This window comes from Pleuronectes platessa, chromosome 19 (genome assembly GCF_947347685.1).
Source record: "Pleuronectes platessa chromosome 19, fPlePla1.1, whole genome shotgun sequence".
Lineage (NCBI taxonomy): Eukaryota > Metazoa > Chordata > Actinopteri > Pleuronectiformes > Pleuronectidae > Pleuronectes > Pleuronectes platessa.
In genome coordinates, this window is record NC_070644.1 from 6,793,393 (window position 1) to 6,937,571 (window position 144,179).

Genomic DNA, 144,179 nt, shown 5'->3' on the forward strand with positions numbered 1-144,179 from the left:
CCCCCTCACCGGAGCAGCCATATGACACATTATAAAAGATAGCTGCCATTTTTGTCTCTTCTTGAGATGACGGCAGCAAAGGCTAGGGTCTGAAGCTCACTGTGGATTCAACGAAGTTTCTTTTTGTTAATGTATGTAATAAAATAAAGACGACAATTATAGATTTTTTAACTCCAGCAAACCCTAACCCTAAGATGAGTATATGTATGTGTCATTGATCAGTTGGTCGATGTAACAAACACCTGATTGCTTAAAAAAGACTGTTCTTATATTCATATTTCCTTTTCTTAAAAAACTCAAGGTGCACATACTAGTTTGTGGAGACTGAATTAGTCCATGGAATCTGAGCAAAACATCTCAAGCTAATAACTTTAGAATTACATTTCATGCTCAGCTTGTAACATTTTGCCCAGGGACACAGAAACCACTCTCTGCTGGAATCACAATATTTTTTTCTGATCATAGGTTAATATTTGTCAGCTCATTTGCATGGTATCTATAATTATTTTTGGAATATTGACCACAGCCTGAGACTAAGGACGATATATATTAAAGTGACACAGATCTCCTTTTTAAGCATCTCTATGGCCAAAGGTATGGTAACATTACATGATTACATGACTATATATCATTTTGAATTTTTCTGTTTTCTACTTTTCCATGTAGAATTAAATTATGATGAGATGGCAAAACTAAAAACAAATGCTGTTGGTGACTCTAGTCAATTTTATCAATGCAGCACAGGATCACCAGGCGTTTTAATCACTATGGCATTAACCCCATCTATATTTGATAGATTAATTAAAAATAGTGAATGTATGTCGACCCTGTGAGTTGTCCAAGGTGTCCTCTCGCCCATTGTCAACTGGGGTTGGCTCTGGGGTCCCACGTCACCCACAAAGGATAAGTGTTAGGGATAATGGATGGGTGGAGCAAATTCTCAGAGCAACTTGTAAATTAATCAAGCACTAAAAACTAAAAATGAAGAGAATGTATAGAGCTTTTGAAGGCCTTTGCGGGTCCGGGGGCTCATCGACAGTTACCAGCACTTAAGATAAGATAAAATTATCCTTTAGAAGTCCCACAAATTAGACATTTGCTTATGACTAAATAAAAGAGAAGGTAATTATTAAAATCAGTTCATGAAAAAACAAGTAGCTATTCCACATTTTAAATAAATAAGTTTTAAGTACAGGCCTATAGATATGTTAAACAGTGTTTAACAGGATGCTGGTTCACATATATTATAGCCTATCATATTATATTTTTATATAATTGTGGGCAGGCCCCTCCAGCTTTGAGAAGCAGAGTTATCTCTGTTATCACCCCACTACACTTACTTAAGGACTTTCCCGCTCTGATCCTCCTCTGGTGAAACAGACTCCATGTAAAACCATCGAGAAGTATTGAAGCTGGAGGCGTGAAACTTTCCCTCAACTTCTCCTCCCTCCCCCGGCCAATAACAGGGCTGCCTCGTGTGCAGGGCCTCCTCTGATTTGTCCAGGCCTCCTGTCCGCGGTGTGACTGACATCCCAGGGAGGGGGGGGGGGTACTTTTTTTGGGGGGGTGTGTGTGTGTTGCCCCGTTAGATTTGAAGCGCGGGGGGGGGGGGGGGTCTATGTGACGACTGAGGGAGGGGGCAGCACTTGTGATCGCAGGGAGCAGCGGTGCAGGACAGTCGAGAGGAGCAGAGAGGAGAGGAGCAGTGCGGGAGAAGACGGTGTCAACCATCCGTCAGCCAGCTGGAGGAACTCCACACTCACAAACCCCTTATGGCTGCTTGAGAAATAACGATACACCCCCCCTCCCCCTTTCTCTCTCTTTCTCTGGGACTTTTTCGGACTTTTTTTCTTTTTAGAAGTTGTCCAAGAAGTTGTTGCGCGTCAAAGTAGTTGAAAGTTGAGGAAAACAGTGAATCCACTTGCCGTGGACGTCTCTGGCGGTCATGGATACCCATATAAGATGGAAAGTTAAACGGAGGTTAAGGGACGTCCTGATCACTTTAGCGGTTGTTCTGCTTTTTGTCACATCGCAAGCAAGTTCAGGTAAGACGCAGCTGGGGCGGGTTTGTGGATACAGATTGTTCTGGAGACGCGCTGCGCTGCGCGTAAAAGTTTGTCTTTTGGGTCACAGTGGACCCCCCCCCCCCCCCCCCCCCCTCTCCTCCTAAATCATCTGTGTGCCTTTTTTAATGTATTCAACGTGGTCTTCACCAAACCAGGGGGCTGTAGTGTTGGTGTGAAAAGACTGCAAGTTACTGGGAGAACGCTCTTTCTTTTAGGATTGAATTGGCTTCTTCTGTCTGTGATCATACGGAGCATCTCTGCAGGGGAGTGTGCATTTGCAAAAGGATCCAAAAAAGAAAAGATCTTCAACTGAATAGCAAAAAAATCAACTTGCTGTGGCAAGGTTTACAAGCATCAGAAAAGTTAAGTTAAAAACGTCATGCTCCAGCCAGACAAATACAATGTATCTTCCAGATGTCACTTTAAGATGAAACCCATTTTCTTTTGCACTCTTACAGACTTGTCACTGTGCTGTAATTGTAATTTGGCCCTGGTGTAGGTAAAGCAGGTTTTTTTCAATCTTTTTATTTTTCAGTTTTTTTTTTTTCTTCTTTTAACTGATGAGAGGGATGAGCACAAGAGGGAGGGGCTGGAGCTTGTCTGAAGTGGCAGGGTGGAGCTGCCTTTAAGGACTCCGACACCAGGATCAGGACACAAAGCCTCTAGAGCAGTGGGCCCCTTATGCTAAGCCTTTAACAACCGCATATATCACAAATGTATTCTATAGAAACTCCACATGCTTCTCGGTGACACATTTGTATCAGAATATGAACTTAAAAGTTTGGAATTTGTAACTGAGTTCAAACCCAGTCCGAAGATAGGATTGATGGAAGAAGGGATTCTTAAAAAACATTACGTACTCGTGTGGGACTGTTGTGTCCCATACGTGCTCAGGGGCCAAGCCGTGCTGTGACAGTGGGGCTGGGGTCTGGCCTGCATGTATTATTAGCACCTTAAGACCGCCTGGCATGGTTGGTGGTCCGCTGTGAGTCTCTGACACAGGACTTTGAGGTGAACAGGTGGCTTCTTCTGTTTCTGCAGGACAGTTTGAAAGTGTCTGTGCTGAGCGTGTAATGCTGCTGCCTGAAGCCGGAGAATTTGAAATAATTATTATGAAAAACCGATGGAGCTCAAATGGTTTTACTGGCTCATATTGTTGGTGCTGTCAAATGTATATGTGGGGATTTGTGTAGCTTGTTCCCACGTTGCCTGTAAACACTGGTTGCAAGCTGAGCAGAAACTTGGTGAGCATAAAAGGTTAACGGTTGGTTCCATTTTTGATGACAGGGGGGAGTTGGAGAGGAATTTAGTTGGGACATTACAGAGCATGGAAATGATTGTGATGCTCCAGGCTAGAGTTAATCAGCTCTTAAAACTGACACAGAGCAGTCAGGGTCTTGTAAGTGATTTTCAAGGGGGCTGGTACACTTCCTGAAACTTGACACGTACTGAATGAGAAACACTTGATGACTGAGCGTGAGCAACGTGCCAACGACATGACAAGGTCTATGCAAACTAATTAGATTGAATGTAAATGAGCAAAGCTTTAAATATCATGGTGATGGCTTGAATTAGAAATTGTATGCAAGATTTGCACGTGTCTTCCCCATCATTGTGGAAAACAGTAATTGCTTATTATTAGCCAGTTTGCCAGCAGTAAAGATTCATCCAGACCCAAACCAGATGACCTCTCAGCCTCAGGGGGACCTGGATATACTGTACAGGCATCTGTACATTCAGCCAGCCCATTTGTAAATTATTGTTTGTATGGATTTGTCAACCATACAGTATATACGATTTAAAAGTATTGAGCAGAGTATTATGATTGAAGTAAATATTTTGCGCATTACAAAATGAGAGATTTGGCAACTCAAATAACGTTCTTCATTTACTATATACTTTGTGTATTGGGTCCAATTATTAGTTCCATTATGGATACAATCCAAAATGGTCAAAATAACCAGTTTTGCTAGCTCCAAGTGTAACGAATGCCTCAATCAAAATTAGTAAGTTTAGTTTGTTTTAGCCAATACAATTGTTTTAGTTGATATATTTTTTACCACCCAGGGCAGTAAAAGGAACGGAAAACCCAACACATAACTCACCACACCAAGCTTGTATTTACAGTAGAAATGGAGAAACCTTATTGGTCATTTGATTCATGCTTCCTTCAACCTATCGAATGTATAAATATTCACTCTCCTTTTAGCTCTGCTTTGGCCTCCACCAACTCTTTAGGCAATATCTCAAGGTCTGTAGTTTGCTAAATGTTTCACCATGCTAACACGCTAGTTGCTAACTTTGCCTGTACACCGTTTGGTGTTGGGCGGTTTGGGCACAGTTGGTTTATATCTGTGGTGAACATCTGCTGTGGCCCCGTCACTATGTCTCACTCATTTAACATCAAGCAGCCATTTGTTAATATAAAGCATAGATAAGTGCAGTTTTAAGGTTGTACCGACCCTCAGAATGACTGACGGGTCTGCAGGGAAATTAAGCCAGGCCTGCTCGCCCGCAAAGTTCTAATGGAGAAGAATGTAATACTCTAAGATAGTATTTCTGCCACGATAAGATAAATATTAAAATGTGCCTCTAACACTAAAGCATATTCTCAAAGTGTATTTTTTGCACACTACCTGGTAGTTTAGAGTTCACAGCAACCTGAGGTCAGAGAGGATCCAGACAGTCTAGCTTTGTTAGAGAGAGTGAGGGAAGTCAGAGTCCATAGTCTTTTTAGGGAGGTCATCTGACTCTGGCATGAATGAGGAAATCTCATTTTAAACATGTGTGAAAACTTTGCAGGTATGGCAAAAATACCAGAAGGCTCATAAGACATGGAGGTTAGGAATGAAATGAGGGGTCGGAGTTCACAGGTGAAGGTCAGGACGTTGGTATTGCCACTGCTGTCAGGTTTACAGTTTCAGGGCCTGAAGATACAAATTCTTGCTGTAGCCCCTTGTGTCAGCAAATCCTCCTTTGACTGAGGTCAAAGAGAAAGATAATGGGTTGATTGGTTTTCTGTCAATGTTTTATTGTGCTTTGTATAAAACCTCTTCCTTTGTCATGAACAGTCCCATTGAAATCGAGAGTTTTTAACTATATACCAAGTTTCAGATTTAGCTTGATTTCGTTAATAAAGGGGTTCTTGCCACCAAACATCCAGATAGTAGACACTTTCCTCCATTTAAGTGTAATATAATGCCCTGGCCTCCCAGTGTGGCACCTCAGTAGTTGAGTAAATTCACGATCAGCATTTCTTCTCTGGACCAAATCTGGCTTCCTTTTCCAAAAGGTTTCCTTCATCTTTCTACTGAGTTGATTTTTCTCTCAACTTCCTTCAGATCAATGGACTCTTTTCACGAGTCTCGGAACGTCTGTTTTCATTCTTTTTTTTGCGGTGGTTTGTTATCATTAATTAACCAAAACTTTTTTGGATGGTCTTCGTCCATTACAAACATTCACACAGGGCCAGAACCTACTTGTATAGAGTACTTTAGTCATCAAAAATACTGAGAAAACATTCTTTGAATGCCATGTGCAAATGAAAACAAGGATGGATTTTGGCCAAAGTCACTGATGGTAACGGAAGACGGCGTTAAAAAGGTACGCAAAAGAAATAAAAAAAAGGATTCCAAACTTTAGGAGCTCATATATGTTTTATCCTAATGTACGTTTTAATGGGATAAACAGAAGAAAGCCTCGCTGTTCCACCGATCGCCTTCACATCTGGATTCGATGAGTTCCATTGTGCTGTCTGCTAAGCCCTCTAAAAAGCCAGAGAAATGTCTTCCAGATGTTTTCTTCCCATTCTTGGTGAAACAGGGGACCATGAAAGAAAAAAAACCCTGTTGCATTTCTCTAAAGAAAATACACCGTTCTGGGCTGGTTTTAGTGAAAAATTCCTAATCAAATAACATCTGCAGCCTTATAGCTGAGTTAGTACCTTTGCGATTCAGCCAGGTTTGCACATACACACACACACACTTACACACTTTCAGGGTCATTAAAAGGTTCTTTCTGTTGAAGTGGGTTGACTTTATGACAAGGTTAAAGGTCGGATACACCTGGTCCACAGCTGTTTCTTTATTTACAGTCTCTTTATATCTGGACAACACTCTTTCTTAAGGAATTTATAGGGCTCAGCCAAGTCAGCCTTTTTGCCACCATGTGTTAAGTTCTTCATGTGGCTAATTTAAAAAGCTTAAAGATGTGATGCATTCTTACAGAGCTCACAGAACTTTCCATGTGCTAACATTTACTCTTCTTTTTTAACACAATGCTAACAGCCAGTTAGCCCCAAATGATTTAGCAGAGCTCCTATAGTGAGAGGCAGACAGGGTCGTACCTTTGCGTTACCATTGCTTTCAGAGCCAATACTACCGTTGTTCATTTATATCGGCAATCATCTTTCAGTCAGACATGTAAGTCAGTTGGTATTTCTGTGGGTGGTTTCTTAATCACCTTTATGTGGCGATCCCGAGGTCAGGTCCAGCTCAGTCAGATAAGTGGCGTCGAGAAAAGAAAGTGGCGTCTTGTGTGTGCCTATATCGCCGTGGCTCTGCGGAAGGAATCTGAGCTCGCTGGACTGTGGAGAGAAGCAGTGACCCTGCAATCGCATGTGCCACTTCACCCTGCAAATGCAGACTTTGTGGAAAGGACTCTGTAAATAAGCCTCTAATGCCTGATAACAGCATTGGAGATTGAACAAAATATGCAGGACAAGGTTATGACCCCGTGTTGGAGTTGAGGAGATTCTTTGTTCGCCACGAATAGTGCATTATTTGCCATATCCTGGACAGGATATCATCTATCCCTTTCCAGTTTCATTAAGGGTGAAATAATTGTTTTGCACTGCTCAATGGTCCTCTGTGCTCAATACACAGTGGATTTGAAGCCAGGTGCAGATGGTTTTATCTAAAATGTGTTTCTTGCACAAATCTTTTATCTGCTGGAGACACTCAGACAGAGATGACTCATTTCAGCTTTAGACAGAAAGGGCTGATTTGCTCTTTACCCTTACAAAAAGGAACAAAATGGAGGCAGACCCGTTTGAAATGTCAACACGGACACTTCAGTGATGTAAAAAGTTGAAAGTGTTACCTCATGATGCAACTTCCATCCCTGCAGTAGATTTTTTAACAGTATGCTTTGTATAAAGTGCATGGCTTGAGTTAAACGTCAAGTCTGGTCCTGGCTCACAAGCCGACTATTCACTTGAGCTGGGAAACAGTGCTTTTCTCTGTAATGGGGTATTATAATCATTGAGCATGGAAAGCAATGTATGACTCATCCTTTCCAACCCCATTCCCCCTTCCTCAGCCCGAGCTTAGCCACAGCCTGGGCCGCAGAAATCCTGAGTGTAAGCACTTTTTTCTTCCAAAGGGAAATACAATGGTTTCTGGTCAAAACTTTATTGAAGTAATGAGTTCTATTTTTAATTGTGACTTTTGCAATTTAGCAATTAAATAATAATGAAACTTTGTAATGGTTATGTTTGCAGACAGTACTTAGTCAAGTTTTGGAAAGACTGCAGTCTTGGAAGTTATTAGGATTTCTCCTGTAACATAATTTGCAAAGTTAATCGTTTTTTTCCCCCCATTTAACCTGGGACGTGGAGTCAGTGGCGCATTTCGATTTTGTCACAGGTAAAGTAGACTACCGTCAGTCAAAATCATTTCTGTTCACCCACAGGGTTGATGTTGCTCAAGTTCGACACTAGTTAAAGTGTCAGCAGGAGATGAATTGATGGTTGACTAGGCTGTCACTGCAGCTCAGGCAGATTATTTGGCACTACAGGAGATGGTAAGCTTTTCCTACCCCCAGGCTACATTTACAGTGTCTGTTATCACAAGAACATTACCCTCCTTATGGTTCCATTTCAGGGTTTCATCAATCTCTCCCATGGTTTGGGTTAGGGTTGGTTTCAACCCTCAGGTGTGCCCACTGAGCTCATCAACATCTTTTATTGATGTCAGCAAGTTTTTCTGAAAGTTGCAGTTGCAAGAAGGTATTTTTGCTGGCTGAAATTAATTTCCATATAGCATAGGCCTGAATTCCAGTATTACCATGTATTTTATGGACACTGTTGGAATAATATTTCACGCAGGTAGAATTAGCTCGTTTCATCCTCGCTTGATAACATGCATACCTTTTGCCACTCTGTGTTCAGTCTGTTTAAAACTTGTGTTGGCCTGCTTTTTTCCATATGAGAAATTTGTCAGGAATAAATAAGTGTAAGCAGTCATTTTAAAGCTTATAAATTCCCCTTGCTACCTTACTGGTTGGTTTATCTTCCCTTTAGACTTTATTAGCATAACTATCTATATGCATCTTGAAATGATGTTGCTTTTGATGTTTGACTTGCATCGTCCATCTTTGAGTCTACGATGTCAGTATTCCATTCACACAAATCTAAAAGCATAACTTCCGTGAATCCGCACATGTTGACAAGTCACTAATGATGATGAAGCTTTCTTTGTCAGAAAACAACATGCAGTATTTGGATCTATTGCCATCATTAGCTAAGAGGCACAACACCTCAGTGAAGAGTTGGAAAATGGAATATGTAGGTTTGATAGGCCTGGGTGTGTCAGTGCTGGAAAGCCTTAAACAAGGGGAAAGATTCACTGCTGTGCAGGATTTTATATTCATAAGATTCAGTTTAATGATATTTTTTTTTTGTCAGTGTGTTGGTGCTGGAATAATGGTTATCTGGGAGGGTGGTTGAGAGGAAATGGTTTTGTAATTTCAGTGCAGCAGGGCCATCTTTTATCATAAATTTCTCAGCAGGCAGCCATCAAAACTATATCTGCTGTGGGAGAGACAGAATGAGGGAGAGGCAGGAAAAGATAAAAGAGGCAGAGGGGTATAAAGCAAAAGGAGGTTTTTAAATGAAGCTGCTGCAAAAAAAAGACAAAGCCACAGAGGGTGGAAGGCGAGATAAAAGACAGAGATAATGATGATAGCACGTTCCTAAAAAAGGGAGCATTTGGTGTAAAATATGCGTTCAGAGGTGCACCGTGGAATCTTGACTCGGTTTTTCCATCGTTGTCTGGTGGACGGCAGACTGCGATTTATCTTCAGCACTGTGAGCTGCAGCGTGGAGACAGTGAAGTAAACCATCTGGTATTCCCTCTGTTAAAGCAATAAGACCTCGGCTGGAGCTCACAGAAGAGTAGCTGTGGTCAGAATAACTCTCTGTTCTCTGGATCATCTTTCACATCTGAGTGCCTGTCTTCTTGTGTCTGTGTGTGAGAGACGGAGACAGTACATCTGTGTGAATATGCGAGACTGTATCTGCAGATCATGCTGGGTACATTTTGTCTGCATGAGTCTCCGTCTGACTGACTGCCATTTCTCGGCGTTTCCTGTCATTTTGTGATTGGACGTTAAGGCTAATCTATCTCATCATCATGAGCTGGTCTTCAACGGGGAAATGAAGCCATTAAGTGCATAAACAAAAACATGTCCCTGTTTGCATTTCTTCCTGTGCTGCCTCTTCCTCCCCACTGCGGAGTTCACGTGCCGCTCTCAGTGGAGGTCACTGGGTCAGTGTCATGTAAAGTCGAGATGGAAGTCAGCCGATTAAATTAAACTTAATTGATAGTGGCACGTGAGGTCATTCACAGACTTTGTTTGGCTCATGCTGCTCAAAGTCGTGACCTAAAACTCGTTATTTAATCAGAGATACCTGCAGGCATTCATAGTTATAATAATAATCTTTATTCAAATCAAAGCTGCTGACAATGTGATTACTGATAATGATAATAGTTAAGCATGTTTTGAGATGTGCCCTTTGTTAAGCTGCACCCACTATGGCAATAAGTAGTATTGAACCGACTCATCAATGTCAGTTACATGGTAATATCTAAGTTTTTAAGTTGATGTCATTGCTGCTAAGAAAGAGTGAGTGGGTTTTAATTGTACAATTTCTATTAACTTTTTTTAAGGAGTGAGTATGCTTAAATTCCTTTTAATCTCACTTCACACCATCTCCACTCATTAAACCATATTCTCAGGCAGATCTGAATTAATTTACTCTACTCAAGATTGATTTCCGGTCAAATTACCCAACCTTGGTAGGGTTGTACAGATGTTTACTAAAGTATAACTCACTTACAGCCACTCAAGCCACAACTTTTTGCCGGGCTCATGTCCTCAGACTTGTGCGTATGTGTGAGCACAGCACGTCGTCCGTGCTGGTGCAGTGTTATTGCAGAGCGTGCGGAGGATGTGGAGATTGCCAGGAAATCTCCCTGGCAGTTGTTAGGCAGTCAGTAGATTTAATTAGGCTGCGGTGCTCAGGTGTGTGTGATTGCTTGCCATCTTGCCAACAAACGTCTCAGTGGCGCTTGCATTAGGTCACTCATGTGTGACGTGTCCAGTGGTACCACAGGGTCTCCATGCAGTGTATATAATGTGTTAAATCTAGCAAGCTTAATACCTGCGGTATGAATCCCAGGTCTGGTCACATGAAACCCAGACGCAACAACTCAAGGTCAGTTTTGATGAGTGTGTTTGGAGAGGTTTTCTGCAGTAATAATCCTGGACTGTAAACCTTGACGCTTTTGTATTTTTGCCAGAATTCCATTGTAACTCCACCACACCTGAAACAAAGACCCTTTCCACAGATTTGATAGAAGCTGAAGCACTTTTATGAGAGGAAACATTTACCCTTAAGGGAGAACACTATTCACACTATTTCAGATTATAAATGTCATGTAATTACAAAGTGGTCATCACCTCAGCTAAACAATCCTCCCTCCTGATGGTTTACAAACTTTTGTAACTTTTGCTAAACTGTGGCTATGGATGATTGGCTCATATCCTGTAAGAGTAAATGCTTTAGATTAAGTGTAACAGTAGTGCATAGAGATTGATCAGTTACACTGTGATATCAATATAACAGAGTGCTTCAGTTCCTTATGAATTCAACTTTTAATTGGAAGAAGAAGATGAAGAATGTTGAACTCATTCATTCCTCAGAAACTTACATAGTCTCGCTTTAAGTAATTAAAGTCGGGGCTTTAATGATAACCCGCTGTATTCACAGTGAGACCCCAGCCTCACAACAGTTGCCTTCAGTTAACTTTTTATAACAGCATCAGGTGGAAAGAAAAAACTCTTACACCCTCGCTGTCGGTGATGCGCTCTAGGAGGGGGAAGTCTTTCATTGGACATTCTTGTTTTTCAGCTGTGCGTGGTTTCCAAGAGAGGCAGGGTCCTCCTTATGGCTGCTAATTACTCCTTGTCCTCAGCACCAGGTCAAGCATGTGCCTGGAGAGTCAGGCCTCACCTCTGGAAGGGCCAGAGGAGGAGGATAGGGGGCAGTGGAAGAGGGAAGAATGTTAATCCCCGCCCCCCCATGTAAAAGTCCTAATTCACTGGTCCTACACCCCTCCTCCTGTCAAATGAAATGGTGCCGTTTGGAGTCAGTAAGCGTTGTTACAGACAGAGTGTGTGTGTGTGTGTGTGTGTGTGTGTGTGTGTGTGTGTGTGTGTGTGTGTGTGTGTGTGTGTGTGTGTGTGTGTGTGTGTGTGTGTGTGTGTGTGTGTGTGTGTATGTGCATTTGTGGAAATCAAGGGTAGATGGATGAGTTAGGGGAATGGGATCCACCACAGTCTTGGCACTGAGCTGAAAGCAGGATTATGAATCTGGCACTTGAGCTACTGTTCAGAGAAAGGGTGCAAAAAGGTAGAAAGAAAATGAAGTGAGGTAGGGAGGGGAAGATACTTGTAAAATCACATCATGCCCACTTTTCTCTGTAACTGCAGTAATATAGTATGTTTCATCACGCTTTAAAAAAAAGTAATTCACATTTTTACTGCATGTTTTATGAATTCATTAGCCTTTACGGTGCTGTAACCTCATCCAGACCCATGTCTGACAAACAAACCCATAAAAGGCTTTAATCAAAGTTAAGTGCTTCTCTTTTAGCACATCACTTCAAAGATACAGCACTAATTTAAAAATTACACTTACATTTTCCACTGCATACATGACTTTAATAAAACCCTAACAAGGGGAGTAGAAGTAGATACGTTAAATATCCAAGAGTTTTGGTATTAAAAAGAGTTTGGAAACGTATCAGATAACCAAACAAAAAATGATTAAAACCAAACCTACAGGAAAAATTAGCACTTGGAAATTTTTCAAGTCATATATGTTAAGAGATATCTACTATGACCAACAATCGTTGGTGTGTATTTTGACATTTTAGTTTGATGCATATCCCATCCATTAACACAGGGGAGGCAGGGTTTATGACCTGTAGCGCAGCCAGCCACCAGGTGGTGATCAAGACATTTTGGCTTCACTTTTGGCGGGTTGTCATGTCATCCATCTTTAACTAGAGTCAAGGGTTTGAACAGTTTTAGGAAGACAAGTGTACTTCAACTAGGACAGGATGAGTGAATTTTTTCAGCCAGACCCGATCCCCCATTTTCAAATTTCCATTCACGAATTTTGATTCTTGCATATGCAAAATGGTGTTGTAAATGAATTTATGTGGACAGTAGACGGTTTGTGCATGACGGAAGCATTGGTGAAATATAGAATAGAGCCCTTGTCTGTTGTGCTGTTAATATATGGATTAAATGAGATTAAATGACGGAAGGGGTTTTATTTATACATAAATGTATTTTGAAGGGATCTAGAGGTCAAAGGATGCTCTGTAATTACAGTATAACTTTTTTGTATCATGTTCCATTGCATGAGAGCAGTTAACGCAGCAGAGGAGGGGGGGGGCTGACCAGCGGTGTGCATATGTACACAAGGCCGTGTCATGTAAACAGCTTCTATGTACGTGTGGAGGACCTGCCATCGAGGATGTGAAGGGCTGTGGTCGCTTGGGAAAGTATTTTTAGCATCATGTGCCAGAGGTGTTGGCCCTCTCGAGGGAACTGCCGTGTTAAGTGGGTAAACATCTCAGCTTAACAAGGTGGGACATAGACCCGCACCTGTGGCTTAGGATGTGGTCAGGAGGGCTTCCGCTGGAAGGTCGATTGCCGGTGACAGAGGTCCATGAATGAAGGTGTGTGGGAAATATCAGAGAGGGAGAGAAATAACGTAGATGCTTTTGTTTGTTACTTTTTAAAGTGTCCGATTTCCTTTAATAAAGGAGAAAATGGTTGAGTTTCTAAATCACGTTTGTGTGGAAGAACATTTGGCTTGTGCGATAAAAGAAACTAGTCGGACTGTAAATTGTGTATGCTGAACGGAAGACAGAGTCCTGGCCTGAATATTAGCTGTCTACACTAAAAGCCAAAATATATGGTCAGTTGCCCACAGAGGCTATAATTCGGATTCAGACGATAGCCAATGGGCTCCGAGATTGATTGTTTTGTAGTTGGTGTCTGGATACTGTATCATGCTATCTCTTCACCTTCCCCCTGCTAGCTGGCCCTCTCCACCCAGCTCATCTCTCGCTAAAGAAGACGCCCTGTAGTTGCTTATAGGGCCTTGAACTCAACAGATTACACATGAGGAAAAAAGGAAATGAGAGAAGAGAACCGTTTGATAATAGAACTGACTGACCGACGGAGGGGAAGAGTGGTTAACAGGTGTGGAATGAGGGGGCATCCTCATGTCAATTGCTTCCTTCCTCAAAAAGCTGCTGATCTTCATGGGATTAGCTGGTGTCAGTGTGGATTAGCAAAAGCAACTCTCCTCAGCAGGGGTCGTGAGAGACTTCCCCCTCTTTCTTCCCTCCTTGTGTTGCTGTTATGATGATGTTGTTATTGTAATCGTGACATCCGCATTGTTATGATGAACTGCCAGAGTGTCGGCGGCTGTAGCCCAGAGGAAGAGCTTTGAATCATTAATCACTGTTTGTGTGTTGTTGTCATCTATAAACTAATAAAATGGCTGCAGCTTGTTGGAACCAACTGATAATTGTTTACCAGTAGTCCCTGTTTGTTTGTGTGTGTTTAGACATTCTGGTGTGAAGACAATGAAGTGATTGCTACGGCTAATGCGTTGCCATGTTGATGAATGATTGCGAAGTTGTCTAACATAGAGGGATATAATTGTTGGTGTTATTACAAGAAGTAAGATTTGAGGCGAGTATTTGTTCGTGTCATCACCAGGGCAAATGTAAATGTGCGGTTGTGCGTCCTTATAAGGTCCTGGACTGAGTGTGTGTGTGTGTGTGTGTGTGTGTGTGTGTGTGTGTGTGCGTGTGTGTTGTGATGAATTAAGAGGCGGTGGAAAAGGGATGCAATGGCTCGATGGTTTGTAACACAGACTCACTCGTCATAAAAGCGAGCGTCAATTTGGCAGCTTGGTTCTAATCCGACCATTTCAAGCTCCGTCATTTAGACAGTTAAACAGTTCGTGGCATTAACCAGTCCAGTCCTTGTATGGATCTCTGCGTAAATGTCAGTGACTCAATTGATCGGTCCCACAAGGGATGATGTGCAGCTGGATGCTGGCAGGTTAGAGGGAATCACTGCAGCAACAGAGGTTGACTATGGTTGTCTGAGAAAAGGGCAACGATTAATACTTGCCTTGATTACTTGTTAAAAACAGTATTAAATTAATGCTCTCTCTCTCTCTCTCTCTGAATGTCACTTATTGCTGCAAGGCACTAGCAAGGTGTAGTCAGCAACAGTGCAGTGTATAGAGAGATTTTACTTACTTAAAATCGAAGTTTTCATAGCCTGTTATGTAAAAGTAGGTGCAGACGAATTCTATCACATCTGAGCCTCATCCTACTAGAACAAATTATAAACAGCTTGTAGAAACAACCGAGGCGTTGAGGCGCCTAACTGCCTACAATAAACTCCCAAAATGTTAATTGTAGGCTGTTAAAACGGTCTCTACAAGCAGTTTAGTTTTTGCTGCCGGTTTGATGAATAAATATAACATTTTCAGCGCAAAAATGTTAGACGCTGTAATTAAACAGCCATAGCTTCATCTCGCTTCCCTGGGTGCTTGTCATGTCTTTTATCCTGAATCTTTCAAACCCTTCATTTCAGAATCATTACAACACAATCTCGTCTTTCCCCTGAAACAGGACTCCCTCTGCTTCAATTACTGTATCTCCATGCTCTGAGCTGCTGAGTGTGAATAAAACACACTTTATTCAACTTTTCAGATGTTGATTGTAGGCATTGAGGCCTCAGTTGCTAAGAGACCGACTCTGCAAATTAAGAGATTTTCATGAACATCCATATACATTTTTTTTTAAATTAGCTCTTAGTATCTCCCATTCATAAACTATAAAAGTGCAGAACACAGACTTTTATTCATGGCAAAACTACATTTCCTAACTTCTCTAAGTGTGAGTTTTTTTTCATTTTTATGGTATTTAACTGACCTTTAACAAACAGCACCTTTCTTGCTTTGGCCTCTGTGGCCGTTTATTAACAAAGTTTTCCACAGACAACTGGCAAAACCACATTAGTCTGAATCCCTTATGTTGCTGCCATCACCATGGTTACACAGAGCTCCTTACTGGAGTGAGTGACAGTGCAAAACATCCCATAACCTCACAATATGCTGAGCCCATGCCCAACAAGCTTCGGTGAATCATGTTAATGCATCCCATTTCCTGTGGTGCCTGGCGTGCTGCGGAGTTTTGGAACCCGGAGACTTGAGTTTGAAATGATGATGCTGTCACTCACTTCCTAATTGGCTCTCATCAGTCAAGCCTCGACTACCAGCTGTTAATGCAAAGCGTTTCTCACATTTAGTTATAGTTCCACCTCGTTGTTGGTCCAAGCAAAGAAAATTCCGGTCTTAGTTTTAGTCATTTCTCTTTCTTGTTTGTTGCCAATGGGACAGTAGAAAAACTGCTTCCCGTTTATATCGGGATGCAGATGACTTGTGCCAGAGCACTGGCTTTTCTCCAACTGCAGCTACACCCCCTGATCAGTATAGGGGGACCATACTTAAAGAGATTACTTCTCCTGGCTCCAATAACACAATATTGTCAAGATCAGGTGCAAAATCAAACAAAATCGTTACACCTAATTATACTTCCTGGACTCTCTACGTCCAGAAAGAACTGCCTCCATTCTACCTAATTCAGGAGCTCATTAAGTGGACCTCTGTGATCATGGTGAATGATAGACATTTTCTGGCCCGTGGTTGAGTTTCGGCCTGTCTCTTTATTATGACATGATGACAGACAGAGCTTTCTATGTTTATACCCTTGACTTGCTTTAAAGGCTCTGTCAGCCCTTGGTATGCACATCCAGGAATATTAATGCAGTTATCTGTTTGACATGCCTAAAGGATGGACTAGATGGCTTTTTTTAAACAGCTGGGTGTGGTGCTTGGATTGGTGTACTCTGATTAATACGTCCCCTGAAGCCATGTTATATTCTGCGGAGTGCCACGTTTGTGTAGACCTCCTGCATGAAGGAGGAAAAAGGCAGAAAGATTGAGATGAGATAGGAAAGCACCACTCAGCACATTTATATGAATAAATAAACTCTGTTCCGCTGAAAGAAATGTCTTCACACTCTTGCTCCAGACTGCGATGGTAATATTTATGCAAAGACAGGTATAAACTGTTTGACCTTTGTGCACATTCACTGTGGAAAATGCAGAGGACACGCTCACACACAACAGAGTGAAACACAGGAGAACTTTGAATGCCACAAATGGAGCTAAAGCTTTGAAGTCTGACTGTCTGCCTGGATGGTAAAAACGTTATGGACCATACCCCTATCCATTGTTTTTGTTGGTTGGTTTGTTTATAGCCAAGATTGAACAACAGAAGAGATCTACACGAAACATGGGCGAAGAATGTGATATGTGTCAAGGATGAACCCATTAAGGTTTGGCGCAGATCCGGATCAATTTCAATCAAGTTTTTCAATAAAAGATCTCTTTTGGATTTCAATGCTCTCAGTAAGCTTTCTTTAGTTTAAGCTTAGCTTACCCTTTTGATAAGATAATCAATGCAAAATGGAGGAAGCTTTGTTTCCACAATCGCTGCACAGCTGTAGAGGAACATTTGCAGCCAAAGTGTTCTTAAACTGAGACCTCTGTCTAAGAATGTGGATTTTTTTTTTAATTGACCTGATCTGCATGTGAGTCATGAGTAATGACATCCAGCTGGAGGTGGCTGCAGGGCAGCGCACAATGTACAAACTCTTTTTTTTGAGCAGCCCACTCACCTTTCCGCTTTTCCCAGCAACCCTTTCACTGCCCGATGGATGGAGCAATTGAAAGTTTTTTTCTGAACTTGTTGTGTGGTCTTTGTAGCCTGACACTAGCACTGCTGTACCTGAGTGTGTGTGTGTGTGCAAGCTTTTATACTTGGCTGATAGGATGCCTTTGTTGCTCCACAGAATTGCACAAAAAAGCACCCTAAACTCCTGTGCCATAAAATCTCTTTATTGTCTTCTGTTTAGTTCTCCTGGACTTTAGTATTTGCCCTCCTCAAAAGCATCCTGACGGCCCCTCCTTTTCCTTATACGACTTGGCCCCTCCTTATCCTTATGAGACTTGTCCCTAAAGATGTGACCCGTTGTCCTTTTCTGGATGCTAATGTGTGTCATTGTGCAGCTTGTCATGTGTGGTTTTGGCGTGCGATTGTGCGGTCCAAGGTCAAACCCTGTGTCACATTGTTCTGAACCAGTGTAGTCCTGTGGTGGCCTGGTGACAGCCGGGACGACAGGCCTGAAAGTGTGTTAATTGCACGGTTGTGGCCAAACGGAGGCAGCCGTAGAGTCAGCGTAGCAGAGGAATGGAGGGAAGGATGGGTTTTACTGCAGCTGCAACCCATGATCATGGTGATCTATAAACGGGCCCTACTCTGTTTAGTGTCTAAATGGATAACAAAGAAGAAAATCCTCTGTTAACCAAAATAGCTAAGTCTAGTGCTTCTGAGTCAGCAAAAGACAGACAAAGGCAAACAGTGTTCATAATGAAGGCTTATCCAATATGCATTTGGTCAAAATGTGGGTATTTTGTGCTTTAATGATCTTAACCTTTACTTTTCTTTGTGTCTCTTTTTTTTTATTCCTGTAGCGGAACCAGCAGACCTCTTGAAGATTTTAGATTTTCACAGTTCACCCGAGGGTGTCACAAGAACAACGGGTTTCTGCTCACATAGGAGGTCAACACAAGGACCCGATGTGGCTTACAGAGTATCCAAAGATGCCCAGCTCAGCGCCCCAACCAAACAGCTGTATCCAGGTGAGCACGTGACACGGCACACATACCACGGCCTCTTTTTCGTCTCTCTTTTTAATAACATCAAAGGATCCTCAAAGCCATTTTAATCCATAATTCTTCTAGTTCACCTAGTCTGTTCGAACCCCACCCGAACCCCCAGCTGGACGATTTATTGACTCCTACAAGTTGATTATTTACTGTTTGTCAACTATATCTTTAGTTTATGGGATTTTTGGCAGGGGATACTACCCCTGCAATTGTTTCACCTCCCTGTTTATTCCCCACAAAAACATATACAGAATGTCCAAATCTTTTAGCCCTGTAAAGAAGTCAGAGATGAGCAGCACATCTGGAAAATTTGTCAGTCCTTAGTATCACACAATAAATTGTCAAAACAATAAAGATAATGCATGCGGACTCCTCTCACAGCAAAAAATTCCAGCTCTGTAATATTTGATTCTGGAGGAGGAGCCAGACAGTGGAAAAAGCAGTGAAAATAGGGGTGGTAGAGGGGAGGGGAAGTCTGGGGTTCCACTTTCACCCTTGTTCTATTGTGCTGACGTGGCTTCAGGCTGCTGCTCCGTTCTTTCCTCTGTCTCATCCCTCTGCTTGCCTTTCTCCCTCCTTCACGTTATTTTCCCTCAAGCGCAGTAATTTTCCCCTCTGTCATTGCTTCTAGACGGCTGCCGCTGCCTCACGGTGTACTTTTCTCCCTCTCTGTATCTCATCTAAACAGTCTGGTGAGACATGATGAGCTCCTTTCTCGGTACACTTTTTTTTCCTTGCTCCAGTACAGAAACTCAAAACCATATTTCTGTGACAACCAATTTCTAGAATATAGATAGATTGGTTTCTCCGCAGCTTAAATATACTAAAAAGTCAAAGAAAAAAGGAAAACACCCATGTGGTCCAGAGGGAGAAATGATAACCCTTCCTGTGAGCTAAGCTTCCGCAAAGCTTAGATTGGATGACGGCCCCGTTCGTGGCTCTCTCAGACGTTGCACTGGCCTTAGTGGACCTTTCATCCATATCATAGCTCTTTTTTGGGGCTTAAAGCTGAGCCACAGGGCTGCTGCGGCCTGCGTGCCCTATCATGCTCTCCAATCAAACAAATACTGCTCCACTTTGAAGCTCTATGTCAGCGGAGCCCTCAGTTTAGATACACGTTCTATAATTACGCACATGCTACTCCAGATCATCCAAAATAACAGTCTGCATAAAACAAACCAACTTTGGAGGAGTTCATAACAGGCACCACATACTCTTTTGGTGCAAACAGAATAAGTTGCTGCCTGGAGCTACAAGGCCTTAAAAGCCAGTGTAAGTGTCTGTGATGTGGCTCCCTCCCTCACCTCAACATTAAGAAAATGCAAAGCTAATATATTCCAGAAGGCAGCGAAACAGCGTGTGAGATCATTTTATCCGTCTCTTTTTTCCCCCCCTTAAATTAAGTTTGCTACTGAATTTTGACTTTGGCCCAAAGCCTGGGAGGTACAGTTCTCTCTCAATTATCAACCCAGCACCCTGTCTCCTGAGGGGAAACGTATATTATATGAGAAAAACAAAGGCTTGTAAACTGATTCTGTTATGGCTAACGTCAGTAATGCAAACAAATATAAACCTGCAGTAGCACCGAATGAGAACACACTGGCCCATGACCCCGTAACCACAGACAGTCTGTGATGATGTGTTGGAAAATGAGCGAGTACAGACATGCAATCATTAGGCAAACATGTGGAAGGGATGATTCATGTGAAACTACAGAGGCACTGAGAACAGAGGAGGCCTTTCTTACATTTATAATGTCATTGAGAACTGAAGAAACAGGGAAACAGAGACATAAGCAGGCTTTCATTTTTATACCACACACTTCCCATGGCTTAATAGTCTATCCTCGTCTCTTAATACAGATAAGTCAACAAGAAATGACATGTAAGTGCACATATACTGTATAGAAATACAAATTGCCACAATTTGTACGGGGGTCTCTGCATTACCTTAAAAAGTATCAAATTTATTAATCTTTTAATCTAAAAAGTGTTATAAACGCTAAAATATTATGTGCTAGGTCTTAAATACATTTAGGTAGGTCTGTAAAAGGAACCAAAGTCTATTGATACCTATTGTCTCTGTGTGTAGTTATTCTCCACTAAGCCACCTCCCTTTATCTTTATCTTATTATAGGAAGATATTAGTAATTCCGGGACTCAGATTCCTTCATATAAGTCAAACTTGACTTATACTTGTACCACTTGTACTTGTGGTACATTTCATTTGTTATGCTCCGAAAAAAGCTCTTAAAACAAATTGAACTTGTTGAGAAACCCTGCTGTAGCTCAGACAATGTGAAGTTCAGAAGAGATTTCCTCCCCCGCTGTCTGTGGTGACGACAGCCTGCATCAGCCCAAACAGCAAGGAAAGATTGATGCAGCGTCCTCTCCCTGATTGAGGTTATGGCTGTCACTTGGCATGTGTACTTGTAATCAGGGCCGCTGTGGCTCGATGGCACTGGCCATGTGATTAGGGGCTTCTGCTTGCAGCATGCGGTGAAATTCAAACGGCCAAGCCGAGCTCAAGAGCTGTAGAAGCAATCTGGACATGGCTCACAAATGACGCAGTCCGTTAACTTATCAAACCTTGGGTAATAATATTGATGTTATTTATTATGAGAGGAAATATTTCCATGCCACATGAACAGTGGGTCCTGAAATCGTCATTCGAGAGACTGTGGATGCAGAATATGCATCATGATATGACAGTAGTATGGAAACATGATTGTTCTGATATCCAATAACCAGTCATTAGGTAATTATAATGGTTATTTTAGCTGATTGAAATAATTATGGGAATAGATAATAATAAGAGTAGTTTATCTTCATGTCTCTATACAGTAAATACAAGCAGCTCTATCCACTGATCTGCATGTATACAGATTAAAGCCGCGTTTAGTGAAATCATTATAATAACACATAACTAATAACATGTAACTCTCTCGCTTTTCAGAACTAATCCTATCAAATCCTATATTTTTGTCTCGTATCTTATCTTATGTCTTCGGGCCTTTAATTTAAATCTGTCCTGAGTCCTATTACGCTCACCTACATGCAATACACCATCCATCTTCCTCTCTGTCCATTGTCCAGGTTTGTCAACGTTTTTGCACGCCAACAGTCAGGTACACATCTCTGCTGCAACGCGCAATCCCACTGGAATGTTGCTTGTCTTAAACATAAGGGGGGATTTGGACATGGCGATGACTGAATGACCAATTACTATAGGACACAAGACTTTCTACCTCATTTACCTGCACGCACACAGAGAGAGAGAAGATTCTGCCCTTCGCTCCCCCCCCCTGACTGCCTGTGTGTTCTCAGCCATATGTTTGGTTGATGTAAAAGAGTAAATGAGGTGTAAATGTCAAATACCAGCGGTGAGAAAATTGAGAGGGGGAGGCAGGGCAGTCTCTAGATCTCCTTTAACTTCTATATCTTAAAAAGTCAAATGTCTCATGATCACTTCTGATTGTTTTACCTCAGATTTTTACAAGAGAAAATATAAACTGTATATCATACTAGATCAATCTTTTATGGAGATACAAAGCCTTTTTAGTTTAGGGTATTTATACTGAGGGAAAATGATGGCTGTTGCCTCATTTGAGACGTTTGGACTTGTTTTGGAGAGTCTGACTTCCCAGACCTTTTTAGTCTGATGCCAGTATATAAACGACCAGCCTCTCCATTCCCACATACACACAACCCAAATGAGGAATGAGTTATCTCTCATCTGGTGGCCTAAGTAGCAGTGTGAGAGACACATTCCAGAGAAACCCGAGCTTTTCTGAATGACCCCCTCCTCCCCATCCCCAACCCTCCACTCTGTTACAGGCTCCAGAGGAGAGAGTGAGGAGGAAGGTTTTTCAAATTTTAATTCAGGGTCTTCTCAGTCCTCGATGGCACAGGGGATAAACGGTGCATAAGCATGAATCCACATATGAGACACCTTGCGTTGTAAATGCTGCTACAAAATTGAGAGACAGTTTGATTTTGAATGTAAAACCACTACTTCAAATTTGGAAAAAGCTATTCTATTTTAGTAAAAATAAAAAAGTAAAATTAAAATAAATTAAGTTCAATAATAATATATATATATAGTGAGTACTTTCTCATTGCTTTGCTCTCCCACTTTCTCCCTCTGTGCCGTGGAGTCCCTTTTGCCCCTCAGCTGACCCTTGACCTCCACACAAACAGCCCGTCCTGAGCCAGCGCTGAGTCAATGCCTCTGCGACAGAATGGGACTCATGTGCAACCCGATGTAGAAACAAACGCTCACTCGAGGTTTCTCATCTGATTCTCCCCACCTTTCTCTTTTTGCATCAGACAGTAACACGTTTCATACTCTGCCTATTCAAACTCCTCCATGTTTCTGAAGGCTTTTCTCTTCTCCCCCTTTCACTGTCCCGCTGTCGAAGCATCTGTCAATTAGAGACAATGTTTTTCATATGATGCCAAGCTAAATTCCTGAGGGAGCACGCCGCCAAGGCATGTGCTCTCCGCATGATGTGATTCGGTGCCTGGCAATAATGAAGGGATGATGGAAAAGGCAGGAAGATAGGACAGGAAGAAAAAACAGACGGCTTGATGCTGACCCAGTGAAAGACAGCGAGAAGAGAAGAGAATAAGTAAACGGATAATAGTGGCAAAATATTTTTCTTTTTCTTTCCCCCTTTTTTCCTTTTCCACTATCTCTTCCCAACCTCAGCTTTCCAAACCGCATTCCCTCTGAGTCGTCCTCTACATTTTCGGATTGGCCACCTAGTCGCTCCGATTTCGCATTTTCCACCCCTACAGCAGAGTAAAAAGGGGGTTTAATGGCTGCGCGAGGTGCTACAAAACCACTGCAACCACAAACCCTGCCTCTCTTTTCCGGTCGTCTGGAAATCTCCTCCGTTCACTCTGAACAGCAAGGAGCTGCTGCTGGAGTCCCAGTCATTTCATTTGCTTATGTTAAAGATAATCCAGATAGCCGCCTTCTCGCAACAAAAGTGGTTTTGATACAGTCAAGATCGCCTCTTCCTAAAAGATTAGAGAGCAGCATTTGCCTCAAGTGAAGTCTGACCTGGTGGCAAAGTCCCATACTCTTTCTGGGGTCCTGAATGCCCCAGCAACAGAGTCTGTCTGGCAGATGTTCCAAACACTTCAGCAAAATGGAGGAAGTAGTTGAGGCTCCACCAAGCAAATGGAGGAAAATCATGTCTTTTTCATGTCTGTTCCTGTACCCTTTCATGTGTTTAAATACCAAATTATGAGTTTAATTCTTTCTCCTGTAATAAAAGTTTAAATCATATTTCCTTTTTTCCTCTGCTGGAGCGTTTCAGTGTCTGTTAGATCGATCAGCTGAGGGGAGGGGTTTGAAGGATACTTCGACAAAGTCTCTCTGGATCACATGCTTTTGTCATTATGCTTCTCATCCTGCACTGTGCTGGAATTGCTCCCACTTTGCATTTCTGCTTCAAACTTTTGTTTTTTTTCCTCTCTCTTCGGCCTTCATCCATTTCAGATTAATCCTCTCCTGTTACGGCCTATATGCACTTAACAAATAGTTTCCTTTCGGAGCTCAAAGGCATCACAGTTTTCCAATCTCAATTATCTTTGTTTATTTAGCAGCTCTTTCGATTTCGAGGTAACAATAATAACTTTTATAGTTGCTCTTGATGCTGAAGAGCGCACTCCGTCTGCTTAAAAAATTACACGATTACAACATTTCGACCAAATAGTCTGGGCCTAGAAGTATTTGATTCCTTTTATGATGATGAACAACTACTACTATGTCTCTAAAACATCTGTCTCTCTGTCCAACCCGACATCCGTCCTGCCAGGTGATGTGTTCCCAGAGGACTTTTCCATCTTGGCCACGGTGAAGCCCAGGAAGGGCAGCCAGTCCTTCCTGTTGTCTGTGTACAACGAGCAGGGCATCCAGCAGCTTGGACTGGAAGTGGGACGATCCCCTGTGTTCCTGTACGAGGACCACACGGGCAAACCCAGCCCCGAGGACTACCCCCTCTTCAGAGGAGTCAATCTAGCTGATGGAAAGTAGGTTCACCAGTCACTGAACGCGCATGAAGGCGTGTCAGCCTGTTTTTTTCCTTTTGCATCTTCCCCCTGTAATCAGAGTCCAGGTGGATGTGTCGGGCTTTAATTAATGAACTGATATGTTGTGTCTCTCGATAGTTTAGTGTGTTTGCACTAAACCCTATAATCCATCACCTGAAGCAGCTGTACCTGTTGCAATTTATATTTATGCAACATGAAACCTCTATTAGATATTACACATGATGTAGATTGCAGTATCCTCAAATGTGTATCTAGTGCAGAACCCATTCATGTCCACAAAAAGAGTTCTAAGATCCTTTTCCCCCACACAACAAAATGGGATATATTTAGATTTGATGCCAGATACAAAAGGGGCCTTCAGCCTGTTGGCGGTGTGTATCAGGACAGCAAGTAACCCAGTAAGCGTGTGAACTAACTCCTCCTCCCTTTCTAGGTGGCATCGACTGGCCATCAGTGTGCACAAGCAGACCATCACCCTCATTCTGGACTGTAAAAAGAAGACCACCCAGAAGCTGCTCCGTAGCCCCAACCCCATAATCGATACCAAAGGAATTATAGTGTTTGGAACCAGAATACTTGATGAAGAAGTCTTCGAGGTAGGCATTGTGCTGTTTATCTACATGTTGGTAATGATATGGTGCATTTAATCACCAGGCCATTAAAGGTGGAACGCATAATTCAATGTCGTAAATACAAGTTGCGGCCTCAATTTCCCCATTCACACAGCTCCACACATCAGAAAAGGGCCACGTCAAGGTTTTTGTTCTTCACTCAACCCAGAGTAGATATTAAAGTACATCCGATTGTTTGGCTGGTGCCAAAAGTGGGATGAGTGAACAGATTTATGATTTCATGACTGATGCATTTTTGTATTTCTCATCACATACTATCTAAATCTAAAACAAGTCAACAGTCTCTCTCGGACCAACTTGACTTTGATTTAAAGTCTGAAATAAAGTAAAATAAAAGTAAATGTGATTCTTCTTTAAAGAACAGTACACACACATGGCTGTGGTGCAAAAGAAGGACGTCACCAATCCCCGTTCTGTGTGTCATGGAGGACAGAATACGGATTATGGTGGTGCCCACATCCTCCATAGAAGTGTGGATTAAGCTTTTGGAGCCCCCAACATCTAATTCTACCCCTCGTACACACCCACACAAGATTGCAAATCAAATTTTATTTGAAGTGCCAGATATTCCACACTTTCCACAAAATAATGTAATGTCCTGCAATTCTATTCTCTTCCCATCTGTGCTGCATTTGCAGTTCAACTTTGCAGCTGTTGTTACTGTTTGAAGAGTTTTGCCTTATTGTGGCTACTAAGCAGCTAAAAAATATTTCTCCAACTGTTATATTTCATTTATTGTTTGTCTAAATCTTCTAAATGGGCAACATTTGTATTTACAGAGCTTTTAAGGAAGTGATGACAGGTTTTGATTGTTCGACTGAGGGGGTTTCCTCTTCCTTTCTCCACTTTTTATGTGTATAAAGGCTTTGTGGCAGGAGATGAGAGATTAATCATAATCTGACCAGACAGTACAGGAAGCCTTAACCTGATCTGCATCATAATATAAAAATACAGTTTGCTTTTACCTAGTGTGAAGAATCAGTTTGTTTGGATACTGCCTATAACAAGCTTTTGTGTCTATATTTGTTGCTCTTTAACATCACGCACACATGCACACACGTTCAAAAATGCACAGAGAGGCACAAGGCACAAGGAATAGTGTCGTCTTTGTCCCGTCAGAGTTCTGCTTGTTTAAAGGGGGATTAGTCTGTGAGGCTGAGGCCCTCAATAATAATTAGTAACAGAGGCTGACTGATGTGACTGATGCTGAGCCAGCTGACCTCTGACCTCACTGCTGCTCAACGAGAACAGACAAAAAGAAAGAAACATGACATCATCCGCTGTACAATCCCTAAAGTCGCTCTGCCAAGCTATAGGGGGACATGGATACATGATAGTAGACTAAGACTAAAACTTTCCCTCATTCATAACCATTAATGACAGACTAAATCCGGATTTCTACATTGAAAAAAATGACATATCTCAGTATGTACGATACTTTGTGTGCATACATTTTTCCCAAGTGTGAGATGTGGTTCTGGAGTGAAAAAAAAGAGGGGAATTTTTTAGGGTTATACAGATTATGTTAACATTTTTTGTGAAAATGTTGCATTTAACCATTTGATAACTTCTCGTTTCCAAACAGTTTTTCTTCGTAGCTACTATTCCGTATCATATATGGACTTTGCTCCCTAGTGTTTAACACACAGAAATGCATTGCGAGACTGGAAGGCTTATTTTGTAGCTTTTAGATTGCTGGTTTAAGCAAATTTATGTTGATAATATTATCAATATATCTTTTGATACATACAAATACATGAATGTGTATGAATCTCCCATATCTATGTAACTTTCACATTTATTTATCTTGTAGAAAAATAACATTATTGAAATTCACAATTTGTAAAACTGATTGATCCTTTTTAATTATACAATTACACAGTTTAGCTGTCAGTTAGCTTTATGCTAATTTTGTGTTGCTAAGTGCACATGGTTTGTCAAAAATCCAACGCGAAAAAAAGATCCCAGACTGAAAAAGACCAGATGGGAGGAGCTTTAAAACACATAAGATCACAGAGGTTGCAATAGGAATGCATACGAATGACTTGCATATGGACACAGAGCGATGTTGAAAAAGGAGGCGTTAGGCATAAATCCTATTGTTTTTGATGCCTGTGCTATAGCTATTATTTAATCTACATCTATGGAGGCGTCTGATTTTATCCAGCACAGCTCTACTTTTTCTCTAATTTGATTGTTGCCCAGAGAAAACTGATCTCAAGGTTAAGGCGACACAGGAACACTTTAAAATCATACCGAGTATGTAACAGTCCAATGGTTACTGTGGGAACCATATTTTGTGAGAGATGTTTAAAGCCCTCCTGCTGAGCGTCTGCCAGTTGGGAGACAGGACAGGCTCCAGTGCGTGCACAAAATGGAAAATATGCCACATAGTTTCCAAATTATGCTCAGCCTGCACTCTTCTCACTCTCTCCTCCCCTCACTCCCTTCTCCCCTCTGTAGTTTAGTCGGATCCCATGTTGACTTTTGCCAGAGTCAGTTACCACCAGGAGGTGCTGAGCATGAAAACACACACACATGCACACACACACTAAAGAAAACACGTTTGATTTCACCAGCAGGCCGATTAGTTCAGTTGACTTGAGAGCCTGCAGTTTCCACTCAGTCTCGGAATGCAAAAGAGGAAATAATAAGAAGAGAAAAAAAAAGAATTACTTTGGAATTATCTATTTGAGAGAGTTGTTCGTGATGGCGCTTATATAATATCTCAAAACTTCTCATAGAGAGAAGAGGATTTTCTGTAAAGAGGACATACCATTAATAATCAAAGGCAGAGATAAAATGATATGACTTTACATCCAAGAATTGGAGTAAATGTAAAGTTCCGTCTGTTTGTGCATCTCTTTACTCGCCCGGGTCTTTTCTTTCCATACCGCAGTCAGGAGAGACATATACTTACTGTATGCTGAGGGTGGTTTGTGGTTTGGTTCCTGACATGGTTTTTGTGGTCGCAGAGAGAGCATCTGCCCTCTAACTACCATAATGTTATTTTTTTTTCTTAGCGGTTTGCAAAAGAGTAGTGTGGCTCGTGCCAGTGAAGATCATAAACGTAATCAGAGCAGTTATTATGGGAGAAGACGGGTATTTTAACTGGTAAACACTGCTTATATGTTGCAATGAGATCCCAATTACTCCATTATCATGTCTAATGCCCCTAAAATCTATCCAAATCAGTCCTCAGACTTTAAAGCAGTGCTGCTACACTTAATGGATGTGTAGAGCTTGTGGGTATATTTTTGTGATGTTCAGAAAGTTGGTGCCTCTTTGACATTGTCCATCTGCAGAACTCCCCCCCCCCCCCCCCCGATTTGTCTGTTTTCCTGGAGAATGTGCCAAGAAAAACTCACAGAGAATTTAATGCCCATCCCTCATTGAAACAAATGGCTGCAGTGGGTCTGAGGGAACACAAAAAGGGAGGGACGAAACACTTGGCCTCACTCAGGTAATCTGGGAGGTGGACCTCCTTAAATGAACCTGAGCAGCCGAAGGGGAGCCATGCGAACACAGCATTGTCTGGATCTCGAAAGTCATCCCGATTTGATATGTGTGATTGTATAGCAAAGTTTGTGTTACAAAAAACACATACATTTTCTATATTAGAGAGCTGGAGGATCAGAAAAAGGTCTCGGTGTTGAGAAAACAAGAGGTTGTGGTTGTGTAGCTAAAACCTTTGGGCCACACTCTGGAAATTGTGAGGAGATATTTTCCCACTGATGTCAGACTTGGAACAGCACACATGCCACGTGACATCATCCAGAAGTTTCCTTGGTAGCCGATAGGCCTGATAGGCCGTCCCGGGCCTGAAGCAACACGGGGGATGAGGTTGTCCGTGTGTCAGGGTGAGTGGGTGAGGATATAAAATAGTAGGAGGAGGATTGAGGTTAGATGTAGAGAAATAAGAGGATTAGAGATGGAATGAGTGGGGGAGTAAAGGCATTGGGATTCGAGTAAGAGTTGGGACTGAGGCATTTAATGGGGCAGGGATGATGTGGGGCTCCCTTGCTGCATCCAAAGCCAGGAAAAAGTAGTAAAATCCGGCAACACGTGAGCTTGGTACTTGTTAAGAGCTGTGATGTTGGGATTTCATGATGAGTTTAACACATCCTGTTTTCTTCTCGTCTTTCCTGCCTCCCATTATTTCAATTTAACACGTTTCAGTCATCTAAGGTAAAGACATATTTACCTCAGTAGTTATTCCTGATTTAGGACTTGACAGTTGTCGAGGGGGATCAACTGCAGAGAAACCCGACACCACCTCGTTCCATTTGGACAGAAGATTTTTCAAACTCAGGAGCTAATTTAAGCTCATTTTGGCTGAAGTCTCTGAGGTAGAGGTAGAAACAGTTTGGCTAAAGTTGACTGGACCTCTGTTTTATTGTTATTAGATACATTCAGTAACTTAAGTTCAGTTCAACTTTTTTCAAGAGTACCTGACTTTTCACCCGTCTGTTTGTTGGCAAGATTTCAGAAGAACAGCTCAACGGATTTTCACGAAACTTGGTGGAAGGATGTGTTATGGCAGAGCAAGAATACATAACGTTTTGGTGTGGAGGGGGAGGGGGAAGGATCCAGGGTGTTATTATAACATGCTTTCCCAGGGAATAATTTATCAGGTATATATAGGGAACTGTTTTGCCTTGGCGGAGCACCACTGAGTGCAATAGTTTCCCTGCAGTGTTTGTATGATTTTCAGTCAGACTTGATTTTTCACAAGGGTAAAATCCGGTCATGGGGGAAGTGATGCATCTGACATTAATTTAAGAGGAATTTAAACCCCATATGCGGACTACAATGTGTCCCATCTGGGATATATACTGTGATCCAAATGTTTCTCGGCGCATACCTTTTTAAAGAAATGTCCGTTATTGATAGTGGGTTATTACAGATCCAAGTGGATTACCTATGAGGATTTGGCCATAATACATTTATTGTATTATCTTGTCGAAGGCAAACGTCATGCTTCACTGTCAAAGCACACTATACATTTTAAGCAATGAAACAGACTCCAGTAGCCTCAGGGATGATGGAGTTTCCACCATGGATAATTAAGATAACTTCCCTAATTCATGTCAGATGTTTGTCTTTCGCCACCTTTATTCCCTCCGTTCCTCCTTTACCGCGTCAGCAACCCCTGAAAGTGTACCCTCAGCACTTCCGCGAACGGCCAAGCCAAACACTCATGAGACCACGTCTGCTAGGTGAGGTGAGCCGCTCCAATTTCCACCAACCCGAGGAGGACGGGAAATGGGAATATGGCCGCCCGTGGCCTTTGGAGGCTTGGGATAAAAATCTTACACAGATGGGAGCGCGATGGGGGGAGGGCAGGGGGAGAGGAGACCTAGACCGGGGTCCAAACACAGGGATAGCATCAAAGAGGTGAGGGGATGGTTAAGGTGCTGTGTAGTGGATAAGTGGGGTGGCAGACGGGCCTGTTGCTCTTGGCAGCTGCTCTGAACGTTGGGGTTGCACAAGAGTCTAGAGGGGAAAGTGCATGTGGGTGAAAATGTACTTGATGTCTGGTGAAGGCAATTATACATTTGTTGGAAGTGCACTTCACTTGTTCGCATGTGTGTGTTGCTTGTTTGTACTCAAACTACTATGTCTACGATCTATTTTAGGGATGTCGTTTTGTGTGTGTTGGTGCTGATTTATGGCCCCTGTGCAGTGGGCTGACCACAGCACTGTGTGTTTCTGTGGTCAGGCTGGAGAGCGCCCAGGCACTGGGACTGCGAGTGTTCCCGGTGTGGGCTGGCAGTGGGACCGAGACCTGGCCCAGAACTCATGGGTGTACTAAGTATTTCTTCTTAAAAAAAACAGCCAGATCTTGGACCTCCCAGAGTCTTATCCTGCCCTGTGGGACCCTCCTGTACCCAGTATCCCTCTGCTGACACCTGGTGAAATGATGACAAACTTGAGACTTGAATTTTCCTTCTTTAAGCCGCCGTCTTTTTTTATTGTTTGAGGTGCAGAAGGTAAACAGAACCTGTGTGAGCTGTCTCTGGTTTGTTTCATCTTATGCTGCTCCGAGCCAGGAAAGTGCAACTTTGACATCACCTCCAGAGCTTAGTGTAATAAAAAGGCCTTTGTTTGTCTCCTTTTACTTCATACTTGAAATATGTGCGTGTATGAAAAGAGAGAGGAAGACAAAGATGATTAGTGTGTATGTGCATGTGTGCGCGTTTGGTTCATTTAGTTTCAGCAACATTCAAGGCTGATCATGTTGTGATGATCTTTGAAAATGCATCAACATTAGTTGCTCATGCATCATATCTTTTAATTCACAAGAGGGAATGATGAACTCAGTCCACTCTTTGTGATTGTGGGTCAGGTTCAGATTGAGACAGATGTTTGTCTCTGTGCTCACTGGAGCACTCTCCTGCCACCATTTGGACACAACCAGAACATCCAGCAGGGAATGGGGGGAAGAAACAGGGCGAGTTTCTGTGTAATATTGAAACAATAGATTGTTATTGATCAGAATCCAGTTGTTCTGCTTCGGTAATCTTGTTAAAAGTTGCAACCTTGCAATCTTATATCGTGTCTTTCACATGAAAGTGATGTCGAGTGAAGTCTTCCATCGCTCGCAGCCACAGGCAAATGGCCTTTCAGCCGGAGTGCGACATGAGGAGAGCACTGGCCAGGAGCTGAATCGTATTTCAGCAGCGTCCAGGGAGATGTTGACAGCCGCAGCCCTGTTATTGTCTGAAAATTCCGCCTTAGGCACCACTCTGATGTGCCACATGTCACTGTCCCATGACATGTGGCACAAAGAGGAGAGCTGGTCTTTTATGGCTCCCCTCTTGGGTTTGGATGTGATTCTATAATTCCAGGGTTTTGTCTTTTCTTTGCGTCTGCTGTGATTGGTTCTGGTTTTGCTTATGCCTGTGTAAGGTGCTCTATGTTAAGTCTAGTGTTTTTTTTAGCATAAGTGTTGTGATCCCCCTTAGCACATGCTGAATCCTTGACTCTGCATTTGCAGTGTGGTTTCCTAATATCAAAATTTAGCAAGGTGTTTAGCACCGTGTTGACCATTGACTGCCAGAAGACTAAATACTTAATAACAAATTAATACATTTCCATTAGTATGCAGTGGGGTACCGTATAAGAATATCTGTAAAGCAGCAGCTTATTTAACATTTTGGCACCACGGTCCGTCTAGCACCGTGCGGTGAAAGGAGCAGCTCTGGCTCGAAGGGAGGAAATCAGAAGCGGCTTCAGCGGTTGTCGGGTGGCTCAAGACTTCGACAATAGTTTCACTGTGAAGGTGTAGCAGCTTTCATGGGAACAAATGCACTGTAGCCTGTGCCTTTTGTATCATATGTGTGAAGATGATGGATAGAAATCAGGGAAAACTGATTGATTATGATGTGCAACTTTTGCATCCTTGCATACACTGCATGCTTCGGAGCTACTTCAGAATTAGTCTTCATCATTAGTGAGTCCTCCTCAAACACTAACTGTGGTGTTGTCATGTGTTTGCTTATATAAGTTCAAACTGTTGCGTTCCATCTACAGACAGACGTTTGTGGAATTAGTAGGTAAATAATATTTTTAATTATCTGCGGAAACCTTTGGGTGTACCATTGATTTAACTAGTTACTGTGAGGACCACACCGCCTGTGAAAAGACAATACATTTCAACAAGAGAGAGCCTGTGTGTGGAGGTTGAAAGCATTAACAATAAACTCGAAGGGAAGCTCTAATGAAGAGTCACTAATAAATGACATTAAGGGAGATTAAGGAGCCCATGTTCTTGGAGATTAACCCACGCTAATTGAAAAACTGTGGATATCTCTGAGACGGCTGCATCGATTTTGACCGATTAAATCCAAGTGCAATCTTGTTTTGTATCCGTGTGAAGTTGGTTTTGTGCAGTGTTCAGTTCTTTTTCTAGTCAAGAACTTTTAACAGAGCAAAACACCTCAGTACATTCTCTATCCAGCATTTTCTCATCCCTTTTCCCCCTTCTCATATACCTTCAGCCTAAGCCATCAGCCTTCCCAGTGTCAATATGACCCATATAACGCAACACTTTTTTCTTTTTCGGGCATCCGCATGCCTCGCTCCTTCTCTTGTCACACATCATTAGGCAAGTTCTTCCACACTGCTCCCAGTGTTGCTGGGATGTTCTCATTAATTCTTAGGTGTATGATTAATTATCTCATCTTGGTGAAATTAGGATCAAACTGCTTGTGGTCAGGATCCACGCTGACATTCCCCCGGCCGCTGTGGGAGATGAAGAAAAGAAAAGAAAAAAAGAGAGCATCGGGGAAAAATAAAGGCAGAAGAATGGCATGTGAATAGGGAAACAGTCACAGACGGCAGGGCTGTTTTGTTGTACACGGGGCCTACTCCTAATTCAATGTGACCTCATTTCAAACAGTGCACTCCCATCGTCCCCTTTCTGTGCAGCTGTGACACACGGACTCGCCAGCATGAGGAGGACAGACTGTTGAAAATGATACCAAGTCTCTAGCCTCCTCACACAATGTGATTTTTGGACAAATGGCTGAAAGGTAGCCATTTGAATGTTTCCTGGGAGCTCAGCAGTTCTTAGCTGGGGGAGTTGGGTAATGGCCACTCCAGCCCTTCGGTCTCGGAGGAAGTAGTGGGATTTGTTTTCTTGCATTCACCGTAAAACCCCACTGATAACATAAGCCAAGGACGGAGCAGGAAACATCGTCTTGTGAAGTGTTTTGCAAGGTTTTTTTCTCCCTTTTTCTTAAGGATGCCAGACACAATGTTTTGTGTGTTACCTTCTAGCGAAGCGCCGGGATTGGTTGTTCATTTGTGAACTGTCACTGGTTCGACCACAAATGCAATCAATTTCTGTGTGTCAAAAAATACGAGAGCCATCTGTGGAGAATTGCAGCTGGGAAGACATGTTGAGCGATTTCAGACTTTTGGCAACAGCACATAATAAAAAACACTGCGAGCTCTGCAACGGGCTGTTCCAAGAGTTAAGCCGCTTCATGATTCCCCCCCCCCCCCCCCCACACCCCTGAACGTATATTCATTTCAGCTGAGTCGACCCTGTGATGGATTGATGTGGAGCAACATCACTGCATTTTGGAAGTGTGATCAGAACATGTTTGGAAAGATACATTACAGCTTTTTGGTGCCATGAGCTGACTGTTCAGAAAACATGTGGCAAACACACACACCCAGCTCCCCATGTTGCCCGGGGATCCTTCGGAGCCCTTTTCTCTTTTTCTCAGTTGTTCTTTTTCTGTCGACCTCCTCTTTTCCGTCTCTTTCTTTAAACCTCTCACCTCTGCTACTGTTCTTCCTCCCCCCTGCACCTCCACTCAGTACACACACACACACACGTTTAAGTAAAATGTCTCGGGTCAGATATCTGTTTCTGCAGGTCTGCTCATGTTCTCCTTGTCACTTGAGCTAAGTTTATCCATTCATCTCACACAATCAGCTCGAGGGTGGAAACACTCATGTCCCGTTCAGATCTCAGGCTGGGCTTATGCGTTTTGTTTAAACTCATTCATCTTGTTGAAGATCTACTCGGAGTGTGTGTGTGTTTTATTGTTTGAGTAAGCTACATGAAGTCAGTTGTTCCATGTTCTGCTTGTCTCACTCCTGGACCTCGGACAAAGTTCTTCATCATGCAGTCACCCTGAGATTCCCCCTGCCTCGACCTAGTTTCAGGCCTGTTCTGGATGCAATAATGCTGCAGGCAGATGTTCTCCCTCCTCTTTTTTTCCTTTCTTTCCTATCACCCCCCTCATCCACTGGTGACCGATTGTGAGACCGCCATGTCTCTCACTAATGACTGTTTGCTTGTTTATTTACATGCATGACTTGTAACTGCGCCCGGCAAGTCTCTTGACTTCCTGTTCTGTTGTGATTTCCAGGGAGACATCCAGCAGCTGATGATTGTAGCAGACCATCGTGCTGCCTATGACTACTGTGAGCACTACAGCCCTGACTGCGAAGTGCCAATGCCCGATCAGCCTCAGGCCCAGGACCCCAACACAGATGAATATGTGAGTAAAATTTCTCATCTTTAGTTTAACTTCTTTAAGCTCAAAACTTACAGTTCAGCTTTGTAAACACAAAACAGGCCATATAGATCAACAGTGTGGTTCCAGAAATAAAAACTCCATATTTTCAGAATTGAGATTTTTATTATCAACCATAATGTTTTGACCATCCAAGGTAGATTTAGCACAAGCTATGAGATTGTGAAACAAAGTTATGTTCTCCTGTAGAAGCCACAAGTCATGAAGTGCATGAATACCGACAGTCGCGAAAGATTGGCTACAATCGAATTGTTCTGTCACTACACAAGGTTACTACACTATATTAAACTCTATATGCAAACAACACTCTATAAATAACAATGTTCAATTATAGGAAGTGTGTTAGAAGTCGTTGGAAAGGTTATATCCAACGGCTTATGGGATGCGTAGTTCCTTCACTGTACATAGACTTGTACCTCTGATGTCAAGCTTAATCTGAACCCTAACAGAAAATGTTTAATTGTCACACTCAATTCATACTAGAGCAGTTATAAAAGTGAGCGTTCACTGTTACACTCTATTACTAGATGTAGTTTTGGTGAATATTTGCATGTAGCAAAATACAGTACACTGTAAAGTCAAGATAAAGAGACACATGAGCACTCATGACTGACCCTGCTCAAGGAAGTTCATTTCCCTTAATCTATAATTGTCTCTAAGGCTCAGATCTTTGCCAGAGGAAAGAACTGAGTGGAAGAATGGTGCTCCCAGGCTTTGCATTCACTTAATAATGTTCAGGAATGATGACAGTGCCTGCCGAAGCCTGCACCGCGCCGTTTTCCACATTAAATACCAGCACACTGTGCGCATGCTAATTAAAGGCGTGTCAGAGAAGTGTTACAAGATGGACAGGAAGCTCTTCCTCTTCTCGTCTTTACTCTTGTTCCGGGGCCTGTCAATATGCCTGCAAGCTACACAAAAACTTCACCTGGTTTGTCCTTCTTTTCTAAAGATGGGTGACATATTCGTTTAGAAAAAAAAATGCAGTGGAAAAGTAATTTGTCATTCAGTCGTAACATGTTGCAACAGGGAGATAGAGCAGGAGGTTTCAGCATGTGTAAGGCATTCCTGTGTGCTACTGATCGATGGCCTGCCTGGTGCACATGCATCAGCCAGCCGGCAGCAGCAGAGCAGTGGATCATATTTAAGAAGTCATGTTTTTAATAATTGATACTGATTCTTTCTCCCTCAGTCTCTTTGTCTCAACCCCACTGTAATATTTTTCTCCTTTAGAACACAGAGGACAGCTACTATTATGAATACCCTTACTATGAGGACGTGGATGGCAAGCCTTATGAATCAACCGGCGATACAGAGACCACAAAAGAAGTCAAGGTAGTCTCCTGATGCATGTTTTGACCCAGATGGATATTTCTATTTAAAATGCACCAAAAGTAGCTGACAAGAATATCATCTATGGTCCACAGGTGACAGGATCAGATGGAGACACAGTGGTGACCACAGTGGAGGAGGCTCTGAGCGGCACTGGTGGTGGCATCGACCGCAAAGTCCTGACTGCCATCTCCACGAGCTCATCCACTGGCTCATCCGCTGGCTCGTCCGCTGGCTCGTCCGCTGGCTCATCCGCAGGCTCATCAGCAGGCTCATCCGCCGGCTCGTCTGCCGGCTCGTCCAGCAGCTCATCGTCCAGCTCGTCCGGCACTGCTGCCGGGGGAGGGGACGCCTACGGAGAGGAGACCAACTACGACGGCTATGATAACTACGGGACCTACTACGACGAGGCCACGGCGGCACCGGACGATGACAAGGCCCGACGCGTTACCGTCACCAGCATCGGCACCGGGGGTGAGCTGGATCTGGGCGCAGGCGGAAAGATCGACTTGGGCACAGGGGGCGACATCGAAAGGAGCGTGATCAGCATGGGAACTGCAGGCGCTACGACCGTCATCGCCAATGAGACAGTAGTAAGTTGACTTTAATGACACTAGGTTAAAAGATGTATTTATGTTTGTTCAAACATAAAGAGTTACTTTATTTTAGCATGTATGCAAGGTCTACCTGCACATATGTTAATGTTTGAGATATTTAAGTGGAGCCCTTCATTATGGCAGAATGTATTTGAAAATCTCACTGTAAAAGGAATAAATGCTTGCATATAATTTCCTTTAAGTCAAACCAAATATTAATCTGCAACCATTTTTGAATTGTTTGTGTTGTGTATGCTTTCATCCACTTATATTATCCTCTTCATTTTTATACTGTAATATTTTGCTTCTAAAATATATCTATTTTTATAGGTCGAAACCTCCTACGATAACTATGGCGATGGATATGAATATAATGTGGACGATTACACCACTGGTGGAGGTGGCAGCAGCCGTACAGGGATCCTCGATGGTGGCGACGGAGGCACCAGCAGCAGCAGCAGCACTGTAAATATCGGTGGTGGAGGAGGCGGAAGCAGCAGCACAGTCCTCGTCAGTGGTGGCGGTGGCGGCGGCGGCGGCGGCGGCGGGGGCAGCAGCAGCTCCACCACCAACATTGGAGGTGGCTCTGCTGGAGGAAGCTCGGTCTCTGTGGGAGGATCTTCTGCTGCTGGAGGCGGATCAGCCAGCGCGGGCACTGGAGCTGGGGGGTCCATCGCCACCGGGAAAGTTCTTGGCGTGGAGGGTGACGGAGACTACACCGACCAAGATGAGTTCAAGGAGGAGCACATCAGCGACTATGATTTAGACAACTATGACACCGATGCCTATGGCGACCTGGATTACGAGAAAGGGCGCAAGCTGCCTGCTGAGACCGATGAGTATTACGGAGAGGTGAACATTTCATGGGATGACAAGATCTTGAAGATGAGGAAGATTGCATGATGATGGTGACGAAGAGGAGGGGCGCTGATCATGTGTGTGTCTGTGTGTTTGGTGTGCAGGTTGATGGAGCTCGTGGCGAGAAGGGACAGAAGGGAGAGCCTGCTATTATTGAGCCTGTGAGTAGATCGCTGTTTGAACAGCAGATGTAGGCTGCATATGGGCGTATGTTTACATCTCCAAATACATATGTGTGATCCCCATCTAAACACAAGCCACCCCTCACTTCTGAATCCCGAGGCCCAAAACACTCACACAAGAACTTTCCCATAGTGTCCATGGGTAAGGACTGGTCATCGGGACACCAGCATAAACATCTCAAGAATGGCCATGCAAGGATTGTCAATAATCTCTAAACACAGAGTGGGTAGTGTGTAAACAGGAGAAGTCCAAGCAGAACAAAAGCTTTTTCCCCATCCTCTTAGCCTTTGTCTAAATACAAACAGGTGGGAAACATCCAACCCTCATTCTCACATACAGGTGACATTGTGAACATGAGGACTCTTTTGTGTGTTGCCAAACGTGCATCAGGCGCAGGAGGAATTTACATTTACATGCACAGCTACAGTATATACAGAGCTACAGCTGTTTCACTTCAAACAACTGTCACCGAGCTCCACTGAGTATACAAGCCTCAGTGAGTAAGTGTCTTTGTGTTTATACGTGAGAGCAGGACAGACGGCCATATCCTCGATGACCGTTTGCTTATGCGTGTGAGTGTGTTTGAGGACTCCAACAACTTTGAGTTCAAATCACCACCCAGTCTCTCGTCTCTCGTCTCTTTTTCTTCCTCCCTCGAGGTTGAGCCCATTTTCCCAGCACAGACTGCAGGCGAAATAGAGGCATAACCCAGGGAGTGCCAAAAAGATCAGATGGGGTAGGTTTTATGATGAAATCGCTCAAGGATGCAGTAGAGCTTGGGGGTTGACTGAAAAAAAAGGAAGAAACAAACTGAGATCACATAATTGACATGAGTTTGGATAATGTGTGGGTTTCTGTCCTCCATAACAAAGCAGGAAGCCAAATGTTACCACAAGCACAAACAAACAAAGCAATATCTCTGCAGCCGCAGAGCTGCGACAATGTGCCTGAAAGTCCACACCGAGCTGAGATGGCCTGCTGCGTTTCACTGCAGGGACCGTGCATATGGTAGAGGAACACTACAGTGAATGTATTTCACATAACAGGCACATGCATACACAAATTACTTACAGTATTAAACAAGAATTCCTACCTCTCCCAAGGCCCAACAGTCCCCTTATGAATCACATTTAAATTCACTTCATTTGGATCGGCTAGATTTATGAATTATTCTGATAGTCCAAATCCTGCACCAAATTGCACACATTCATGTCAGTCCCCTAAACTTATTTCTTAAAATCAAGATCAATGAAATTCTCTATTAGAAATAAATGAAAGGATTTGGAGTAGAGAAAGCCCCCGATCTTGAATTGTTAAAATAAGTGAAAGAAACTAAATTAAATCCTGGTTCCAACTGCTGATCTGAATCTGCACCCACATTGTGTGGGTTTTACCCTGACCCATATCACATCCAATCAGTAGTTTAATGCTTAATCCGAAGTGACAAACAAACACAGATGGAAACATCCCCTGTTTGGCGAGGTAACAAACTGTGCTTCACTTAGTTCGTCCAGGTAGGCGAGTTCCTGAGACCGTCTTCGTCGCGGCATCTCTGCAGTCACTCTCCTGTTCTCCGTGGATTAATTGAGAGCGTGAAACTGAAATGACAGGCAGGAATGTCTATTAAGTCTGCAAAGACACAGAGGTAGAAAGTTGCCAGGCAGCTGTGTTGGAACACGTATTCATGGTCATTTAACGGCTTTAACCGAAGCTATGTGTTAATGGACAAGGGCAATGTTGAGGACATGAGAAAGTTTCAGGGAATTTTATGGTTTCTGATGTTTTTTTTTCTGTTTCAGGGAATGTTGGTGGAGGGTCCGCCTGGGCCTGAAGGGCCAACAGTAAGTCAATCTGTCACAAATTATGTCACCCTCAGCCTCTCCCTCTCCATTTCCTCTGTTTGATCATATCCTTCTTTTTCCCCTCTGTGCCTTTCAATCACTGGCATTTTCTTTGTGATCTGTGTCCATAAAATAAAAGCTGATAACAATTTACATCCGCTATTGTTTTAGACAGTTTACACATTTGAATTTGCAATTTCAAAGTTAAAGCCTTCCTCTGAAAGGAGTTCTGGCTGCCGGATTTCTCATGCAAAGGGAGTGGCCAAAGCATTTTCCCCTGAAGAGATATGGACTTTCCGCAGATGTTGGAGGAACTTAATTATTTATCTAGGAAGATTTTATTTTTTCCCAGACACAGTTGCTCTTGACACCCTGCAGATGGAGTCCCACAGAGGCGAGCCACACAGGCATCGAGTTGTAAACAAATAAAAAAAGAGCGCCTCACAAAAGGATTTACAACTCGACAGGCTGCCCCACATTGCCTCATGCATTCCTTTCCCCCATGTGTGACCACTTTGCAAGATAAAGTCGAGACATTTTAGCGGAGCGAATATGACTGTTCACTTATGTATGTATGGGAGTCAAATGAGATCTTTTGCTTGGAAATAGGGCCTGCCAGGACCCCCGGGTTCCTCTGGCTCACCAGGCAGTGCTGGAGATGTTGGAGAGAGGGTGAGTTTGAACTGTAATGTCTCACAGATTTGCAGAGTTATTAAAATACAGAATTCTTTGTCATTTCTTTCTCTCCATCATCTGTGTGTGTGCTTGTGTTTGTTATTTCCCGTCCTAGGGTCCTCCGGGTCGTTCCGGTCTCCCTGGTGCTGATGGTCTACCAGGACCCCCTGGCACTGTCTTGATGCTGCCTGTAAGTAAATTACAGTTGTTAAAAGTTGGTTTAAATTAGCAAAATAGGATTCCCACTCTATTATTACCCTCAAAAAGCTGAAACATTTTTCATAGTGGTTTCATATCCTTGTTTGGCTGGGTTCAAAGCCTTGTATGATGCATGCTTCTCTGTTTTATCAATAACTCTTGACTGTGGTATACACAGTCTCCTGGAATGAAGTGAGGCTTCCTTTGAAATCATTATTGATGGATGTTCATGGCTGTGAAAATATTGTGTAATGTAAATATGTGCTTTAGCGGCCCCTTGTGGCGTGTTTAATAATTTACCTATAGTGTGTTCTGACTGCATCTATGCAAATCTACATATTACAGGACTGTCTGGTATCCACATTCCTCAGCCAAAATTTAAGCTATCAGGTGGCTTCAGGAAGTTGTCGAGCTTTAGACAGGAAGCAAAGCAGCGCAGTCCACCGCAGCACTTACACAGACGTCCTAACTACTTCCTATGCCGTCTGCCTTCTTGCTCTTTCCTTTCTTGGAAGACCTGACACCGTCGCTGTTGGACCTGATTAGTTGTGCAGATGTGAAGCTGGAGTTTCAGGGCTGCACGGAGCTGTCTGGCCCGAGCCATGTGGCGGGCTCTGTCTGGATAGGAACTCCAGTTGTTCTGGTGCGTCCACTGGCAGGGAGTCACGACTTGAAACCCGATTCCTTGAGGTCCAGGCCTAATGAGAAACATGCATTGTTGTTTCACCAAAGAAATTGTGTATCATGGAATTGACACACCAGGATTTATTGGCAAATCTTACCATTGCGTTTTTCCACTGCAGCGATTTATACAGCAGCGATGCATCCTCTGTGCTATGTGGAAAAAACATAATGTAATTCCCACTAGAGTATTTTTTTTCTCGTTCTCTGCTTTTTCCAGTTAACAACTTGCTGTGGAAGAACATTCTGTTCAAAGTTTGAAGTTGCAGAGGAACATTTTGAATGAAATGACGTAAAGAATGAGCGAGACAGAAACAATCATATAGAGAAACAGATTTAGGAATAACAACAAGAACTAGTCAAATACTGTAGATTTGATCTGAAAGCAAATAGCCAACACCTACATTTACGAAAAAATCTCTATCGGAGAAGTAGCTGTGGGATTTAGGATGAAAAGTTTGTGCTCTGGATGAGATTGCTTCGATGGGACTCAGCCCTTATGTTCTGAATCAACAGTCGTGAATTTGATTCTTGGTAACAATGCTTCACTGATTGTGAAATTCACAGTATTCCTCTGGCGTGCTGCTGTACATCTGTAAACCAACTAGCAGTCAGCCTCCCGAGGACTGAGCCCTGTAACTCAAACTCAGACGCCTGGTCTCTGAACATTTTCAAACCACCCAGCACTGGATATTCTCCTGTGGTGCAGTGCCTGCTCATGACCACCAGATGCCAGTAGAATGTGAAGTTCATGGGTGCAGAGGCGGCCTTTGATGCTGCTGCTCTGGGATCTGGAGGCCGATGCTCAGTTCAACATCTGTTGCATAGTTTGAGATGGGAATTACTGACAATATGGTTGGAAATAGATGACAAATATTCAAAGTTCAATATTTAATTTGCTGCAGGAATTGCCAGTATTTTAGTAACTCCAAATGTTGCACTGGTTTTTATTTTTGTGTCTGATGTGCTTGCACGATTCTCACTGCAATGAAGTCTTGACAAGCTTTGATTCCCTCCACAGTTCAGATTCAGCTCTGGAGGTGACTCCGGACAGAAGGGACCTGCTGTATCAGCACAGGAATCCCAGATGCAAGCGATCATGCAGCAGGCCAGGGTAACAGCTCACACATAAACACATCCTCACACAGCAGCACTCAATATTATTCACTATTCTCCAAATTTGATTATCTTGTTAAAATACTTGTCTTATTTTTCCTTATTGTTTGGATGATCTTTGCTGCAGAATGTGCTGATAAATATAATTTCAAAAAATATATTTATCATTCATTTTTTTGCATCATTTGAAACTCTTTTTATAGAACTTTTCAATCATTTGATGAAATGTAAGGACACAAATACACGTACAGCACACACAATTGGATAAATACATGATCTATTCAATTATAAACCTGCTAAGAACAGCTTTTATCATCTTATGCATGTTCCTGACTTTGTTTTTAATCCTGTTCACCTTTTCCCTCCTGTCATCAGTTGGCGATGCGCGGCCCTACAGGTCCAATGGGTCTGACTGGCAGAAGCGGCCTTCTGGTATGTATTTCAAATCCTGCCACCACAACAACAGACTCAAAATCAATAGAAATTCCTTTGTCAAAGATTTAATCAGCACCTGTTATAGTCCGCAGCACAGACAAATGAATTGGCCATGTGGAGTTTGAGGCCAAGCTGCAAACCTATATCATGAATCTTTTTCCTCTCAGGGTCCACCAGGTGTATCAGGACTGAAGGGAGAGTCTGGAGAGGCAGGACTCCAGGTACAAGATACTGACATTATTATGTTTTTAAGTCTATTTCTTCAGAAACTGAAATATCCAAAGCTAAACAACCCCCTTTTGAAACCAATGAATATAATGTTGAACTATCATAGTAAAATAACAACTATTTAAAGTGGAGCAACTTTTTTTCAATATGGTTTTTAGAGATATTAAATGCATAAAAATGAAGAAATGCTTCTGTTTGTTTCTAACAGGGACCTCGTGGGCCAACGGGATCCCTTGGACCCAATGGAAAGCCTGGCAGAAGGGTAAGGGTCGTCAGCAGCATAGAATGTAATGCATACTACCTGACACTCTATTTTGGAGTGCTTTAAAAGTCAGGTGTATTCTAGCGATTACAGTGTATTCCTTAATACGAATAGGCCACATATGGTGAAACTTTTGTTTTGCATTTTTTGATAGGGTCGCTCTGGAGCCGATGGTGCCAGAGGCATGCCTGGACAGCCTGGAACCAAGGTAGGGTCCATCATAATCACTCCCTTAACACTTTTGACGCCTGGACAGGAAGTTCTAACACCGTTTTTTTCCTGCTCTTCAGGGAGACAGAGGGTTCGATGGTCTGGCTGGTCTTCCTGGTGAAAAAGGACACAGAGTAAGCAGGTTTTGGGTTTTTTATATCAATGTGATGGAAAGTGTGTGGGTTTGATGTGACACTGTTAAATGTGAATGTTTGTCTGTTCTATAGGGTGAATCTGGCCCGTCCGGACCTCCTGGAGCTCATGGCGAGGATGGAGAGAGGGTAACAGAGAAAAAACACACATATGTTTTTGATTTATTTCCATTGCTGATAGAACTAACGATCTAAAGGCGTGTAACTGCTTGTGTCTGATGGACATCATCCACTAACTGTTTGAGTTGAACTTCTCTATCAGACCAAGTGCTTCTTTTTTGTCAATTCTAAATATCAATTCCTCCAGCTCATCTCCCCTTCTCCCTCAATACCCTCCTTGATATATTTTTTTTATCTCTGCACACCTTTATCTGTGTCTAATCTCCTTCTCCGCCCTCATTACCAAGATCAGCTGATGCAACCTGATCCCCTCTTCCCCTGCTTTTTCTTTGTGCCTTCTCATTATCTCTCTCGCTCGCTGCAACACACACACACGTACACACACATCCTCACTTTCTCCTCCATTATTCTTCACTGTCTGTTCCACATTCTGACCCGCTCTCTCTCCCTCTTTCCCAGGGAGATGATGGAGAGATCGGACCCAGGGGACTTCCTGGTGAACCAGTGAGTGATCACATGTATTACCGTTCAGCCTCATACTGAGGGGATTGTGCGATAGAGCCGCGGATGTTGGCATGTTGGGGAACGATCATGGTCTGGTGCGAACATCTATCATTCGCAGACTGCAGACGGCGTTCATATTCACCAAGAATACATTTTTTTGCAGTATATTGCTTAGAGGTACATGCTGATCAGGTTTCAGCCGTGCAAAAGAATCATCGGAGGTGGTGAAATGCATGCAGCCCACATCAGGCTTGTTATAATAGGTTCCCACTCTCTCAGGCAGGCTTTTCCCAACGGAGCGGCGGAAAAGACAGGGAAGGAGAAACCATCAGATAGCCTTTTAAAGCCCCCTGTTATAAGGGATTTTGTCCACCAGGGTGTGCTACATTGGTTTGAATTTACTCTTGCCAGGACTATACTTATTGTTAGGTAACTGTAGCTGCGAGCCAAAGCCCAGAAATTCAAAGCATTGTTTGATAGGCCTAGCTGTGGGGAATGCATGTGTAATAGAGAGGAAAAAAGAAAGGGGCTTCAAGCTTTCCCCACAAAAAATATAAATTACTCTGCAGAATATCCTCAAGGACATTTGGGAAGTCACGTAGCTTCCTGGAGTAAAATTTTTAAACTTGATTTAGCCGAACATGTTCAATAATTCATCAGTTCTTTCACAGGTGTGATATCATTCTCATTGTCATTTCCTTTTCTTTCCTAGGGGCCCCGTGGTTTGCTCGGACCAAAGGGACCTCAGGGAACTTCCGGACCCCCTGTGAGTCCCCGTCTCCTCCTCTCACCTTTTCATTCCCACCGCCTGCTACCACAGATTTACTGTTTCAGAGGGCGGAATCTATATTTTATGATCTCATAGGCAGTGGGAGCAAAAGACACAGCGAACAGCACCCACAGGAAGATACAAAACTCCATATGTAGCAGACAGTGTAGACAAAAAGAAGCATAAGTTATTTAGTTTAACCTCGCTTCAGACGAATGTCCAAAACAATTGTTTTTATTGTTTCAACAGATTTAATTTAACATGGACAGTGTGCATCAATTCAGCGACTCTTGTCTAATTTGCCATTGCAGGATATAGAGACCTCACATTGGTACAGTATGTTTGATATGCATCTGCTGAATTTTCTGTTCATCTCATCTGCTGCAGGGTGTCACTGGAATGGATGGTCACTCTGGACCCAAAGGAAACATTGTAAGTAAAGCTGGAATTGATAAAGTTGTCAATTGAAGAGTTATTCTCCACTTGGTGTTTCTGAGCTGTAAACTAAACGATATGACTCTTGTAACTGTTGTAATATCACATTATTAACTAATACATAAAATAAATCTACGTTAATTGGTTGAACTTGGCTCATAACGCCACCTAGTGGTTCATATCCATATCGTCTTGGCCAATTTGTAAGTGCAGTCATCTGTACTTTCAATTGTATAAATATATATTTGACAAAGTCATCTCACTCCCAGCACTGCTTTCTCATGGCATTTGTGGATTTCCAGGCAGACACTTAATCCTAAACTTAAGAAAGAAGTTACACTTTAATTATACAGTAGACCATTCATTTTCAAAATAAAACCCCACAAAAAACTACCCACACAGCCATCACAGAATCCCCAAAATACATCTCTTTTAAACATTTGTTTATTTCACCCTCAAATCTACAAAACTGCCTTATGTGTCCTCTCTAAACAACACACACACACACACACACACACACACAGTATTACAATCAGAGGATACTTAACGGTTAATGAAGAACAGAGCTGCTGTATTTAGATCCATTTAAGCAGTCCACCACTGCCAGTTGGATTTTTCCAGGTCAATTTCTGGTAGCGTCTGGCCGTAATGAGAAAATACCTGGCTGGAGCAGCTTGTCTGTTGTCTGGAACAGCGTAATTGAAAGCCAGTTTTCTAACAGGGTAGGTGTTTGTGGTTCAGCAGTTTCTTTCATTAGGGAAGGTGTGAGATTGTGTACTAGGCGTTAGTGTGTATTCATCTTCTGCTACGAGTCCGAGCAAGCTATTGTGTTACTTGCTCAAAAGTTGTGGCCTATTTAGGAACAGGAGTATAATAATCCAGTGATGCGTAGTTGGACAGCTTTTATTTATATCTCTTCAGAACAACACCTAACTTTACATCGACCATTTGAGGCCACAGATAACCCTCTTACCTTTTTTGCACATGTAAATTGTAGACTGTGCAGTAATCAATCTTTGTATTTATAATGAGATTTCTAAAAATTAGCCTCATGTCTTTTTCAGGGACCTCAAGGAGAGCCAGGACCTCCTGGACAGCAAGGCAACCCAGGTACCCAGGTCAGTGATAAACGGTCTGTCTGACATTCCATTTATTCGACTCATCCATCAAATGCAAAGTCCTGAGCCTTTTGTGTCCTCTCTACAGGGACTTGCAGGCCCCCAGGGAGCCATCGGGACCCCAGGAGATAAGGTAAGATATGACATGATTATTGACTGTAACTAATGTGAAATATGTAGTTCCTGCAAATCCACAGAGACAAAAAAACTGATTGATTAATAAAATGTGAAAATAGGGATCCCAAAGCTATTAAATGGCAAGAGCAACTCATTCATCTGCATGCATTAAAAGCTCTCGTCTTATGCAGTTGAATATCAATTTGCTTACCTGCTTGTGTCGCGCCTAATCACAGCATACATTTTCTCAAGGCAATTTAGAGAGTGAGATTGAAACCTCACAAGATCAGAGAGAGGAAATCAGCAGTTCCCAAAAGAGAAAATTCCCTTAGATTCCAAATGCTTGTCACATTATTATACAAACACATCCCATTCCCCAACACAGAGCGAAGTATTGTAGACTGTACAGAAGTTATAATCCCGATCAATTTTAATCCATTTTCTGCTAAAGTACATTCGCCAGCGGGTATTCAGTTTATTATTGAACAGCTGGAATCTGAGAATGAATAATGCAGTCGTTGTTTCTCCTGGCTGTAGATGAAATATGAGAAATGTGTGGTATTTGATGTAATATAATAGAGTGAGGGAAAGAGTGATTTGAAAACACTGGTACAAATTAGGAATCTGTTGCCCAGGTGCCATAAAAACACAGACAATACATCAATACACCTTTAATACAAATGTAGAAGCACTGCTGAATGATGCAAGTCTACATAGTCATGTTTTACTGAAACCGTGCAAGTTATACAAAGAAATAGAAAAAAATTACAAAAGAATGTGCAACCTGTAGCCATATTGATAGATGTTTCTATTCATCATGCTTGTTAATATCAATCAATCACAAATAAATCTATCTTTTTTTACCCACATACCCATGTGACCCGTTCGCTTTAAGCAATAGCAAAACTTGTTGCTGTCGGCCTCAGTTACACATTTATGTTAATTACCACGTCGGAAACATTAGCCATCTAAATATTGAATGTTAGCTCCAAGCAACATTGTGTGCTGCCCATTTTTATGACCCTTCATATCCTTGTCTCGTCTTACTTTGTGATGTCTTATTTGCAACCCAACAACCTAACAACTTGTCGTCTTCTGTCCAGGGTCCTACTGGAAAGCCAGGCTTGCCAGGAATGCCAGGAGCTGATGGTCCACCGGTGAGTTTATACAACACAGCTCCAAAAGAAATGTATACAAGTGGAGCAGCTGCTCTTTTTCTCCCTCTCTGACTTTTAAATATCAATTAAGAATCGGCATAACTCTGGTCAGACAACATTTCTGAAGCGCTACATTAAATTGTAATGTTTGAAAACCGCTGAAGATGCTCAGAGAGATGTTTATTAGACTGAACCGTATGTATGATACAACAGATGTGTAACAGTGGAGCAACCCGCCCACACAGACACACACATGCAAACACGCTCCTTCCCATCTCTGCACAGGAGAAAGACACGTGCAGTAATGGCAGCTGTGTCTCGGAGGGCACAAGGTGGCACCTAAAGAGACAGGAGATTAGAGAGGCTGTGAAATATAAATAACTGTACTGGAAGAAAAAAAAAACACAGGGAGATGGTTTGAAAATGGGGGATTTAGTAAACGACAGGAAAGCGATAGAGAAGATACACCCTCAATCGACTGCAATGTTCCGTCTCTCACTCTCAATGCTCTCTCCCTGCTCCTCATCCCTGTCCTCTCTCGTGTCTCTTTCCTCTTCTTCCCTCTCTCACACATCACTTAAAACCCATCAGAGGATTTGCACAGCTCCTTTGTCTCATGAGAGTGAAATCAATTTTCCTTCCAACAGTGCGTATATTAGATGTGTGTGTCTTGTCCCAAATCTCAGAACAGCAGTCTTGGCTTTTAGAGTCCAGTAATAGCCACTGGCACCTCAACAACACTGTGCATTAAAGGATGAAAATCTGAAATGAGATTGAACTATAAAAGGTTCCGCCTCCAATTTTGCAGTTTGATATGTCCTCCAGTAGTTTAACAACCTAATCCTCGGGTTATAGTGGGTGTTGTAGTATTTATGGTGGTAATTATCCTGAAATGAGATGCAATAATATTTCTTTTAATAATTCATAGGGTCACCCTGGAAAGGAGGGGCCTAATGGAGACAAAGGACACATGGTAACGTCAATGTCTTACTTTTGGATTTGCATTGTCTGAATTCACACAATTTGCATTTAGTACTGTAACACTCGCATTGTGGGTGTACTTGTGTGACGTTTTTGTGTGTGTTACAAGCTCTCACCAAATATCTTTCACCCCAGGGCCCTGCAGGACCTCAAGGACCCATTGGTTATCCTGGGCCCCGAGGCGTGAAGGTGAGTTCATCATCTAGTAAGAAATTCACATGTAATATTTCCCTCTCCTTGTGCTTTTGCAATTACCAACTGTTAGAGGCTAATTGTTTACCACTTTCATTGAAGGTCCTCTGAATTATTATTCCAAGGTTTGTCCAACAGACCGTGATTTTGTGAAAAGTTGTGTGACAAGTTAAAAGCCACAGTTTCCAGCTATATAACACTCCCTTCAAAGAGGAGCTGTATTAATTGTTAAATAGCCTCTTTCTTTCTTAAAAAGACATAAGAAGTATCTCAGTGATGCAAAGATTAAGACAGGAGCATCAACTTCTCAGATCTTACATCACTTAGCGTCCATTAGACACAGACTGATAAGACCTCAAGTCAAACTGCCCTTCTATTTTTTGGGGTTTCGATAGAAACTGATGAAACCATGACAAAATAAATCCCATCAAATACAGTAATTCCTTGTAGAAGGGTGTGACTGATCCGATCATTAAAAGCTTCCACATAAAGAGGGGATCCCACAAGTGGCTTGATTTGCAACTGAAGCTGTTTTCAGACATGAATTCTCAGAAGGAGGGGTAGGGGGTTGGGGGCAGTGACAGTTTGTTGCATCAGACCTTTCCTGATTTTATTTTGAAAAACAAACAAACTGTATCCATCGCACTGGCGGTGAGTATCTTCATGTCACAGTTGCACTTAGTACGTTGCAATGCACCCCCCCCCCCCACACACACACACACACTCAGTCTCTTGTGCACTGTACTGTCCTGTAACGCCTGTCTGGTCTTGCATCACAGGGAGCCGATGGTGTACGCGGCCTTAAAGGACACAAGGGTGAAAAGGTAAGAGTGCTCCGCCTGTTGACTTACTGTGAAAAGACAGGTCTTGTGATACATAAAACTATTTGTCTGAATTCTAAATAACATCAAGGTGGTGGTGATGGTGATGATGATGATGATGAGAGTGGTGGTAGTTTTTCATACCAACGATAATGTCAATGAAATCCTGTAAAACGCATCCGAGTTTCGCCGGCACACAGCAGGAAAAAAAGCAATCAAGAGTTTCTATGGCAACAGGGGATCTTTCCAAGACTCCATATATATGTGTGTGTGTGTGTGTGTGTGTGTCTGTCTGTCTGCGCATGAAAACAAATCACAAATTGATGATCAAATTATTTCTTCGTTACATCCTCATCTCTCTTTACTTCTTTGCTAGGGAGAAGATGGCTTCCCGGGCTTCAAGGGAGATATGGGTCTCAAGGGTGACAGGGTAAGTCGTCTTTGTTCATGTGTCAATCACTTCTGTCAGAAGCATCATCAAATATATCAAGCTAATTAGATAACTCTACCCTCTGCTTTGTGATTAGTTTTTGGGACTAGATAACCTATATGTTAGCCCCCTATGGGGTCATGCCTCTTTACCCGCAATGGAATAGTGGGTAATAAGTAAACACAAGTTGTTCCCAATGGCCTCTTTTATTGTGTGCCTTTGCAATGGTGTTTACGCAAGCAGTTCTCAACTCTTTTCTATTCCCCCCGTGCCATTTCCCAGTCCGTCCGAAATAAACAGCAACTTCAAGCACAAGTTTGACAGGTTCACCCATCAACCAGCTCCCTTCTGTAAACTGCATTAGAGGTTTACGCTGTCAAGTCGTAGCACCTTTTTACCACAGTGAGAAAAATAACTTGCACCCGGCCCATACTTCAGACATCAAACACCCAATCCCTGACCAGGCTGTCTATAGAGGAAGGAGAAATCAATGCCATTTAAACCCCTTCAAGCCTAAAAGAGGGACACAGGGCTCCAGCCTGTTTTCCTCTGGCGATGCAGCAGATCCAGATGAAAGCAAAGATTTGAGGAGGCCCTCTGTTCTGGAGGAGACGCACATGGACTAGAATCTCAATGACTACGTTTTCAGCGTGCCTATGGAAAGTGTGTGTGTGTGCATGCAAGTGCTCAATTTAAAGTGTTGTCTTTGATGAGCTTGCCGGTGCGAGTCAAGCACAGTTTGCTTGATGCCATTTCATGTCCGCAGTGCACTTGAGTGTGGGTGTTTGGCGCGAGCACTCGGGTGCATGTGTAGCTGTGCGCCAGCCCTTTAACTAGATACCTTTCATACACCACTAGGACTCCGCTGCAGAGACTGGTTGTCAGTGTGAGTTTGTACTCTATCATTTAGCGTGTGTCCTGCTCAAAGGGGAGCACACTGACAGAGAGCAGCCATAATAGGATTGCTAACTGCTTTGAGGGGCAGGCAGCGGGGGAAAATAGCCCGACTTGGCTCCATAAGCAACATCATACTCAACCGTTTTAAAAGGGCGTGACCTGAATTACCCAGAGAGGACAGACCTGCTCACTAATCAAGAAAATCCTGTTACCCAACTCCCCATGTGACCCAAGTGGATATGAATAAGATTGTGTGGTTGTAAAGGAATGATTTAATACAAAGTGAATTATATCCTGTCACATGAGGAAAGGACTATAGCCCCATATATCAACCTGATATAAACGTAGCAGTTCCATGCTGCAGAAAAAAGCTGTCATATTATCCACCTTCATTGTATACAAATTTAAATTCCACTTGGCTTAAAGGACAATGACAAAATGTCCGCCAAGCTATTCAATTACAAATATGTGTTCAGACCTAAAGATAACAGTGCATAATAGATGTGTTTAAGAACAAGGCATGTGATATTTGTGGCTTGTGCTCGTCGTGTTGTCCAGGGAGAGCTCGGACCAGCAGGATCCAGAGGTGAAGATGGTCCAGAGGGGCCGAAGGGTCGCTCAGGTCTCCCAGGAGATGCTGGTCCTCTTGGAACTACTGGAGAGAAGGCAAGTTCCTGTAAATATACAGACATGATATCCCACGAGTACTCTGACTAAATTCTACTCAGGCTGATAAAATAGAATAAAATCCCGGGTAGTTATTTTGTATCATCAGGCTTGTTTGATCGAGGATGATGGCTCAGCGGGGCTTAACAAGGAATATTGTTTTACCGATCAGTCTGGCAATTGATTTTTCTCTGCTGCTGTGCTGAAACCAACTGGGAGCGGAAAATGGATTCAGTTCTCATTATTGTCTATTGTTAAATCGAAAACCGTTTTTTGGGTATAGCAATGAAAAACATTTATTCAGCTAGACAACACTCCCTCGTTTTCCAGCCTCTTTTGCACATTATAAGTAGTTTTTACTACTGGAATAAAACCAATATTCTAATTGTTTACATGCTCAGGAGGAGCAACATTATATGAAACTTCTGATTATTTGATTCTTTCTTTCATTACCAATACCCTGTAGAAATAACAGATTTCATATACAATGCCACACTATTAGTAAGTGTTTCATATTTTTTATGTAATCAACAAAAGCATCATATCGTATTGAGTTACATAACACAGACTCCATGGATCTGGAATGAACTTTTTGGTGTTAAAGCTAATCTGGATTTGTGTAACTCACTAGAGTTGTTCAGTTTGAAAGAATTTGGTTTAGGAGATTAAGTTGTTGACTTGTATTATGGGAACGGTAGGATCCAGCTCCTTTGGAGTTGGACCCTCACCATGGGTGTCAATTTTGACCATTGAGTTGTATGATTTTTTTTAAATTTTCCTATCCTTCTGGAAGTGCTGCTGTCAGCAGCCGGTGTTGCCTTTCGATGAAATCTAATAACACATTTGTCATTTACAGGGTAAACTTGGAGTTCCTGGGTTACCAGGATATCCAGGAAGACAAGGACCAAAGGTAGGATGTTGCTAAATGATACTATCAATATGATATGAAACAATTCTTCATTAAAAGGTCTGAAAATGACTCAGGTTATATAGTTTGACATGTCTATTCAAATTATCCAACTATTATCCAAACTCAGAATAATCCCCAATTTTATTCAAGATATCAGGACGTTTAAATTTAGTCATTTTTTGATTGTGTCATGTGTGCGATAACTTCCCCTGCAAACGTCCCATTACGAAGGAGAAACTCACTGTTAGCCAGTAAGACAGCAATTTTCCTTCCACTCTTTATATTGGCCATTCAGAATGGATTGCAAATTTGTGTCGAAGTTTGCTTGTGGGTTCTGTTGCTGAACCTCTCCTGGTAAAGTGCAAACGCACAGGAGGAAACTCAACTCGAGGAGACTGTGGTGAAACCAAATACTCCCAAGAACCTGCTTCATGAGATAAAACTAGGACTTTTAAAAAATAGTTTTGATTGAGACCCCCTTTGTGGCGAAATTATATATAAGGAACATAATTTACTCGAATTCCAACTACACACACACATATTTCTGTGTGCATTTCAAACAAACTGAAAAATACACACTGTAAATGTGCCTGTGAATTCTGCTTTTCCTGAATTTCTGAGGGTTTTTGAGGCTGAGCCGTCGTCTGACTGCTGGACAGGCTTGAAGCTCCCTGATCAAAGAGCCGGGGATTTTTAAAATGCCTTTTGGTGTCAGCACTCAGCTCCTGATACAACAAGAATAAAAACGTCGCTTTATTCAGAGAGCAGGCAGTCCCCCTGTTGCATTTAATAAGCGGGGGATGTGTCAGTGGATAAACAAGGGATATAATATTTACTGTTTGTCTCTCAGATGATTAATCGCTGTCTTTCTCGCACACAGGGATCTCAGGGTTTCCAAGGCTTCCCTGGCGCCAATGGAGAGAAAGGAACTCGGGTATGTCAGATAGACTTCTTATTATTCCTCTCATTCCTACAAGGGCTGGATCAATACAGGTGCAGCGGTGGAGACAATCTCCTGTCCCAGCTCCAGATTTGTCAACCTAGAGGAAGTCGCATAGGATCTAAAATAAAGATTTTTTTCTTTTTTAAACCAAGAGCTGAAAGACGATTGCATTCCTTCTTCATTACCACTTACACAACTCATTTCATACCACCAAAAGCATTGTTTATCACTTTGAGGTAGCCGAGCAATGTTTCATTTTTGTTGTTTAAGGGATGGTCCATTAGCTCGGTGGCAAGAGTAATGGATTGTCACCAGGGATGCAGCAGGGCACGCAAAGCTTTTAATCTTCACAAAAACATTTGTGAGGTTTATGAAACCAAGCTGCCAGACAGAAAGAAAGGAAACGGCGCTATTAAAATAAGTTTCACAGCACTTGTTTGAAACTTTAAAAACCGCACAAAGGGTCTAATAGTTTCTCTCATTAAAGTTGTATGCAGCCACTGTGATTGCAAGGTATCTGTAGAGCTATTACATTGTGCATTAATGTTTATCAAACTGTCCTAGTAATGGATGTAATATAAGTGATGATAAATACTGATCATATTGCAACAGCTAATGTCGGAGGTTGCCGTTAAAATCTGCTTGTAAATCTTACTGTGTGTTGGCAATAGAGTTGCTCCTGTAGAGGATTCCACCTCTTCGTGATTCCACTGCTTTGATCGCTCGTGTGTGTTCATTGTGTCCACAGGGAACAGCAGGGAAGGCTGGCCCACGCGGACAGAGAGGACCAACGGTTAGTCTTACTCAGCAGACTCGTGCCTGTATACAGATGGCAAGGCTTGGCAACTGAGTCAAAGTGGAGGTTCAACCGGGGGGATGCTGAAGCTCAACAATGACTTGGAACATGGACACTAATATGCTGATATTTACCTGATTAAGACAATAGTGTTTTTCTGATAATCTTAATATTTTCATACTCTGAATAAAGAATAATTCACTTAAAATATGTGGAATATTCTGACCTTAGTCGCATTATGGTAAATGGTCTGTATTTATATTTTCCAGTCTGATTAACCACTAAAAGCACTTTAAAGAACAAGTCACACAGCACATTTTCCATCACACCATTCATTCACTGTCGGCACACTTTGGAATGTAGGTGCTATGCGGATCGAACCACTGACCTTTTGGTTAGTGGATGACACGCTCTACCTCCTGAGCCAAATCTTCCCACAATTATGTAGACATGTAGACGTCTATGTTGTATTGGAGTTTTGTATGTACAGGAGTTACCAGCTGCTTGAATTCAGGCATATAAGGAGAATAATTAGAAACTCATGTAAACCTCATAATTAATATATTATCTTATTCAGAATAAGGTTGATTTTCAGAATATTGCTGTCCATGTTATCAGAGTCATTTTCAGATCACAAATAAAATACAAAAGGACCTTTTCTAGGATTTTAATTGTGTTGCATTTTTTTAATCAAGGGTCCTCGAGGAGAGAGAGGCCCAAGAGGACCAACAGGAAAAGCTGGACCAAAGGTGCGTCAAATATTTCAGATGCTCGTTAATACACTCAACCATTAGTCCATAAATGCACCAGTTTAATTCATCTTTTTGTAACTTCAGGGTACCTCAGGAAATGATGGCCCATCAGGACCTCCCGGTGAGAGGGTACGTACCATCAAATAATCATAGTCATCAAGGGTTGTTTCAACCATGTGTTGCTTTCGATAATAGATAAAATGATCATTGATTAGCTGTCATTTGTGGTTTGTTGCAGGGTCTGCCAGGGCCTCAGGGACCAACAGGTTTCCCAGGACCAAAGGGTCCCCCAGTAAGTCCAAACTCAAACGCTGTACCTGCTCCTCCTTAAACGCATCCTCTTTGTACTGTGTATTCATGGGTCTGGGTATGTTTCAGGGACCTGCAGGGAAAGACGGACTGCCTGGACATCCCGGACAGAGAGGAGAGACTGTGAGTGAACTGGTGTGATTCCTCAGCTCTTAATGTGTTGCACAAAATCCGCTGTTGTTGACAACCCTGTTTTTTCTCCTCCCGTAATGTACAGGGATTCCAAGGCAAGACTGGCCCTCCTGGTCCTCCAGGGGTGGTTGGACCTCAGGTGAGTCTTCGTCACTGTCCATCATGTTTACAAGTGTCATCCTCGACAGGTTCACTTTAACTTTATGTGTAGATTTGGTTTCACAGCTTCCTCTGCCAATATAAATCTCTTTTCATGTGGAGGTACTTGCATAGAAATTTGCACTATCAAATTTACCATTGCACATTCTCTGCATTTGGTTTATCCCAGCAAAACAACATCCATCCTCATACCTGCATTTCACGAGCTGTGACTGAAGTCTAGTTTATACACATGCATATTTGAATCGGGCTCTTCAAACATAATGCATAAACGTTTAACTGACTTTCCCTCCCAGTCACCCTGCTAATGCCATTGATGATAACGGAGCGCGATGTGCCCTTAATGACTAGTAGTCCTCCCATAGAGCAAATGCTTAGCTTCTCCATGCCTTGGTTTCTAATGGTTGGAGAAATTGAAGCATCCTTTTTGTATTTAAATTATCTTTTCCTCTTGCCATCCTCTCGCTGTAGTTTCCCTTCCTCACACCTCCTCTACAACGGGGCTTTATGAGCGTTAATGATTTTATTTTTATTTATTTTTCCTCCAATTGTAGGGACCAACAGGTGAAACTGGACCAATGGGAGATCGGGGCCACCCTGGACCCCCAGGCCCACCTGGTGAGCAGGGTCTTCCTGGATCTGCAGGGAAAGAAGGAGCCAAGGTGAAGCCTGAAGCTTTGTCTATTATCTTGTGTTATTGGCAGCAATTTGAGACCCCATCACTATAATGCATACCTGAATTAGCACTTAGAATATTCATTTCCCATCAATGCAACCTCAATGTCCAACATTTTGGAGCATGCATTTGTAGAACTAATGTTTTCCTCCATCACACAGGGTGATCCTGGCCCTGCTGGCCCAGCGGGTAAGGATGGTCCTCCTGGGCCACGAGGTTTCCCCGGAGAGAGAGGTCTTCCAGGCCCAGTGGTTAGTATTGCCCTCTAACTCCACTTAAGTATAATAGCTCAACACAGATTCAATGTCTTCCACAGCTTGGTTATTGCATAATAGTTCTGTGTTATTTAATCCCTGTAAGACGGTGGTGAGCCTCAAGAATCAGACATGATATATCAGATCCCTGAGTGGGCTTCAGCGGAGGAACATTTTGCTCCAGGCTGTTTATTTTTTCCATTTCAACTTGACAAAGTCATGTACTAGTTGTTATGCAATCCACACTTAGTTGTTGGTAGGAGCAGCTTCTCATTTAACTTTCGGTTGCGGAAGTGATGCAATTCACACGTATCCTTTGTAAGGTGACGGATGGTTGCAGTGTTTTTGGTAAATAACGGTTGTTCCCGTGTTCTCTCAGCCTCCACTTTGGGGACTATAGGAGGTTTTTCATCTCAAGCTGAGCCTGTTTGAAGACGGGGAGTCCGGTGTAAGGCAGGATGTGTGCTTCCCAAACAGATATGTTTGTTTTCTGAAGCCTTCATTTTTTTTCTTCTGCAGGGGGCTCATGGCCTGAAAGGAAATGAGGGTCCTCACGGCCCACCTGGCCCCGCTGTGAGTACAATTGACTGAATCTCTGCTTCCAACCTCACTTCTCCATACAAAAATATACCAATTTGCAGTTTGCCTAAAATAGGATATTGTGATTTTGTTTTTAATGGTCTAATGTCTGATATTTCTGATAACTGATAATATTGTTGTGCGTCGGTGCTGTAGGGTTCTCCTGGTGAACGTGGTCCTTCTGGCCCAGCTGGACCCAGTGGCCTTCCTGGACGTCCAGGCCCCCAGGGACCTCCAGGCCCTTCTGGAGAGAAAGGTGGACCGGTAAGAACATGCCAGAGATTACTATGACATACGGAGAAAGGCAATTTAAGGATGACTTATAACATGGTGTTGGACTATAACGAAATAACCTATTATAGGGAGAGAAAGGACCTCAAGGACCAGCTGGAAGAGACGGTATTCAGGGACCTGTGGGTCTTCCAGGACCTGGAGGACCTCCTGGACCACCTGGAGAGGATGGAGACAAGGTAAAGTTTAACACAAATCACTAAAGCTGCATTGAAGCTTTCAGCTTTTCAAACAGACACACAAATATACAATGCATACACACTTACCACTTTACAAAGACTCTAAACTTTCCAGCAGAGTTCCAAGTCAGAAATTATCTTGTCTCTTTCCCCGTGGCCTTAAATGCTCTGAGGGGAATTGGCCTGACAGAGTTTGCATCAATTAGCAGATCGTCAAGTGCAATCCTGCCTCATTGCTGCTCTGTACCCTTCTGTATAAACAGGCAGAGGAGAGGGGAGGACTTTGATGGCAGTGGCAGCTTGTGTGAAAGTGACCCGTTATTATTCAGTAGCGAGAATAACTCCTCATCCCCCTCGAAAAACATTTGCAGGAAGATCAGCCATGGAGATTCTTGGAGGATAATCTCTTATCCTCTAAAGAATGCTTCAGTTCTTAACCGGCCTCACGATGGCCCCTGTGGTGCAGACGGATACAGAGAATACAGAGGGTATTTGGTATACAAACAATAAAGGATCTCGAGAGCTAATATTTACACATATTCAGATACTTTCTCATTAAAAAGTTCTGTCAACAGGAAGGGAACAACTCCAAGGCCTTTATTTAAGACCAACGCTGCCTCACAAATAGCATTGTCTGACTTAAACCCAAAAGTAAACGCCTTTGGCTTTGCTAGTTATTAGCATAAATCCGTCAAACACCCACATCATGTGGAGGAGTTGAAAGCACTGTGCAATGTTCTGGGAATAGGTTGAGATAGGACTGATTATCTATTCTGTTTTTGGCTGCTAGTAGCACCAGTGACTCAACCATCACGATAAACCCTCTTTAGATGTTAGCTATATTTATCACGGACAGAAAGAGTGAGGTAAGAAAGTGTGCCTTTAGAAGCAGGGTAAACTTGTAGTGGAGTTTTAAAGTCCTTTACCTTTTATGATGACTTAACCTGAATCATATTTTATCTTCCTCTCATTTTTAATTGAGATGTTTGTCTTTACACTGTGATGCTTTCATTCCTCAGGGAGAGCTCGGAGAGTCAGGCCAGAAAGGAGGCAAGGGTGACAAAGGAGAACATGTAAGTGGCTGTTTATCTCAAGCTCATCTGATTTTCTTGTGAATGCATACATTTTGAAATTGTTGATTTTCTCTATCTCCTCTGCAGGGCCCACCCGGTCCCACCGGCCCTCAAGGACCTGTCGGAGCTCCCGGTCCTGCAGTAAGTTACAGCATTCAATTCCTGATTTACTGCATCAGTTGGCCCTCCAGCGTTGGCATGCCTTTCCCGTATGTAACCCCTTTATCTGTGGTGTTGCGCAGGGTGCAGATGGTGAGCCTGGTCCCAGAGGTCAGCAGGGTCTGTTTGGCCAGAAGGGAGACGAAGGATCAAGAGGATTCCCTGGACCTCCAGGCCCAGTCGGGCTGCAGGTGCAGACAATAATGGAAAATACAAACTGTGGTCATATGTCATCGTTAAGAAAGAGACAGAGGCTAATGATAAAATCCTTTGCTCACTCCCTTAGGGTTTGCCTGGACCTCCTGGTGAGAAAGGTGAAACTGGAGACGTTGGACAATTGGTAAGAGCTTACTGGAGAAATGATTATTATAAGTGGCATTCTCAATATTTGAACACAAGCAGTATGTAGGCGAAGTGCATGAAATTAAACTGTTTCGTCTCTTCTCGATAGGGTCCACCTGGCCCCCCTGGTCCCAGAGGCCCCTCAGGCCCCCCTGGAGCTGACGGCCCACAGGGACCTCCTGGCGGTATTGGAAACCCTGGTTCTGTTGGAGAAAAGGTAAATCTCACCTGTTTGGTAACTGGCTTGCACAGATGTGGAGCTAGGGTTTTTCTGTAAGCACATAAGAGAAATTCACCTTCCATCTCTTTAGCAGGTACAAGTGTAAACACAGACATTTTAAAGTCACATTTAATTCCCCTCAGCAATGTTTTTTTTTATCTGTATTTTATATAAATTGTATCTTATTGACAACTAAATGAGCCATCACTTATTTAAGGAGACGGAAACACTTTTCATATTTTAATTCCATTACCAAACATTGATATCTTTGTCTAGCAAAACAATCTATTTACATACTTACACACAGAGATTGTGATTTTATTGTCTCCTGAAAAGTTTGAAAAAAAGAAGATCTGCACACTTAACTCTCATTAAAGGATTTGTTTGCTGGTGATGTTTCGGGTCGTTACAATGCATTTTGGGCAAATCACGTGATGTATCAGTACCACAAAGTACATCATGGTAGATATCATAAAATGCACATAAAGAAATAGTACAAAATACAAATAAAGACTCACATATAGTATTCAAGTCACATCAATTGTTGGAATACCATTAAAGGTTCAGGCTAAATGGCCTTGATAAATACCATCACCAACCAATAGTGTTGGATTAGGTATAGCTCTCTCTCAAAACGTTTTGTGATCAGTACCCCATATTTGATGTTAGTGTTATTCCTATTTTTCAAAATGTAATAGTCTCCTGGTAAGATTTCTGCCCATGTGAACAACATATTTTCTCTGCTGTATGATCATTTTTGTGCTGCCTTGTGTTTTGGGGCCGTTCTCTTTCCACATAAGTTTTCCCTCGGAGGAGCCTTTGTGCTCGAAACTGCCTGTGGTTTTTAACATGTATCGAAGGAGCTGCTGTGCGGCCATTGTGGAAATCCACTCCACCTGCTAATATTCATTCAGCCGACAATTTATTCATCCTGATACGAGCCTGGTTTCCATGATGGCACCTCTGGAGCACTTCAGAAAAATTGCGTTCATTGTCCCTGTATTTTAATTTGAGTTTTTAGTGTATGCAAATTCGCCTACACAACAAACAGGTTCCCAAGTGGGCTCGATATTACCAATCCCAGACCACAATGGCAGATAACATGTTTTTCATTGTACACTGCGCATGCATCAAGTGTGATACAGTTTTTATCCAGCTCATTGTTTTTCATAACACTTTGAAAGAGGCAGATTCGGTGCGCCAGCAGTTTGTTTGAGTGCTCTGTGGTGCAGGCTGTCAATGATACCTCTTTACCAGGCTTTTGCAAGCATTAATATTTCACATGCCTATTTATACGATACCCTTTTAAATGGGACATGATCACCCCCCCCCCCCCCCCCCCCCTCCGTCGCAGAGTGACGGACGTACAGAAAATCTAACAGACAGGCTGCCCCCCCCCCCCCCCCGACAGCACTGCTGCTGAGTGGAGGCAGGATGAATAAATACTCAGAAAGACTTGAAAGACCAAGATGATAAATCCATTATTAACGGCGGCTCTCATAGAAATCAACTCCCGCTCTTATTTGTTGCTGCTCTTTCATTATGAAATGGCCTGCTTTGGCCGCTGCCAGACTGCCACGCTGTGCACCTTCAGCTCACTTTCTGTCCAGAGTGACGGTGGGATTTGCTTTTTTTCTCCTGCTTCGAGTCTATAGAATCACCTTTTGCTCCTAATATCCCCGAGGATAGCTTGTCCTTCTCCCATGCAAACAAACACAGCGCTCTCCCGGCTAATTGTGCCTCAGCTGATCTGGCATTTTATTAGCTGGCCAGGGGACCTGGCAGGCGACCAAGCTCGGGCTTTTTCTCAAAACCGCACCCCTCATATAACGGTGATGAGCTGCTGTCTCTCACGCTCGCGGATCTCCCGGTTGTCAGCAGATTCCAGCAGTGCCCCGGTGGTGGACATGAGCAGCTTGTTGTTCGTACGGACTTAGCCAAGGCCTGCACAAAGCTTATTAGATGCAACATTTGCATAAAGTCAGCGTGCGCTACTAAAACAGAAGGATCAGTCACGTTTTTAAACAGACACACAGACAGCTGCTTACAGTGGATTTCTTGACAGCAGCAGCAGGCGAGATTCTGTAAAGCAGCCCGACGCTAATTTAGGAGCCTCGGTTGATGTCTAAACACAGACCTGTTGTTCACGCTACAGAGAATCTGGATATGCTTATCATAAAACATCACTGTGCAACTCCTCATTGCAAAGTTGCAGCATCAACTCGTGCCATCCCTTCTAAATGCATCATTTTAAAACCTGAAAAAGGTGTTGCATCTGCACTCGAGCCCAGAGGGCGGGAGGGTAGGCTCATGTGACAGTGAGCAACGATAGCGCCGGGCATATAGGTGAGTCAACAGGGCAACTATCCAATAAGGCAGGAGTTAGGGGACAAGATATATGTGCAGGGGCCGGGGAGAACAGTGAGGTCAGCACCCTCTTTACTCCAGCCGTCCAATGTACCTGCACTTGATGGATTGAAATCTCTTGTGTCATCTCTTTCCGTGCCCATTTGGGTGACAAGGGCACCTGGACAGTGCAAGCAGCTATAAATGATGGGATTTTTAGAACCGCATCGCATCAACAAATCACCGATCTGATAACGTACATCTCTGTCTTACCCTCTAATATCCCCTCCCTCTCTCGCCCTCTCTCTTACCAGGGAGATTCAGGTGAAACAGGAGAACCAGGTCTTCAGGGAGAAGTTGGCCCACCAGTGAGTTAGCTCATTTTCTTTTCTCCAATTTTTCTACTTTGGATTGGATTTGCTGCTAACTGCTTTTTATCCCAGGGTTCAAGAGGAGAACGAGGAGAAAAGGGAGAGGGTGGTCCGGCTGGTGCAGGTGGACCTCCTGGCCCGAAGGGTCCCCCCGGAGACGATGGTCCTAAAGGCAGCCCAGTACGTTTTATTCTGTAATCATCTCATGAAAGTTGATTTTATATGGCAAGTGTCTCTAAGTCTCAGAGAAAATAAATTAATGCACATTTTATTGGTTTACAGGGTCCAAGTGGTTTCCCTGGAGACCCCGGCCCTCCTGGAGAGACTGGTCCTGCTGTACGTATGGCATAACTTGTGAAGTGTGCAAACTCTATTCTTTCGGGTTTTTTTATATAATGCAGCTTGACTGAGGATCTGTTTCCTATACAGGGGTTAGATGGTCCATCTGGTGACAAGGGAGATGATGGAGAGGCTGGTCAGCCTGTGAGTTTCCCTTTTTTACCGCACTATGGAAATTTACTGTTCAATTGTAAGTGGTTTCATTTTGATTTAATCTTCACCCTCCGACATTTTAAACTAGGGTTCACCTGGACCCACTGGAGAGTCTGGTCCCTCTGGACCACCAGGAAAAAGAGTGAGTACCAATCTTTGCGCTCTCCTCCTATCGCTGCAAAAGTGTTGTGTTCTGTGTCAAAATGTTCTGTTTATGTATTCTTCCATTTGCATCTTTGTCATCTATGTGTGTTTTTAAAACAGGGCCCCCATGGAGTAACAGGACCTGAGGGAAGACAAGGAGAGAAAGGAACCAAGGTAGCACATCCAACAAATAATGCAAAAGACACACTTCATACCAACAGTGTCAAAAAACACAACAAGAAATGAGCAAGAAATAAATATTTATTTGTGTCTGTGTTTCTGTGTGAAAGGGAGAGTCTGGTATGGAAGGTTCCCAAGGAAAGACGGGCCCTGTTGGTCCTCAAGGATCACCTGGCAAACCTGGTTCTGAAGGTCTCAGGGGTATCCCCGGCCCAGTGGTGAGTAAAACGCTTTGTGCCTTCACACCAATTCATCACAGTCATGCTGAAATTGTATAATGTTAAATGTAAATGGCTGTAAAACAAGGCTACATAAACAGTTTGATAAACAGCAAAATATAGGATATGTGATATATATTTTAACTTGTGTTTATGTGAGGTGGAGCTAAAATTCAAATGTGTTGTTTTTCTGTGCAGGGAGAGCAAGGTCTTCCTGGTCCTTCAGGCCCAGATGGACCTCCTGGTCCTATGGTGAGTAGAAGTCACCCCTGGCCTTCGGACTCAAGTATTTTCATATACTTATATATACCTGATTAGAATCTGTATTAATCTGTTCCCCCTCTCACAGGGCCCTCCTGGTTTGCCAGGTTTGAAAGGAGACTCAGGTGTCAAAGGAGAAAAGGTGAGCCCCTCCAGCACCTGCTCCACAGCTCCGAATGCTTTCATGTACAGCATATAGCTACAGTAAATACTTCAGCTATGACTAATGAACCTATTTACCTAGAGATTGATTCGATCTGTTGTTTGCCTCCAGCCATCAGATCATTACCCTAATGATTAGAGGGTGTGCCAGAGAGATATAGGGCTAATGTTTGTGACTTTTCTCTCTGCCCACAGGGACATCCGGGTCTCATTGGTCTTATCGGACCCCCAGGTGAACAGGGAGAGAAGGGTGACAGGGGTCTTCCTGGTCCTCCAGGAACCCATGGTCCCAAAGGAGACAATGTAAGAAAACAAAACTAAACATGGAAAAGAAGAGTCTCACATCTTTATACAAAAACTGCATGTGCCGCTGTTGGTGCCAACAATCTGCCCAATGGAAGTCATCGATAGTCTTCACGTTTATGGTCTTTAATCTAGCAAAAGGCAAAATGTGGTATCCGGTGTGATTATCCCTCATGCTAACAATTACTGTTGCATCACAAACAAACAGGATTTTCTTTGTTTTCTCACTCTCGTTTCTACTTTAGGGTATTGCTGGTCCCTCAGGTCCCCTCGGTCCCCTGGGTCCTCCTGGATTACCTGTAAGACCAAATCCATAATATATGATTGTGTCCAACACAGTAGCATGTGATGTCGAAGCTGACATTGATTACTCTTTGAACTTTGTATCTTTAGGGTCCTCCTGGCCCCAAAGGAGCTAAAGGGTCATCGGTAAGTGTTTTTAATTAAAGATTAAATCCATCAGGAACGATGAAGAGCATTTCATGAGTCTCTAAAACTATTCAACGTTAAAGATACAGTATGTCTTCGTCCTCTTCAGGGTCAAACTGGACCAAAAGGAGAAACTGGTACACCTGGACATCCTGGCCCTCCTGTAAGTCAATGCATCGTCCTCTGGTCATTATTATCATCATCATCTTCTGTGTTATCGTAAATGCAAGTCATTATCTCTTGTTATTATGGACATTAACCCTAATGACCATCCATACCTCATTTGTATTTTTTCATTTCATCTCATCAGGGTCCTCCTGGCGATGTCATCCACCCGCTCCCCATGCACGCTCCCATGAAGGGCCGAGTGCGCAGGAACATCGACGCCAGCCAGATGATGGACGACGCCGCTGTGGACGCCAACTACAAGGACTACGACGACGGCATGGAGGAGATCTTTGGCTCGCTCAACTCCCTGAAACTGGAGATCGAGCAGATGAAGCACCCGCTTGGCACACAGGCCAACCCCGCTCGCACCTGCAAGGATCTGCAGCTCTGCCACTCTGATTTCCCAGATGGTTCGTATCACATTCCATCTAAATGAGGGCTGTTGTCCGATGCCCACGGGCTTTAGAATATCTTTTTTCTGACCTTTAACAGACCGAATATTGGAGAGAATAATTGCCAGATTTATCTATAATGAAAATAATCAGATGCAGCCCTGGAATCATTCTGCAGTATGGACATTTCAGCTGCTAATCCATCATAGCTGTTCGACACTTGAAGTGTACATATGGACTAGATAATACAAGTATTTGAATTTCCACCTCAGCAGCAGGACTCACTTATGGATGGATTTAGAAAAAAATTCTTTAGACTATTTTTAAAGGGTATTTTGATAACTTTCCCTTTTCTTATTTTCCCAAAATGATGCAACACACAACTGTGTAGATATAATCATGCATGACAGTGTCAGACATGATCTTGACCTGGAGGATAATAGTATACGTGTGGCTCTTCAACTGCATGCTCTGTTTTCTCCCTCTCTCTCCTCTTCAGGTGAATACTGGATTGATCCAAACCAAGGCTGTGCTCGGGACTCCTTCAAGGTTTACTGCAACTTCACAGCAGGTGGAGAGAGCTGCATCTTCCCTGACAAGAAGTCTGAAGGGGTACGTCTGTCTGCGCAAAAAACACACACACACAGTGAACACTTTCAGCATCCTGTTTGGGATTTGATGACAATAAATGAACTTAATTCTAATTCAATTCATTTTAATTCTCACCAAATCATCCTACATTGGGCATCATGCAAAAACACGTTTGTATTCTTATCCAAAATTTATAAATAATGTATTTGATCGCATGGTGAGTTCATATAGATGTGAATTCCACCTGTAAATATTTGAGTGAGCGTGCCAGAGGATAGCAAAAAAGCATAATGAACGCACCAATAATACCATGAAATGATCTTAAAAGAGCAATCAGTGGAAAATTTGATCTGAATAACAGCAGACTAATTTCACGTGACTCCTAAGTCAGCTTTTTGATCGCTCGTAAATTCTGAATTTAACAAGTTCCCCTTAAATAATTAGTAATCTGTTAATACAAACTGTTCTTGCATGAGGCCCACAATGGCAAGGTACCATACACACATACAAATACCTTACAATGTGTACATAGAGAAACAAATGCTGAATATTGCAGAATGTATTTTTCCATACCTGAGACTTACTTGAACACAACAATAAATAACTTGCATGCAAGAATAAATAACCCGTGCATCTCCAGACAGTGATATTTGGAGCTCTGTTGTACCTCCACATGTACTCGTATAATTAGCCTCCATGAGATTACCTTGTGTTGTCATGAAGGAAACCGCAGGAGATGAGCCACCACGACAGTGGCTTATTTTACTAACATAGTAAATCTCAGTTTGGTTCTGACAGTCGCTAACTGCAGGGAGACAAAATCTTCAAAACACACTCACACGATCATCTGAACACATCCATACTTTGGTGCCATTTTTAGATAGAATGTCATCACCTGACAAAGCATTTGGCAGCTGACATGCACATCGGAGGAGATTTTTGCTTCATTATGCATGGAGCGTGTAGAGGAGCAGTGGTGAACACTTGGAACACTGTCTTTGACAAGTCGAGAGGGGAGGGGGGGAGTTGGCTTATGGCACAGCGCTACAGCCATTTTAATGATCCCACTCACCAAGCCTCAGAGGAGCAAGAGTTTGCTTAAGCTCAGGATAATGAAGCACGACTTTTCATAGCGTGCTGGTGATGGGCTGCTCTCATCATAAAAAGAAAAGCCTATGTGCTGCCTTGTCTTTGCACTGAGGCTGAACACACGCACACACGTTTAGATTGGCACAGTAATTATAAGAGCACACGATCTGTTTGAAAACCGCATTTTCATTCCATATCCATTTTAATCCCGGTCCATGCCCGAAAAGGCAAATCATGTGACCACTCGCATACACTGGGCATGCATGTGTCGGTGTAAACGTGAAGGCATGTATGTACAGCTGGACAAGGCAATTGTCTCAGATTGCTCCAATTATAGCTCGTCTCCTGTGCACGTTAGCAGTTGTATCTGTACAACAGCTGTTAGCTAAGATAACACGGTCAGCAGCACTTGCAATTGATTATCCATGTTGAGGGGTGGGGGTCATGTGATGAGAGCGCGATGAATCAGTGAAGGCTACATCGTGACTGAAAATACTCAGGTACATCATTGTTTGCAGACATCTCAGTTCCTCTTCTTCCGTTCAGACTAAAACGCTGCGCTGAAGTTTTCAATCTAAATCCAAAATTCTCTAAAACTGTGGAGTGGTGTAGACACTAGACTTATCCATAGCGGTGTTGATGCGTCAACAAGAAAACCTGGGGTGCTTTCATGGGTTTTACAGAAAGAGAAAGTCCCTGCAAGGATACATTCCCTCCTGCGCTCCGTCCACTCCGGTGAAAACAATGTAAGGTCACCTTCAAGGCAGCATGGGTCTAATGTATGCAGACTCCCAACGATGAGTGCACACATTCCCATCATTCATTCATTAATGCATTAAGCTATTGACAACACTCATATCAAACCCTGCTATCTAATTAGGGAGAATTCATCATTGTCATGCCTGAGACCATTAGAGCTGTGGCCTGTTGGCCGACTCACAGCTTTTAATGGCATAACAAAGTTACGCCATGGCTGCACAGCACAAACACCACACAGCAGGGAGAGATGCCGAGACGTAAGAGCTGGTTGCAGGTGATCATTTCTTAATGAATCACGGTGTATTCATGAATTTTTCAGCAGCAATTTGCTGCCAGCTTCAGTTCATACTGTACAAAATGGCATAATGGCTTCTTAAAATCTTCTTACCTGGTCTGTTGTGGTTGATCTTACCGAATACCGTTTCAGGTCTGCAGGATTCCTCAGAGGACAAACGGGACGAGGAAGAGGGGAGAAGGAGAGAAAGAAATGTGTGGATGTGTTTGTCAGACGTTTCTTTTCTTTAATAATGCTGTTTTTTCCTTCCCCCGGCTCCACCTCTCATTTGATCCATACCCCAGGCTAGGCTCACATCCTGGGTAAAGGAGAATCCCGGCTCCTGGTTCAGTGAATTCAAACGTGGTAAACTGGTAAGCCAGACTCCTGACTTTCCCTTCCTCTTTCCTGAACACCTCTTATATTTTGCAGAGCAAAATGGCAAAATGGCCCAAAGACTCGCCAGGCACATGGTATAGTCACTACAAAAGAGGCTCCCTGGTAAGTTTCCCCTCGCCTGCGGTCCCAGAGTCTTGGTTGAGGCCTGGGCTCTGCGTGGCCGAGGTCCTGCATGTTTCTGGTTCTGCTCTAAGAAGTATGTATATGGGCACCTTGCTTGTGGGTTGTTATGTGTTTGTGGTGCATGATTCGGCACAAGCTGCTCTCACGCTCAGTCCATCAACAAAGCTGATGCTCTCACGAGGAAAATGGAGAAGAGGTTTGTGGACCATGCAGGCAGGATTTGAATATGCTGAGACAACATGTTTGACAAGTAATGGAGGTTAACCCATTAAGGCTTCAGGTGCCAAATAACTGAGACTTGGCTCATTATTTAGCAGGAACATCATTTTTTTAATCTATGACTCAATCATCAACACATTTTTTAGCAGGCCATAAACCTTACAAACAATCGTCATTTCCCTTAATGCATTTTGCCTTTCTCGCAAATATTTTAGCAAATTACAATTACTCATTAGGATTAGAAGCAGACATCTCATCCAGTGCTAAATAGGAGAAGCATTGAAACGTCGCACCTGGACTCAAGGTATGTACAAGCATATGTTGTATCTGGTCTTAATGGGTTAATAAACAGAAGTACTTCCTGAAGAGATTCCTGGCTGGATACTCCACTCTGCCACACCTCAACTGCATTAAGAGAACATCTCCCAAGGGTGACTGTGTGCCAGGATTCAGGAAATAGAAGTATCCATAGGTGTTTTGTTCTTAATAGGAATACATCAATTTTCATTTCTTTCCAACAGATTCAAATGTTTTAAGCTGTAGATCAAAAGGGTCCAGCCTCAGTCATCCATCCTCCATAAGGGGGCAGAAGCATAAGCAGCCATTCAGCTGCGCTCACATTCCCATCATCTCCCTTTAAACACTACTCAGATCTGGCAGAGTAGCTCTGAGTCAGGCACAGGTCAGGCACTCAGTCACCACCCCAGGGGCTTCTGGGTACTCAGTCACCGTTGACTTGCGGCTGTGATGGTAAAGAGGTAATGTTTTCTCTGGTGATGTCGGGCTACCTTCACAAACTGTGGGGGATGACGACTGGTGGGGGTGAATCAGGAAACGCATGGGGATTCTGCAGACACTACAGAACACTTTTCTTTTAACCTGAGCCACAGTGTCAACACTCAAACATAGAAAACGTAATAAACTGTTTATATCAGGTGAGTAATTAGGCCAATTTAAATAATATTTGATTTCAAATAGTCACAAGTAAAGGGAGAAAACGATGAGTTTTCTCTATAAATATCAAGTTTGAGTGTTGGTACTCCGTGTTTCTATATGCATGTGTGCTAAGGTGAGTGTGTGTGTTTGTGTGCACAAGTACAAGTCGAGAAAGAACACTCACTCAGACAGGTCTGCCGCTCTGGCTGCATGGCATGGACGCTGCATGCGCTCTACTATCAGTAAGTCCCGCTTGTCTGAGAGACAAAGCGACCGTGTGGATCTAATGGATTCCTGATGGTTGGTATATGCTGATAGTCACTTAACGGACATTAAACCCGACTGTGACCTGTTTCCGAATCTCTTGTCTTCATCAGTCAGGATTACAAAGAGCCTGAAATCATTTAAATGGATATAACATAATGAAAAAAAGAGAAGTCGTAGGTTAATTATCAATTAAATACCATGTAATTAACACATTACTGCAATGCATTTCCTATTCAGATAATTACATTTTCATGGTTTTACCACACATTTAAACTATCACATAATAGGTCTTTACTTGGGCAGGTTTTTTTTCCAACTTAAATCCTTCCACATCAGTGCAGTTTACAGGCATTTTCCCTGGAAATACTCTTCACTCCATCTAATGTCATCGCTCGATATAATTGGTCAGTGCTCATCTTTCCCTGGAGAGTCTAATATTGTCCACAAATCTCCATGAATATACAAAAACAACATGAAATGAACAACAACAATTCAACAGTATGAATACATAATATCTGTATCCTGTGGAATCCATGTGCTTAAACTGTTAAAATACTTCAGTGAGCCGCTGTTCCACAGGCTGACATCTTCCTTCATGATGATGAATGGGGGCTTTGTAGTTAATTTTGAGAGCATCTTGCCTAAACCAGTCTGGCGATGAAAATGTTCAATGGTGCAATTAATTTATATTAAACCCATGCTAAAAACAAACACATGGAATGGAACTTTTTAGTAAAGTCTGCAGCAAACTATACTGTACAGTTTGTTTTTGGTAAATACTGAGCCTCACCTCTGCCAAGTCCCAACAGATCCCTTAAATTCAATCAAGATGCACCAAAGTTCGCACACTCATAAATATCAGTCCACTAAATGTACCTGATATTTTCATCAAGATTCATAAAGTGTTCTCTGGGAAAACTAAAAGTTGAAATATGCCCACGCTATCGCATGCTAAAGGAAGTAAAAAAATCAGATTAATCCCCTAAACTGCACCAAAATATAATGGGTTCTCCTCTGATCCATAATGTATCCTTCAACCAAGTTTCGTAAAAATCTATCCCGCACATTTTGTCTAGTCTTGCTCAAAAACAAACCAACTGAGAGACAAACAGACAGGGGTGAAAAGATAAGTCCTTGGCAGAGGTAACTTTATATTTGTGACCTGGCTTTAAATATTTACAATGCTTTGAATTTAGAATGAATGGGCTGAAATGAATAGGATAGTTAAATCAGACGGGCAGACAAACTCTAGCATGGAAGGTTCTGGTCTTTTCATGGATATAATATCGCTAATGTTATTCTTTAATAATCAGGTTAACATTGTTAACATACACTGTTAAGTTCTGTTTGCCTGTGCTGCAACAGAGCAGGGTAGTGTTAATAAATCGTGTGTATCCTCAGATGACACCCGGATTCCCACACCATTGTAAATAAGAAACAGAGAAATCCCAACGCAGCAGTGAAACAGGAAAAGAGATTACAAGCCATAAATTAATTCAAAACGATTCCGGGTAGACAGCAGCACTGCACAGTATAGACTTGACAGTGTGTTCACTAAATCTATTGTATCTTCAGGACAATCCTTCCCCCCTGTTTACTCACTCATTCTTTACACCGCTGCCTGCCCTTGGTTTTCAGTCTACATCCCTTTATTTTAAATCGCAGCTCTCCTACGTGGACGCCGAGGGCAACCTCATCGGCCCGGTCCAGATGACCTTCCTGCGGTTGCTGAGCGCAGCGGCCAGACAGAACATTACGTACAACTGCTACCAGTCGGTGGCCTGGCACGACCAGGATCAAGATAACTACGACAAGGCTGTTCGTTTCCTAGGCTCCAACGATGAAGAGATGTCGTACGATAACAACCCCTACATCCGCGCCGTGGTCGATGGCTGTGCGGTAAGTCAAGGAGATTCTTGTGGGTGGTTGGCTATAGTAACATCTGGCTACTGTCTGCAAAGAGAATGGATTCAATTGGTATTCACTCAGGGGTCAAATTACACTGCATTAGACCCAAGTTTGTATCTGCTCCGGTGTCTGGAAACATGACTCCAAAGTGAACGCGCTAATTTGGTAAGACAACGAGGTGAGAGAGCGCCTCAGTTGTGTTTGCGTTTGTAGCATTGAATAGTGATGTGTCGTTCGGGAGTAACGAGTCCTCTCAGAGAGAGATTCGTTCATTTTCTTGTGGCCGCATATCAGGACTGTTGTATAGGCTGATGCAGGTCACGTGAAAAAGGATCCAAAGACTCGTATCCGGCAGAAGAACGAAACATTGATCCGAAGACACGGTCGGGAGGTGAACGATTCTTTCATCTGCCGGGTACGAGTCTTCCACGTGACCTGCATAGGCTCAGAAGAGGAAACAGAAAGTATTTGTTTACCTCGTTCACTTTAGCGTGACTAGGTTTAGTAAGACATGAATGATATTCGTTCACAAGTAATAATTACAGGTTTCGTTATTTTAACTTTTTTGTACTTTACTTACAGTTCAGTGCAGCGTAATTGTTTGCCGTGATAATTAAATGCTAGTGTGATAATAAATAAATGACAATTTCAATTCATCCAAACTGTCATGATACATGATTACATTATTTTAATGCAGGAATTTCATGCAGGAATTCCCCCCCCCCCCCCCCCCGTTGAACGAATGACTCGAAAAAAGATTCCTTCATTTTACTGAACGAGATTCAAAGAACCGAGTCGGTAAAATGATCCGAACTTCCCATCACTAGCGTTGAACATGACTGAAGAAAGGCAAACTCCTCTATTGTCATCTCTTCTTTAACGGGTTTGCCCTTATTTTAAAAATGTGCATACACTGGTTAATTTAGGTGTGAATGAGCTATTTGATGAACACTGTCAGAAACTGATGTTTGTTGTACTTGTAGCTGCTCTGTCTTCTACAAAAGAATGTGATGTTTAGCTTCATGAACCAACTCTCCTCTACCATGTGTCTCTTCGCAGTTGAAAAAGGGTTACGAAAAGACCGTACTCGAGATCAACACGCCCAAGGTGGAGCAGGTGCCGTTTGTGGACCTCATGTTCAACGACTTTGGCGGCTCCACGCAGAAGTTCGGATTTGAAGTGGGCCCCGTCTGTTTCATCGGCTAAGACTGTTTACTGAGCAAATGGAGAAAAAGAAAAGCATATTTTGTTTTCTCGGAAAAAAAAACATTTGAACAAGAAAAAGGACAATTCTATTTGTAAAAAAAAATAAGAAAAAAAATTGCTACTTTTTTTTCCATAAAGCAACAAGAGTAAAAATGAAATCAAGTTGAGGATGCAGTGAAATTCTTTTAGGAATAGAGGAAAAACGAAACAACCTCAGTGGGCCTTCTCCATCACATGCAAGTTTTGAATCTGGATGTCAGATCATGCCTCCTACGCCACATGCTCACGCAGACACACACCTAGCCCATCACTTGATTTAGACTTCCTGGTCCCAAACAACGGAGGTGACCCTGAGAGCTGCAGCATTCCAGACAAGTGCAGTTTTTTTGCCATGGACTCCATCTGATTTGGCTTTTTTTCCCCCTCATCTTTGGTTCTGATCTCGTCTTCCTTCATCTCCCTGGCTTCTTCCACTCTTTGTTGGGATTGTTTTTTGCTCTTTCACTACTAGGAGCTCTTGCCTGTGCATAATTGTCCCCTACATTCTTTTGGAATGGATCCTCTATATAGATATATATATATATATATATATATAAATATATATATAAATAATTTTTATGTTTGTAAGTACATTCTGTATATTTTTTCCTGGTAATGTTTATTGCATCTTGCTTCAAAACTTGCATGTGACTTTATTAATTGTAGAGGTAGGAGGAGTAAGAGATAATAGATACAGGGGTAACACCTACAATTGCAGAGATATTGAAAGTGAGGAAATTAGACTTGTAAATTGAAAAAAACTAGGAAAAAAAACAAATTGGGAAGTCCTGTCTTGTTGTGGAGCACATCTTGTTGTAATTTAAGAACACAATGGAAATAAAAAAGAAGACGAAAACAAGCTCTGTGATATTATGTGACAGTTGATTTGCAGAACTAATGAAAATAAATAATACATTCCTCCTTTTGTGCCCTCGGAACAAACCACCTACCTTGGTGGCAAATATCATTAATTTAATAAACGGCTTCTATTTTCCTTTTCCTGAAATACTCATCTGACTATGCAATGGGAGATGATGTCACATTTGAATGGAAACAACAATCAAAGAACCCTGGTGCTATTTTTCCTCTCGTCTGTGGTGCTATGTATTTTTCGAGTTTGTGTTTGTTTGAATGGAAGGAAATTTGTGGCAATGATATTCTGTCACCAGCAGCCCATTGACTCGTAACCACCACAGTGGACACAGGTGGATCTGAGCTGCATCAATTTTTTTATGTTTAGTGTCCAGCAGTGGTGTTTGCATGCTATTTCCCCTGCTCGCAGATCAGTGCAGTATGGCAGCGTTATGTTGCTTTGGCGGACCGCGCACATGGAAAATATGTCTTGTACCAAATGTTGGGGTGAGAAAAAAGGAAACCAAGATGGTGCTGTTGGCTTTGTTGCTGCGTGTTTGCCTCTCGCTGCTGTCGGGTCATCTTTGCCTCATCAAACGGACGGAGTTGACGAGTGGGAAATGTTGCAATGGGTGTGCAAAAAGGGTTATGGTCCAATGTCTTGTATGGGGTATGAAACTCAACCCTTCCAAAGGTTATCTCATATTTAGCTTAAACAGGCTTGAATTTTTCCTTATTTTCTTTGTTTTGTATGGGATTGTTTTTCTTGATTCATCCACAGCAGAGACAGGTAATGAAATCAGCCAGATTAAGCAGTTTGCTCCTGCAGCGTCATGTCTTGTTGTTCTTTTATTTTTTGCCCTAATTGTAATTATGCTCTTTGTTCAAACTATGCACTCTCTTTGCTTATGACCACTAAGTATCTACCACAGAATTTTTTACGGCCCTTAATACATAGATTTGTTTCCTCTTTGTTTTTAAATCTTCAAATATGTGACTTGAACCATTTTCTGTCAAGACAACTTAATATGCTTGTAGATCTCTGGCTTTATCTTTTCATCGTCATGCAGTACGCCCAAATTTTAAAACACTGCTCTCAACGTAGAAGACAAACAATTTCTTGTAAATTTCCAGAACCAGCAGAAATGCTGCCATTGTTTTTGTTTTGTAGATTGTCCGTTTTTGTCCGTCTTTGTCGCGTTTGTTTTTCACAGTCTTGTCGAAACCTGTGTAAGGATAAGAGGATAGAAGATATATTGGTTTTTATGTCAATAAATTCAAGTTTACTGTGGCCATCCACTCTTGTATGTCTTTTGAAGCATTAAAACCTATCTGTATGCATGAAATTGTAAAGTTTTTTCTCTTGTTATGATTCTGTAGGGGGACATGATCTGTAGTCCAGGTTTTTATTCATCAGGATACGTCCGTTTTTTTCATGAATGAAAGATTAAAAAAATAAATAAAATAAAGGTCATGTCCACGATTGTAAAGTGGAGGGGAAATTATGAACTTGTAACTCTACCAAAGCCAATGTTCGTTTGTAGTATATTTATTGTACTATTTAAAATAAAAAAATAAATGTTAAATGATACCATAGTGTAAGTGTAAGAGCCCCCCTCTTTACGTGCACACCAGAAAAACAAAAGCTACTGACTAAAGGTGATGAATTCTACACATTTGCTGGTAATAGCTCCTTTCAGAATACGTCAATATAAACAGACGGATGTTTACCTGTTTGCAGCATCTGGATTGTTTGTGTGTGTGCTTGGCAGTGTGTGTTTATGTTGTCAATGGTGTTTAAATTCTTAATGAACAATTGGATGCGTGTTTAGCTGCACAGCAGGTAAGAATACACCATTAACTGCTATACATTTTGTCAGTAATGTCAAACAGTCCTAGCTCCAAAGACTCGCCCCAAGAAGGAAGTTCCCAGAGTGCATCATAGTCAGATATCACTCCTGATACGTCCAACAGAGAATCCTCCTGACTAGAGACTTTTTTTAATGGCCAGTTAATGTCAGTACCTCCTCTCACTCTTTGCTCATATTATAACACTGCCTGCATCACATTTATGTATTATTCACTGTATTGCATGCAAGCTTTCCTCAGCGATGATTATAAAGAAATAAACCGGAGATCGCTTTAATCCCACTCTTGCACTCATTTCAATAATCTGCAAATTTAAAGATTTGATCAAATCAGCGGCGGAGAAGACGGCTTGCGGAAAGTCAAGTGTCTCATTAGTGGTAAATGTTGCACGGTACACATTAAGCCTAGCGCAGCAATTCGAGGGAGAAAAAAAGCTGTTTTGCATGATATGATGATCAATATTTAATGCAATGTTCACAGAATGGGTTTAGTTGAATGCACAGCCAGAATGCACAGAGGCAGCATCCTGGGTGAGTAAAGTAGAAGCCAGAGTGAAAGAGCTAATCAAAGGATTACAACAGCAGCTAAGTGTAGTGACCTTGTGAAACATTAGAGAAGAGGAGTCGGGATGCAGTCAGATTTAGGATGAATAACGAGGGCACTGCGGGACACGCACAATTACACAGCACTAGTTTGTAATGGAGGAAAAGTGTTGTAGACACACTGAAGAGAGCCAGGTAAGACCGAGCAACTGAAGGAGAACCGAAAATATTTAGATCAGTTCAGTTCCTTTAAGTAAAAGATACCAAACAGTAAAAATACTCCATAAGTGAGAATCATTTGACACAATTGTAGCCTGTTGGGGTTAAAATGTCTTAATTTCCTCTCAAAATGCTTTATTGAGAGTTTTGGAATGAGATTGTAAATCTATAGTGTTAAAATATTTGAATTCAACATAAAATTTGTGTTTCCTCAACCCACATATCTACAAGGTGTTATTACTTATTGAGAAACTCTTCAGTGGATTCCAAACCCTTCGTTTCTGTAGATTAAAAAATATATATATAGGCGACCAAACAGTGTATATTTAGGGATATAATATTTACAGATCTGATACGGCCAGCAGGGGTGGTGGTGTAGCTGTCTATGTTAAAAGCACTTATGCTGCTGCTATTTTAAACGCTGTATCCATCCCAAAATGCTTTGAATTAATTTCCCTAAAAATGTACCTTGGTTACAAAAATCCATTATTGTCATTGGAGTTTAGAGACCCCCTAGTGCCCCGACTATGGCCTTAAACAAGATGGCAGAACTTCTTATTCCTCTTTCTGCCTCAGAACTATTTGTGTTGGGTGATTTTAATTTAGATTGGTCAACTGATGCCTCCGAAGCTCTTAAGGAGCTGTCCTCTGACCTGCATTTTACCCAGCTAATTTCTGTGACCACTCATCCTAATCTGAAAGACTTTTCTAAATCAAATTTAATTGATCAAATTTTTTGCAACAAACCGGAAAAATATGTTGCAAATAGGGTTTTAGACCTGGGGATCAATGATCATTGTCCCATAATATGCATCCGTGACATGAGGTTGCAGAAATGTGGTTCTGGGGTAGTAATGAAAAGGAATTTTAAGCTCTTTGATGAGCAGGCCTTCTTACACAACCATCTCCATCTCCTTCAACAAACCGTGACAGTACAATCCGACCACATTATGGACCCAGCGGAGATGAATTTATTTTACCGAAAAGTTTTTTATTTTGATACTTTGGTTGAGAAGCTGTGTGATCCAGGCAACAGGCACCAAGCCAAAGCTCTTGAGGATATTTCAGTGGTGGAGGCATGGCTGAAAGATGGCCGTGGGTGAGCCATTTTGTCCCGTACCTCGTGGAGGTGCGGGACAGACTAGACAAATACCGCAACCCTCCAGCCCCAACCTCAAACCCTTTTGAGGGAACCCGCCTGGCCCATGGTGGACCCCGCAGCCTGCAAAGGAGGCCTGCGGTTGGGGGCCCCTCACCTCTACAGCCTTCTCACAGGCACCAGCCTACAGCCCCATCTGATGACCGATACCTGGGGGGCTGTTGGGCTCGGGGAGGACCCCGCAGCCTCCAAAGAGGTGCTGGTGTGGGGGGTGGACGGTGGAGGGGGGGCATCCACAGCAGAAGCCTAACTATCCAGCAGCATGCTCGAAGGCACCAGCCACCTCCAGCCCCGACTGGGTCCCAGCCACATCCAGTCCCGACTCTGGTTTCGGCGTCGGAGACCTTCGCGTTGCAAGCTCCAGTCTCTGCTCCTGTCCCCGCTTCAGTTCCTGTCCCGCACTGGAGGGTCCTCTCGGTGCCAGCTCCAGTCCCTGTCCCGCGCCGGAGGGTCCCGGCAGACGCCACTCTGATTCCGGCGTCGGAGGTCCTCGCGGTGTCAGCTCCCATCCCTGCTCCAGCCCCTGCTCCAGTCCCTGCACCACGCCGGAGGCTCCCAGCTGATGTCTCTCGTTCTCCGACGTCAGTGGTCCTCACACCAGTTCCTGCTCCAGTTCCCGCTCCAGTCCCTGTCCCCCGCCGGAGGGTCCCGGCAGACACCACTTTGATTCCGGCGTTGGAGGTCCTCGCGGTGCCAGCTCCAGTCCCTGTCCCGCGCCGGAGGGTCCCGGCAGACCCCACTCTGGTTCCGGCGTCGGAGGTCCTCGCGGTGCCAGCTCCAGTCCCTGCTCTAGTCCCTGCTCCAGTCCCTGCTCCAGTCCGTGTCCCACGCCGGAGGGTCCCGGCAGACGCCACTCTGGTTCCGGCGTCTGAGATCCTCGTGGTGCGGTCAGAGCTCTTGCCCCCTGCCCCTGACCGGTCTACGGACGACCCGCCTGAGGAGCTCCCGTTCTTGGCGACTGACCGCCCTCCCGAGCCTCAGAACTCTGTCCCTGAGCGGCCACGGCGCCGCCCTCCCGAGCCTCAGAACTCTGTCCCTGAGTGGCCACGGCGCCGTCCTCCCGAGCCTCAGAACTCTGCCTTTGAGGGGCCACGAAGCCATCCACCCGAGCTCCAGGGCATGTCCCGGAGTCCCTCCTCCGGTTCCCCCCTCCTCCCTCCCATGGCAGTTCATGTTTTTAAGGGGGGGGGGGGGGGGGGGGGGTACTGTAATGTTCTGTGTTCCTGAGCCTCTTCACTTTGAACCCCTCTCGTAAGCTTCCTTGTGTTTTTGTTTAGTTAGAGTTTAGTTTGTTCTTACATTAAATACGCTTTTTGTTAAACATCTCTGCATCTGGGTCCATCTCCTTCCACAAACCGTGACACACAGTTCTGTATTGTAGTGCCTCCAACATTGACTCTGCTATAAATAGACTGCAGCTCTCTTTCCACATGCTAGAGAAGCAGTTAAGTGACCTGAAGCTAGTCCTGAATTGTGCCAAAACCAAATGGATTACTTAAAAAAAAAAGCTAGAAGCACTGATTTTAACAGTTAAAAACTCTACTCTAGAAATGGTACCGCTCTGGAAAGGGTCACCAGCTATAAGTACCTAGGCATTTGGGTTGATGAGAAGCTTGATTTTAAACCACATGTGAATCAACTCTTAAAAAAGCTAAAAACAAAATTGAGCTTTCGCTACAGAAATGGGTGCCGTTTCACTTTCCTTGCCAGCAAATTGCTGTGATTGCTTGTAGTGTTCAAAACTTGCAGGAAGAATATTTAGTGCTTCTTAGGATGTAACTCTGGATTGACCTTTAGTGTGAGTTGAGGATGAGATCCTTTCTCAGATTATCCGTGTAGGTTGATTGATCTGTTCAACAATTCATTTTCAAGAGGATTCCCACCTTCCTTACCCTAACACACCACAGTCTAATTATAAAATGGTACAGACTCCTGCTGCTGCTGTGTGGTCTGGGCTGGTGAGGGAAGAACTGAAGGGTCAAGCTTAAAATAAAAAGTCTGGGACAGAGCGTCTTCCATGTTAATGTGTAATTGCTCTGAGCCTGTGGATCTGCAGCTAACAGTGCCCATTCATAGCCCGGCGCTGCCACCACTGACCTACTTGCATATAAATCAAACATGAGAGAGAACGAGATAGTGCTACAACACAGGGACTGTCATACAGAAATATTAACACCAGGCTTTTCCTCTCTAATAACCTTTGAGATTGAGGAGTGGCTATAATTGAAGATATTGGGTTTCTAATGAGCTTAGAGGCGACCACCCAAGCATTACATGTGGCTGCATCTCTCAAATATCAATGTTAGGTTTCTATGTTGTATTAAGCCTCATTTGGGCCTCATAACAATGTTTTCATTTAAGAGTTGATCAAAAAAATAATTTTACAAAACAAGCTTTTCATACATTTTCCATTAATACAAGCTAACAGATACCACATTTGAAACCGTCATCTCTGGCTTCTTCTTCAATTTAGATCAAGAAGAGGAAACCTCCCGTATAAATCTGAAAATGTGATAAGCACTAGTGCAGTGCTTGTTCTAAACCTGCCTGTTTGGATTGGATTGTTCTCTTGTCCTGTGTTAATGTTCCGCAGCTACTTCAGAATTATTCCTTGTCAATAGTGTGTCCTCCTTAAACAGTTCAACACTATACTGTCACTTTTTATTGTTTATGAGCTGGAGGTTGAGTGCAGAGCTTTTATAAACGGTCTGTGATGCATAGTGAAGTTCTACTTGATTTTTTTAAATGCAATGAAGGTTTTGTAGTCAGGGTTTTTCATAAAATTAAACTGAATTATCTTTATTACTCTTCATGTGTTTATATGTCATTTTGAATGATTTAGTGAGCTGCTGTTATGTTTTCATACATTGCATGTCGGCTAATTCAGAAGTCTGTTAAGCAATTGACACAATCTTCAGACCCAAATTCACAGCTTCAAAATTAAAAACTCTTTAATTAAACCAGTATAAAACATTGCAGCAATTAAAAAAAGTTGTCACATTTTGTTAATTCTGACCATGTCACATGTCCAAATCACAACAAACTGGATACTAAACTTTCTCAGGACCAGAGACATGGTAAGTGTTAAGTAGACACAGAGAGAGAATTAGTAGGTAGACAATGAACAAAGGAGTTCAACCACCCTCCTTCTGTCAGCCATTAGTTAGGTGAACCAAATGATGCGAGGACATTGTCTGCACTCGCGGCAAAAACGTCTGACAAACTGCACTGATAAACTTTGCAGCAAATTCAATTCAACACGTCAAGTTCTGAGTCGAACAGAGATGCTGTGCAGCCGCTGTCAAACAGGAGTCGCAGAGAGGAACATGCTCTATGTGGACAAGTGAATTCATCACCGAGGTGATTGGGATCTGCATGATGGAGAGTCAGTCCAATCCACCAATCAGAGCAAGGCTGTGAAAGCACTCTCAGACACTCCTCTTAGTTTAAAAAGCATGCCTCTATAGAAACAATAAAAAGTGGAAAAATACAATAAAGAATATAGAATTCAAAAACACATTTAATCAAAAAGGCAAACCTCACATTTATCATCCAAAAATAAATTATCATTTAAGCTGTCATAGAGTAAAAAGGAAGGATAAGATCTCTTAATTTTATTTGTTCCAAATGTTACCACTTACAAAAAAGGTTGAAGATCTGAATATGAGTGCCCTCAGGTCATAGAAGTAAAATCACAGATTTTGTGTTTATTTTCAATATAACTTTGAGTGTTTTTACCATATATCTTAATGTGGAACTAGTGATGTGCTTTGGTCATTTTCTTTCCCTCCCAGACCAGGTTCTTCTGTTCATTTGTGAGTTCTACTTGGTTACCTCTACACTCTGAAATACACAGAAACATACATTTACTATAATATTACAATGTATTTTAATGTGTTTTTCTATAGCTATATTTTCTACCGGGGCATGCTTTTTCCCCAATATGGTAGTATCTGACCGTGTGGTGCAGCTCTGCTCTGATTGGTCCATTCTGAAAGTAGATTGAGCCTCATTTGGCAGATTGCAGCCACCTGAGTGATGAATGGGATCATCTATATAAAGCACCTTCCTCCTTGTTCTGTCTGTTCGATGCTTCCTGATCAATCTACCAGTGCAGTGTGTGTTGATCCAGCAAATCTGTGTTCTTTAGCTTGTCAGAGACTGTGTTAATGAAACTGGTTGCAGAACGCCAATTCCTTTTTAAAACCATCATAGCCTGAACTCATGTTCAGTTTCCTTTTAACGTCAGTTTGATGAATGATTCCACCAACCAGCTCACTGCAGGAGGCTCTCAGGCTTTAAAGGATCAACTAGACAATGCACAGAGATGAGGTTTGACAGAAAATAATCACATATCTACAATATGATCTACAGAGCGACTGCAAGGGGTCATGTGGCTGTGAAGGATTTAACCTGGGTTAAAATCATTAAAATACAAGTTAAATAAAGTCAACTTCTCCAATAAACACCAATAGTTGTATAATTTGACCTGTATTTCTTTCCTTAACTGTTGCCTTTTTAGTATTGTCTGTACATTTTATTTCCCAATGTATTTGTTAATTTTTAAAACTGGAAAAACAAATATTTGTCTTCTTTATGTCTCGTAAGAGCAGGAGACTTGATGAGGGATAATAACCTGACCTGGTTCTTCTACTGTGGTCATTGGCTTCTCAGTTTTCTTGAGTCTTGGATTTGATCACTGAGGCATGTTTCAGTTTAGGCTCATGTGTAAACCAGTCAAGATTTCTTTAGGATCTTAATTTTACCTCAATCACATTAACAGAGGGAGAAATTAACGGGAGCATTTTAAGATCGTCAATAAGGATCAAGCTGAGGCAAAAGGAGCTAAGTGTGAGGAAAAAGGACTAAATCACATATTGATCTTAACTTGACCTCAGTTATGTTGAGGAGAAAGAAGAGGTGTTTAGATTTTTCCAACTAGTCTTAATAATATCTTAATTGATATTGACCTGAATGACTTCTCAAGGGGGAAAAAGGACCTTATGTTGTTGCTACAGGAAAAAAACAGGGATCAATAATTTAATTTGGATTTAATCTTTGGGCAACATGGACATCTGTATTGCGTTTAATAATCCATCTGATATTTGTTGCAATATTGCAGGCCAACATTGCCATGTAGCACCAAAACATTACTGGAAGTCAGGGTAACAATTCCTAATTATAAATAAATAAAATCCCTTCTATAATTTTTACTGAAATATAAAAAGTGACAACCTCAGTTTGGATAATAGCAACAATGGGCCTGGAGTTAAAGTCAATATATGGTTAATGTGCTTTTAAACCACTCAAAATATATTGTTTTGAGATTTTTCCAGAGTTTTGATGATTTAAAGCTAAAAGGCTGCAGTTGTAGAAAAAGTACTTTAATTCTGCAAACCCCTTGGAATTGAAGCAGCAGGCCCTGATCAGACGCAGGTGTTTTCTGTAGTTTTTTATGATCGGACCTCAGGGTCACGCTGACATGACGGGAACCAACGTTTGGTATGAGGTGCTGAGGACAGAAACCTTCAAGCACAGAAAAACGATTAAATTTTACTTTAGAATCTCAAAGGCTCAGCAAGGAGAGTGGCTTAGGTGTCACTCAAACTCAGTGTCTGAACCTGCAAGCTCTGACAGATCTAATCTGCAAAGGGATGACACCTGTGTGTGTGTGTGCACGCAAAGAGAGCTTTCAAACATGCCACAGTCTCCACAATGCTATTATTGTAGTTGTAGTATGTTCTGGTAGTTGCTGGCATGTTCTCTGCAGCCTTGCATTCATTAAATGTTAAGCCTGGGAGCATGTGTACCAGATGTAATGAAATTCAAACTGCAAACTGAGTATAAGATAACGATGAATGTGTCTTGAGTAAATACTGTAGAAAAGGGATTCGAGATTGGGTGAAACCAGAGATAAGAGCAGATGGGAGATGATCGCAGGAGAAGTGAATTAGTGCATGGGATGAGGAAGGAGATGTTTGATGTGTAAATGCCCCATACGCAGGGAGGTTTTCCCTGCAGAAATGCAAACATGAGTTTGGTTCATATTTAGGAGAATATTCAAGTGTCGGTGGGTATTATTAGCACACCGAGAGTCGTCCTGTGAATCTGCTTTGTTCCTCTATCGTCACGAGGGACGCAAACATCTGGGATGTTATTAACCTAACTTCCTCAGACGATGCAAGATCCTCATGGGTGAGAAAAGCTCAGATGTCTCGAGAATAAAAATGTTGAAAGCATGAAATTAAGGAGATAACATTCAACCACATTCACACAAATAGCACATTGTCTATACCGATGTGTCAGAGTAGGTGGAAAACAAGTTTAATTAGTTAACTAAATAACTCTTGGCAGGGAAGTGATGTGTGGTATTCTGTGCCATAAAGGAATCGCTAACAATCTGACTTTGAACCTCCTCTCAGCAGGAGAAGCTTTGTCCCACTCATGTAAAACTTAGCACTTGATTTAATTAGATCATCTTGTTTCGCAGCCAGAAGGAAGAGCATATGGTCCTGCACTCTTTTTTTCCCCTCTTCACTCATACAGTAGCTGTGTTCTATTTTCAGGACGCCGGCGTGTCGGGTTTGAAGCTGCAGGGCTCTCCTCCACACTTTGTGCTTCCCTGCAGAGAGACAGGGTCAAAGAGACCCGTGTGGTACAGAACCCAAACAGCAGCCAAGGACGTTGCCACATTAACAGCATTAATTATTATTCCTAGACACAGTGAGGGAGCCGCTTTTTCTCCCCTTGATGTCAGTCAAGAGAGACACACAAGGGCATGGTAAATTACTATCACTTTTGAATATTTCTGCAGCCTTGTACACATTCTGCCCTGATGCCATTTGTAGGAGCAAGGTGAAGCAATTAATGTATAATTCAAATCTTGACTTAATTGTTTAGCGATACTTAAACCGCATAAGTAGGTCCACCCTGAAATTACAAGTCATGCTTTTATCGTAATTTACAAGAACATAGCCTACTTGTTATGGAGAATAATGTCAGTCAGTACAACGATAACATGAGGCCAGCCACACCTTCACCTTGACCACTGCAATCAGGTCATCTGAGTCCAAGTCCCAACTCATCAAAATGTGTAAAGCAATAGGCAGACTTGAAACAGCATCAAGAGGCCAATCCCATGTTTAAGGCTAAAGTGACCTTGTTTGTGAATGTTTCTACAATATTAAGAAATTATTTCAAGATTTTCCTGAAATGTTGTGTTCACAACACCAAAACCATGTTTCCAAGGTCACCGTGACTTATCAATATTCAATCAGTTCATCCTTGAGTCCAACTAAACATTTGTGCCACATTTTCAGATCTTCCTTAAAGGTATTCGTGAGACATCTTGTTCACAAGAACATTGTTTATAAATGTCATTACTTGGATACAGGATTGCAGCAGGTTAGGGGAAAAAAATATTCACACTAAAGAGAGCTTAATAGGTCAGTGATCACAGCAACCAATACTGTTTGCTCTCAGGTTTACTCGGGGGGGGGGTTATATCTTGCTCAGCTTTCAACAATTTCTCAGAATATTTCAGCTTTTTGTCCCTCCCTCTTCTCTAAGATGGTGACCATGTTTCCAAATGAATTCAGCAGGAAAGAAATGGGGAAGTTGTTATTGGACTAAATGAAAGGAAGAGCTGCACAGTTCCAACATTGTTCAGTTGTTTATCATGCAAGTGTGGACCAAGCCCTGCAGTTGCATTAGTAGCTCAAGGATTCAGCCAAAAGGTTGAAGACACTGTATGAACTAGCCTTTTTTTGGGGGGTGGTATTTTATTATGTGCTCATAATTTTCAACTATGAGCAATATATTTAAAATTCTGGGTTTAAGAGGACATTTTATTTGTTAAAAAACAGCCTCACAAAGAAGCCATTTATTACAAGACATTAAGTACATACAAGTATCCGGAATTTGCTCATATAAATACTCCACATGGATAAATGTCAATCATATTACAAGCATTTATTAGCAGTTTCCAACATCTGGGGAAAGATATTATTAGGAATATGTCCGTTTTATTCACTGAACATTTGTTCTGTTTTCCCGGGTCGGGGTGGGGACCACATCTCTCAGCTCTCCATCCGCATTGTGTGCAAGACATTAAAATGAATCAGGTGTTAAAATCATTTCAGTGTACGTGAACTCAACTGAATATTTCATGACGCTGGAAAAAGCTATCGACAACACAATCTTCCATCGCTCTCCTGCGCTTTTATTTGCTGTTAAATCATTTCCCTAAACGACAAGATCTACTCCAGGCTCTGGTCATTTTGCAAATGCAGCCGCTGAAAGGCATGCATGAATTAGCATAGAGACGTGCACACCCCAGCATGTGTTTACAGGTTCTAATACTGGCTTAACATGCATGTTTTGAGGTTCTGTATATCAAACTCCGTAGAGAGATCCCAATGCTCTTTCTCTGCAGCATCCTGCAGACACTGACACTAATGGACACTAAAACAGCAAATGGCTGTCACCTTGCACTTGCCTTGACCGCATTCAGAGCCTCTGATGTTTCAGGCTGTATCATACAAATGGTGGTTTAAATGATTTGTAGTCTTGTCTCTGCAATACAGGGATTGTCAAGGGAAAGAGAATGCATGTGTATCTGTCATAGGGCATCTGACTCTCGCTGTTTGAAATCACCAAATCAGGGTAACATTTTTGCTAAATGTCTTGACTTTGATTCCTGCAATAAAATGTAACAACTTCGACTTTTTCTAACTTTAGCGTTTTTGTGAGATTCTGGGAACAGTTTGCCCAATCTTGATTTTGCATTAGTCACATGAATCCCCCCCCCCCCCCCCTTCACTGCATCCTGACAAAAAGATATCTTTAAAAAAAAAAAGAGAAGATTAAATTATGCAAGTGCGAATGTACCACCTGAGGTCACAGCACATGGAGGTAATTCATCACTGTCATTTCAACATCAACACCTTTCCGGCAGGTCAGAAAGCTTCCTCTGATTAAACATTGAGTGGAGACAGTGATGCCAAGGAGAATCAAACTGGTGAAGCATGTTTGGCCCGCAGGCGTCTGCAGAGCAAGATAAATCTCCAAGCAGTCCTATTAAAAACAGTTACAGAATAATGAGGTTACATTGTTCGCAATAGTTTTAACATGTTGTTCTTTGTTGCGATAAAAACACTGCAAACCCTGTGTATAATGATGCGGTCAATACAGTAATGCCACAAGCTAGCGCGTTGATTTGGCACCTCTTCAACAAAGGTTGATCATTATAAGCTCTGCTATTAAACTTGCAAAAAGTGTTATTCCATTTGGTTACATAAAATGTGCATTATAGTCCAATTTAGTTGTGTGATAATGTCACAGTTACTCTTTTTAAACACCGACAAGTCTTCAAATGCCAGTAGCATCTATGTATCTGGTTACATTATTTGGATGATGATTGTAAAACAGGGTAATGACAAAGGGAATAGGTGGTTAATTAGATCAGGCATTCGATCTTGTGGAATTAAACTGGGACAAGATAAGTGAATGTATATTAAATTCTTTATTGAATCGATCAAGTACCTGTAGCTAGATTGCCACTTCTATATCTATGAGTATTTTTTTTTTTTTTTTTTTTCAACTGTATATCACAGACAAATTTCCATGGACTTGAAGTGGACCGTAATTTAGATTTAAGTGGGACATTGCCGCCTGCCATTTCAGGCTATCCATGAGCGTAATCGGTAACCTTTAATATCGTACATCATCTAGGTTAATTACATCCAGGAGACTGGTTTTATGTCTTCTTTTAATGCCATGAAAGTATCAACAGAAAATAGCTCAGCTAAATTGATCTGCATGTCTTCACAAGATAGTTGGATAGGAGAGGGGGTTTCCATCATAGACTATATAAAAATGGACTAAGTGAAGCCACTTTGTAAGTGTCTAAAACCCGAATTCTCCCAAATGACCAGCAGAGGGCCATTGGTACCAAAAAGTGACATTTTACAGAAGTCTGAGAAAATGACTACTTCTCACTTTATTCATAACCTCAAGCATCTTGAGGCATTTTTTTTGTCTTGTATCCATCACAAAATTATGATTTTGTAAATTATAGCCCCTTTCAAAAGTGAACAGACCAAGCATTGGAATGTGAAATTCTGTGTGACTGGCTCATTGCTGGATCACTTAAACATCTTTATACAAGCAAAACAATTGTGCAGTTACTGAATAAAGAAGTTCATCTTAACATGCAGTCCTCGCACTGGTGCTCTGTGAATTGGAACAACATCACTGAGAGGATTCGGTGAGACTAGGTTGGCTGCTCCACCGCTCGTTTCATCAAGCTATTGCTATCTGCCGTCTCGAGCCAGACTGACTGATGGGTAGAATAATTCATCTAATGGCGAAACGTTGACACTGTTCACTGCTGTCACCACTCGTCTCGCCTGTTACCAGCAGCAGCACAGACTGCCGGCTCTTTACTCGCGCACACACTGAATACACTTACCAATATCCGTGCAAACAAAGCCCAGTCCAGGAAAAGAAGAAATAACTGCTACATCTTCTGTTCCTCTACTGTCATTGTTCAATCAGTTTCCCTCTGACCTAAAGAACCTGCCAGTCTCACAAGAGTGAATCTATTAAACTAATTTCATACCATTTTAAAAATGGCAGAAGCCATACATTCCTTCCCCCCCCCAAAAAACACCCTCTCAAACGAAGTGTGGAAAACATCTCTACCTGAGGTTCCTGAGCAGCACGACTCTCGTCACCCTTGATTCAGTCAAACTGATTCCGTTTGAGAGTCGACTTCACGTTGCTTTTGTCGGCGCCAGGTGTCATTAACAGTTACCCAAAATGACAGCTGGATTAGGAAGTGCGGAGCACACAGCGTTAGAAGAACAACAAAGATGTTTCATCATCAAAACGCCGCTGGATCAAATAAACTTTGGTGATACATCTTTAATGGCGCTCAGGCAAACATCAGGAAGCATTAAGTTTTTAAGGAATAATCCACCCTCAGGTATTCTTACACTGTTAGTTACCATCAATCCATGACAATCCACTTTCCCTCTGCCGCTCTGATTTCCTGTTTCCCCTGAAAGGCTTTCAACAAATCCTAGAGAAGGAGCTTTCATTCAAAGGTTCGCACGTAGCTGTCTTACTGTATATATTGTTCGATATTGTTTTTATATTGTTGTTTGTACAGTGCACCAACCACACCAAGGCAATTTCCTGTATGTGCAAATATACATGGCAATAAAAATAATTCTGATTCTGATAACATAAATAGAGCATGCTTGCTAATTACTACATGCACACTGAGTGTCTACAGTACCCTGTCCACCGTAAGGCTACTGTAAGTGACGTACTTCACGTTATCCAACCTATAGAATGTATAAAGATGGACGATATGACAACTCCTCAAGGTGAGGTCAAAGAGTTTTGATGGCTGCAGTATAGGTCCTAAATCTTCCAATTAAATTGTCAAAACAGGCTACGAGTGTCACATATGGAACTTTGGTGTCTCAGTTCCATATGTGACACCAAACTTAAAGGAATATGAAGAGTGATAGGGACTAACTGAAATGACAACATGTGACCACAATATGATCATGTATATTTCCCCCTTTGATTGAATCTTATACAATGTAACCTTGATCATGCTGTATCCTATACTACTGAATGAATCTTAAGATAAGATACATTTATTAATCCCAAACACATGGACGGTCACACTCATGCAACTGAGGGAAATTTGTCCTCTGCTTTTAACCCATCTGGTGAACAAAGCAGGACACACAGAGCACACATTGTCCATTTGCATCTATGATACTATTCTTTTGGTCACTAACAAAAGCTCATGAGGGTTGGAAATACACTGACAATCCCCACTTCACCACCAATGTCTGCTGCAGCACCAGCATTACATCTTGCTTTCAGATTCTGAAATATGTTTCACTCGGGCAGCAACTCTCACCCAGCGGGAGCGGCTCAGTGTTCAAACACAGTAGCATGTCCTCTGTCCCTTACGTGTTGTACTTCACAAACCGTCCCTGTGCTCCGGAGGGTCACAAGTCACTGAAGCCAGAAGGACCACGTCATCTGCAAAAAGCCCTTCTCCTGCCCACTCCTGCGCTTTGAGATTCTGTCCATGATAATCAGAAAAGGTGTCAAACAACCCTTGCTGAGTCCGACACCCACTGAGCGTTACGAATTCTACTTCCCGCTGAGCATACAGACACAACTGTTGATGGCTGTCGATGAAAAAAATCCTGAGCGCTGAGGCCCGGATTTTGAAGAGGGTCTCAGCTTCAAGACTTTCATGATAGAATTTCCACCAACATGTTTAGCTTATTTGCGGCATTACAGCACAAACGGACACACAGAAGGAACAATGGGGGTTTAATAGACTCACACAAGCAGCTAATGTGTTTACACTGGGCCACCGTGCAGGGTAAAGTTGTCAAGGTGTGGTGTCACGAGTACGTTCAGTCATCAAGGAGAATAAGACAAATCTACCTTCTCACAACATATGCAACACGCATAGTAAACAGCCGTTGTTGAACATGATTTATTATATTCAATCAATGCGACAGTTTGTTGTGACAAGATGTTTAATGTATTTTTGGAAGCAATGTGTAAGACTATAGGGGTCTACGCTATGTGTATGCAGGTAAGGCACACCTGCAAAAAGCAGTAGCATTTCTCTGGTGTATGCATTAATCATAATGGTAATGCACATGTGACATTTAGAGATCTATTTTTTTACATTTGGTGTCAGATCCTAGCTGATTTAAATGTAACTCTGCTGAGTTAAGAAGAAAATAATCTAAAAGCAGATCAGTAGAGGCAGACTTGGAATATTCACATTAAATGGGTTTTTGTTCCATTTTCATGCCGCGTTCAGCTCGTTCTCCTTCTCTTATAATAAATCTAACTTTTAGTCGTTTAATCTTCTTAATCCTACTTTAATGATTAACCTCTGTTTCTTCTTCTCTCTCAGACTCTCTTGCTTACATATACATCCATGTCCCCAGTTTCCTGTTGTGCAGAATGAATTTATTCCATAAATGATAAATCAAGAAGATGGATTTCTTTCTTTTTCCTTGTGTTGCAAACACACCAACACATGCACACAAATCATCCCCTCCCTCTATTTGAGTGTAACTTCTTGAGATAAAAAAGGGGGGATAAATCTCATGAGCATATGCTTTTCCTTAACTAATTAACGCTGTAAACGTTAAATTAGGAATCCCGTCAGCCACTCGTTTGTCATGAAGTGGCAGGCTGTCACAAAAATCCCCACGCTCCCTTCTGCCTCTCCAAACCCCTCCTCACCATTTGTTGTTGTCACTAACTGTTCAGTTCAGGCACTTCCTTTTTTTTTTGAGGAGGGTGCAGCTATGCCTGTCAGACATGTAGATGCTGCAGAATGCAAGCACAGGTGTGCTGTTGGCATCTCGAGCGTCATGCAGAAACAGCTCTGACAGCTGAGAACTGCGTGATATCTCAGAAGCCACTTCACAAACATGAGTCGAAAGACTTTTATCAGCGATGCAGAGGAAATGTACTGAGCTACACTGCTGCAGGTGTATTTTATGGAGTTTAGGAAGTTTCTAGAAGTGAAACGTGATGCATAACCTCTCTGTAGCAAAACAACTAAACAAAGCTGTTTGTTCAATGTGAATGCTGGTTATGCTGTGGCCTAGTTTGTATGAGAACTTGGGGACATATCATAGGGCCCACGTTTCCTGCAGTGGCTGGTAGCTACAGACTTTACTGTGGCCAAACTGATGATGGGATGAAATCAAACAAACTTAAGGCGATTATTAATGAGGTTATAAAATATACAGGATAACTTACATAACAACTGATGAGTGGATTTGTTTAACTTTTGGACTGGGTCAGGTAAAGCTGCTATAGCTCTGAATGTGCGTCACACCCCTAGAAGCTTAATTGGCAGTAACTCTCGGCTCATGACAACAGCGTGCTCCGTCATCAAGGACTTCTCTCCACCGCTTTCGCCAAAATGCCTGAGATTTGAACAGCATAGGTCCATGTGAGCCGATGGGCAGAATTTTAAACAAGTATTGCCATTGAACACAAAACTATTAAATGCAAGATGAAAAATATCGGGTCTTCGATGTAAAAATTATTACAGATAAATGCACTTACGATACAGTAACAAAGTATTAAAACAGGGACATTTTATTTTTATTCATAGGTTAAGTTAAACCATTAATTGGTTGTAGCATCAGATCAAATTGATAACACTTGCATGTCTGTCCATCCTCCTCAAACTTTTAGGAGCAAGAAAAGCAAATGAGCCCTTTTTTTTTTTATCCCTAAACTGCTTATTCTTTGAAATTTTGGAAAGTAACCCTCTTGGCAGATCTGCAGGCAGAGTTTCTGGTAAGTGACCTTTTTAATCAGTTTTTTACGTGTGAACGTAACCCTTTAATGTGTTAAATCATTTTTGGACAATTTGTCTAACCCAGAAAGCGTGTGTAGGAGTCCTGGAAAAGGAAAATCATTCAGCCACTTTTTCTCCGAGTCATTTAATTATATCATAGATCCACTATCAGTCCTCCTTTCTCTAGTTTGCTGTTTCCCCACAACGATGTCCACAGTGCCTGATGCAATGGGCTGGCATCCACGCAGTAATGCCAAAGTCAATGGGAAGACGAAGGGGTCGAAATGATTTGCACAGGACTGTGGGAATTAGTTGCACAGCAGTGAGACACCCTGGGGTTACAAGGGAAGGAAATTGGTTCTGGAGGGAATGAGAAGAGGCCGTGTGATGTCATTTATTACGATGCTTCTGCGGAGAGAGGTGGGGTATATCTCATTACTGCGTGCAATGAACACAGCTGAGCTGCTGCGTAACATGACAACCGGCTGCAGGAGCCCAACACTCTAACAGGCTCTCGTATGTAGGTGGCAGTCGCTAACTGAGCAGCGTATTGTGTGGGCGTGATCCACTGCCATAGCAATGAATCTGCACTGAAGATGAGCCTTTTAAAAAGGCAAGGCACTCTTCATATTGTCAGTGTCTCGGTTGTCGCAGCATTTGTCTGTGTGACCTTTCAATTTTTTTTTCATTTTGTTGATTCCCTGCGAGAGGGGCAGCAGCGGGTGAACAAAACGCTGAAGGCTGATGATTGCTGAATCTACGACATTTCTGCTTTGAATAAAAGGGGAATGTGTATTTGCTTTGACACAGAAACAGCGTTTGTGTTGTGGCCTACTTGGTTCTCCGAGTCGATGCATAATTGATGATGTTGTGCTGCCATAACACTGTAAGTGTCCAGCACCTGATGGGCAACGATATAAAAAATCATTTGGCATCAGGATGCTCGGGCGACCAGGCTCAATAATAACATCTCAATGCTGAAATAATTAATTATTTAATGCTGTTTGAGTCCACACTGAGCATCAATTTGCGTTTTTGATGGAAAAAAAAAAAATTTCTTAAAGAAAGTATGATTGCAGTCATTCTGACACATTCCTGAGTTCCAAGATGCAAATTGGACGGGTACAGCTCAGCGCCAGTGTACTTGTCATTTCAATTGGGTGCATTTAGGCATAAACTGGCCTCAGAGAGAGAACGAGGCTTGGGAACACGGAATTAGCTGCAAGCCAAGTCACAGAGCATTCAGCACCTGATTCTCGACTAGGACAGATGGCAGAATTGTAGCATGATGGCACAAATATGCAAGAGGACAGAGAGGAAGAGGGAGGATCAGAATACCACACACACAAACACACGTCTCAGTGTTCGCTTAGGCGTGTGTCCAAGAAACTCAATGTTTCACAAGGATTAAAGTCTCTCCATGAGACCGAACACAAGAAATCAGCGAATGAGACGTTGGTATATCAGACCTTGCCAAAACAGCTGTCATAGTCCAGTCACGGTACCGGCAATGAGTCACAGTTCCTGTCCACTGGACATTCATTCGGTCCTGATCTGAGGATGTGAAAGAGATTTTCAATTCAGCGTCCATCACGCTTAGCCCACCATGTTCCAAATCCTCCCACAACCCAACGCCACTGGCCTCTGAGCTGTCCGACTTCCTGTGCTGATGGCGTCCAGAGCTGGTAACTGTAGTTTCAGGATTGTAATGACTTTGACATCATGCCCATATTTGTGCCCGGGTATCAGCTGTACCTTGTGGAGGCGCTCCACTCTCTCCGGGGAATTGTTAATCCATCCATACTTAGATCTGTCTCACCACTGTTCCATGTTTCGAGAGGATGAGCCGAGCTAATAAAAAACACGGGCAGAGACAGAAGCTGATGATAACACATTATCCCCACCATCTAATCCCCCTTCTAATTAGCGATGCTGATTTAGATGAAGAAAAAACAACAAAATGAAATAGAAAGATTAAGACTCTGTGCCAGACACCCATTGGGTTTGTTTATTGTTTGAACTTTCCGATTTAAAAAGTGCCATACTGGCAGATTTGTGTGTTTTAAAGACATTAATTACACATCACACTCTTTACACTGTCGACCATTTGCAGTGCACCAGAAGACTTATTTAATTCCTTCCAGGCAGACATTGGTTTCCAGACACAGGTTTCATCTCAGTATTCAAACCTACAAAATAGATACTAGATAATCTAAGTGATCTAGATTCTACTCACCTACTGCTACTCCTACATTAATTTCATCTGAGTTCTTGTGAATCTTAGGGTGCTTCTGCACCCCTGCTTGTTTGATTTGTACTTTCAGTTTAGTCCAAACCAAAGCAGGTGTGAGAGGTGCCTCGAACCATGTACAGTTCAAACCAATGGAGCAAAATTGAGAAGATGAGTTGCGATCACATCTGGTCTCAGTAACCCAGAGGGAGGGATCTTCTCAGCCTTAGCAGAGTCTGGTAGCTTAGCTGTAAGGTTGAATAATGTGTCAGCTAAGGCAAGGTAACCGCGAGGACGGCAGACAACGTTACTGACCACGCTGGCGCGCAACTGCACTCGTCGTTCTCCGGCAGAGCGATTCTGTGCCGTCCGCAAATTCAGAAACTGCAAGGGATATAACTTCCCAAGCTAATATGCTACCCGACAACGTGACCTTGCTCTCTAACCAGAGTACAGAAAAGAGCCATGGGAATTTGTTTTAGGTGTGAATTAATGTTCAAATCAGGATCAAAGATCACTCCCAAGTTCCTGACTGTTTCAGGGCAATGTCATCTAGCGCAGATATATCATGAGATGATGTATCTCTAAGGTTTTTAGGGCCAAGTATTATAACCTCTGTTTATCTGAGTTTAATAAGAGAAAATTGCTGGTCATCCAGGTTTTTATGTCCTTGAGACATGCTTGAAGTTTAGTTAATTGATTACTTTGTTCAGGTTTTATTGACAAGTATAGCTGGGTGTCATCCGCATAACAGTGGAAATGTACAGAGTGTGTCCTGATATTACGTGGAAGCATATATAATGAGAATAGAATTGGGCCGAGCACAGAGCCCTGTGGAACACCATGGTTAACTTCGGTGCGCACAGATCACTCATTAATTTGCACGGATTAGGAGCGATCAGAAAAATAAGATTTAAACTAGTTCAGGGCGGTTCTATTAATGTTAATTAACTGTTTAAGTCTTTGTAATAAAATTTGATGGTCAATTGTGTTGAATGCTGCACTGAGATCTAACAGAACGAGGACAGACACAAGTCCCTGATCTGTAGCTATTAGGTCATTAATGACTTTTGCTAAGGGTGTCTCTGTGCTGTGATTGGCTCTGAACCAAGACTGAAAGTCTTCATATATATTATTTTCCTGGCAAACTCACACAGCTGATTGGCTAGAACTTTTTCTAAGATTTTAGACATGAAGGGGAGATTAGATATTGGTCTGTAGTTAGCAAAAACCTCTGGGTCTAGGGTGGGTTTTTTGATTAGGGGTTTGATTTCAGCTATTTTAAAAGACTGTGGTACATTACCTGATGATAATGACAGTTTGATTGTTTTAAGTAACTCTCTGTCAGCCTGGCTACAGCTCTTGCTTTGTGGAGAGCCATTCAGATATACTTTAACACTATTCTTCCAGTAGCGCCACTTCCTTGTTTTCTTGATAATTGTTTTAACTCATTGTCTGGGAATTATACCACGCAGCTAATTTACTATGTTTGACATTTATCTTTTTTAGAGGGGCTTGTTAAGGTTTGTGGAGGAGATGGACCCAGATGCAGAGTTTTAAAACAAAACAGACGTGAGCACCAAAGGGTGAAAAACACAAGTAAGCTTACACGAGGGGTTCAAAGTCAAGAGGCTCAGGGAATCAGGACAGGGGATAGAAGAACAACCAGTAAGAACAAACGATCCGACAGAGGACAAAAGAAACACGGAGGCTTAAATACACAGGGAAGGCAGGGGCAATTAAACACAGGTGAAACACATTTCAATCAGGAGAGACTTGGTTTTCAATTTAACGAGTTTATTTTTTACAGTGCACAGAATGCGAATATTTACAGTCTTTGGCATTATATACCCCTGTGTGATGTCATCAGGATTAGAAGGGAGCAGAGCGTCGTACAGGAATACCCCCCCCCGGGGTCTAGACACTGTGGGTGGTTCATCGGTCAATCGTTTGTTTAGATGGTCCATATATGAGCATTGTCCTATTGGACTTCCTAAGTGTGACATCCTCTGTCCTTAACCCTTACAAGAGTAAGGGAAAAACTACAAAAACCTCAGGAAGAGCTGCATGCGAGGGATCCCTCTTCCAGGATGGATAGAAGTGCAATGGATGCCACGAGTAACCAGTATGTTGTCGGGCAGTCAGCTGCCACCTTAGTCCGTGATCGGTTGTCTCCGGAAGAGGTGATGAATGTTCTTCTCGGGACTGGAGGAGAATGGGGTGGTGCGAGTCGCTGCATTGACACTGTTAAGTCTTTCTTATTGAACTTACGCTGAGCTCCATTAGGATGACAATCAACGACAGGAAGTTAAGACATAAACAAAACACAAGGAACAGAGACTAGTTTTTTATTAGTGTTACGATACGGGTGGACCCCAGAGCGGAGGCAAAACACAGAGATGGTGCTTTAAATAAACATTATTGAACGTGGGACAAGGTAGATAGACGGGGTGCTGATGGCTCCGGGAGTTCTTCAGCACAATGGAGAAGCAGGAGGGCAGGACGAGGGGGTGCTGATGGCTCCGGGAGTTCTTCAGCGGGAAGGAGAAGCAGGTGAGCAAGATGACGGGGTAGCTGATGGCTCCAGGAGTTCTTCAGCGGGAAGGATAAGCAAGTGAGCAGGATGACGGGGTAGCTGGAGGAAAACGGAGAGAATAACCGCAGGAGAATCAGACTGGGAGCCGAGAACGAGAAACTACCACTGTAGTGACAATGACGAACTGGCGATGACTCCGCGCCCAGCCAGGGCAGATATAGTGAGCAGTTGATGAGTGCAGGTGCGCCTGGTGAGCCGAGTCATCTAGCGAGACGAGCTGCACCTGCGGGAAGAGGAGAGAGGAGGAGGGGCACTAGAGGCACAGAACTGTGACAATTAGATTTTTCAATCAGTTGTTGAAAAATCAAAGGTTATTAATTTATGGTCTGATAGAACTGGATTGCGCGGAAGTACTGTTAAATGTACGATAATACAAGGTCAAGTGTGTGGTTACAACAATGAGAAGGTTGGTGAACACACTGACTGAAACCAATTGAGTCTAGTATCAAGTATCAGTATAAATGCTACGCTAAGGCTCTTTATTATTGTCAACATGAATATTAATGTCACCAACAATAATAATGTTATTGGTCTTAAGGACTAGGTTTGATTTAAAAACTCAGGGAACTCCGTTATAAATCCGGTATAAGCCCTGGGAGCACAGCAAATATGAATGACTGTTGGTGTTTCCTGGATTGGCGTGGAAGACCAAGACATTCAAATGAGTTAAGGTTTAGGATTAATTGATAGACTGGAGTTAAAAATAGCAGCAGCTCCACCTCCTCGCCCGAATTCTCTGGGAACATGGGAATTTATATGAGTGTGGGGGGGGGGGGAGTAGATTCATTTAGACTTACATATTTATCAGGATGCAGCCATGTCTCAGTGAGGAACAATAAATCTATGTTGTAATCGGAGACTTGTTCAACTAAAAGAGCCTTAGTGATCAAATGTTTAAAAAAACACATTTAAAAGTCTTAGTTTCAGACGTTGTGTTAATTTGTATAAAATTGTGTGGAGTTCTCACTCTGTTATTGTTTAAATTCAATAATTTAATCAGACGGTTGTTGAGATATCTATGTTTCTCTGTATCTTGTGATTATATTTTACCTATATCCTGTGAACAAATATTAGCTGTATAATCCATATAATCAATAATGCTACAACAGTTACTTTTAGTTAGAATGATGTATAATCTTTTTGACTCAGACGCAGGGTCAGGCCCAGAGCATGACCACAGAAAGAGCAGGTGTCAACCTGAATGTCAATCTGACCCAAAATACAATTCGGAGAAAAGTGTGTGATGGAAATTCATCTTGAGATTTGAAATAATGAAAGCACGGATGCTCAGAAAAGAGAGGACGTGCCAGAACTAATACAATAAGGTGCTTCATGAAATATGGTGAGAAAAAGATATGAAATCCTCCGGAAAAGTATTATCTGCTGGGTCTCTCCACTGTGGCAGGCTCCCTGTTTGCCAAGGCCACAGTGGTGGGACACCTGGTCAGTTGAAAGTGATGTGCTTGCAAAAAACTGCACTTTGAGGAAACAGTATACATCTGGCCAATAACTGGCCAGATGAATTCCCTCAAAGAAAAAGAACCGCCTCTGTGCCCACCCTGTGTCTGATTATATATACTGTGGACTTAGGATTGAACGGGGCTTCTTCTCGACATGATCCACTGAACCTGGTGACGTGTCCGGCAGAACCCCAGAGACTCTCTGTAAGTATTTCAGTGAATACAATAAATGTTCAATTTCCAGAACTTCATGTATAAGTGTCTAATTATTCCTTCTCAAATCCTGGATCAACAAACACGCTTGTCCAATCGCCGGAGGCGAGTTCAAGTTTAAAAGCCTGGCGACGACAAAATTGGTGACCCCGACGTGATCCAGTGAAGGAAAAAAGGACAGATCGTATTGACGATAAGAGGACATCTCGAGGATCTCGTTGTTCACAGTGAAAGACCGCGGTCAACATAAAACAGGTGAGCAGCGACCTTTTTATAACTAAAACGGCTGTGATTGGAAAAATAACTAAATTAACTGTGAGCAAAGAGAAATACGAGATGTAAGTATATTAAGAGTGGAGTGAAGGAAATTGTAAGGGTCTGGGACCCTATGGTTTGAAACCATTTACATTTATTGAAAGGATTTGGGATCCTATGGCCAGGGGCCACACTGAGAAGTGTACGGAACACTGATAAAGTGGTGCATGGAGCACGCACTATAATTTAAAGGATTTGGGATCCTATGGCCAGGAGCCACATTGAGAAGTGTATGGAACACTGATAAAGTGGTGCACGGAGCACGCACTATAATTTAAAGGATTTGGGATCCTATGGCCAGGAGCCACATTGAGAAGTGTATGGAACACTGATAAAGTGGTGCATGGAGCACGCACTATAATTTAAAGGATTTGGGATCCTATGGCCAGGGGCCACACTCATATCTGTGTCCGGAGTCAGATATGAAGTGAAAAAGGGAATCAGGGATTTCCTAGTCTGGGATTAAAGGGGAAAAGTGTGGGGTGGTTTCCTGTGACATCAAGGTAATTACGAACACAAAGAGTGTTTTGAGTCACAGTTCTGAAAGGGTATTGAGGGTTGGAATAGATATTGGCAGAATATTAATAGATTGTGGAAAAGTGTGTATTTTGGTTGTGTTAAACACCCAGAGAACAGGCGCTACTGAAACTATTTCTGTAGTAGAAGCTTCCTGTTCTGACCAAGTGCATATGGCAATGCGTCCTCCACATCTAAGTTCTGCCAACAGTATTTGATAAAACTTGTGAAAAAAGTAGGTAAAGAAACAAACAAAATGACGACTACTAATGCAACATTCCAGGAGGTGATTAATTTGGCCCTTTTGAAAGAAAATAAAATGTCGACCTGCCGTAATAAAATAGAGGCGGTCATTTTAAAAGCCATAGAACACTCTGTGGATCGTGACAAAGCCAGAAAAGAGGAACAGAAAAAATTACACAGGTGGATTAAACAGGGCTGGATGATCCCAGTCATTTAAAAAAAAAAAAAAAAAAAACACTTCCCCCAATAACACATAGGCTGTCGGTACTAAAAGGGAAAGAATTACTAATATAATAATTATAAATTAATATTGATTATATAATATAGGGAGTTCTTTCTGAAAGAACTAGTGTGAATGAAAAAGTGTGTCTGTGAAAACGAGAGAGGAGGAGAGGAAAAAGAGTCAAGGTCAGCTTGCTGACTGAGACAGAGAGGGAAACGACTGACTGAGACACAGAAAAAACTGACTGAGACTGAGAGAAAACCGACTGACTGACAGAGGAGAGACAGAAATAATGCAAAAAACTAGACTAGAGGCTATACGCCTGCCATTTGATGTATGTTGTATGTATGGATGTGAGAGTAAACGTGTAAAGGACTTGCCAAAGAAAGTAAAAGAATGTTGACTGAAGGTTTGAGAGATGAACTAATGACGAGAAAGATAAAGCTATGTTTAGGAATAAGAAAGATCTATAGGAGTGAGATGTTTCAATTCAGTAATATCTTGCTCTGAGATGGATAATAGAATGTAAAACTTGAGTGGTAAAGAAAATAGGGGAAGAGAAGTGGGAATAGAACGTTTTTGTAAGTGCACAGGATGAAAGGAGGGAGATAAGAGTGTTTGGGAGTCGGAAAGCCATCTGGGAAAGGCCAGAATCCTTACAGGTTGCAACTGGCATTGAGACCATAAGGAGGCTTGGATGTTTGTTTGTCTGTTTGTTTGTTTTTACTATTGCTTCATTCAGAAGTAAAAAACTCCAAAAGACATTGTTAAATTTACACTTTTGGTACCAATTTGTTATTTTGGATTTTTCCAATATATCCAATCCATTAGAGGAAAGGAGAAAAGGTTTTGGCCTCCAAATTATTACACAAAATCCAATCATTAAATAGCTTATTCTCATTTTTTAACTGACACAGCAGGGATAATAGGATACACCAGTTTAATACAATTTATTATTTGATTCGGAATATAACTTCAAGGATGAGTGATTAACCAAATCACATTAATGTTCCCTTTAAAACTCCATCTCTAGGTACAGTTAATGTGCAATGTTTTTTTTTATTTTTTTTTTTAATTTTTCTTTCTCTGTTTTGCATTATTTTTGAGCCATTTTACATCTTTACAAAAGTGTCAGCCTCATCTGCGGTTTTGTGACAATGAAGATGATAATTGTTTTTGTTTTGTAGTATGGAGAACTTGATTCTCTGATGCAATGAGCCCCGTGAAGCTAGACAGAGCTGATCTTGCTTTGCTCTGCTCAGGTTTGATGAGAAGGGGAAATCTATCTCTACTCTTTGTTTGTTGAAATGCTGTTCTGTTTACTTATATTTCTTAGAGCTGAAAATCATTCATGTGCTTTCTATATGAGCAATTTTTTGGTTTCACCTGCAGTTTTGTTTAATTCCACATTCAAATAATCAAGACATGTTTCATCTATTTACAGTTGGCCTTTAAAATAGGAGTTTGATTCACCCTCCATGTAACTATTGTTAGACTCTTGCGACCTAAAAATAAATATGTTTCACCATTGAAAGAAGAAATCTTAATCCAATTAAAGGGACAGATGTCTAAAACACTTTAACTCATAGCGTGTTTAATCTTAAATGAAAAGCACAAACCATAGTACAAGCCCCCTTGTTGACACACTTGATTGAATAACATATCAATAATTATATTTTAATTTCTTTGCAACACTTTAACTTTTAAAGAACCAGAAGAAGGGAATTTCTTTTGGTTTGTTTTGTTTCACCAATTATCTTAACGTCCAATGTTCTTAATTTGAAAGATGTTGTTAAGCTCTACTTTTTGTTTTTATTTTATCATAAAGGAAAGTGTGGCACAATGACTTTTATTAATTTTGTTTTGTTTTGTTTCAGCTGTCTCACACATTTGTCCTTTGTATGTGATGCCTGTTTTACCACAGGGCAGTTTGACGTCAAAGCTTCTGAATTATGATGTAATGAAGCAGTCGATGACTTTTGGAAAATGGTTTGAACACAAATACTCAAATGCTGTTAAATTTGCTGCTTATTGAAATTCAGCTTGTTAATCATTTAATATTTCATGAAATGCCAAAGATTTCTGTCGCTTTTCTGCCACTTTTTGAATCTTTTATTTTTTTAATGTCCACTTATTTGGCTATTACTCCTCAAAATTGTAAAGAAATTGTTGACCACAAAAGATGGGTCTACCTGTATGTCTTGTTTTGATTATTTGTTTATTTTCCTTTTCAAATATAAGCTTATATAATTTACTGTAAACTCAGTTACGCACTGCAGCATATTAATCACTTTTCAGTTTGTTTTCCTTTCAATCTCTGGGATCTGGGCTCCATGTCTCCACAACCCACTCCCATCCGGTGTCAACTCCACCTCCTCCACCCTGACCGACTACGCCCTGCGCCTGGCTTGTACAGTGCAAGCTTAAACACCTGGCTTGTAGGCGTGTATCAATTCCACGAAAGGATCTTTACAAGGCTGAGATCCAGATCACTGACTCTTAAAATTAAAAAAGCCTCACTGACAATTCTTGACAATTTTGTTCCTGGAGCAGATCTGACAGAAGCTGATATCTGAACAGCTTGCTCCTGTACCCTGTGTGGTCACATATAAACGAATGGCCCTGGATCTGCTACTGGCAGGAGAGGGTTATGTGTGTGCACTGCTATAGGAAGTTCTTAAAATATTTTTTTTTTTTTTTTCCAAACTGCCCCTGGTGGCTGGGTGACCAGTGCCCTCTCCACCTCTACGCACCATGACACAACAAGGATGTAGACTCTGAAATTGCTGAATAGATTGCCACGGCTCTGATGAAGGATGCTGTGGAGCTGAAGCTGAGGAAGCTGAGGACGATGGAGATGACGATGCGACGATGATGATGATGATGATGATGTATGAGGACGGGTTTGCACTGGATGGGATGACGGTTGAGGGGTACATGAACTCCCCAGTAAGTGGTTCACACCATTAAATGGTGTGAAAAGAGGGATTGTTAGGGTTGAATAATTCTATATAGTGGGGGTCTGACTGAAACTATTTGCAACTAAAGGGGGGGTAGAAGCATGAGCAGTTTGAGCCAGATATTAGGCCTTTATACAAATCATAAATAAATAACCTTTTCCTTCCTACTGTGTCATCTTGAAATTAGAATGTATGTGTGTCACAGTTCTGTTTCGTTGTTTTGGCTTAGTTGTTTCGAATTTCTGTACAAACAGAACATTTTAGCCGATATAGCAGGAACACAATAATACCTTTTCTCCAACAACAGTTTGGCCCTCATGGCATCAGCTGTGTCAAGGCCTTGAGAGTGTCTCCTGTTCACTTCCTTATTCCAAATGCCAAGAGGAGGGACTACACGTGCGCACTTTCGATGAGGAAGAACCAAGACCTACTGTTATAAAATCTTACAGACGCCGGCTGTTTGATGCGGTTTGATGTGCTGATGCGTTCTGCTGGGTCTCTGCCACTTCCCCCAGGCACACTACTGATACAGCCTGAAGTGCTAGTAACCTCTCAGAGCTACACCACACCCCTCTCACACACTGATAAAGCGCTCCAGTTTCCCAAGTACGCACACAGACCTTGGGACACACTATAACTGATACAGCCTGAAGTGCTAGTAACCTCTCAGAGCTACACCACACCTCCTCTCATACACTGATAAAGATCTTCTCGGCGGGACCTGTGAACCGACGCCGGAGTTTTAACTTTGATTTCCTATTTTACTATTCATTTTAATCATTTAACAGAGTCCACAGTATTAGTTTTATTTTTACCTTTTGTGTTAAATTTTTCTATTCATTTTAAATCATTTAACAGAATCGATAGTGTTAAGTTTAATTTTGTTTCTTCTGTTTAATTTTCTCTGCATGTGTTTTAATAAAATATAAGGAAAAATGGAACCAAGACAAAGACCTTGGCATCCTTTCAGACACCCTGGGTTATGTGGGTTTAGGGGGATAGTACTGTTTTTGACCATTATCACTTTAGTGATTGTATTTCCTCTGCTATGGTTCGAAAAGAAACTAAACTCAAGCTCCACCACGTCCCCCACGACTCCAACTGCCGCCTCTCATATCACCCCCACCACCCCTTTCCTGACCAATCCTACTCGGCAATATCACAAACCAGAACATCACTCTCGGAGCAAGCGCTCTGGCTCCACCGCACCAAAGGTAAAAACCTGTTCTAGACCCGGCACCACATCTAAGAATGAACCCATATGTCTTACGGTAGAAGGTAATGCACGCATCACATTTCAAATAGACGTGTGTCGGCATTTCGATTGTCCCACTTACAGATACGCACAATATTATGTAAATCCAGTCTCAATGAAAGGATGGGATTACACGGTCGCATATTCTGGCACAGACTGGGAGCCAAGGCCTTCGGCCTGGTTTTGTAAAAAAATAAAAAACCTGGTGGGACTAGCTCGGGGAGTGATCCAACCCCAAGAGGAGGGGGGATCATATCTGTTACTTACAGTCGATCTAACAAAACAAAACATCTCCCAAATCACACAACAAACTTGCTCAAGTTGGAAGTGTCGCGGGGAAAAGTACTCCTCCCTCTATCTGTCCCTAACGGCTTACGTCAAAGGTTATCCCTCAGTGGAACTCATGATAGAACAGACTTGGCCAGATGCGTCCACTCCCTCTAACACGACCTCTTTCTCACCTTTCATTGAACCCGTGCCCCAAGGAAGCGGTGTCCTGGCCTTTGTCACAGATGATCTGACCTATGATAACGTTCTTGGTTCAGAGACAGGGTATCACATGTCCAATACTTGGCTGTTGCTAGCCCAGGAAGCTGCTAGATCTTCCCCTTTTTCTGATTGTGTTGTGTGTTCCGGCCCCCGACCTGTGTTGCATATGGTTCCCACACCATTCGAATACACCAGTATAGGTACCACAGAACATGTATCTGAAGGCACTCCTGACATACACTGTCTATTGAACATAATGGGGAAACATGTTCCCTCACCCAGATGCAAACAGTATGACGACTGGTATCCCATGACCCCACAAAATGCCACACCACCATTCTTCAGTAATCGACTAGACAAAGGGGTTAATTTCACCTGTATAACCCGCTCCAAGGAAAGCCACCCAGCACGTTTAATGGGACACCTTAACCCTACTCACTGTCACACCATGCTCAATCTCACCAGCAACACCACAGCACTGTCTCTTACTGTGGCCCGCTCTGATGTCTGGTGGTATTGCGGAGGGAAGAAAGTGTTCGGCTGGCTTCCTCCGAATTGGTTCGGCACATGCGCGTTGGTTTCCTTTGTATCACCAATCTCTGTAATTCAAGCATCCAATGAAGTTCAAGCCGCGTTATCCCAAGCAGCCGACTTACACCCTAGGGCACGCAGATCAGTTGATGCTTTTTCCAGTAGTCCGGTGTACATGGATGCTATAGGAATTCCCAAGGGGGTCCCAGATGAGTATAAACTGGCAAATAACATTGCAGCATGATTTTTTAGCATGTATATCCTTAGTGCTATGTTCCCAGTTACTCCCAATCAACTATCTCCACTATAACATCCAACGCTTGTCCAATTTCACCAGAGACGCAGTATCAGCGGTACACGAACAGCTGTCTGCCACCTCCTTGATGTCATTTCAAAATCGTGTAGCAGTTGATTTCCTTTTAGCAGAGAGAGGGGGTGTATGTGCTATGATAGGTGCACAATGTTGTACGTTCATCCCTAACAACACAGCCCCAGACGGTACCTTATCTAAAGCACTCCATGGACTGCGTTCACTCTCTGTGGAAATGAAGGAACACTCTGGCGTGAAACCATGGGATGATTTTATGTCTAACTTCTTTGGCAAATGGTCTAAACTGGTCTCGGCCTTCCTACTATCTGTCGCAGTGTTCATAGCCCTGTTCGCCATCTGCGGATGTTGTTGTGTTCCCTGCATTCGAGCCCTGTGCAGCCGTGTCATAGACTCTGTGATACAAAAGAATGACACTGAACGTGCATTACAACTGCCTCTGCTAGCTCACTCTGAGGAGACAAGGGACATAAGAGACTGCGTTTCTTATGATTTCTGCTCAGATGGTGACAACTTACCAGATATTGACCATGTCTTTGCTCTTGCGTTACAGACTGTCCCCTCAGTCGTTCTGACCCCTGCTTTCGGACTTCCCCAATAAGTTGATGCTCAATTATGATTAGTCACATAGCCCCAAATGGTGATGTATGGACCCTTACAGGACACGGTTTTGACTTTCCCGACACAATATCTCTCACAGGAGCCCTAACAGTCGTTAGAACCCCTAAACTTAATACTTCATGCAATAGCCCGATGAAATGCTGGGAGCCTTACCCTGATTTTAGTGACATGTGATTAACACATGTCAACAGAGGGATTGTTGAGATATCTATGTTTCTCTGTATCTTGTGATTATATTTTACCTATATCCTGTGAACAAATATTAGCTGTATAATCCATATAATCAATAATGCTACAACAGTTACTTTTAGTTAGAATGATGTATAATCTTTTTGACTCAGACGCAGGGTCAGGCCCAGAGCATGACCACAGAAAGAGCAGGTGTCAACCTGAATGTCAATCTGACCCAAAATACAATTCGGAGAAAAGTGTGTGATGGAAATTCATCTTGAGATTTGAAATAATGAAAGCACGGATGCTCAGAAAAGAGAGGACGTGCCAGAACTAATACAATAAGGTGCTTCATGAAATATGGTGAGAAAAAGATATGAAATCCTCCGGAAAAGTATTATCTGCTGGGTCTCTCCACTGTGGCAGGCTCCCTGTTTGCCAAGGCCACAGTGGTGGGACACCTGGTCAGTTGAAAGTGATGTGCTTGCAAAAAACTGCACTTTGAGGAAACAGTATACATCTGGCCAATAACTGGCCAGATGAATTCCCTCAAAGAAAAAGAACCGCCTCTGTGCCCACCCTGTGTCTGATTATATATACTGTGGACTTAGGATTGAACGGGGCTTCTTCTCGACATGATCCACTGAACCTGGTGACGTGTCCGGCAGAACCCCAGAGACTCTCTGTAAGTATTTCAGTGAATACAATAAATGTTCAATTTCCAGAACTTCATGTATAAGTGTCTAATTATTCCTTCTCAAATCCTGGATCAACAAACACGCTTGTCCAATCGCCGGAGGCGAGTTCAAGTTTAAAAGCCTGGCGACGACACGGTGGACAGACACAATCTCTATGGGGTTGTGTGACTGATCCAGAGGGAGCGCAGAGAAGTGATTAGCACTGCAGCTCTGCTTCCTGGTCCCAACTCTGGGTTGTCATGTTATAGACTGAGTAATATTCCTAGATTAGAGGGCTGCTCCATCCCAAATGGAATGAACGCCGTCTCTCCTATCAAGACCAGGTTTTCTCCAAAAAGTTCGCCAATTATCTACAAAGCCCACACCATTTACAGGACACCACCTCGACAGCCAGCGGTTAAGACAACATGCGGATAAACATGTCATAACCTGTTGTCTTAGGGAGAGGGCCAGAGAAAATGACTGTGTCCGACATTTTTTGAGAAAGCACACACAAACTCAACATTAACTTTAGTGACCTCCGACATGCGAAGCCGGGAGTTGTTGCTGTAGACGTGAATTACGATTTTATTGTATTTACGTTTAGTTTTAGCCAGCAACTTCAGTTTAGATTCGATGTCGCTAACCTGACATTTTTTCAGAACCGAGTCCCCAATAATCAGAGTTTGTTCCTCAGCGGGTGTGTCGCTGAGTGGAGAGAATCTATTTGAAACGTGAGCTGGTGGCTCTTTAATCTTGGGCTTTTTAAGGGTAGCACTTTGCCCCCTCCGGACCATCACCCAGCCGCCCTGGGCTCCCGGCTGCACGGGACAAGTCGAAGGACTGCTAGTTGAGGCTAAACTAGGTGGCTCCGCGGTGGCTAGCGGGGGCTGGCTAACTACAGCTAACTGAGGTTCTAAGCTGCGGAGCCGAGCTTCTAAGTCGCTAAGCCTCGCTTCCATCGCTACCAACACACTACATTTATTACAAGTACCACTACTGTTAAGGGAGGCAGAGGAGTAAGTAAACATTAGACACTTGGAGCAAGAAAGAGCAGTGGCGCAAGAGGAAGAGAACTAAGACATCGCTGCTATATAGCTACGAGGGTGAGCTCAAACAGAACACAGAATCACTAAGCACCAGAGAGTAGGGGTTGGTATGTGTGGGTGTTTAACTAAAGACCGGTGATTTTAGCCGTAGTAATAGAGAAACCGCTGTGTTTAGCAGAGGATTTGGTTCAGAGAGCGACTGTGTTTTACTCACTCCTCTTCAGCCAATGTCTCAGTAAGGAACAATAAATCAGGCATGGTGTGGTGAAACCCCGCCCTGTCCACACACTTGATGGTCTGATGGCCATAAATGATCTGGAAATCAAATCAAAAATATACTAAAAATTGTAGGACTGCAAAGCAGCACTGAGTGGGCCCGAGAACGTGCATTTTGAAGCGTTGCATCGTTTTGCCTGAAAAAAATAAATGGCTGAGGAAATATTGACATATAGAGCTGTTCAGGCTTGGACTCTGATCATGAGACAGACGTCTGGTGATGATAGGACAGGATAGGGGCACCATTTAGCGATGCCCATAGAAAATTTCTTCAGAATACGTAAATTTCCACCACTTTCTAACTTTATGCCAATTTTGGTAAGAATTTGAGGATGTTAAAGCCCTCAAAAAGCCAATTCATTTGCCTGAATAATAATAATAATCATTACAATTTCAATAGGGCCTCCTACTGTCAGTGCTCAGGTCCTAAAAACACTCACCTTTCCAAAGGAAGGAAAAACAAAGACTCTAAAATGGGAATATATTTAGGATCTATTGATTGTATAGTAAATACCCATTTAGGTTCATGCCTGGGGCGATATTGGTCCTTAACATAAATTATTTTAAAGTGAATTCACCAAACATTTCTATAATACCCCAGGGAAAATTTAGCATAATGACAAAATAAAATGTCCCTTGTAAGAAAGGCACTGACACTTGTTTCTAATGAAACACAACATTTGGAAAAGTTGCCATTACACTGTACTTACATAACAAGAGTGTTTGTACTGTGGTATTACGGTTTGTACATGAATGTTGATTATCAAAAGGGGAAGATGTAATGTCCTAGACAACCAATTATAAAACTGGTTGATGATGAAATGCATCATTTCGTAAACCTACGGATACGTATTGTATTCAGTTGAAAAAAAGCTCTGGGTAATAAACGGGTTTGATGTCACAATTCAATAACCATCTCGTGTCCTTTCTCGGCTGAGGCCTCTTAACAGTATAAGAGAACAAACTGCTCGGCTACAATAGTCTTTTGTATTTCACTGTTATTTATACAAAAGGAGAGTCTGACGTCTAAGTCTAAGCCACGCTACGTAATCACGTCAGGGTTCCCACGCTTGCCTTGAAAAAAATTTCCATGCTACCTCCTGATTTTCCAGGTACCATATTAAGTGAAGCTTTCCGTCCCCATCCGCGCCCCCCTCCCCTCACACACACAACCCCCTATAGTGGAGGAAATAACAGCAATATTTTGGGGAAATCGTTCAAATGGTGATACAAGCGTGAAATTTGGTACAAATCATCTTTGAAGGTCACTCTTCGATTTAGGAATCGGGGCCACTCGTAAATCAAAGATGGCCACCATGGTTAGGCTGATTTTGCATTTCAGCATAATCTTTGCCTATACTTTGTAGATGTCAATAATATCGGACTCCCATTGTATGTTTTTGAACATTTTCTAACAGGAGTTACCAGTTATAACCATCTAAAACATGTCATAGGCTAACTGTGTTATAGATCACGGGAAAACTACGTGAAGTTTAGGGTTAATTAGAGGGATATACAGTATAGGAGAACAGTAAAAATAGTAGCTAGATTTGTGTGATTGGCTGTCTGGTACTATATAACGAGTAGCACTACCCTCTGTTCTCATTCTATATACAAACCAACCTTTAAGCTATGTTTAGAGGACAGTAAAAATAGTAGCTAGATTTGTCGCTATAGTTGCTTTTTTGCACTCTAGCATGTGACATTTCAAACCCAAACCTCAATAGTTGCTAGATTTGTTCACTAGTCGTTTTTTCAGACATCGAAAAAGACTAGAATGAACGAACAATTTGGCTGTCTGGTACTATATAAGGAGGAGCACTACCCTCTGTTCTCATTCCATATACAAACCAACCTTTAAGCTATGTGTAGAGGACATAGGTCTGGAGAAGCTGTGGATTGCTTTTGGTCAGGGAGCCCATTCACGATGGATTCCAATCCATGACATCGTTTCAACAATTGGGCCAGAAAGATCCAGTGGCCTACCATTTCTCCATGCATTTAGTGGGTGTGACGTTGTGTCTGAATTCCGTGGCAAGCTCAGTCACTGGCCCGCCACCGTTGATGATGATGACCTCCAAATGCTGGAGAGATTTGTGGTCAATATGTATGACCGATCAAGTGCAGCCACATCTGTGAATGATGCACGACTGCATCTGTTCGCCCGCAAGCAAAGGCCATATGATGCCATACCACCAACAAGTTTAGCCCTCAAGGAACACATTAAACGTGCAGCCTACCAAGCAGGAACTGTCTGGGGCCAAGCAACTGTCACTCAACCAGTTTTACCAAGTCCTGCAGAATGGGGATGGAAGCTGCAAGGACAAGGTGGTTGGTGAACTGGACAACACTTCCACCAATTGCTGCAAGTTGCCAGGAGTTGGCAAAATGCTCATACCAAAACAGCTGTACTAATGGCAGGTGTAAATGTTTTCGTCTGACTCTGTCTTGTACAGCCTTGTGCAGCTGTGAATGTCACTGAGAGGTTTGAGGCCCAATGAAGTTCTTTAGACTTGAGACTGAAACAATTGCATTTTCAGACTTATTCTAGCCAAGTAATCGCTTGTAAAAATCTAGCCAAGTAATCGCTTAAAAAAACGATAAAGAAAATGTATCTACCACAATTGGTGAAATATTTCCCCAAATATGCAAGAAATATAGTTATGACTTGATGATTTGGTTGCCATCTTGAAAAATGACAGCCATACTGGATTTTTGGATGTCCCAGAAGAATGTTTATACCAAATTTCATGCTTGTATCACAAAATGAACCACTGTTCCCCTTATTTCCTCTACTACTAGGACACCTGACCACTTACTTGATTTAAAAGATGTGCCAGTCAAGTCTACATTGTAAATGCTTAGAGATTATGTCTTATTGATAATATCAATGCATGAAATAATGCAACAATCTGTAGATGAACAACAATTTATTGAACTGGAACTTTGAGACACATGAGCACTGGGATTGATATACAGGACTGTCTCAGAAAATTAGAATATTGTGATAAAGTTCTTTATTTTCTGTAATGCAATTAAAAAAACAAAAATGTCATGCATTCTGGATTCAGTACAAATCAACTGAAATATTGCAAGCCTTTTATTCTTTTAATATTGCTGATTATGGCTTACAGCTTAAGAAAACTCAAATATCCTATCTCTAAATATTAGAATATCATGAAAAAGTATACTAGTAGGGTATTCAACTAATCACTTGAATCGTCTAATTAACTCGAAACACCTGCAAGGGTTTCCTGAGCCTTGAAAAACACTCAGCTTGGTTCAGTAAACTAAATCACAAGTATGGGGAAGACTGCTGATCTGACTGCTGTCCAGAGGACCATCATTGACACCCTCCATCAGGAGGGTAAGACACAAAAAGAAATTTCTCAAAGAGCAAGCTGTTCACAGAGTGCAGTTTCAAAGCACATCCACAAAAAGTCTGTTGGAAGGGGGAAATGTGGCAGGAAACGCTGCACAACCAAGAGAGATAACCGCAGCCTTAACAGCATTGTGAAAAAGGGTCGCTTCCAGAATTTGGGGGAGCTTCAAAGACAGTGGACTGAAGCTGGAGTCCAGGTATCAAAAGCCACTGTTCACAGACGTGTCCGGGAAATGGGCTACAATAGCCGTATTCCCATGGTCAAGCCACTTCTGAACTCAAGACAACGGAAGAAGCGTCTGACTTGGGCTATGGAAAAGAAGCACTGGACAGTTGCAGAGTGGTCCAAAGTCCTCTTTTCAGACGAAAGCAAGTGTTGTATTTCATTTGGAAGTCAAGGCGCCAGAGTCTGGAGAAAGGCTGGAGAGGAGCAAAATCCAAGTTGCTTGAAATCCAGTGTGAAGTTCCCACAGTCAGTGATGGTTTGGGGAGCCATGTCAGCTGCTGGTGTTGGTCCACTGTGTTTCATCAAGTCCAGAGTAAATGCAGCTGTGTACCAAGAGATTTTAGAGCACTACATGCTTCCGTCTGCTGAAAAGCTCTATGGAGATGAGGATTTCATTTTCCAGCATGATCTGGCACCTGCCCACAGTGCCAAAACCACCAGTAACTGGTGTACTGACCATGGCATTACTGTCCTCGATTGGCCTGCCAATTCCCCTGACCTGAACCCCATAGAGAATTTGTGGGGTATTATGAAGAAGAAGCTGAAAGACACCAGACCCAACAATGCAAATGAGCTAAAGGCCGCTGTTGAAGCATCCTGGGCATCCATAAACCCTAAGCAATGCCACAGGCTGATTGCCTCCATGCCACGCCGCATTGATGCAGTAATCCGTGCAAAAGGATTCCCAACCAAGTACTGAGTGCATTAATGGACATTTTCAAATGTTTGATTTTGTTTTGCTGTTATAAATCTTTTTTTTACTTGGTCTGAGGAAATATTCTAATTTTTTGAGATAGGATTTTTGAGTTTTCTTAAGCTGTAAGCCATAATCAGCAATATTAAAAGAATAAAAGGCTTGCAATATTTCAGTTGATTTGTAATGAATCCAGAATGCATGACATTTTTGTTTTTTTAATTGCATTACAGAAAATAAAGAACTTTATCACAATATTCTAATTTTCTGAGACAGTCCTGTATGTTCTCTCTTCCACTCCTCTCCTATCTCATCCTGTCCTCTTCTCTCCACACCTCCCCTTTCGTGTCCGCTCCTGTCTTCTCTTCCTACTCTTCTCAACTCTTCTCCCTTTTCCTCTGTCATCCTCTACTCTCTTATCCTCCTCTCCCCTCTTCTCTTCCTCCTCCTGAATTTGCAGCGTGTCATTGTCACTCACTCCTGTAATGCATCACACATTTGAGATTATGAGCCTTACGTAGAAGAGGTAATATGCCTACTCTTACTCTGTAAAAGCTTTTGTAAATCAAACTAATGAACCTAAAAGGGAAAACATAAGGCTGGTTCCCCTGTGGTTCCTCAGTACAGCAACCTCACTAGTAAGCTTAGCTTAACAGTATAGATGTATGAAATCAGTCTGGTCATGATCAATGATTTAAAAAAAATGTCTCACCCCAAATGTTCCTATTTAGTAGTATCATTTTTTTAAAGAAAAAAATGAAAAATCACAAAATAGCTAAAAGTAGATATAAGAATGAATGTTACAAAATTGATCAAGACTAGACTGGTCATGTCAACTAGTATATAAGTAATATCACAGCCTAATACGAAAATGTATATGTAGTTAGCTAGCAATGCAAGCTAGCCAACACTAGCTAGTTAGCAAGCTAAATATTGCACTGCATGTGCTTGCTAACCATCATTAATGAATCCAAATTCAAAACAAACTCCCCTAAATGTGGTGAATAACACGGTTTAAGGAAAAGTCAATGAGTGAAATACAGATGGGGATCAAACATAGTTCTAGTATTTTAAAGGCAAGGACTAGTGGCAGAAAGTTGGACTGTGGGCAGGAAATCCGACGGTGGTCTCTAGTTCGAATCCACGGAGTGACAACAAAAACAACATACCTGGACGAACAACACCTGGATCTGTTCCACACTTTCAAAGTGCCTACCCCACTGTCTAAGTGCCCCTGAGCAAGGCACCTGACTCCCCTGTGTACACCAGATGGGTCATAGCAGAAAACAAATTTCCCCCCATTGCATGTCGTGTGTGGGTGCATGCGAGCATGTGTGTGGGACAATAAATGTATCTTAATCTTATCTTAAAAATTACCTCAACAATTCTAGTGTAAGCTGCTAGCTAGCAAGATTGCACTGCTTACTAACTAACAGTGATAAACCCAGGTTCACAACAGTTGAAACACAGCTTCTTACATTTGAGGATAAACTTGCATAAGAAGTTTCACTGTAGATGTCAAGGCTCCCGTGTTGGCTTGGAAATGCATGTATTTGACCCTTCTATTGAGATCGCGAGTAATGTTCCTCTTTATTATTCCTGAAGTCCACCAATCCGAAACTATACTTTTAAAGTCCATATCACCAGGTGGCCTGCATCAAATTCCAACATCCAATACACCAGATAGGATGCCAAGAGCATGCTCTACAACATGGGATCATCTATTTCTATCTACAGTAAAAGCTGTTCACATGTAAAGGGTTTTTATAAACTCATAATTCTGTGCTCAATAGTTTCATTTTATTACTATTTAACACATCATCCAATAACATTTTCCAGTACAACTGTTTCAATTTCCATGTAAATGCTCACTTTTGCTCAGTTTCCATGACTTTTCCAAACCTGGAAAATGAAAAAATAAATTCCATGGTTTCCAGGTACCGTGGGAACCCTGAACGTAATAAAAGCATGGGAAAAAAACAACTCGTCGTGATGGCATTGTGGATGGTGGATGTGCCGACAGTTTCTCACCAGAAAGGAAATTCTGGTTCTAACAACAAGCTGCACGAGTCGAAGGTCAGCACTGAAAACGTTCTTATTTTTCGCATATATGACGACTAAGCCGTCGGCGGAAATGCAGGTTCAAAGTTCGATCTTAGAGGTAAATAAAAATTTAATCTTTTGTTTTCCCTTTTTACTGAACGAGTCAACCCCCTTATAATTCTCTCTCAGTTGTCATGTAATGGGTGTCAAAACGGAATGTCAAAGGAAGTGTCAATGTATGAACTTTTCACTCTAACCTCTGAACCTGGCTGTGACACCTCAGAGGTGAATTTAATCCCGCCATCATCGGACACAGATACACAGAGGGAAGCAGAGACGGATATCATCTTTGACTTGAAAAAACTGCTTTGGACCATCGATTTAACTTCAACCTGTTTGTTAATTAAATTAAGAACCTACTCTTTGGACTCACTGACTGCGGTTGCGCCGCAGATCAGCTGTCCGTCGGTACTCTGTTAACACGCACTGTGTGTCCACTACATGGCCCAGCTCTAGGGTTTCCTTCAATACGGTTACGTCCCTAAGATGTCTAGGGTTACAGCGATGACATATTAGTAAATAAACCGGGCACTAAACATGGAAGCCATAGGATTCGTTTTTGAAAGAAACAAGCATTTATTAAATTACCATAGATTAACACAAAACGCCCTTGCCACAACGGAAGGGGAAAAAGAAAACAGCATGTTCGAACACGAAAAATGTCTTAATATTCAGTATAAAGGTAGTCAGAGTTCCTGAACAATAGGCATATCCCTGTCTCTCTGCACTTATTGAGCAAAGTGTATTTACAGTACTTTGAAATATCCAGGGTTGAACTGATTTGATTGTACACGTTGGACTTTACTTTGAAAAATCTCCAAATCTATAAAGTAAATGTTTAGTATTCAGAATGTAGGTAGTCAGAGAAGTCTTGAACACAGGCATACCAGTCTCTCTGGAACTATTGAGCAAAGTGTTTTTACAGTACTTTGAATTATCCAGAAATTTGCTGCTTGAAGCTAAAAAGGTTGACTTATTTTGTAAAATCTCTAAATTGATAGTCAAAATGCTAGTCATAAAAATGACACGTGAGACAATATATACTTCTTGTGAATATAATCCATTTCATTTTCAATTATGCATTTTGTATATGCTCCATGTCAACAGTTTATTTTGAAAAAAAGCTTTGGATGCGATTACCATAAATGTCAGGATATATGTGCGCAGTCGAATTTCTGTGTCGGCTGATTTGACCGCAGTAATTTACCTCCTGTTCCATGGATGCTTTGCTCTGACAGGCAAGGTTGGTTTGCCTGTGTAAATTTAAAATCAAACATCTCAACAATGGACCCTTTGATGCTGTTTGTGCATCACACCTGTCATTAAGTAGTGAATATATTTCTTTATTACACTCACCTAAGTTCAACTTGCTGATGACTTAAGGATGGCCAGGGGTCGGGCTCTGTGCTAGGAAAGCAACAAACTGCTCTTCACAGGGGTTCTCCATTGTTGGGTTGGAAATTGAAGGATTAGATTTAAAAGTTTATATATCTTATAATTCAACAATAGAAGAGGAGACGGAGGTGGTCTGTACGACCACTAAATCAACCGAGGCCGAGGACGGGCGAATATGCATCTCTTGTTCGACCTATGAGGAGAAAGGACGAAGAGATGCACTTCAAGTATTTTCGCATGTCGGTTGGCAGATTCGATGATCTTCTTCGTCGTGTGCAACCGCACATACGGCATCAGGGCACACACAACATGCAGTTCGATGTCGCCCAGAGACTGGCTGTGGTGATAAGAATTTTAGCCTCTGGTGGAACCCAACAGTCTGTAGCGGCGAGCTACAAACTGGGATCCAGCCGGTGTCCGCCATTTTGTCCAAGGTCTGAAAGGCTTTGTGGAAAGCACTGCAGCCAGACTACCTGCCCTGTCCCGTCCTTCAACCAGCCAGTGGACCGCGATAGCAGCAAATTTTTGGCGACTATGGAACTTCCCAAACGGTGTTGGAAGCCTCAACAAGAAGCACGTTAATATTAAGGCACCAACTCATGCCGGGAGTGATTACTTTAACTATAAAGGTAATCACTCATTTTTCCTGATGGAAATATGCAATGCTAGTTATTGCTTCACGATGTTGGAGGATACGGATGGGAGAGCGACGGCGGCATTTTCAAAGAGAGCAGGTTTGCCAGAATGCTGTTTAACAAGAAGATGAACCTGCGATGGTCCTTTGTCGATAGTTAAGGGCTGTTCATGATAACGAAAGAACATAGGTGGTCTGTCAACAACATGGGAATCGCATATGGCTACAGTGGTGAAAGTAACATAACTGCATTCCTTACATCAACACTGTAAGAACAGACAGTTTCTCTTTGTCCATGTGTAGTGTGAGGGAAAGCGGGGATATTAATAGAGTCGCGCGACAACACCACCACCTTGGGAGTTTCACCTCCAGGAATATTAATATATACTAAGTGCGACAGCTCAGGTTCTTGAATTCACAGGGTCAAGAGACGTGTTTAAACTAATAGAGAATTACTTTAATACATTCAAATACATATAACCAAAAACACAATAGGCACACCAAACACTAGAATTAAAATACTTGACCACTGGACAGGGCTGGGACCTACCGCAGCGACAAGAACCAAAGAAAAGGAGGAGGGATTAATAATACAAACCACCCGTGACACAGCAAACCAACAAAATGGGTTGTGAAGAACCCCCACCACCAGGAATTGGGTCGCCGCCTCCGGCCCACAGCACCTGAGCACAATAAAAAGGAGATTAAAACTGCTCCAGGTTGAAAAAAAACAACAAACAAAATAAACCACATACAAACCTATACAAACACAATATAATATAGGTTAAATATAACTTTAAAATCGGGCGTCCCCCCCGACGTGATCCATCCATGCGCCATGAAGGTGTAGCGTGGAGACAAAGATATTTCTAAATAATGAGCAGGTCCTTAGACTGAGCCAAGCAGTCTTTATGCCACTCCTTGCCTTGTCTCAGTCACTCCAGACACTTGAAGTATCAGTTTAAGGTCATGCAGTATTTAATAAGGATAAAGCCAAAGTTTCAGCAGGTCCGTCCGAGACACGGTGGCGGATGACGGCCGACGAGGAAGTCAGATAAACAAATTTAGTGATAAAATTTAAGCCTCGGAAAACACATTGAGGAATAAGACCCTGATTTACAATGGTGCCGAGGGTACAATGAGGAGTTAATACATTACTTACCACGCCGATGCGCTACCGCACCCGAAGGTCCCTGGCAGAGCGATTCTGCGCCGGCAGTCAATTGCACTGTGAGAGATATCTGCTCAGAGCTGTTGTGCAACCCGCCAAATTCTGTTCCTCTTTATTCAAAACCGGGAGCGCCAGAGCGCCCCGCAGCGGCAGGGAGGGCGCATGCATCTGGCTACACATGCATTTAGAGTCTACAGCATTCTTTTATGGAATGGATTACTAATGACAATGGCGAGATAGAAAACCAAGAACTATATATTTACCTGGTCGTAGTTGGACGACGTCGCCCAGTGTTTAATATGTGGTCCCAACCACGATGCGTATAAATAAAAGGCAGGGACTTTCTTGCCCTCTGCATCGCCACTGCTGCTCCTCATTGCCTTTCTCTGGCTGATAAATTTGTCCCTGATCCTCCTCCACAGCTTTGTGCATTCGTCAACCGGCAGACAGACGTTAGCCGAGATCTTTTTCCATGAATTGCAGGCCATCTCAGCGTCCTTGTACTCCGTCAATGACGGGTTATAAAGGTGGTCATACCTTCGGACCTCTTCCGCTAAGCGTTGTTCTACGTGGTCCATATTCGTTCTTCTTTGGTTTCTGCCGGTATTATGGGGCATGAAACTGGAAATGTGACAACGGAAGGGATGTAGTTAGCAGAGCAATCACAGCCTCGTGGGCTGCGTGAGGCTTGCGTAGCTTTGTTGTAAAGTTAGACAAATTTGGCGACGAACACAAGAAGGGGTACGCAAGCACACAAGGGGCACGCAAGGGCCTCTTGCGCCGCTTTAGATGGTCGTTAGGGTGTACTGGTGGGGGACCTGTAGGCGGGGGCCGCTCCGATACTTGAAACTGGGGTGGAGCAGGAGCGAGGGAGGCCAGGGTGCTATTTTTAATCTGACGGAGGAATCGTTTTGAGTATCCCTTTTGCCTGAGGTGATTAAAGAGGATAGTAATGGATGATTGAAGGTCTGTAACTCTTGATATTCCCAAAAAAACTGATGATTTGTGATTAAAGACTTTCAAATGTGTGTTTCGGAAGGCTCTTTTTTATGAAGGAGGGCGTGTGTGTGTTTTAAAATAAACTTTGGTGAGTAATTGTGTATGAGCCGGATTGGTTGTATGTTCAGGGAAAACCGTTTGTCCAGAAAATGTATTTGTGTGCGGTCTATGGTGTATTTAACTTTGACGGATGGGTGATGGTTGTTTAAGGTGTTGAGAAAACTTGGAAAGAGAGATGTTGTGGTGCCAGATTCCAAAAATGTCGTCCAGATATCTGAGGTATGCAAGTTATGGCTTCACTTGGCTAGTGCCTCTCGCTCCCACTCGCTCATGTATATTAGCGTATGATGGTGCATACCGTTGACCGATGGCTGTTCCATGAATTTGGAGAAATTGGTTATTGTCGGCTCATCCAATCACAGCCTGTTGAATGAAGCGTCTGTCTCCTGCAAACAAGAAACTACTGGCGCGTGGTTCGATGAGTGACTGAAGGGGACAATACACATTACGGTAAGAGCTAAGCTACAGAGAGAAGCAATTGCCAACTGCTAAGTAACTCTTAGATCTGAATAGTATGTTAACAACTGTGGGATTAGCGAGAAAGTTGCAAAAAGGAGAGCATCGAGTTTGTTCTCGTTAAGTTTTTCCATAAGCTTGATTTCTTTTCTTTTTTTTGGTCTGGTTGTATGTTGTTTTTTTCACTCTAGATCTTCAAACGGTGATGCAGCGAGGCTATTTCCGTTTATTAATAATAAACTCATGTCCAGCTCCATGTAAGACGTATGAAGGAGCTTCCGGTACATCCAACCGCAGCTCTTGCAGCAGCATTGGAAATTGCTGCTGCAAGAGTCGACAGAAGAAAGAGGGTAAGATTAGATTCATTAGATAATTTTCCAGTTACATGTATGAACTTAACTGATTGAAGCAGGGCAGATGACATGGAACCATCCTCCCACTGTGGTCCGCACTTCAAATAAGATTAGAAGCTTCACTGGATCTCACGTCTACACTGGAGCAGATTTGGACAATTTTTTTAAATATTTGTGCTGTGTGTAAATAAAGCTTTGACTTAACATATACCTTGTTGTTGTTTTTTTCCCTTTACAATATGTTCAACATATAACATCAAGCATCACAGTAACTGCAGTACTTTTGGTAAAGGCTTGCTAATAATTCATAATGTATAACTTAATTATTATTTATTATTAATATTGTGTGGGAGGGGTTTACCCACATTAGAATGTATTATAATGACCCAGGGTGGCCAATAGCAACAGATCTACCAGCCAATCACAAGTGACTTTTCATTTCCAATGGTGAAGTGAGAACTTCTCAGTAGCGATTTCGCTGCGATTTATATACTAATTAGATTACACCTTCGTTCTGCAACTCCCCGACGGTACCGGGGGTATGTTTGTGTCACGGGCAACCGTGGAATTCGCATCCTATAAATGGGCTCTAACTGCCAGGAATTAAGCGCGTTTGCAGTGGGGGAAATTATGCTTTTCTTGCAGTGCTCATTGGGGATGGTCCATGTTTGGGGTTTTCTATGGATTTTTGGTAGTAAGTAAAATTGTCTAGGGCAGGCTGATGGGTGCCAAATAGGTAGTTTTTTTAGTTTTTAGCTGATGATTTTATTGTCGTAACAAATGGATAATACTGCAGAGTTATGGTTTAGGGATAAGGTTTTGGTTAGACTGTCCTGAGTGGCTTAAGGCCAATGTATGCTTCTCCGTTTTGACGGACACGGACAGATAGGACCGCCCTCTCCAACGTGGAACGCCCTCTCCGTGCCTCTCCGAGGCTCCTCGGAGAGCTTTTCGTGCAGCTCTCATTTTTCTAACTACACGTCGAAATGACGGACAGCCCACGGATAGCACTTGGCTGTGATTGGTCCGCTAACGCCAGCATTTCGGAATGGAAACTTCCTGTTCCATTCCCTACATCACAATAAACCAAAATCACAACTACGACTCTATGATTAATGTGACAAGTGTGTTAAGCCAGCGGCGTTGTCCGGCTGACGGTGGCTGGTTAGAGCACTTACAGCATGTGTGTACGGATAAAACGAACTTTGATAACGGGGGTAGCGGGCTAGCCACCATGCTAACTGCGGTGGGAACAGCGCAAAAACCCGCTGACTTTAATCCCACGGCTCTCATGACACTGTTTCTCAAACACCGTCAGGTTAGAAGCAAACACTTAGTAGTAGCTAGTATCGGGTGTCCGTGCTGACTGTGTGTGGAAGCTGGGGGGAGCTAGCTGCCTCCGTGTAGCTTCAAGCTGTTGCAGCTGTTGAATTAGCAACGCAGTTTGGAAACAAGACCGGGGAACCGCTGCGCTAAGACACGATAACATAAGCATTTTGACCCGCTGGGTGTCACTTTATTCAGCAAAAACTGTCGCGTCATCAACATCTTTTTTCTGTTAGTTGCCATCGTTCACTGTGTGTGAGGAGCCGGGAGGACGTAAATAAACCAGCGTGGACTTCTTCTATATACCTCATGAGGTAGGCTTGTCTAAGCTCGACTTCCGTTTCGCCATCTACTGTTCTGGCGGTGAATTGTTTTCACAACAAAAAGGCTCGTAGAACTATAAATCAAAAAGGGTCCGTCCGCTCTGTCCGTCCGTCAGTCCGCAACGGACTCAGAGAAGCATACTGAGGCCTTTAGTGTGTCAAGAGTAGCATGGGAAAAAGATTGGCATTATTTTATATTCCTTTATATGTTTATACTATGGGTTACATATGAGTAGGTTAGGGTAAGTAATAAACTCTGCCTTAATCTGGACTTGAACACTGGCCCTTGGGTTGAGAATCCCCAGACCTGTTCAAAACATCTTACTGGCTGGATCTTCCTAATATGTAAAAAGAGAATTTAAAATCCAAAACCTGGTTAGGGTAGGAAAAGGGGGACATCTTAAGTGTCTAGAGCAGCCCAGGTGACAAATTCATATATTCAACTATATAGGTATAAAGGCTGTCTGCAAGGCTTGAGGTTGACAATGAAGTCAATTCAGTGTCCTTACAAGACAAGCTGCTCTGTGTGTGTATCTGTCTTATTTGAGAAAGAGGGGGAGAAGTTAGAAAGATGCTGCCATTGACACCTCCTGTCACTCAGCTCTCCTTCCTATTCTTCTGGCGCTTGTTTTTTCTCCCTCTGAACATTTATTGCTCTGCTGAATTTAAAACTCCCATGTCTCTGCTCACACTCCATATTCTCCACTTCCCTCGGACTTTGTTTACTTTCCCTATCTTAAGTTTTTTTTTTCTTAACGCAGACCACCAATTTTCTCACTCCTCTTCCATAATCCAGTGCTCGCTGTGATTTTCCGCCGTTTCTCCTCCTCTCGGACATCATTGTTGTGTTGTGTTGTACAGACAAGTATAAGCTGAGCTAGGTGTTTTTTTATTTCTCAGGCGGCCAACACACGCACACACAAGGTTACAAGAGAAATCAAAACTGCAGGGAGAATTGTAACAGATCTTGTTCTGTATTTTAAAAACAAACTAATTAGCCTTATGAAGTGGACTTTTACCTCTGAGGGGACAGATTCAGAATAACCACCAAAACAGCTGAGTTGCGTTAACGTGACCTGGAAAAGCATTGCGAGGGTTGCAGGTACATTTCAAAAGTAGCTTCTCTGCGAGTTTCAGAAGTTAACTCGCCCAAGCTGCTGATGTTGTGCGGATACTTTGCTGAGCCCAGAGAATAAACTGGTGGTTGGACACGGCCTAGTAAAGGCTTTTTGAGACGTTGCTTTAGCATCCCTCTCTATCTGAATGCATGTCCTAGCACTCCGTGGGACAAAGTGCAGCTCATTTACTCAAGGTCAAATTCTCGTCAAACACTGTGACCGACACCACGAGTGAAGAGATGTAGGTTTGAGAAATCTCTGAAAAAAAAAGACATGTCTAATTGACTTTGCATGCTTTGCAGTGGAAGTACTCCCAGCTACTTTTACAACTTATGGAAAAAAGAGATCAAAAGATTTCGTGGGCTAAAGTTGCAGGCAAAGAGGTTCCAATAAAGCTGAATTGATATTTCTGTTATTATATCATCACTGTTACTCTTTTTCCCATATCCTTGCTGTCACCACACCCACCCCCTCAAAGACAAACAAACAACTCACCATTTCTTTAATATTACATTTTTTGCTGTTGAAGTCACTTTGGAAGCCAGACAGGCCTGGAGGCTGCTGATGTCAAAGCCTCTGCTGATACACATTACAACCTAACCAACGGGGGGGGGGGGTAGCAGTTTAATAATACATAACCAAGATGAGTGAAAGACAGCAAAGCAGGAGCCTCCTGTTTATATACACAAGCCAGTATCTGTGTGAACACTTGGGGTAATGTACCTATATTAGCAGGCTGAGCGCCGTATTAGCTGAGGGTGAAGCCTAATGAAGGTGGCGTAGCAACCCAGATTACTTGGCTGAAAATTGCATCATCTGCGGCAGAGCAACGTGGGTAATCACAATCTCCCTTGAGGCAGAGAGGATACTGTCCATTCCCACTCCAGGCAAAGCCTCATCTTCTTTCTCTCTCTCTCTCTCCTCATCACGAGCAACCCCGTTTTGTGGGTTAGGAAAAATGGTGATGTTTTGTACAAGTTTTTATCTGCGAGTATGTGACCGAGAGAGTAATGTAGCATTGGGGGATAAATGGGGGCATGTTGAACGTTCGACAACCGCTGAGCAATACATTCATGCTGTTTAGCCCTCATTTGGGATTCAGTGCTCAGAATATAAAGACTCCTGTGTGATCTGATTATCTGGACAATCATAAACGTAAACAGGTCAGGGGCCTCTGTGTTTGTTTCATTTATAAGCTGATGCACATTGGAAGAGCACAAATATGTGAGTAGATAATGAGTATAAGGAGGGTTTTCCAACCATGGTGTCATTGAAGTCTCCTGTACACAGCCGATCATAGCGGTTGTTTATTTATTTCTATTTAATCAGCCGTTCTTGTGGGGGCCATCGCTTCTCCCATTTTTCCTACCTTGTGTATGGAAGAGTGTGGCGGCAGGCATGAACCAGAAGTGTTGATCGTGATATGAGCAGCTTATCATCAGCAGATTTCAGGACGTCAAAGACAAGTCCCGTCAGAGCAGAATTGCGACAAATGTCATTCTAGAGTTGCGCAAATTCAAATATGACTTTTCAGACTGAAGTCGTAGTGCATCATTTCTGGACTGTATTTGATTTAGAACCTTGTATGGCAAGGGTCCAAATCAGACGAATAGATATGTGTTGTTCACTGTTAAGATGCCTGCAGTCTGTGTTTGTAAGATGCATATTAGCAGTGAAACCTTTGTCTGCATATGCCCATAACTGACCTTTTGCTAAACCCCTGCCTCAAACAGCGATTGTCCACTCATGGCTGAGCGCATTAGGCCTGTCGAGCTTTGGATTTCTTGACATCATGAAGTGTTGCGTGTGTCAGTGTCTCAAGAGCTCGGAGGGATGTGTGATTTCATTTGCATTTTGCAATGGATGATCAAATGGGGTGTTAATGTTGCAGCACTCTCCCTTGTGCTGTTAAGGCTGAATTATAGTCCTGCGACTGCAACCGCGGAAGGCCACGCAGCTGCATCGACGGACTCGTTTTGGTTTATGCTTCACCAACGTGTTGCGTGTGTTGCAACGCAATTCACCGCCAGAACCCAAGGCAGAGTAACGTTTTTTTTCAAAGACAAAACACACAAAGAAGAGACGTCTTCTTCTTCGTCGACTGTTTATTTACATCGCCACTCTGGCGGACAAAGCGGCCAATCAGTGACCTGTAGCATTTACCTCGAATACACAAAGTACAAAATACTGGACTAGTCCTAGGTTCTAAGGAGTGGGGTGAAAGCATAAACAAAGAAGCCAGAGACCAGGTACTTTAAATTTAAGCCGGCAGTTTAGTAAACACATTTAGACAAAAAGACAATAAATAAATATTATTATAAACATAATGAACTTAATAAACATGTATACACATAATTCAAACAATAAATAAAGGAGGGTTTGGATGAGTGGAGCTCACTCTTCTTCCCTTATTCTCTTTTTAGTTCATGGTGATTGTCTTTTCAAAATAAATAATAAAGATCCAAATCCATTCAGTTCAGTTCAAAAATATAAAGAAAATACCGATACTCCTACCACTCTGGCAGTGAGTGTCCGATCCGGGCAGGTCCAGGTAGAAGGGATGTTCTCTTCAGCCCTTTAAAAACGGACTCCGCGGGTCCTCCTAGCTCGCCATCTTGTCCGTGCTGCGTGTATGTTGCTCCAACACGCACACACACAGGTGTCTCCTCCCAGGTTCGCCTGATCACCGAACCTCTTAAAATACGTGATGCAATTTTAAACAAACTTTTGGTATATACTTCAGGTCTTCACATATCTTTTTACACTTGATTTCAGCTGTACAACTTCTTCCTATCTTTCCTATTTATTTTTCCTCTCGTGGTCTCGTCTAGTGGTCTCCTCTAGTGGTCTTGTTTAGGTCTCGTGTCTTCCCTCCAATTTTCCCTTTTCTAATCTCTCATTCCTGTCACCTGCTGTCACCTGCGCAGGGCCAATTCTCTTAAAGGGGAAAGCGCCCTTAAAGGGAAAGGGTCATTTTTTAGTCACCAGACTTTTAACTTTTTCTCCATTAAATCCTTTACATGGGTTTTAACTGAATTTAAGTTAATTACATGTATAGATTTGAACCAGTTTCACTTATTTAATAATTTAATTGACTATTTATCTATTTATACATTTACAATACATAGTTATATTTATTTATTTCATATTTATCTATATTATTCATATTTAATGAGGGCAACATTAATGTGGACTATTTATTTATTTAGTATACATTTTAATGCATATTAATATATATTTCAAGTTTATCTATATCATTACTTTTATAATATATTATAATTTATAGATATTAATATGTGTTACATCCTCCCCACTTTACCTTTTGCACGTCCCTGTGCAAAATACTAAATCTATACTATACTATGATAATTCTATGTGGTTTTGAGTCTGTGAATACGTCACTTAAACTCTGATAACTAATGGATTTCCTAATTCAGGGTAAGTCAGTCGTTCAATAGGCTTTCTGTCTCTTGTGGATCTTCTCAGGGGTTCTGTCTCAGTGTCAGGTCGGTCTTTAGTAGTTTCAATGTCATTCCTTTTGTCAGTGGCTTGATTAGGGGATGAGGGATTGTTCAGGTCCTCTTTGGTAAGGTCTTGAGGATTCTGTCTCTTGGGTAAGATGCTCTCCTCGGATAGAGATGAGTTGCTTTCCTCCGGTTTAAGTCTGTCACTCTCTCCAGGATCAGATATGATGCTTCTTCCAAGATCAGGCAAGCAACTCTCATCTTGGTGAGGTACACAGATTTCATCAGGATCAGGTGGGTTAAAGTCATAAGTTTCCGCTGGAGCATCTTGAGATATAGTCCTGTCTGGAACTTGTTCTGCGGGTTCTGAGACTTGGTTAAAACCCAGGGTCTCAACTCGAAGGTTTCTATGACCGTCATAATAGTAATCTTCAGGGTCTGATTGAGGTTCACTCCCATCAGCAGTATCTGAGCTGTCTTCTCTCGGATGTTGTTGGGTTCTTGGCCGCCTGGCAGTCTTTGCTGTGTCCGTTTCACTCTCTGCTGAGGTCATCGGGAGGTAACCACATGCCAGCAAAAGGTCACGGTGAAGGGTTCTCTGTGGACCCTCCCTGGTCTCAGGTCTGACTGTACACTGGAACGTCTCCACATTGTTTTAGGACAACATACATGTCTGACTCCCACTTGTCAGCTAATTTCTGCTTGCCTCTTAGGCGGACATTTTTTACTAAAACTGTGTCGCCTACTCTCAAGGTGGATTCAACAATGCGCTGGTCAAATCTTGTTTTGTTGCGTGCAGCTGTTTTCTTTGCATTTTCAGCAGCAACCCGATAACTGTTTTCTAGATGAGATTCCAGGTTCTGGATGTATTGAGAATGGGATCCTGGTTGGTGGTGGACTGGTAGACCAAAGGCAAGGTCTATAGGCAATCTAGGCTGTCGCCCAAACATCAGTTCGTAAGGGGTAAAGCCTGTCACTTCGTTTTTTGTACAGTTATAGGCGTGTACTAAAGGCTTGACATAATTACGCCAGTGACTCTTTTTCTTGTTCTCCAGGGTTCCCAATATGTTTAGCAGGGTTCTGTTGAAGCATTCAACAGGATTCCCTCTAGGATGATAGGGGGTGGTTCTTATTTTCTGGGTGCCAATAAGGTCACACAACTCTTTAATTGTGCGGGACTCAAAGTCGGGACCTTGATCGCTATGAAGTCTCTCAGGGATGCCATAGTGGACTAGGAAGTGATCCCATAAGCACTTAGCCACTGTCTTAGCTTTTTGGTTTGATGTAGGGATGGCAACAGCATACTTAGTAAAGTGGTCTGTGATGACCAGAATGTCTTTGGTGTTACTTGAATCTGGTTCTAGTGTAAGAAAGTCCATGCACACGAGCTCAAGTGGTCTTGTAGCTGTGATGTTAACAAGTGGTGCAGCTTTCTGCGTCGTAGACAACGGTTGCAGGTTCGGATCTTGTTCTCTACATCTGTGGACATTTTGGGCCAATAAAACCGCGCTCTGACAAGGTCTATTGTGCGCTCCATGCCCATGTGACCAACATCATCATGTAGGCTCTTCAAGGCCAGGGGCCTCAGCTCTTCTGGCAGTACAAGCTGGTAGGACACCTGTGCTCCTTCTTGTCGTCTTCGATATAAAATGCCACCTAACATTACCAGTCTGCTCCATTCTCTTAGTATCAGCCAGAGTTCAGGGAGTTCCTTCCTCACAGTTGGTGGAGGTTTCTCTCCAGTCTCCATCTGGTGTATCACCTCTCTGATACTTGCATCAGCTCTCTGTTTTTCCATCAGCTCAGCAGCTGTGAGATACGGGATGATGGGCAAACCCCCAAATTGATTTTCATCGGCAAAGGTTGTAGGTATGGCTGTTGGGTTATGGGCGAGAGACATGACTAAGGTGGAAACAGGCGGTGTCTCTGCAATTTCATCATCCATGATGTGATGGACAAGGTGTTTTTCACAAATTGCTTTGACTGTGCCCTCAGTCATTATGTTGGAGTGTTCGGGCTGAGACATGTGTTTCTGTGCAAACTGCTGTATCCTTTTGACCTCTTTTTGTGATGTGAAGTCATCAGTCAATACAGGGTGTGAGCGTCTGGAAAGGCTGTCTGCATCTTGGTTTTGCTTTCCTGCTCTGTACTGGAGCTGAAAGTCGAATGTTGACAAAGCAGCTAGCCACCTGTAGCTTGTAGCATCTAGCTTTGCAGAGGTGAGTATGTAGGTTAATGGGTTACTGTCGGTAACGGCAACGAATGAACTTCCATACAAATAGTCCTGGAATTTTTCTGTGACTACCCATTTAAGGGCAAGAAATTCTAATTTGTGTGCTGGGTATCTTGCTTCACACGTTGAGAGGCCACGGCTTGCATAAGCGATGACACGTCTCTGTCCTTGCTGCTCCTGGTACAGAGCAGCACCTAACCCGACTGTGCTCGCATCTGTATGCAAAATGTAGGGTAACTTGGGGTCTGCAAACCCAAGGATGGGGGCAGTTGTCAACTTTTCTGTGATGGTTTCAAATGCTCTTTGACAATTTGTTGTCCATCGGTCTCCAAAGATATCTTTAGGGTTGTGGTATTTCTCTGTGTTAACTCTGGAGTTACTGCGTTTCCGCAGGGGTGGATATCCAGCAGTTAGAGTGTTAAGAGGTTTCACAATCTTTGCATAGTCTTTTATAAACCGGCGGTAATAACCACAAAATCCCAAGAAGGTTCTGAGCTCCTTCAGGTTGTTTGGTTTTGGCCAGGTTTTGAGGGCAGCTATCTTGTGAGTGTCCGTTTCGATGCCTTTTTCTGACACGACATGCCCTAGATACTTGACAGAGGTCTGAAAGAATCTGCATTTGTCAGGAGACAACTTAAGGCCATACTCCCTCAATCTATTGAGGACATTTAGCAGCCTTTCCTCATGTTCCTCCAAAGTTGAAGAGAAAATGATGAGGTCGTCAATAAAACAAGGACTTGCTTCAGGTTTAGCTCTCCCATGCAACGCTCCATGAGTCTTTGGAATGTGCTAGGGGCATTGGTTACTCCCTGTGGCATCCTGTTAAATTCAAAGAATCCAAGTGGGCAGACAAATGCAGTCTTGTGTTTATCTGACTTCTCCATTTCAATCTGGTAAAAGCCAGACTTCAGATCTAGAACCGTAAACCATTTTGATCCATTTAAGGCTGAGAATGACTCTTCCACATTGGGTAGGGCATATGAGTCCTTTACCGTCTGGAGGTTGAGCTTCCTGTAGTCTATGCAGAGCCTGATGTCACCATTCTTTTTCTTGACGACGACGATCGGTGAGGAGAAAGGTGACTGATTCACGGATGATTTCTGCATCAAGGAGTTCTTGGAGATGTCTACGCACAGCCTCAATGTCTCGTGGATGTATTGGTCTCGCTCTGTGCTTGAATGGTGTTTCGTCACTGAGCTTTATGTGATGTTTCATTTTGTCAGTGCGTCCAAAGTCAAGATCCCGCTGTGCGAACACATCTGGCATTGACTTCAGCTTCTCTGTTAGTCGTTCCTTCCACTCATTAGGTATTGGAGAGTCTCCAAAGTTGAAGTTTATCTTAGTCGTTTGGTCAGGTTTAGTAAGAGAGTCTGAGTTGTTGGTTGTGATCAGCTGAACTCTTTCAATAGCATTCACTTCCGCTATCACAGTCTTTGGAAGGATGGTGATGTCATGATCAGATTCATTTTTGAGGATCACTGGTATGTGGCGGGGTGATTTGGATGCAGCTCCTTAACATCGTGGCAAGGTGGCCTGGTTCAACGCACGATTCATTCATTCTGACCAACAGCATGGTTGGGAACAGGCTGGAGGCTGGCACTGTACGCGATGGGTGGCTTCTGGGTGAGTAAATGCTTTATTCGTGTAATTGTCCCGTATGTATAAACCAGCGTAATGCACATCTGGGGCTTGTGCACATCCAAATATCATGTTTCTCTGACGTGCTCAGTATTCACGTCAGTAAAAGCGGGCGTAAAGTTAGAAATGTCGCCCGCGGAGCACTTCTGCATTCATTCATTGTGTGGTTTTTACGTTGTGTATTGTATTCTGCGGCTTAATCTGACCCCAGGGGACCGTGGCTACCCCCTAAGAACGTGGCTGATGACCCCTCTTACGAACCCCAACACCGACCAAGAGAGGAGGTATAATGACCTCCATTCCCGGACGCGAATAATTGTGGAGAGGGCAATCGGCCTGCTGAAGGGACGGTGGCGATGCCTGGACAGGTCGGGGGGGATGCTACTCTACAGACCTGAGAAGGTGTGCCACATTGTGATGGCCTGTGGCGTCCTCCACAATGTGGCACACCGCCATGGCATACCACTGCCAGAGCAGCACAACCCCCCACTGGAGGAACCGGATGCCGGACCCGTCAACTGCAACCCACCCCGAGGAGCCATACGGGCCCGGCAGAATGTGATTTCAAGCATGTAAAGAGGAAAGGACAGAATTTACTTTGACACAAGTGTATTTATTGACGCGCTTATGTCACCGAGTACATTTATAAGCCGATCAAGGCGATCATTAATGCCACCGATGGCTCTGACGATTTCTGCCTGTGACTCCAGCACAGCTCGGTTGAGGACACGGCCGGTCGGGTGGTTGGCAGATGAATTGGAGGCGCCGCGTGCAGCGGAGCCGGTGGAGAAACCGGAGTCAGCGGTGACGCTGGAGACGCCGGGGCCGACGGAGGAGACGCCGGGGCTGGAGACGCCGGGGCCGGAGACGCCGGGGCCGACGGAGGAGACGCCGGGGACGACGGAGGAGACGCCGGGGCCGACGGAGCAATCCGTGCCCTCTCCTTGCTTGTCTATTCAAAAATAAAAAATTTAAGTTAATAAACACGAGTCAAAGTCTTTAATATCCTGGCATCTTTATGCACGACTTATGTGTATTGTAAGCAGCCAATTGTATGACCAGTATAATTACAGCATTTATGAATTCAGCATATTTACCTTGGGGATGATCGGTGTCCCCTTCATGGGCTCCCACCACTCCGGTGAGAGCTGTGTCACCGATCAAAGCAGCCACTCTCAAATTGAAGGGGGAGAGTTCCCCCACTCCCGTCCCCCCACCTGTTGCGGTCACGCTTCGGCGGTGGGCAGAAACCCTCCGCTTCACCTCCACCTTGAGGTCTGACCACTTTTTTTTAATTTCAGAGTGTGTGCGCTGCTGAGACCCCACTGCATTGACGGCCTCGCAAACACGCTCCCACTCATTTGTCTTTTGTTTAGCATTTATCCCGGTTGACAGGGTACCAAATAACATATGCTTGCGCATTTCTACCTCGTGGAGCAAAATCTCGAGCTCGGACTCCGTGAAGTTGCGTTTTTTAACTCTGTTCATGGTGCCAGGTGATCGGATTAAGAGGTGAATCTCAGGTCCAGGGGCCTATTTAAATGAAATTGCATATTTAAATGAGGGCGTGGACAGGGAGGAGTTTGGCACGTCGGCATGTGCGCTCAATTCCACGTTGATTGAGATGTACAAAAGAAACGTGCTTGGATCCATGCGTTCGCACACTTTGATACATCTGAATTTATTTGTGCGTAAGACAGTTTCTGGGTTTTGGCGTACGCCAAGTTTCAGTATGAAATCCACGCAAGTCTTAGTACATGAGGCCCCAGGTACTTTAAATTTAAGCCGGCAGTTTAGTAAACACATTTAGACAAAAAGACAATAAATAAATATTATTATAAACATAATGAACTTAATAAACATGTATACACATAATTCAAACAATAAATAAAGGAGGGTTTGGATGAGTGGAGCTCACTCTTCTTCCCTTATTCTCTTTTTAGTTCATGGTGATTGTCTTTTCAAAATAAATAATAAAGATCCAAATCCATTCAGTTCAGTTCAAAAATATAAAGAAAATACTGATACTCCTACCACTCTGGCAGTGAGTATCCGACGTCCGATCCGGGCAGGTCCAGGTAGAAGGGATGTTCTCTTCAGCCGTTAAAAACGGACTCCGCGGGTCCTCCTAGCTCGCCATCTTGTCCGTGCTGCGTGTATGTTGCTCCAACACGCACACACACAGGTGTCTCCTCCCAGGTTCGCCTGATCACCGAACCTCTTCAAATACGTGATGCAATTTTAAACAAACTTTTGGTATATCCTTCAGGTCTTCACATATCTTTTTACACTTGATTTCAGCTGTACAACTTCTTCCTATCTTTCCTATTTATTTTTCCTCTCGTGGTCTCGTCTAGTGGTCTCCTCTAGTGGTCTTGTTTAGGTCTCGTGTCTTCCCTCCAATTTTCCCTTTTCTAATCTTTCTCATTCCTGTCACCTGCTGTCACCTGTGCAGGGCCAATTCTCTTAAAGGGGAAAGCGCCCTTAAAGGGAAAGGGTCACTTTTTAGTCACCAGACTTTTAACTTTTTCTCCATTAAATCCTTTACATGTGTTTTAACTGAATTTAAGTTAATTACATGTATAGATTTGAACCAGTTTCACTTATTTAATAATTTAATTGACTATTTATCTATTTATACATTTACAATACATAGTTATATTTATTTATTTCATATTTATCTATAATATTCATATTTAATGAGGGCAACATTAATGTGGACTATTTATTTATTTAGTATACATTTTAATGCATATTAATATATATTTCAAGTTTATCTATATCATTACTTTTATAATATATATTAATATGTGTTACAGACGGGTTATACAAGTGGTCATACTTTCGGATCTCTTCTGCCAAGTGCTCTTCTATTTGGTCCATATTCGTTCTTCTAAATCTTCCGTGATTTCCGCGTATTGTGGGGCATGAAACCGGAAACTAGACTCCGGACGGGATGTAGTAAGCAGACCAATCACAAGCCTTGCGGGCTGCTTGAGACTCGCGTCGCTTTGTCGGGTAGTTAGAAAAATTGGCCGACGCACGCAAGCCCGCAGAGGGCACGAAAGGGGCGTGTTGCGTGCATGCGGGCGTGCGTGCAACCCGACTATAATTCGGCCTTCAGATGAGTGAAGCACAAAGTGGCACTTTTGGCTCCAGTCAGACATTTATTCTGGTGACGACCAAATTAAATGAGGTCTCCCCCAACCAGTGTCATGGCAACAGGCTCCAAAAATGGAGTGCATGTTTCTGGCAACGAAACAATGATATGTCTACCACAGCCTACTTCATGATCCTAGAGAATAGGAAAACAAGGAAAGGGCTATGTCAAATAATTAGGAGCTAATTGTAACATTCAAAGTACAGAAAATTCATTGAGATGTTTAAACAGATCTTACTAACTAGTTTTGGGGTGTACTTGTTCCATCTGGTAAAGCTTAGTGTAAATAAATAGTCTGAGTAAAGAAAAATAGTGGGAAAATCGTGAATGACATCATTCTCTCTGTATCTGCTCATCTTATCTCTCCAATGTAAGCCAACCTGCGCATTACTGCCCATAATGTAACACCAGATATGTTATAGACACCAGTTCTCAGTATTTAAGCTTTCGAGAAGGCATTGTCCATTATTTTGGCATGATGGTGGGCAGTTCTCAATACTACATTCACCTGTGTGGTGACTGAATTTCCACAAATTACCCAGAATTTGAAGCTCAATTGATTAACCTGCCGATTGCGCATTTAGTTTCCTGAAAGCAGTAAACTTGTTGAGTGGGTACTTCTTGCCAAATTGCACCATGGGGGTCGCTGATGTCTACCTCAAAGTCTTTATGTACACAAGCCTGTACCTTTTATTTTCTGATAACTCTATTCTCAGATGTGTTGGAGTCACTCACCTTTTACCTTCTGATAACTCTATTCTCAGATGTGTGGGAGTCACTCCTTTATTGAATTTGGAGACATTTTTTGTGGAAAATTACTAACTGAGGTTGAAAACTATATTTTTTATACATGTCAGACTTCTATGACCTGAATTGTTTGTGACCTGAAACCTGCATGACCTTTCTACTACTTGACTGTCAATGGACTTAATTTCTGTCTACTTTATCTTCAAAAAGGAAATGTCCAAATCAGTTTCCTGATTCCTGTCTCAAACTGCGCCTACAGTACCAGTCTGAACTGGCTCAGACAAACAGCCTTGGTTCTCCTCTATAAGATCCTTGCAATTGACTGTTCTCCACCAACACTCTGAGATCCCAGTGACTCTCTGTGTTGATCCTTTCTGCAGAAAGCCCCTATTAAAATACACAAAGGTAAATTTGGTGTTCCAGCCTCTTGTATTTTCGTATTTCCATCACAAGTTACAACCCTTGCCATATATTAGCCAATGAAACGTCACATTTGCCAAACTAATCAGTACAGTCTCAAAGAAGTTACTTTCATGAAAGTGCAACATACTGTAACAATACAAGCACCGTTAGGCTCTGCACAGACTACGAAATAGTTGACACAGGCTAACTGGCTTAACCTTACACGAACATGATACTGTCTAATTTCCATAAATTCTACGCATATGAGGCCCCTGATTTTTTTTTTACCCTGGAATATGTAGTTTTAGCCTCAGCCTTTTAGGACACATGAGATATGTAGCAATCAAAAGGATATTAAGACCCATTTCCAGGATTTCTCTTTTTAAAAGGACTGAGCGGGAGATGGATGGTTACCGGTAATGAGGAGCCAGCTTTTATCTATATCTGTCTGAAACCATTATTTCAAACATTAATATCAATGTTTGAGTGGTAAATCTGTCAGTGTACTGCTTTGAGAAAAGCAATCCAGCAGCGGGAGCTGAAGGGAGTTGGGTGGAGCAAAGGGTCAGTTGCATGCAATGGATTCCACAATTTGCATTTACTGTTTTCATGTACTTAGACGTCATCAGAAAAGCCATTTTGATGGTTGGAGAAGTTGTTCCATCTTGTCTTTCCTCCAGAGTTTGGAAATACACTATATACTCAAAAAATTTGCAACACTCACGGTCTTAAGATTGTTAAAGGCTGCTTATGATGTTCAATGCAAATTGGTCATTCACAGCGGCGCCTCTAGTAGATGGGGAGGACATGTTCGGAAGGAATCGCTGCTCTCCTCTCAGGCTCGAATACATTTACAAACATAATATCGTTTCTTATTCCCCTGCCACTAAATCAAACACGGAAGGAGGATTCTGTAGAAGCCTGCAGATGCTTGTTCAAATTACATCCGAAATTCTTATCTCAAAATGAGCAGTCGACAGCGCTCAGGCCCCCTCATCATCGCGCTGACAATTTACCTCCCCTGCTGCTTTGAAGGAGCTGAAGAGTCTCAGCATATGGTGTCAGATTCATTCAGAGGAGTGTTGGCTTTGGTTAATATTGCATGCTCTGGGCATTCAGGAAGGGCTGGTCTGTGTGCACATCGCAACGTGCAAATCAAAATAATTTCTGCACCACTTTGTTCACATGCACAATCGCAAGCAAAAGAGAATAAGGACAATTTTTTTGAAAAATGTAAAGCAGGGTTCATCTACTGTGTCCAGTAGAAGGGAGAGTTATTGAGCAAACATGTGGATATGTCAACACAAATCTCACTCAGGAAGCGCAGATATTTGATTAGAGATTTGTAACTCCTTCCTGCAAAAATAATGTCTTGTGGTGACACAGATCTTTAAGGATATGTGGATTTTACTAACTTTATACTTTATAGAATAATTGTAACTCTTTGATGCCCCAAGTGAGGTCAGAGTATATCTGCTGAAATGTTTTTTGGCAAATTGAAGGTCCTTTTTAACGTGAGAAATTAATAACTGATAAAAGGCTTTGGTGGGCTCTATTGAGGAGGAATGGTTTGATCTAAATATACTGTAGATTGTTTAACTATTCTTAAGGCATAAAGGCATAATAAAGTAAAGGCATAACTACACAATATGATTTAAATATCTGACTTGTTACTTCATGACATCAGGAGCCGAGTATGTTTGATGCGTAGAGCACTTTTCCTAACGAAGTTACAATGTGATTTAAAGGAGGATGAAACGAAAATAAAATTGAACATTTTAATGTAAAAGAAATACAGTTAGTTCAAATTAACCCAGAGATTAAAGGGTTTTATTTATTTTCAAAGAGGTTTTAACTAGGATTTAACAGTGACAACAGATGTAGCATTTCTGATGTCAGCTGTGTTTCAGGGCTTGCAGTGCAAACGCATGACTCACCTATTGGCTCTGGGAACTATCAGACTATCCAAGATGGGGTGTAGGCTCATAGGGAGGTAGTACATTCATGATAAACACAGGAGCTTATTTATGTAGCTTCAAGAGTCATCAATAAAATCAATGTGAAACATAAATGAAACCATTGCAGCAAGGCATCAGTCGGAGTTATGTGGTCAATTCTTCTTGAACCAGTAATAATCCTATATTAGTTGGTATACATCCTTGTAAGGGACTGGAGGAGGAGCTGCACAAATGACAAACGTGTTATTATGATCTAGTGTTGTAATTCTCCATTACTCCTTCCACTACTGGATATGATTTCAATATCTGTGTGTGTGTGTGTGGCAGTCTACAGTAATGGGGGGGTTCCATCTCTGTCACAGTGTAACACACCTGTGCCCACTGGCAAGACAGATGCCTGCTGCTCCTCAGGTGTAATTGGATCATGCACCGGCCTATAGTGTGGCCATCGATTCCTCTTCTCATCCCTCCTGTACAACATGAGAAGATTCCTATTGATTCTCCCCTCACACTGATCATGAGTCCTCAGACACATGATCAACCGTAATCTGTGGTGTTCCATTTCTCTCAAAAGGTCTTCAATCATTCCACATACAACCCAAATGAAACGTTCACTAGCGGCGAGAAGCAGCTCCACTGCTCATGTGAAATCGAAACTGTATGTTGATAATTTCTTGATTACCAGAGCAGCGTATTGACAGGTCGGGGCTGCAGAACAATGAGGCAACAGACTGAACAAGGGCACGTGTTTTTATGTCAGGAATACAGTTACATCATTGGCAAAAAAAGGATTTGTAATTGTGGTGACGTACTTAGAGTCAGCCTTGACAGGGATTTATTGTAAGAACCAGCAAACCACGGTTTATTTACATAAAATTCTCAATTCATAATGTCACCTACCACCATTTCACTGCTGACTCTGTGGGGACTTCTGCCATCTCACATAAAAAAAAAAAATAGTGTGCTAGATTCAGCAAAGCATTGCGTGACAGTCCCAATATATTCATAATTCACTCAAATATTGTACTTGTGTGCAGTAAAGTTATTTATTTATATAATGTATGTGACAGTTACAATTGAGTATTTGGGCCATATTTGAAAAGAAAGACTCTTACGATTTTGACTGTCGTAATAATACCAGAATTAAGTCAGATTGTCACAAGAATAAATGTAACAAAATCACTATGGGAATTTAATTGTAGGTTAATGAGAAAAAATACATAATTTACGAGATAAAAAGAAAAACATCTGATTGTTTCTCTAGAAACAATGAAAACCCATTTGAACATCACACAGATGTGACAACAGTGAGCCTCACAGTTGACCACTGATTCTACTCCTCCGTAAAATAGGCCATTTCCCTTAGGCCCGTGTGTTTCTCTCGTGAGAACTTATACTTGATAATGTAGTACTGAAGAATCAGTATTTGTAATTTGTGGAACTTGTATAAAGCATAACTTAAAGATGCTGCACATTTCATTGCGGGCGTAGTCACTAATATTCCCCCTGTTGACACGTAGCCTAAAATTATGATATAATCACTCAAAAGCTGAATTTGTTTTATCCCATTAAGTTGCCCTAACACTCCGCTGTAGAAAATAAGTTAAATGCCAATGATCGAAATCTTAATGTTGCATATCTTGACAAGTGATTCATGATTATACTTAAATGGATTTAGTCGAGCAGTTGTTTGGAAGTTGTCTCTCAGGGTGACATTTACTTGCTTTTATAATGGCACACAAACTCTGAGCACTTCATTGCCCTGGGTGCATCAACAATGCCAACAGTCAAACAGTGTCATTATAATCCGTGGAGCCGGGGGAACTTATTTAATTTCAAATGCATGTAGGTGCGTTTCTATTTCTGTACGGCACAAAGGCGATAAACAAATCAAATTACATATAGTTATGCAAATCTGCCTGCTGGGTACATTGGCTTGTGAGTCCACGTATGTGTGTGATTTGTGAACATGTATGGCAAAGTATTAAAATGCACAATGTTTAAGCGCTGCAATTTTGGCACTTCAGCAACAATAGGTACATACATTCCTGTGCATTGGTTTGTACCGAGCTGGAGTTTCTGTGTCCTCCTCCACTCTGACCTGCTCTCCCTTTAACAAGTAAACACTCATCACTAGTTATTAGAACCTAGTTTTTTAACTGTGAACTGGCACAACACTGCATAACTGTGTGAGCAGTTTTCTCTGTGATGAAGATGAACAAAAACACACAGGAGTCGTCTCACTGATGCACACCATCACTCCATCTTGAGGATCACTCCATCTTGAGGGTTTCCAAAGCACAGAACCTAACCCCAAACATTAATGAACTGGCAGCCACGAAAATATGCCACACATCTGGCACATGTATATAAAAGAAGGATGTAGCCTACCTAAATAGGTTTTCTTTTTGCACTTTATCCAATATCCTGTTTGATAAATGTTGGCCCTCGACGTAGTCCAAGTTTTTATTTTGGCCCTCCTGTTATAGCTGGTTTTTCAAAAACATTACATGAGAAAATGAATGGGGAAATTTACCTTGAAGGAACCATAGCTATTCTATATTGGGAGTTATTTTAGTGTATGTTGATTTTGTTGTAATGGTTGACACATCGTATATATAAAAGAAAAACATACACTAGGACATGCTGTGTGTGTGTGTTTGTGCACACATTTTGGAGGTTGGCTACAGCTCTCCTAAACAGCCACCTCTTTTCATGTCTGTCAGCTCCACCAGATACTGCTTGATTTTTATGCTTTTCAATGACTGTCTTCGACCGGCTGCAAGACGTTTGCCTGTGGCCCTCTAAGCAGAAATATAACAACCACAATGAATATCAAAAAAATGCAGTGTGAGGTTTTAACAAGTGCTTATACACGGTGTATTATGATGATGAATTCCCCCTGCCTGGGCACCCTCCAGATACAGCACAGAAAAAAGATGGAAACTGTGTCACACAGGGCCGGGTCTAGGCAGGGGCAAGAGGGGGCCTGGCCCCCTCAAATAAATGTTGTGCCCCCTCAAACTAAATAGGGTTAGGGTTAGGGTTAGGCACAATGCCCCCTCAAGATTTGTGGCTGCCCCCTCATACATGCCTGTCTAGACCCGGCCCTGGTGTCACACACATGCACACAGAGACAGAGGACAAGGGGAGACAGATTTGAAAAGAGGGGGTTTCTGCAACGTGATTTAAAGATGCACTGTCGAGAGGTGTGGACAAAAAAATATTAGGGGCACCTTTTAATACACTGCAATCTATTATAACAACACAAACACCCTTGGGATTCATAATAGAGCCATCAGCATCTCTTTGACAAAGTATAATCTTCAGAGGAGCATTGGGACGTGCATGTGTTAAAAACCACCCCCTGCAGGTTTAACAGGCATTGTCAAAATAAAAGCCACCAAACATTGAAACAAAGATATGTAGATAAAAGGGAGACCTTTTGGGGGATTTTCGAAAGATTATCCTCATACCACACTGGACGTTCAATGCTGTCTGGGCTGTCTCTTCTTCCGCACAGAGGTTTTTTTCCCCTTCTTCTTTTGGTTCCTGTGGCTCCCAAGTGTTAAAGCCAGCAGAACTTGCAGTGCCACTTTGAAGTTGTAACATTCAAGCTGCGATGTCTCAGGCTCGCAAATACATCACTATAATCTGATTGCTCCCTTTTGATGGTCTTTGAAATGGTGCTTAACCGAACGTCAAGTGTATAACGTGTGTAGGAATCCTGAGTTGCATTCAAAATCGCCATTTAAAAAAAAAAAAAAAAGGGAGTGGGCAGAAGAATAAATCGCACATGATCACCCCTTCTCCTATAAATCACTAGCAGTAGCCTTGGCAAAGTTTCCCACTACCAACTTTGAATACTAAGTCAATTTTCTTGTCTACTCATCTCTGCATTCATTTTCATATTCATTTTTTTGTGTGCGTGTTCAAACAATTTCTCTCGTGATGTATAATTGAACAATTTATGTATGAAATGGTTACAGTGTCGGGCTCCCAAATCTCATTTCCAGACAGTAACGAGTGAGATTGCTCTAATTTGCTGGGAGAGATCAACCAAATCTTGTGTCGGCTACTGAAAGAAAGTCCAGCGAAGAACAAAAACTTTTTTAATCTGCTGTGGCAATATAATAACTGTCATGAATTGATTCACAGTTACATGTTATCACGATTAAAACTGTATAGATTTGTTTTTCTTTAGGTCTCTTATGGACAGATAATACAAGCTGTAAACACAGCACAGACCTTTTTTTACCTTGTATTAGCTGCTTGGATAAATATACAGCAAATACACACAAAGATGAATTTAGGGTTCTTTTTCTGGACACCAAATGTTCACCAGCAGGTGCCTAATGTTGAGTGTCTGCAGCTTAGTCCTGGTCAAGAAGCCTGCTGTTGGTTTTAACACAGGAAGGTGGTAAATGCTGCTCGACTCTTTGCCTGGCGCACCTCCGACGGTGCCTGCTTTGTTAGCTACTTGGTCAATGGACCAACAAGCAGGGATGGTTCGCCCCTTATCCCAGAACATCTGCAGGTGGCTGAGCTGTGAACAGAAACGTCTTCCTGAATCCCCCCGGCTCCCAATGTCTTCTTAGCCACAGCCAAAAGCTTCTCAGCTTCTTCAAAGAGCTCCTCGATGGCTTTGTGTCGCTCCTTGCCAAAAAGCCCCTTGTCTTTCAGTAGAGAGATAGATGGATGGATACTTTATTAATCCCGTGGGAAATTCAGATCATCCAGTAGCTTGTACACTTAACACAACACTGACATACATAAATCTTATACGGAGAACATATTTACAGATACAGGAATGGAATGCAATGATGTGATTGTGTCAGTGTCCAGTAGGAAAGTGTTCTTATAGCCCATTTTCACAATTAAAATTTCACCTCAAAGGGCTTTAACAGGGCTTTCAACAGGGTGTGAAACCCTCAGCAAGAGTGAGCAAAAACGACAAAAAAAAACTTTAACAGGGTAAAAATACATAGAAACCTCAGAGAGAGCCACATGTGAGGGATCCCTCTCCCAGGACGGACAGAAGGTGGTCGACTCATCGGTCGACTTATGCGGGGAAGATCCCCCCCCCCACACACTCCCTCTGTGTGGCGTTATGGAGCCGAATGGCCCTGGGGACAAAATACCTCCTCAGCCTTTCGGATGAGTAGACGTGATGTTGAATTAAACCTCTTATGTCGACCTCCACTGGGCAGCGCCTCGTGCTCCATACGCTTTCCCTGCACACCAAAGTCAAGTCCAAGTATCTCTTGGGCTCTAGACAGTCTGGTAATAACGAGAGCAGCGAGCAAGAACCTAAAGCCGGGGCGAAGCGATGATTACATTTCACAAGAATAGCCCACATTCAAGGTTAGCAGGTGAACAAGCAGGAGAGACCGATTCCATTTAGATGCTCGTTTTCCACCTTTCTATTGAAGCTTGGCTCTGGATCGCATCAGAACTTCGACTAGTGGTAACGCACGATAAAAGCAATCATGGCACAGGACAATGAACAAGACGAATATTTTTTGGGGGGAAAAGTTAGAAAAGCTGACTCCCTTTTGTGATAAAGATAGTAGGCTAACGTCAATATGTAATACTAAACTGAACAATCAAAAAGCTAGGTGCTTCATAATGTTGAGAGCAAAGAAACACTTTAGAAACGTTGGTTGCGAGATACAGTGGACTCTGTAAGAATAATGCATCCTTTTATCAATTTTATGCATCTTATTATTATTATTTCATTATTTATTTATTATTTAATCTGGGTTTGTGGCAGTTGACCATGCCACGGGGCTCTCACCACAGCAGCCAGAGACGAACCTTCAGGTTTTTGCATCTTTTATTTAAAGACCACACACACGTGAACAAACATAAAGAAACCAACTTAAACTTCTTAGGCTTTTTTTTAGCTCAGTCTCTCGTGTGTGTCTCTCCTCAGTGGCTGTCCTCTGAGTGTTTTGCTGAGGCATCTCAGACGCTGCCTTTTAAACCTGACGATCAATCGGCTAACAACTCTCACCTGCACTGACTGATCCTCTGTGGTGAAGGTGCTCTCCTTGCCCCCTCACCTCCACAGTGTTTAAGATTTATCTTCACACTTTCCACATAGTTTGGTGGTTACAACTTCCATGGTAGCTCATGCTTTGTTCAGCACATTGTGCGTTCACCTGGAATCAATTGCGCTTAATAAATCAAGCTTTACTTGTTTTATTTTCAGATTAAAAAAATCATTAGAAAATGTATGCACAGTGCAAACAGGATAACGGGTGTTGACACTGGCGACCAACAGTTAAAGTAGTTAAGGTGCTGTCTTTTACTTGATTGTAAAACCTAACTAATGAAGTAAACACTTAAGCTGAAAGGCCTCATGAGGAACTGCCGAGGAGGAAGAGACACCTTTCACAAATGTGAGGTAATCTGTACCACATTAAAAGAACAAATATTTATTATGGCAGCTTTAATCACTACATAACTCCTGATGACATTTGCAGCTATTAAAGCGAAGCGAGACAAGACACAGCTGTATTCCACATAACCACATTGAAAGCTAAAATACACTGTTCTGATCTTCCAAGTAGTCACAGTGAAGATGTCTGCAGCCTGGTGACGCTATAATTTGAGGGCGTGCAGAAGGTGAGGCGTTCCTGCGAGCTTCGGCGGCGTAATTAAGATTTTTAGAAATCTGGCAACCCAGTAGGGTGGAAATCACATTGCTAAGACGCAGCTCCATTCTCTAACCACTGATCTGGCAACTGGCGGCATCCTCCTGTAATTAGCTCTGACATGAAAACAAGAACCACACAGAGAAGCTATGTGGGATGAGCAAACAAAGGATGGTACCGTCTGACAGAACAACTAACATCAAGGATGACGTTCAGCTCTCCCATTCCTTCTCCTCGTCTCATGCTGGAGTATTCCTTTGGCCTTCTGTTTACCCATGATGGTCTCAGTCTGTGTAGCCGCTCCCTGTCTTCCATTGTGCGTCAGCTGCATCATTCTGGCCTGACCCACATAACCTCTGGTCATCAATTTTGTATATAGCTGATGCATTATGATGCATGGATCTCTAAGGCAGAGAGGTTTCCCCCCCGGCGACAAGAACAGTGCCACGCCACACACATGCCTGCACACACACTCGAGCATAAATCAGGACTGTAGCAGTCACTGGCTAACATAAGCCCCCCAGCAACAACACACACTAACAGCACTGCAGCCCATTTAGAGGCAGAGAAACGGGGAGAGACTGTGCTGTCTGACTGAGGATGATAATATCTCAGCAGAGACACTGGATGTGGTAAATAAAGAAATAAATGGAACGGATAATTAAGAGATGTAGGGATAAATACACAACCCGTGGGTTTTAATAGAGATTTGAAGCAGCTAACTGATGGAAAAACAAACAGACCAAAACACGATCACATTGAGACCATCTAAAGCTATAGAGCTTCAGCTGTTAAGATGTTTGCCTGTGTGAGCACCAGGCTGGAAGTGCCAAATAAAAACATCCACAGAAAGTGTGTTGTACGATGAATGTGTCTGGCTCTTTTTGGAATGGCTTTGGTTATGGCACAAGGTGTATGCAGGGTATGCATTTTATTTGTCAATTTAGGACTTTCTTTCTTTCGGTTGCAGTAAATGTCTGCATTAGTTAAACCAGTGAATCAAAGGCAGGGCCTGAGGGCTGGCCTGCAGCCTTCACCACCCTGGGGCATGGAGGTCGTTGTGTTTACCGTAGCAAACTGTAAGTTCAGCAACGCTCAGGGGCACCTACACCACCTGCAGAACAATCAGCTCACATAAATGACTCAATCATCGGCCTAAATACCTGTAGAAAATTGACCTTCCCTGACGCCTCGGCCCCTCTTTACTTGCACACCACATACACGGTTTACAATTCTAAATGTGAGTTTCCCCTTGAAAATCATATTCATTTTTTGTGGATCCCAGATTTCACACAGAGGAAGACAAAAGCTGTTTTTGTCACAACTGTTGTTAGCATATTTTACTGTAGCATGCTAGTTAGCTAGCTAATTATCCCAGATACAAAAGCTGCCATCTTGTGCCGTAATTTGGAGCCAGTGTCTGAACAGTAGTCAGTCCGGGAGTCAGTCAGTCAGTCTCAACAGTCAGTTATAACCAGTTAT

General features: G+C 42.4%; 1 protein-coding gene across 1 annotated transcript; it reads left to right on the plus strand.

The window, feature by feature from the left end:
* Window positions 1-1,612: 1,612 nt before the first annotated feature.
* Window positions 1,613-75,470, plus strand: col5a1 (procollagen, type V, alpha 1). The gene is made up of 66 exons (XM_053447754.1): window positions 1,613-2,045; window positions 18,052-18,219; window positions 24,074-24,287; window positions 24,742-24,904; window positions 34,831-34,962; window positions 36,232-36,333; window positions 36,426-36,923; window positions 37,257-37,778; window positions 37,889-37,945; window positions 39,767-39,808; window positions 40,418-40,480; window positions 40,599-40,673; window positions 42,384-42,476; window positions 42,854-42,910; window positions 43,081-43,134; window positions 43,350-43,403; window positions 43,558-43,611; window positions 43,694-43,747; window positions 43,841-43,894; window positions 44,345-44,389; window positions 45,102-45,155; window positions 45,546-45,590; window positions 46,658-46,711; window positions 46,800-46,844; window positions 47,932-47,985; window positions 48,914-48,958; window positions 49,102-49,155; window positions 49,938-49,982; window positions 50,356-50,409; window positions 51,865-51,972; window positions 52,829-52,882; window positions 53,763-53,816; window positions 54,574-54,618; window positions 55,317-55,370; window positions 55,458-55,502; window positions 55,612-55,665; window positions 55,752-55,805; window positions 55,900-55,953; window positions 56,528-56,635; window positions 56,811-56,900; window positions 57,423-57,476; window positions 57,639-57,746; window positions 57,845-57,952; window positions 58,972-59,025; window positions 59,113-59,166; window positions 59,268-59,375; window positions 59,471-59,524; window positions 59,636-59,743; window positions 62,407-62,460; window positions 62,536-62,643; window positions 62,746-62,799; window positions 62,893-62,946; window positions 63,044-63,097; window positions 63,220-63,273; window positions 63,390-63,497; window positions 63,696-63,749; window positions 63,847-63,900; window positions 64,116-64,223; window positions 64,469-64,522; window positions 64,617-64,652; window positions 64,762-64,815; window positions 64,963-65,230; window positions 65,712-65,824; window positions 68,231-68,299; window positions 71,535-71,768; window positions 72,837-75,470. Exons 1-66 carry the CDS (start codon window positions 1,946-1,948, stop codon window positions 72,981-72,983), a joined length of 6,096 nt encoding a protein of 2,031 aa, XP_053303729.1. The 5' UTR covers window positions 1,613-1,945; the 3' UTR covers window positions 72,984-75,470.
* The last annotated feature ends 68,709 nt before the right edge of the window (window positions 75,471-144,179 follow it).

What these genes read in the sequence shown, in the direction of transcription:
- col5a1 (XM_053447754.1), top strand. Translation starts at nt 1,946, where the DNA reads ATGGATACCCATATAAGATGGAAAGTTAAACGGAGGTTAAGGGACGTC. An exon ending in ATGGAGACAAAGGACACATG is followed by an intron (nt 48,959 to 49,101) that starts GTAACGTCAATG and finishes CTTTCACCCCAG; the next exon opens with GGCCCTGCAGGACCTCAAGG. An exon ending in GCGGACAGAGAGGACCAACG is followed by an intron (nt 54,619 to 55,316) that starts GTTAGTCTTACT and finishes TTTTTAATCAAG; the next exon opens with GGTCCTCGAGGAGAGAGAGG.